General features: G+C 40.4%; 1 protein-coding gene across 1 annotated transcript; it reads right to left on the reverse strand.

Annotated features, from left to right (window-relative positions):
* Window positions 1-21,351: 21,351 nt before the first annotated feature.
* Window positions 21,352-99,103, reverse strand: LOC136885414 (zinc finger protein OZF-like). Its single transcript, XM_067157939.2, has 4 exons — window positions 98,932-99,103; window positions 92,246-92,341; window positions 34,694-34,776; window positions 21,352-23,897 (listed from the first exon to the last, which is right to left on the reverse strand). The coding sequence occupies exons 1-4, from the start codon at window positions 98,989-98,991 to the stop codon at window positions 23,087-23,089; spliced, it is 1,050 nt and encodes a 349-aa protein (XP_067014040.2). The 5' UTR covers window positions 98,992-99,103; the 3' UTR covers window positions 21,352-23,086.
* Between the last annotated feature and the right edge of the window lie 45,076 nt (window positions 99,104-144,179).

The raw sequence follows: 144,179 nt of genomic DNA on the forward strand, positions 1-144,179 counted from the left end.
CGAAACTTCAATTTAGAAGTATGGCCGTTGTGAGTATAGTCCCTAAATCTTTTCATACCATCATAAATCACTATCACCACCATCACTCAATATAATCACTGTGATTCATTATAATCATTAAGTGATATGCACCCTAGTGGTCCCATATCGCCAATTCATCAAAATTTACTATCACAATGATCGCTCAATTTTCTCAACAACTCGTTATAATTTCCCGACCTTCATTATTATTATTAAAATTATTTTTATTTCCTACAATGGCTCCTAGAACGTTCTCTCGATGAGCTGTTCCTATTACTCGTCGATTACCTTCCCTTCTAGTATCAATCGTCATACATGCCGAACAGCTTTTTTAAGATTAAGATTTAATCATAATTTACTCCTATTTTTAATCAAATCCTCTTCTTCATGATTATTATAACCTTATTTTATTTATTATTATTATTATTATTCTCATTATTAAGAGGTCTTAATTATAATTTCTTTTGAAGATCGTAATTACTTATGACCTTGTCAACTCACTGGCAACAGGGAATACTCATCACCGAATTCGAAAAAAAAACATTATTCCAAGAAAATGCAAAGATAGGACAATATTGAAATAACAAATCAATGAAGGAATGAATACTCTACCATCACCATTAAGTACAACATTACTACATTCCTCTAAACAAGAATACAATCTACTGGGCATCTACTAAAAGAGAAGAACTTTTACAACGGTACTTACAGTTCCGATGAGAATTCGTGGCGTCGGGATGCTGCTATGGCCGTCGGCGTCCTCTTCTTCAGCTATGGTGGTTTACAGGTGTACAAGGTCATCGTGTTGGCGTGCACACTGGAGTCTAATCCATCATGACTATGGCTACGACCAGCATCGTCGTATTACTCCAGCAAAGTTCCGGAAAATTTAAAGCTTTTCCTCGTGTTCGTTGCATCTCGGCTGCTAGGTTTCACGGAGATAGCTGAAACTGAAATTCTACATTAACAATAGGATCCACACTAGTTGTAACTCACTAAATTATTCACAACACTTAACTGGTGCAACGATGTATTTTCAGGTCCAGGTTTACTACCAGCTTTGACTTCCAAACACATTCACCTAGTTACGATACGTCTTAAAGCTGACAAATAATATTACTGGTTACTACGATGTTTAAAGGCCAGATTACTTCTCGAATATTCCCTTAAGATCATGCCTTTCCTTTATAATGTCAAATGGAACATTCCACGAGTTTCTATTATAAGACTCGGTTTCAATGAACACACGAACTGTCTGTGGTTCAGCAAGTTCCACACGGAAAAATGTGCGGTTGTAATAAACTCGCTGGATTCTGCATTGACTTACTTGACTTAATTCCTGTTGTTCCTTGTGGAACATAGGGCATCAACAAAGCATCTCCATCTGATCCTGTTGTCAGCCAACCTCTTCACCTCTCTCCAGGTCTTGCCTTCTTCCATTGCCTCCATGTGTACAGATCTTCGCCACGTTTGTTTGGGCCTTCCTCTCCTCCTTTTACCCCGCGGGTTCCAATCCAGTGCCTCTCTCTCGATGGCTTCATTTCCTTTCCTCAACGTATGCCCTATCCATTTCCATTTCCGCCGCTTTATCTGTATGGCCATCTCGGTTTCACCCGTCCTTCTCCATAGTTCGTGATTGGAGATTACTTCCGGCCAGTAGATGTTTAAAATCTTCCTTAAACAACGGTTGACAAAGGTCTGCAACTTGGAGGTAATCACTTTAGTCACCTTCCAGGTCTCGGACCCATACAGTAGAACAGCCTTGACATTACTTCGGAAAATGCGAAGTTTGGTCCTGATAGATATTTTGTTGTTCTTCCATACCGGATAGAGCCGAACAAAGGCACCGTTCGCTTTTTGTATACGTTGAGAAACATCCTGTACTGCTCCTCCATCTTTGGAAACTACACTGCCCAAGTAGGTGAAACTATCCACATCCTCTATCGGTTCATCGCTGAAGACAAATGGGTCTAGTTTGTTGGTGTTCATCCTTAGGGCCTTGGTCTTCTTTGAGTTAATCGTTAGTCCCACCTTTCTTCCTTCTTTTACCAAGTCTTCAATCTTTGATTGCATTTCACCATGTGCCTCAGACAGGAGACACACATCGTCAGCGAAGTCTAGGTCTTCTAACCTATTTGCCAATCCCCACTGGATACCACGTTTCACATTTCGCGTTACATTTCGCATTACCGCATCAATCACCACCAGGAACAAGGTTGGCGAGAGGATACAACCTTGACGTACTCCTGAACGTACAGATATAGGTTCAGATACACGGCCCTCATGTATGACTCTGCATGTATAATCACGGTATGTTTCCTGAATGAGGTTGGTAATTTGTGATGGCACACCATACCGCTTCACTTCCTTCCACATAGCTTCTCTGTTGATCGAATCAAAAGCTTTTTCGAAATCGATGAACACTGCATAGAGGCGAGATGACCATTCAGCACACTGCTCCAGAATTATCCTCAAGGTGTTTATTTGGTCTACACACGAGCGGTTTGATCGAAAGCCTGCCTGTTCCCGTCGGAGCCTCAAGTTGATATACTCCTTAATTCTGTTTAACAAAACCCTGGTGAAGACTTTGCCAGGGATTGAAAGAAGCGTAATGCCCCTCCAGTTGTTACAATTTGACGTATCGCCCTTCTTTGGCAACTTCACCAGCAACCCACATTTCCAATCTGTCGGCATTTCTCCATTAAGCCATATCTTCTCAAATAGCGGCTGCAACATATTGGCAGTGGTATCCATATCAACCTTCATGACTTCTGCTGGAATATTGTCAACACCTGCTGCCTTACCAATATGTAACTCTCTCAATGCCCGCTTGATTTCCTCCACTGTTGGAATGCAGACTTTAATCCTTGGGTCAGGCTGGGTTTCTTCCTCTTCTTCGCCTTCTCCTGCATCTACTTGCTCCTCCAAGGAGTGGTTTAACACTGCAGAGAAATGTTCCTGCCATCGCTTCAGTTGATCCTCGGAGTTTGTTAGGAGGATACCATCTTTGTTTCTGACTGGACGGTTTTTCTGCATCTGCTTCCTTGCCAGAACTCTGGTGATGGTATAGAGTTCTCTAAGATTTCCCTTTCTGGCTGCCTCCTCTGCTTGTTGAGATAGGTCATCTATCCATTTCCTTTGATCTCTCCTCACACTTCTCTTTACTTCCTTATCCTTCGCAGCATATTTGGATTGCAGTTCTGCCTTCCTTGCTCGTGTCTTACATGCATTCATTACTTCCTTTATCTCTTTCCTTTGTCTGATAATTTCCCATGTCTGGTCAGTCATCCAGTCTTTTTTCCTCCTGTCCTTAAAACCCAGGATATTTTCACTTACTTCAGTAAATACAGATCTAGTCTTCACCCATTTTTCCTCAATAGTTTCATCCTCCACCTCAGTGAGTGCTTGGAATCGATTCTTTAGTTCTATCCTGAAGGCTTCTTTCACATTTCTGTCATCCCTTAGCTTTCCAACATCATATCGCTTCCTTATTTGCTCTATCCTTCTCTTTTGTGCCTGTATTTTCATTCTAAAGGTAGCCACAACAAGATGGTGATCACTACCAATGTCTGCACCTCTCTTATTCCTCACATCCAACAATGAACTCCTCCACCTTCGTTCAATAGCCACATGATCTATCTGGTTTTCTGTCCTATGATCCGGTGATACCCATGTCACCTTATGGCAGTCTTTATGTGGAAATATAGTACCACCAATAACCAAATCGTGGCTTGCACAGAAGTCCACAAATAGCTGTCCATTCTCATTTCGTTCCCCTAAACCATGCCTTCCCATAATATGTTCAAGTCCTTCGTTGACCTGTCCCACTTTTGCATTCAAATCTCCTCCAACTAGGATGATATCCTTCCTTTTCTGTTTCTTAACCGTTCTATTAAGATGTCCATAGAACGTCTGTTTGTCTTCCTCCTCCGCTGACTCCGTAGGTGCATAGCATATTATCAACACAATGTTTCTAATATTGGTCTTAAAACGTGCCACTATTATCCTTTCCGTCACTGGGTACCACTCCATAAGGCTCCTCTTGGCCTCCTTATCCATTAATATACCCACACCTCCATAACTCGCTCCGTCGCCCTCGGGTCTTCCAGAGTATATAAATGTAGCTCCATCATGGGTTGCCAGTTCCCCAAACTCACTCCATCTTACCTCACTCAAACCTAGGATGTTCAGGCCATAACTCCTCATACATGCCACTGCCTGTCGTAGCCTTCCACTTTCCCGCAGAGTCCTCACATTCCATAGCCCAATTTTCGTTAGCCTTTTCAAGCCAAAGGTCGTCATCTTCGGATCCGTCCGGTTTCTCATTGTTGATGTTTCTGTAATAAGGTAATTTAAGGTTGTGCGAGTTATTGGCCCACAGCACCCGAGCTTGGTGGTGGGGCTGCCACCTACGCCTCCAAGCCTGCTGTTTTCTGTTGGGGTAGTCTCCCTTAGCCTTTGAAGATCCCTCTTCACCACAAGGCAGTGGTTTTCCTCTTTATTTTACCCCAAGAGGAAGGGTTACCTCCTCCGCCAACTTTGCCGTACCAAAGGTCTCCTTCTCCGCCTCAGTTGCCGTTAAGGACTTCACCAGAGCCCCGTTAGCCGTTACTTTTCAGGGTTCCTGTAAGGCCTTCACAGCTACCGTAGCGGTCCTGGGGCACACAAGGTCCCCGCTGTACTTCACCCTTACAGGCTATCCCCTACTTCGTACCGTTGCCCGTCCCCCACGACGTGGACGAGGGGTTGGACTTATGGGGGACGGATTCTGCATTGAGCTAACAACAAATTGCACTGGCACTCAAATAAAGCAATGGTTGTGCCATACAAGAATTATACAGGTATTAACGTCGTCTGCAAATACTCTTCCTTTCCGTAGAGAATGCACTGTTCATCTTCTCTGTAAGAATACGACTGTACGACGTTCTTCGAAACAGTTCTGTTCGTCGTTTTGTAAGGTACTCTTCTGTACTGTTCAATGTTTCACAAGAGACTCTTCCTCGACTTTGTTCTAGAAAAATCCTAACATTATCTAGCACCTTCCTCTATTTCCATTGGCTGTTGGCCATCATGCGCCGTGATTTGTCCTTCACAGCTGCGAGTGGATTTTTTGAGAATACTACTCCCCTCTCGTCTGCCGGTGTGTCAGGTGACGTAACTGCGTGCGCTGGCGGCCTTCAACAGCTGTTGACCTAATTTCGGCTGGCTCCCAACGGCACGGCACAGTAACAGCTGATACACACGCTCTCGTAAACCAATATTCCGTAATAAAAGTTTTCCATCTTTCCCAAATTAACTGAGATACCATTTAGACGGGTAAATAAAGTATGTATGTATGTATGTATGTATGTATATGTCTTATCACGATCCACATGAGAACTGTGAGTGCTCATTGTGTGATCAGTTCTGTGATATATATTACATCACAAGATGTAAAAACAACGGCAAATCTCTATGTGATTATAGCAAAGACTAATAGGGTCAATAATCTATGTAATGCACATTTGTGCGCTTTTCTAATAATAATAATAATAATAATAATAATAATAATTTCTTGATATACTTATTATTTTGGTAGGTGGGGTCACACCAAGTGCTATGCAGAAAATTTAGAAGCTGTTAACATCCATCTAAGAACACAAACATTACCATACATGGTAATAAAGTCAAAATTGGCATCCAGTTCAAATACCTTACAGAAAACAAACAACCTAAATGAAAAATGCCTTGATCCAAATAATATGGTAACAATCAAGCTAGCTAAAGCCCAATTCAAATTGAATATCTACAATAAAAAGGCTTATCCATAAATGCAAAACTAAAACACAACACAATTATAATACCACAAGCCATATATATAGCAGAAATGGGCTTCCATCTGAACGAACAATCAAAGATCAAAAGAAGAAATGGAAGAACTTGAATTAACAAAACATATCGAAATGTTCAAAAATGAAACTTTCACCACAGTATAGTCTACATCACTGTATAACAGAGTCCCTGGTAAAATAATCTTTAAACTTATCTCTAATTTCACGTGAACAATCACTTGAGGTATTCACATTTCTTTCAGCATTAAAGTCGTGTGTGGCAAGTGTTAAATTTTCGAAGGCTTCTGGTTCCTGCACGTGTTCATCGCACCCTACCCCATCTCTGTCCAGTATCATGTTATGCAGGACACAGGTTGCCAGTATTAATTTGTCAGCACTTTCTGGTTTCACAGATATTGGGGTATGGTAAATCCTAAATTTAGAGGTCAATAAACCAAAGGCACACTCTACAGCACTCCGTGCATGAGACAGTTGAAAATTGAAATTTCGTTTGTCATCAGTGAGTCCCCTTCTTGGATATGGCTTCAATAAGTTTGGAAGCAATCTAAATGCCTCATCAGCCACAATCACATGAGGCACAGGTATACCTTCTGGAAGGTCAATCTGCTTGTTCATTAATTTTTGTCCAAATTCAGAATTCAAAAAGATCCCACCATCACTGTTTCTACCATAGGAACCAACATCTATCAGAATGAAAGTCAGGTCCGCAGACACATGTGCCATCAAAACAACTGATGTGTACATTTTATAATTAAAGAACAATGATCAACTGTTGTGAGGCTTTTGTAACCTCACATGCTTTCCATCCAGAGCACCCACACAGTTCGGAAATTGTTTCTTAATTGCAAATTTTGTAGCAATATTTTCCCAGTCTTCTTGTTTTAGGAAAGCCAAGAATTCTGGTTGTAATGCTTTATAGATGGCATCGCATATTTTAGGTACAAATCCACTGATTGTGTTATATGCAATCCTACACTGGTAAGATGCAGGCATGTATGAATCACCAGTTGCCAGAAACCTGTAAATAAATAAATACATTTCCACTGTCAATTGTGGTACCTTCAACGTATGAATTAAACCTGATGAAGATAAATGCATACATTGTTTTCAGTCGTTTTTTCTCAAGAGTTTATTAGCAACCTGTAGAATGCAACAAAATGTACCCATCACTAATCTTTTATTTTATCTATATATTTTGGCATGGACATGTTAGTTGTTTCGGTAGTGAACGTCACTTCTAACTTTAACAAATCGTTGTAAATAATTAATTTTCAATGCTTACCTCAACGATACTGTCAGCCTTTCCTCAAAACTTATGCTTTTCCGGTAATTTGTTTGCTTGATTTCTGTTAGTGGCTTCACTTTTCGCACTAATTTTTTGTAAGTACTGATAGACATTCGGTAGTAATTTCGGTCCACAACGAAGGCACAAGTTGGTGGAATTATCCAAGACTCTCGCGTTTAAGGAAACTTTCCCTTGTCCATTGAGCTCGTCTCGTCCTTTTCTTCCTCCTAAGAAATTCATAGATTAGTATAATGTCGTCTCCTGAACTGTCGCTTTCACAACTCATTTTCTGCTCGCGAATTTAATACAATGTCCGTAGCTTGCACGTGGTTGCCTGTACAGTACTTGGCGGGAGTATCAGCTGTTTCCGTGCAGTCGATCCCTATCGATCGATGACGAGTGTGACAAGGTAAATGAATTCAGTCGTTAGCACTCGACGGCAGTTGGTCGCTCTTGATCGTTCGATGCTCTGTGTGACAGCGGGCGTAGAAATTTAAGAATGGCAGGAGGGCGGTTATGTGGTGAAAATGGTACATGCAGCTCACCTACTTTGAAGGGTTGCCTGAAAAAATGCACCAGCTCGGGATACGAACACGAGTTTAGTTTGTCTGACTCAACGGCTAAATGGTTAGCACGCTGGCCTTTGATTAAGAGGGTCCCGGATTCGATTCACGACCGAGTCTGTGATTTAACCTTAATCGGTTAATTAGAATGGCCCGGCGGCTGCGTCTGTGTTTGCCGTCTTAAGCATTAGAATTCATCACAGGTATTGCCCCTACCTCATATACGCGCAGGTCACCTATACGGCGTCACACAGAAATACCTGCACAGGGTCAAACGCTATTATCATTACCGAAAACCAGAGCTTTTCTATTGGGGAGAGAAAAAAGGTATCGCAGTATGAAAGCACTTACTACGTTCTTGCCCATATTATTAGAAAATAAAAACGGTAGGATTTTTCAACAATTCAATACACTACATTCAAGTAAATATTTCCCTTGAGGCCCTTGTACTGTTCATTTTAGTCTAAGATTATTTTTAAGCAATTAGTTAAATAATTTCTTCAAATAGGGAAAGCACTCCCCACCTGAAGTGAGCCAGTGTGTACTGAACTCACCACAGAAGGGGTTAATTTAGATGATTCTCAGAACATTTTATAGCATTACTGAGCACGTTTTTGCTTTTACACGTCTGTGCATTCGCACGTGAACTGTTTGAATGACTTTCTGCCTAAAGGATCTTCCACAAACATTTCAAGGGGAAGGTTGCTAGTCTCAATGCGTCTGCATCTGTTTCGAGAGTGTACTTCTCCGGGTGAAAAACTTACCACAGATACTGCACCAGCGTGACTTCTCGTCTATGTGCGTCCACATGTGTCTTGATAGTGAACCGTTGAAGCATTTCCCACAGACACTGCACCGGTATGACTTCTCTCCTGTATGAGTCCGCATGTGATCAGCTAGGTGTCCTTTCTGGCGGAATGATTTGCGCAAACACTGCAGGAGTATGGCTTATTACCTGTGTGTATCCGCATGTGAACTGCTAGGTTAAAATTCTGGCGGAATGATTTGCCACAAACATTGCAGGAGTATGGCCTCTCGCCTGTAGGAGTAGATATTTGTTTCCAGTGTGTACATCTACTGGTAAAGCGGTCACGATGGATACTGCAAGGGTGCGGCGTGTCGTCGTAATAAGTCCGCATGTGAACTTCTAGGTCGACCTTCTGGGTGAAACATTTGCCACAGGCATTGCACCGGTTCGGCTTCTAGCCTGTGTGAGTACGCATATGACGTCTTAGATTGCCTTTCATGCTGAAGCATTTGCCACAGATATTGCAGCAGTGTTGTTTGCCGCCCGCATGAATTAGCATATGAACTATAAGATTGCCTTTCTGAACAAAGGATTTGCCACATACACAGCAATGGTGTGGTTTCTCGCTCTCATGAATCCGCATATGGATTTTAAGATAGCTTTTCTGAATAAATGATTTGCCGCAGATATTGCAGTAATCTGAGTTATCGCCTATATGAGTGCGGCACTTGTGGGGCGGCTGTTCAATATGGATCATGACGTATTCGGACAGGCTGTTCCCGCTACTCAAGAGCTTTCCACAGTGAACGCAATTGATGGGGCGATTATCATTGTATGTCTTCGGATGTTGCAAAAGGTCCAACTTTCTGGCCCGAACTTCACCACACATATTACACCTGAAACAAGGTGCTCTGCCATTCGGAGGTTGTTGCTCTGAGTGGCTCACTTCGGGTCTCGACCTACAATGATAAATTAAAATGATGTTACCAATAGTTCAATAGTCAACTCCACCAAAACTCCCACACAAATGAAAAGCTACTGAACATTCCCTTACTGATAACACATGCAGATAGCTCGTAACTAACAATCATCAAATTTTAAGGGTAAACATCATCTGAGGTCAAATTCAGATTGTAGTCGTGAATATTAAAAGCTCTCAGTTGTTACAAGGACATGTTGCGTCTGAGCTCATAGAAACCCTCATGTAAAGAATGCATGAGAAGAAGTGGTCCAGCCTAAAAGGAGAAATGAAGCTCTTTAATCCAGCAAACTTTTATCTATTGAAATCCGTATATGTCTGTTGCACTATATAAGGAACGGCATATGCTTTGGAGATATGATCTTGTTCATCCCCTTTGCGGTTTTTGGCAGCCAAGTAATACTTTTTGTAAAAGACCTTGTTTTTGAGATTGTTTGAGAGAATCTCAGTGTTGCAGATATTAATAAAGGTGAGAACATTGTTTGCCGAATATCAGTAAGATCTGCTGAACCATGGCAAATCATTTATAAATATAACTTACTGTCTCACAAACACACGTATTGTATTTGTACATTGTTATCATATCAAGAAATTATGCCTAAGTGAGGTTATTTCTAATTACACAATATCATCGTTTATCCGGCCCTAATTATTCCCGATCTCCGGATTATGGGGATCGAAAATAATAAAAATTTATTTTTACATGTACAGTATTTCTTTTACGGGGTCGACCCTTCTTGAATGTCTTTTCCACCAACAACACTTAAAGACAGGATTTGGATGTAAGTCAGCCAATGCCCACCAAAGGTAGAGTCACGGAATTCGCCTGGAATTGAGAATTAAGGACCGTGCAAAACATTCCCAGGACGGCCGAGATGGGAATCGAACCCACGCTCTTCTGAATGCAATGCATTATTAGCATGCCTCAGCATGCAGAGCTACGCATGTTTAGTTACTTCATCAATAACAATTTTAGTGACAGTTCTGCTGACATGGAAACTATGAAACTAATCCGCTACTGCAGACATTATCCCGGGTTCACGTCGTTGCTCAATAATGACTCGCTGTGTGATTGTTTAAGATGATGAAAGTGGAAGTGAATCAGTCATCATATCCAGTAGTCTGTGAGTGACCACATCCGTATTAGTATTAGTATTTATGAACAAACAGGCTTTCTGCCCCATTACATGTTCACAAAGCAATAAGAGACAATATTAATTATTATAATTAAAAATAACAATAATAATGAAATTAATAATAAAATAATGATAATGATATTATTATTATTATTATTATTATTATTATTATTATTATTATTATTATTATTATATTTAACTAAATAAATAATAATATAATAATTATAATAGTGATAATAGGAATAAATAATAACAAAAATGATCACAATTCTGTAGCAGTCATTGGCTCGAGGATCCAGCAAACTCATCACTTGTCCTTATGCCTACAGCAAGTTTCGTCACATTCATTTTCCCTGACCTACTCCCGATCAATACCAAAACATCGACGGTCAGCACTTATATTCTAACCAGCCATCACGTTCACAACTATAAATAAAACAATCATAACACAGAAGAAAATAATAACAACTTGCAATCAATTTTCAACACTGGCATCTACATTGTCCTCTAGCTTACTCGCTGTCCAAACCATTGTGACCGTTCACAACTTCACCTATGGTATGTCATGATATCCAGGAGATGGAATATGCCGTTTTCCGCGTCATTCTACGATAAAAACTGCCCAAGTTAGAATTTTTCGGCCCGCACCAGGACTCGATTTGCAGTATCCAGAGTCGCGCGACCGAGCTCTAGTTGCTGGTAATTAGCAGCAAGGCGGTGCAAGAGCGCTTGTACTCGAAGTTTTCTCACTCCAACCACGAGCGAGATGAAAAGAGACGCGTTATCACGTGACAGAGAATCTAGGTCACTAGGTGAGCCCAGAGAGTATATCCAACGTGAAAATTAACATTATACCCTGTTTTCCTCGCGCATTCTCCACTGCCAACTTAACGCATTCAGCTGTTTTATTTCTATTGTTTTACAGCCGGGTGCCCTTCCTGACGCAAAATTAAGATTTTAAATCGCAAGAATTTGTTTCAAGACTAGTTGCCCTTCCTGACGCAAAACTGGCAGTATCTAGCCTCTTACATCATACACTATTGTTTTCGACCGGTTGCCCTTCCTGACGTCAAAGAACTGGGATTAAGAAACTTTTTACAACTAGTTACCCTTTCTAACACGAGAATCGGGGATTTACAGCTAGATGCTCTTGTTAGTGCAGGAACTAAGATTTTAAATCGCTGTATCATGAACTATTGTTTTACAGCCGGATGCCCTGCCTGACGCAAAACTAAGATTTTAAATCGCAAGAATTTGTTTTAAGACTAGTTACCCTTCCTGACGCAAAACTGGCAGTATCTAGCCTCTTACATCATACGCTATTGTTTTCGACCGGTTACCCTTCCTGACGTCAAAGAACTAGGATTAAGAATCTGTTTTACAACTAGTTACCCTTTCTAACACGAGAATCGGAGATTTACAGCTAGATGCTCTTCTTAGTGCAGGAACTAAGATTTTAAATCGCTGTATCACGAACTATTGTTTTACAGCTGGATGCCCTTCCTGACGCAAAACTAAGATTTTAAATCGCAAGAATTTTTTTGACTAGTTGCCCTTCCTGACGCAAAACTGGCAGTATCTAACCTCTTACATCATACACTATTGTTTTCGACCGGTTGCCCTTCCTGACGTCAAAGAACTGGCATTAAGAATCTGTTTTACAACTAGATGCTCTTTTTAACACGAGAATCGGGGTTTTACAGCTAGATGCACTTCTTAGATTTTAAATCGCTGTATCAGGAACTATTGTTTTACAGCCGGATGCCCTTCCTGACGAAAAACTAAGATTTTAAATCGCAAGAATTTTTTTTAAGACTAGTTGCCCTTCCTGACGCAAAACTGCCAGTATCTAGCCTCTTACATCATACACTATTGTTTTCGACCGGTTGCACTTCCTGACGTCAAAGAACTCGGATTAAGAATCTGTTTTACAACTAGTAACCCTTTCTAACACGAGAATCGGGGATTTACAGCTAGATGCTCTTCTTAGTGCAGTAACAAAGGTTTTAAATCGCTGTATCACGAAATATTGTTTTACAGCCGGATGCCCTTCATGAAGCAAAACTAAGATTTTAAATCGCAAGAATTTGTTTTAAGACTAGTTGCCCTTCCTGACGCAAAACTGGCAGTATCTAACCTCTTATATCATGCACTATTGTTTTCGAACGGTTGCCCTTACTGACGTCAAAGAACTGGGATTAAGAATCTGTTTTACAACTAGATGCTCTTTTTAACACGAGAATCGGGGTTTTACAGCTAGATGCACTTCTTAGATTTTAAATCGCTGTATCAGGAACTATTGTTTTACAGCCGGATGCCCTTCCTGACGCAAAACTAAGATTTTAAATCGCAAGAATTTGTTTTAAGACTAGTTGCCCTTCCTGACGCAAAACTAGCAGTATCTCGGCTCTTACATCATACACTATTGTTTTCGACCGGTTGCCCTTCCTGACGTCAAAGAACTCGGATTAAGAATCTGTTTTACAACTACTTGCCCTTTTTAACACGAGAATCGGGGATTTACAGCTAGATGCTCTTCTTAGATTTTAAATCGCTGTATCATGAACTATTGTTTTACAGCCGGATGCCCTTCCTGACGCAAAACTAAGATTTTTAAATCAGAAGAATTTGTTTTAAGACTAGTTGCCCTTCCTGACGCAAAACTGGCAGTATCTAGCCTCTTACATCATAGACTATTGTTTTCGACCAGTTGCCCTTCCTGACGTCAAAGAACTCGGATTAAGAATCTGTTTTACAACTTCTTACACGAGAATCGGGGATTTACAGCTAGATGCTCTACTTAGATTTTAAATCGCTGTATCATGAACTATTGTTTTACAGCCGGATGCCCTTCCTGACGCAAAACTAAGATTTTAAATCAGAAGAATTTGTTTTAAGACTAGTTGCCCTTCCTGACGCAAAACTAGCAGTATCTAGCCTTTTACATCATACACTATTGTTTTCGACCGGTTGCCCTTCCTGACGTCAAAGAACTGGGATTAAGAATGTTTTACAACAAGTTGCTCTTTCTAACATGAGAATCGGGGATTTACAGCTAGAAGCTCGCCGGATGACCTCCCTGACGGCATAAGTTGCCAGGATTTGAATCGCGGTATCCATCATTGTGTCTGACTTGCATGTATGCAAGCTCACGCGTATTTTTTTCCTTTTTGCTGAGAAACTTTGCGGAAACTCGCAGTACTGCGTCTATTTCGTCTTACAACTTGGAGGAGACAACATGTGTACATATAATTTATGATCTTTCACCCCCAATATTTTTTTTAAACATGTAAGTATGTAGTATCTCGCAACATTCTTATCCGTGTGTGTATCAGTGTTCTAGTCGTGCTGCAATTACTAAGCGAGTGACCCGAGCGAGTTGGCTACGCAGTGTGCTTTCTTGATTTTCGCATGACATATATCAGTGTATTTGCAATTACTAAGCGCCTTAGCAGTGCGGTGAACGAGTTAGCTACGCGGTATAGATTTTTTATTTTCGTACTAAGCAAATCATTTGAAGTGTTGCCGAGTTAGCTATGCGATATGTGCACAGTGTGTTTTTGATTTTCATACTAGGCAAGTGATAGGCGAGATAGCTATGCGATATGTGCATAGTGTGTGTTTTTGATTTTTACACTAGGTAAATCATTGAAGTTGTACTTTTGCTCTGAACACATCAAACAATGTTCTTACAGTGGTCGATTCTAGTCTTGCTATGTTTCAATCTCATTTTCTTAGAACAAAGGTATCCCCTAACATGTTGTATCGGATCACATGTTAAGTTTAACGACAACGAGTGCATTGTTCGATTTTAGTCTTGTTATGTTTCAATCTGATCTTCTTAGAACAAAGGTATCTCCTAACATGTTGTATCGAGTACAGTGTTCGGTTCTACTTGTTCAGTGATCTGAACACATCAATCAATGTTCTGATCACATGTTAAGGTTAACGACATCGAGTGCAGTGTTCGATTCTAGTCCTGTTATGTTTCAATCTAATTTTCTTATAACAAAGGTATCCCCTAACATGTTGTATCGAGTACAGTGTTCGGTTCTACTTGTTTAGTGATCTGAACACATCAATCAATGTTCTGTTCACATGGTAAGGTTAACGACATCGGGTGCAGTGTTCGATTCTAGTCCTGTTATGTTTCAGTCTGATCATCTTAGAACAAAGTTATCCCCTAATATGTTGTATTAAGTACAGCGTTCGATTCTACTTATGTAGTGTTCTGAACACACCAAACAATGTTTTAATCACATGTTGAAGTTAACGACATCGAGTGCAGTGTTCGAGTCTAGTCTTGATCACTTATTTTGTGTTCTGAACACATCAATCATTGTTCTGATCACATGTTGTATCGAGTACTGGCTGTCTCATAAGGAGCTATGTATAGCCGCCATCTTGCGTCCGCCATCTTGCACAAGAATCCTTAGGGGTGCGTCTCTAGCCATCTTGTGCAAGGATCCTTAAGCCGCCTCATAAGAGCAACCACCATCTTGCGCAAGCATTCCTAGGGTGTCTCATAAGAAACTATGTATAGCGATCATCTTGCATAAGCACCTTTAAGGAGTCATGTATAGCCACCATCTTGTGCAATTAGCGTCGAGGGATGGCTGCTGTAGAATTTTTCTTTTTAAATTATCCGCCACCATTTTTCAACTAAAGAGTGTAGCACTGAGGTTTGCGATGTAAGATGGCGGATGACAGCTGACAAAAAGCGCGTGAGTTTCTTTACTAAACAAGAGCACGTGGAATTTTTCAATTTGCCGCCACCACATTTCAAAGGTATCTAGCTAAAGATGGCAGCACGGTCCTCTCTTGATTAAAGATGGCGGATAACAGCTAACAGAACTTTTCAAATTACCCGCTACTACAGAGAGCAGTACGGTGCTCTGTGGATTAAAGATGGCGGATGACAGCTGACGAAATTACCCGCGTGATAGCAGCACAGTGCTCTATTGATTAAAGATGGCGGACGACAGCTGTCAAAAAAGAACGTGGCTTTGTTTCCAAACAAGAGCACGTGGAATTTGCCGCCACCACATTGCAAAGGTATCTAGCTAAAGAGTACAGCACTGAGGTTTGTGATGCAAGATGGCGGATGACAGCTGTCAAAAAGCACGTGGAATTTGCCACCGGCACAAAGAGGGCAGCACGGTGCTCTCTGGCGGTTGACAGCTGTCAGAAAAGCACATGGGTTTGTTTCCAAACATGAGCGCGTAGAATTTACCACCCCCACATAGAGGGCAGCACGGTGCTCTCTGGATTAAAGATGGCGGATGGCAGCTGCACATGGATTTGTTTACAAGAAAGAGCATAAAGAATTTCTCAAATTGCCGCCATCACACTTCAAAGGTATCTAGCTAAAGAGTGCAGCACTGAGGTTTGCGATGCAAGATGGCGGATGACAGCTGTGACGTACCACATTTCAAAGGTAAGTAGCTAAAGAGGGCAGCACGCTGCTCTATGGATTAAAGATGGCGGATGGCAGCTGCACGTGGATTTGTTTACAAACAAGAGCATAAAGAATTTCTCAAATTACCGCCACTACATTTCAAAGGTATCTAGCTAAAGAGTGCAGCACTGAGGTTTGCGATGCAAGATGCTGGATGACAGCTGTGACGTACCACATTTCAAAGGTAAGTAGCTAAAGAGGGCAGCACGGTGCTATATGGATTAAAGATGGCGGATGGCAGCTGCACGTGGATTTGTTTACAAACAAGAGCATAAATAATTTCTCAAATTACCGGCACTACATTTCAAAGGTATCTACCTAAAGAGTGCAGCACTGAGGTTTGCGATGCAAGATGGCGGATGACAGCTGTGACGTACCACATTTCAAAGGTAAGTAGCTAAAGAGGGCAGCACTGTGCTCTGTAGTTTAAAGATGGCGGGTGACAGCCGTCAAAAAATTCACGTGGCTTTGTTTATCTCACGCTAGTGAGGTTAAGTTGGTAGCACTAAGGTTTAGGCCCGCCAAGATGGCAGCACTGCCGATGACAGGTGGCGAATTTACATCTACTACGATAAAGAGGGCAGCACAGTGCTCTGTGGTTTAAAGATGGCGGATGACAGCTGTCAAAAAAGCACGTGGCTGTCAAAAAGCACGTGGCTTTGTTTACCACGCGCTAGTTAGGTTAAGTTGGTACTACTGAGGTTTAGTTCCGTCAAGATTTCAGTACTGAGGTTAGCGATGCGTTGTTGTCTGTCAAAATGCACGTGGGTGTCAAAAAACACGTGGCTTTGTTTACCTCGCGCTAGTTACGTTAAGTTGGTACTACTGAGGTTTAGGCCCGTTAGGATGGCAGTACTGAGGTTAGCGATGCGTTGTTGTCGATGACAGCTGTCAAAAAGCACGTGGCTTTGTTTACAAATTCAAATTTCCCGCGGGTGGTGGAGGAGACCTCTGGGAGGCCTCTAGCTGTGGTTGTGGTGGAGGAGGCATCTGGGAGGCATCTGGGAGGCCTCTGGCTGTGGTGGCGGTGGAGGTGGCCCCTGGGAGGCCTCTGGCTGCGGTGGTGGTGGTGGTGGAGGTGGCCTCTGGGAGCCCCGTGGCGGTGGCGGCCGCCGAATCCCTGTATTATACTACTATGTATAGTTAACATGTAATGATAATTTACTACATTTTTCAGTCTGATCATCTCATCCGTTATTCTTTGCAAACTAGACCGGGCATCGATATCAGATTGCTCCTGAATTTGTATTAATAAAAATTTTGATGTTCGTTTTTTCAAAAACCGTAAAATTAGATGTAAATTATTGTTCTTTACATTATTCATTTTATATTATTTTCTTCCCTGCGTTATAAAAGGCATCGGAGGGGGAAGACACCTAGGGAGAGACGATAGGGAGAAGGAGGGAGTGGGTCAGACGATGAGGAGGCCGTCTATGTGTCGGATGGAGACGTAAAGCCTCAATCAGACCTTACGATAACGCAGGTGTGCAACAAAGTAGAGATGCGTTTTAGGTCAAGGAAGAGGAGGTGAGATCATAGTTATTTGTCCATCGGATGGAGACGTAAATCTACCAAGATAGTGTCGGAATGGGGAACTGGCGGGATGATGTCGGGAAGGGCATATTGCCGTAAAACCAGGGCCTTGTAAGAATAGAACCCTCCAAGTTGACATAAGGGAGGTGGCGTCTCTTATTTCAAATTACGCACCTCACCATTGTCAAAAGCACGTGGTGTGTCCGCGCCCAATACCTTCCAAAAGCATGTGGTGTGAGGCTAAGTCCCATCGAGATGACAGTTGTGGGGCTAGAGTCCTTCACTTATTCAAAATTCTGCGCCTCATCCTTGTCAAAAGCACGTGGTGTGTGGCTAAGTCCTAGCAGGATTACGAAGGGAAGGGCATCTAGCCTTAAAACTAAGGCACTGTAATGTTAGACCCGTCCAAGATGTTGTCGGGAGGGGGAATCTGGCAAGATTGGGTCTGAAGGGCATCTGGCCTTAAAAATAGGGCGCTGTAAGTTTTGGTCCCTCGAAGACGGTGTCGGGGAAGGTAGATCTAGCAAGAGGACCTGTGTAGCGGCTGTGTGGTTAGCCTTGCACTCATGCCACAACACGCGGTCGTGTTAACAGCTTTCAATAAAAAAAGCACGTGGTGTGTGGCTAAGTCCCGTCAAGGTGACAGCTGTGAGGTTAGAGTCCTTCTCTTTTTCAAAATTCCGCGCCACATACCAGCTAAAAGCAGGTGGTGTGTGGCTAAGTCCCGTCAGGATAACAGCTGTGAGATTAGGATCGTTTTACTTTTCAAAATTTCCCACCTCTCCCTTGCCAAAAACACGTGGTGTTTGGCTAAGTCCCGTCAAGATGAGAGCTGTGAGGTTGGAGTGTTTCTCTGTTTTAAAATTCCGCACCTCACCCTTGTCGATAGCACGTGGTGTGATCCTAAGTCCCGTCAAGACGATAGCAGTGAGGTTAGGGTCAAACACTTATTCAAATTCCGCTCCTCACACCTGTCAAAAAGAACATGGGGTGAGGTTAGAAGCTCTCAAGATGACGTTTGTAAGGTTAGAGTCACTAACTTAATCAAATCCCGCGCCAAAACACGAGCACGTGTTAAAAGTGATTTTAGGACCCCTCAAGACGACAGCTGTCGAAACACGAGCACGTGGCCTTGTTTGTAAACAATAATTCGTGACCGTGACGTCATGAGCACGTGGCCGTGACGTCATGGTGGTCAATGACCTTGGGAGGGGACAATGACCTCGTGAGAAAATGCTGACGTAGCTCCCATTGTTTTAGACCAGTGTTGCTCTACTACTGCCAAGTGCATTCATATGGAAAACTTCGACCAAATGATAGGCCTAATAGCGTTGTGTGCATCAATAATTTTATACCAAATTTATGTTAGGAAGATTTTATAACCATGGAAGGTGGTGAACCAATTCGAGTGCCACACAACTTCCGAAGTTAAAACTACTGACGCATAATCTACCTTTATCCCTTTCAGCCAACGTAGCTTACTAGATCGATAAGTAACTCAGTCCCTAAGAGATCCAGGAAATCGTGACCAAGAGTTATGATTGAGAGACGAAAATGTTTTTAAGTGATGGTGCAAGAATGATGTAAGATTTAAGTAATAGTTCTCAGTGTTTTAGAGCAGAGGTGCGTAAACCAAACATAACCCCATTTCTCGTGAGTGAGAATGTGGACTACGTTCTTTTTTTATAAATTACAAGATGATGTGCAATCAATTCCGTTAAGTTTTCAGCGACTAGTGGGCTTGCGTTCGGGAGATAGTGGATTTGAGCCCCATTGTCGGCAGCTCTGAAGTCGGATTTCCGTGGTTTCACATTTCAAACTAGGCAAATGCTGTTGCTATACCCCAACAGGAGCCACGTTCTTTTCCTTCCCTTTTCCTTATCGCCATAAAAAGTATCCGCCCATAATTAATATATTTTTCTCAGTTACCTGCCTGCAGAAGTTTATTTCTTTTTCAGTAGCGTATCCTGGATGAGTCTGCCCTTTGATGTGATTTTTTAAAACTATATTCCCTCAATTCCAATGTATCATCCAACAGTTGGATCATACAGAACGCAACTTACGTCTGGGCAAGAACGGCCTAAAGCCCAATACCCTCGCGCCGAAGCTTTAGCTCAACGCCTAATCGTCTCTTGGATGAAATTGTATTGCCTTAGAAGGTATTTCTGGAGATCGTGATAATCAAGAGACCTCTCTGGTGATACTTTAGAACTGTGACTTTGAGTTCTTGGGTTGGGTTCATTCTTCACGATTGGAGTGTGCGTTTACTGCGAGTTGCACAACATTTAATATCGTACGCATGTGTTCTGTAATACAATTCATTAATTTCCTCCCAACTGCTGAGACCAGGGTTCTATTCATTTCCTTTTCTTACATTTCTTCCGCTAAAATGTCTGAAAGAAAACATCAGTCCCCACCGTCAGAGGAAGATGATTTATGGATCATCATAAACAAAATGTTGATATTCAGTGTGGGCGATAGTGATCTTAGTGAAGTAAGTTCTGCCGCAGGGGAATTCGTGACAGGAATTTTCATGGAATAAGTACTGCAGCCTGGAATGTACAGAGTTCGGGCCCAGCTAATACGAAAATTTTGCAGTCAAGAGATAACACGTGATCGATTCTTGTTCAGGTAGCGATCATGACAGTGACAGTGGTGACGATAATACTGATAACAGTCCAATCAGTGTAACTTCTTCATCAACCTGGACCTAAAGTGGACAAGGAAGACCCCACTTTGACCCAAAATTCCATCATGATACAAAAAGGTCGAGAGTTTAGGGAAAGCAAAACCGAGCGAAATATTTGATTTTTTCATCACGAATTATGCCAGAACATACAAAAAGTACCCAGAAGAAAATCGCATATAAAACTCAGTTTAGTAGCAAAAAACGAAGGGGCAGAAACGAAGACCGTGTCCGTACAAATAGGGACGAAATAAAGATTCTTATGGGCATATTGTTCCCACGAGGGATTGTACAGAAAATTAAATAAGGTCATTACATTTCTTGCAATTGCTGGTTGTCCACCAACTCCTATTTCCTATGAGCGGGTGAAACGGAAGTTATTTTATCTTGCCAGGCTGAGTGGCTCAGACGGTTGAGGCGCTGGCCGGACTTCAGACCCCAAATTGGCATGCTCGAACCTGGCTCAGTCCGGTGGTATTTGAAGGTGTCGAATACATCAGCCCCGTATCAGTAGATTTACTGGCACGGAATATAAGTTCTTGACTAAATTCCAGCACCTGAGCGTCTACGAAAAGCGCAAAATTAGTTAGTGAAACGTAAAGCCATCATTAATATTATTAAATATTCCTCCATATCTTTTCACATTTATCTGACAATGAGGCGTATAATGAACAAATTCCTCCCAAAGTATAAAAGATAGAGCCAGTACATGACCACCTGGTATCAAAATTTTTGGAAGCTTTTACCACTGATGGCAACGTCTCAGTTGATGAGAACTCCTTGTTACGGAAAGGGTGCCTAGGGTGGAAAGTTTACATACCAAGAAAACGATCGCGTTCCAGAATCGAATCACACGAATTATGTGAAACCGGGGACGGTATGTAACAACATCTGCTTCCGAGTGTATCATAATGAACAGTTGTAAAGGTAAAAACACAGTGAAGACTACAAATACTGTACATATTACCTATATTTTAGTGTAATGTGATCAGTTGGTGACAATTAAAAATTGTAGGTATATAAAACGGGCACCTCAGAAGCTCTTACGAACAAACAGTTCATTTCATATCATTTATTCCATTTAAATGTTTAAGTACATGGAACCCTTTAAATCTACAATTCACATGCAGAGACATTTTTTTCAGGAGGAGATTTTCAGTAAACAGCATAAAATATGGAGGTACACGTTACTGTATAAACGAAAACAAGTGCTCTGTCATTGGGAAGAAACAAACTCCGTATCACAGTATGAAAGCACTTAGCACGTTCGCCCACAAAGAATTCAAAAATTAAAACAGTACAGTTTCTCACCAATTACATTCACTATAATGAGGTAAACATTTCCAAGTGGTCCTTCTATTGTTCAGTTTAGTCTAAGATTGCTTTTATACTGTACGTACCGGTTCACTCCCAGGTGGGGAGTGCTTTCCCTAATTGAAGAAAATGTCTAACTACTAGCTCAAAAACAAAAAATGATTTTAGGACCCGTCAAGATGACAGCTGTCAAAACACGAGCACGTGGCCTTGTTTGTAAACAATAATTTGTGGCCGTGACGTCGTGAGACGTGACCGTGACGTCATGGGGTCAATGAACTCGCAAGGGGACAATGACCTCGTGAGAAAATTCCGACGTAGCTCCCATTTTAGAACCCATGTTGCTCTATTACTGTCAAGTGCATTCATATGGAAAACTTCGAACCAAATGGTAGGCATAATAGCGTCGTGGCTGCAGGATTTGCCACCGACATTGCAGCAGGCCACAGAGTCAGTCTAACTGATCTCATGTGGACTCATACCGTTGTGTGCATTAATAATTTGACACCAAATTTATGTTGGGAAGATTTTATACCCATGGAAGGTGGTGATCCAATTCGAGTGCCACACAACCTCCGAAGTTAAAACTACTGATGCCTAATTCAGCTTTATTCCTTTCAGCCAACGTAGTTTACTAGAATGATAAGTAACTCAGACCCTAAGAGATCCAGGAAATCGTGACCAACGTTGTGACTTCTCGCCCGTGTGAATCCGCATGTGAAATCTTAAATGGACTTCCTAGCTGCACGACTTCCCAAGGACATTAGAGCGATGTGACTTCTCTCCTGTGTGAGTCCGCATGTGACGTGTCAGATGGACTTTGAAGCTGAAGGATTTACCATAGATATTGCAGCAATATGGCTTCACGCCTGTGTGAGTGCGCATGTGATCTCTTAAATAGATTTTTTGGCTGAAGGATTTGCCAGACATTGCAGAAATGCGGCATGTCCCCCGTATGAATCCGCATGTGATGTGTCAGACGGACCTTGAGGCTGAAGGATTTACTACAGACATTGCATAAGTTTGGCTTCTCGCCTATGTGAGTCCGCAGTATGGACTCTTAAATGGACTTTCTGGCTGAAGGATTTGCCACAGACATGGTAGCATCATGACTTATCGCCCGTTTGAGTCTACATGTGACAATTCAGATCAACATTGAGGCTGAAGGATTTACCTCACATCTTGCAACAATATGGCTTCGCGCCTATGTGAGTCCGCATGTGATCTCTTAAATAGATTTTCTGGCTGAAGGATTTGCCACAGACATTGCAGGATTGTGGCTTATCGCCCGTGGGATTCCGCATGTGACGATTCACATTGACTTTGGGGCTGAACGATTTACTACAGACATTCCACCAGTATGGCTTCTCGCCTGTGTGATTCCGCATGTGCAGTCTTAAATGCACTTTTTAGATGAAGGATTTGACACGGACATTGCAACAATATGGCTTCTCGTCCGTGTGAGTCCGCATGTGATCTATTAAACGGACTTTCGGGCTGGAGGATTTGCCATAGGCACTGCAGCATTGTGGCTAATCACCCGTGTGATTGCGCATGTGGTGCTCCACACTGATTTTGAAGCTGAAGGATTTACCACAGATATTGCAGGAAAATGGCTTCTCGCCTGTGTGAGTACGTATGTGACCGCTTAAATTGTTTTTCATGCTGAAAGATTTACCACAGAGATTGCAGGAAAATGGCTTCTCGCCTGTGTGAGTCCGCATGTGATATCTTAAATGGTTTTTCCGGCTGAAGACTTTGCCGCAGACATTACAGCAATGCGGCTTCTCACCTGTGTGAGTGCGCATATGATCCCTCAAACAGATTTTCTGTCTGAAGGATTTACCACAGACATTGCACAAATACGGCTTTTGGCCCGTGTGATTCCCCATGTGACGCGTGAGATGACCTTTGCAGCTGTACAATTTACTACAGAGATTGCAGGAGTATGGCTTCTCGCCTGTGTGAGTCCGCATGTGATCTCCTAAATGGTTTTTCTGGTTGAAGGATTTGCCACAGACATTGCAGGAATATGGCTTTTGGCCCGTGTGAGTCCGCATATGACGTGTCAGAGTACCTTTGAGGCTGTACGATTTACTACAGACATTGCAGAAGTGGCGCTTCTTGCCTGTGTGAGTTCGCATGTGGAGTATTAAATGGACTTTCTCTCTGAAGGATTTGTCGCAGACATTGCACCAATGTTTATTATCGCGCGTGTGACTCCTCATGTGACGATTCAGATTGACTTTGTGGCTGAAGGATTCTCCACACATATTGCACCTGAAATAAGTTCCTCCGTTATCCGGAGGTTGATGATCTGCGCAGCTCACCTCTTGGCTCGACCTACAGTGAAAAAATGTAAACGATGTTACCAATTATATAACAGTCAACTCTGCTACAACTTTCACACTAAGGAAAAGCTACTGAACATTCCACTCACTGACATCACATGTTACTCATGAACATCACATTCCTGAGAGTAAACATCATGGAGGTCAAATTCAGGGTGTAATAAATTTGAAAATCTCTCACTTGTTACGAGGACATATTGCGTCCTTTCTCTCGAATGACATTATTATGCGCAAGAAACTTCTGACGATATAGGAATGCATGAGCTCGTAGCCCTCATGAGAAATGGTCCATTTAAAAAAAGAAGTGCAAGGTCTTTAATCCGGTAAATATGTATGTATTTAAATCCGTATACGTCTGTCCTCCTAGATAAAGGACGGCATATGATTTGATCTTGTTCAACCACTCTGCAGTTTGTGGCAGGCGAGTAATAATTTTGTAAAAGCCCTTTTTGCGATTGTTTCAAAGAATCTCAGTCTTGTAGATATTAATAAAGTCGAGAACATTGTTTGCCGACAGTCTGCAAGATCTGCTGAACCATGGCAAATCATTTACAAATATTATTTACTCTCCCGCAAATATACTTATTGTATTTGTACATTGTAATCATACCAGTGCAGCATTATAAAATATCAGTGTGGCAATTTCTAATTACATAGCTTTGATGTGCAATCAGATCCGACATACCGTAAATAAAGGACAGTAGGTTCATACAAGGAAGTTCGTACTACTACCATGTATTACATCAGCCTACGTTTTAAGTGGAGACTAAAAGCCCTATGCTTATAATGTTACTGGCTGATGTACCCGTGCTTCGCTACGAGATTCTCAGAAATACTGACTTGGTGATTTTCTTGACTGAATTCAACATAGGTCATTACAAAAACGTAAGTAGGAATGTAGCGATTGAAAGCAATGTTATCATTTAAAATACTCGATCAAATGAAAAACCGCACACTTTCTCACTTTCAACGAACAGTATTACAGTGCCGATCTAACAGTCCAAAGTTCCAGAGCTGGAATAACCAGGTCGCAGACTGCCGTGAATACTTTCCTCTCATTATTCCGTTAAATATGCACACTACTCATTCCAATCAGTGCCTCAGGGGAGATTGAATAGCTCGATTGCTATGATGAACCAGTGTGTTACGTACCAGTAATATCAGAAAATGTATGAACCAGAGGAATAGCATGCTAAAGAAGAAAGTTATCTAACTCCCCAGGTTCTTCCCGCCAATATACAGGCAGGCTGTTACACTCGGTACGACCAAGCGAGTTGGCCGTGCGGTAAGAGGCGCGCAGCTGTGAGCCTGCATCCGGGAGATAGTGGATTCGAACCCCACTGCCGGCATCCCTGAATATGGTATTCCGTGGTTTTCCATTTTCGCACCAGTCACACCAGACTGTACCTTAAAGCCAAGGCCGCTTCCTTCACACCACTATTCATTTCCTATCCCATCGTCGCTATAAGACCTACCTGTGTCGGTGCAACGTAAAGCAAATTAAAAAACTTCGGTACGCTGTAGTAATCCTATCGGGAATGAGTGGAAACAGAAAACAAAAAGCACATCACAACAAACAATGGTCAATGTAATGTTATTGTTGATAACGTTTATGAGCTTTCTATATTGCAGGCCTTCACGTTAGTTTTCTTTCGACTCTGTGATATTAGGGCGTCTTAAAAAATTATTTATATCGTAGACTGTAGTTCCTTATTCTCAGATCTTACATACTTATATTCACTAAATTCTATTTACCCATTTTCTCGTGACTCGGCGCTGATATGGGCTTAGTAACAGTAATCTAAATTCATGAATATCTCCGTGATTATATGCGGTACGGTAACAATGTATGAGACATAAGTTATCGGAAATTTAATAACTTCTTACATAACTACTACTAACGACATAACTAAAGTTATGTTAGTTATGTAGTATTCATCGATGCGACCACTAATAACATAAATAACTTATTTTAGAATTACCTTTCATGCCTCCCCCTAAACTACCATTTCACTTAGTGTGAATAAAATTATTGATGGCATAGATTATAGCGACTTACTTCCCGACTTTGCATACCAATTTTCGTTAAGATACGACCACAAATATAATAAATATTTGAGAATTAAATTTTAGGCCTTCCCCTAAACTACCATTTTTCTCAGTGTGCATGCAATTATGTATAACCTATATTGTAGCGACATATTTCCCATCTCTGTCTACCGATTTCCATTAAGATACGACCACTAACAATATAAATATTTGAAAATTAAATTTTAGGCATTCCCCTAAACTGCCATTTCACTCAGCGTGAATACAATTATTTATGGCCTAGATTATATCGACTAATTACCCCGACTTTGTATACCAATTTTCATTAAGACAGGACCACAAATACATAAATATATGAGAATTAAATTTCAGGCCTTCCCCTAAACTACAATTTCACTCAGCGTGAATAAAATAATTGATAGCCTAGATTGTAGCGGTTCATCACCCGACTTTACATTCCGATTTTCGTTAAATTCTCTTCCGCCGTTTTCTCGTGATGCGTGTACATACATACATACATACATACATACATACATACATACATACATACAGACAGAAATTACGGAAAAGTAAATAATGCATTTCCTTGTTACTGTAGACATGACCAATACAAAAATACCATTCTTTTCAAATTCTGAGCAATGTACAGACAAAACTCTTATTTTATATATATAGATATTTACCATATTAATGACACATTTTCTCATAAATTATTTCAAGTAGAGACTTGAAATTTTTACTGAAGGTTATTGAGTACCCATAATGTACACTGATCTACACTCAATACGACAGCTTAGTTGGGAAATGTGTTTCAATTTTTTACAAATTACCTTTTTTTCAAAATTTTGGAACGTTTATTAACAAAACTCTCAAGATATAAAAGCAATTTACATGAGTGTAGATCCATTGTACTAACAGATGTTACTTACTTACATCTGAAGATTCCAAGTGTCTATCTGTTATAGTTTTTGAGATAATAGGTTATTTGTACAAGAAAAACATGTTTTTCAGAAATGAGGATTTAAAATAATAAATGTTTTTTTTTCTCTTGAGTTATTTGTTTGTTTTAATCTTGTCAATCTTATGTTAATTTTAAGGACACTTCCTCTAAAGCATTACTTTGTCAATTTTATACATTTTTCATCTAAACAGTGTTATGTGGCTGAAGATGTTGATAATATACGAAACATGTACCACTTTTGACCATTAAAAAAGTTGCCTTAAGCAATCATTGTATCGACTAGGTGGAAAATAAATACTTAATTGTGAACCAAGTTTCTTGTTTCTTCTTTCTCTCCAAGCTTTCTTAATCATGTTCTGAGCTGCAGTTTCTGCCTTTTGTACCCGTGATCAAAACATCTGACAGTATTCTGACACCAAGTTCCTGTAGGACCCTCAGCCTTCCAACATTGCCACCATTAAATGTTACTACTGCATCCCATACAGCCAACTGTAATATTTTTAGGAAAACGAGACCACACAAAATTGTTAAATGACATGTAGGGATTCTGAGTCTTTCCATGTAAGCACTTCCTTAACAGTTCCGTTGCTGCCAGATCACGGTATATTGGCTTTATTGCTTCCATAACAGCTTCTGGCAATGCATTCTGGTCGTAGTAAGTGTCAGCAGTTCCAGCTGCCTCAGCTCTCCTATATTTGCACCAGGTTTCTGGAGGAGAAGGGCACAGATGGTGAACTTATTTCTCATTAGAAGAACCCTTATGAAAATACGTGGCCCAAACTGCTCTTCTCATAGCCTGTAAAAACATTGCTATTGTCTCTGACTACTTTGCCGTAGTAGTTTTGTAGTTCATCTATAACCTTCTCAGTGAGCCTTCCAGAATGTTTTTTGGTTGTACCATCTGACACCTTTTTGTCCACATATTGTGCTTTCAGTTTGCGAAGATGTGTCCCCATTCTCTTTTGGAAATAGTCTACACATTCCAACATAGTAATAACAGTATCACCACAACATTTTGTCTTAGAGTCTCCATGTCCCAGGTATTGGACACAGCGAGCCCCTCGAGCTTGTTCCGAGCGATTGAAAATAGCTTTTGCTGCAGCTGTCAACAGGCCCCTGCTTGTACCTTCATAGTTTTGCTTACCAGCTGATTGATGGACAGCTTTTTTGTCACCACTGCCGTAGAATATACGAATCTAAGTAACTTATGAATATTTCACACCACAACTAAGTAATACTGAAAGTAAAAATACTGGGATGATGCGCACTCTTTACGACAAATATAAACAAATGTCCTCCATTATTATTTTGGCAATCCTGCCAACCTAAAATAAATGAATATACCATGTCATCTGTTTTGGCAATCGTGCCAAACTAAAACAAATGAATATGCCATGTGCTTACACATAAAATAATTTCTGAGACAAGCTTTAGAAGAAAGTGTTGCGGTATGTAAGCCCTATTTCTTATATTACTTTAAACATATTTAGGACCATCATAATTTAACAAATGATGCACCAAAATGAGCAGGAAAGACCCCGCTACAACTTGAGGCAAATAAAAGTAATATTTTCACCAAAAGGGATTTCAATCTCCCCTTAATTGCTGTCTTTAACAGAGGCCATTGGCAATCTAGAAACAACCATTCTTGATGAAATGCTCGAAAAGCTGAAAGATAACGTGCAGATGATGGCTCTTTCCCAACGCCGGTGCTTTCATTTCACCTACAGATACTGCTGTCATAGATATTATGATGGCGACAAAGAATATGGCTCAGGTTGTAGCGTTTTATTACAATGTTCCGATATCCTGGTATATTTGAACGCAAATGCAAGCAATCATGTCCTTAAATATTCTTACAAGTGTTCCTTTAACACTACACCTAAAAGGAGCATGAAAGTCAAAACTTGAGCCAGAATTCGAGATGACATGACATTGAATTGCACGTAGGGGATACTGCTGCTATATATCAGACGTAAGGCTTTTCAGGTGTTTGCTCTGACGAGTCTAGTGTCAGACCTAAGACGAAACGCTGGTTAATAGAGCAAACGCCTGAAAAGCCTTACATCTGATATGTTTTTGACATGCTCTATTGGTGAAAAATATCTAATTCCTTCCATGGGAATTTAGAATTTTCCATACTGCTGTTATGTAAAGGAAAGAATGAATTTCATTTTATTTCAATAACTTCATGGACCAAGTGTTATTTTTAGTAGAATGATAACATCGCTGAAAAGCATCCAAATCTATACCTGTGTCCCCCCCGCAGGTTGGTTCTATATATCCTAAGAAAGAAGAGCGAGAAATACAAATATCTTGGCTAAATGCGACACCCGCCTGCAACAGGCACATGGGAAAAGTCGATCACACAGGACAAAATGCATCGTAACGTGAAGTGGGACTTCCCGATTCATGCTGTATGCACTGAATTCACATATACCGGTGGAACGCATGACTTCCTCACAAGCAAAGTAGTGGGTGGCTCGACTATTTGTTGTTATTGCACTCTTAGGATAAAATAAGTGGACAAACAAAAAAGGGGGCAATGATTCCAGACGAGACAGGCTAGACCACTTGATCATCACACAATATATTGATATGACCACCACAAGACAACACGTGGCAGAAAATACGACACTGGTTTGTATGTCGCATATTTTGTGTCATATCACAGCAAGGAAAAGGTGCATTACTGTGCGGCGATTCTTCTTTACGTGATTACGTCACAAGTGATTTATCAGGTTCTCAATTAGTTTTTTCAGTAAAATGGTATTTCATTTTGTATTGATGAATATCCTCCACGAACCTTGTGCATTGCAATAACACATGGCTGGTCCCAGGTAACGAATAAGGGTTCCCAATCGGCCTGCCGGCAGTCTTGAGCGAAATAAACTGTATTTGCTCTCGTAGACCGAACACACACAAAGTTCTTAATGACAAGTTTGGCGGAGATGGAGACGTTCAGTACGGAGCGGTTCACAGACGGGGTACTCTTCCTTCGTCGAAGTTAATACAGAAACGAGCGTAGCGTTCCTTCTCCAGAGGAGGGCTGCAAAAGGCGTCTGTTCATGTCCGGAGAGGCGTAACTACCTGCTGTCTTGAGCTCTAAAACTCTTCATAATAAGCCGGCCGTCATATAACGGACAATCGCTTGATGTAACATGTCTACGTTCGGGATAAAAGGAAAATCCCATTTTTCAGTGCAACGCTCCACAAACTGGCCTGGGCACGGAAAGCAAAGTTGCCTTCTGGGCAGTGCTTGACCAGAACACCGTTGACTATCTTATTGTTGCCTGCGATCTGAATGGACGTCAGACGGAGGAAACAAGAGCACACAGCTCACTGCGGTCAGAAGAGCGATGACCACGACCAACGAATTCCCGATAATGCACAAACTAATCACCGCGAACTTATGGTTCAAAGAGCGTGATACTCATCTAGGCAATTGCTGCAGCGACTAACATCCGACTCACAATGTCTAATCCTTCTGAGACGACAGAATCTCAGAGATATCGCAGACAAATTCACAGGAAATGGACCAAAATGGATCGAATTGTGGCACCTAAAGGAGGCTGACGTTGCAAAAATTACACTGCCACCAATCACCACAGTTGAAGTGAGGCGGACTAAACTGTAAGATGCTGCACGCCCTATTCTTGGAACAACTAAATGAGGGCGACGACGACGGATAGGCAATGACACGTGGCTTCGGAATGACAATGTTCAGGATGCATTAAAGTGGAAGGAACAGCTGTTCGACAAGTTTCTTGTTCATTGGAATGCCAACAAAGCAGCCAGTAGTAAAGAAAACTAAACAGCTATGCAGGTCTACATGTGAAACTAGACATGCGCGAATACGAGCGGGATATTTAACAGCTAGTCAAATCGAGGCATCATGAAACGGAACAAATCAAACATTTTTACAGCATCATTAAGGGAACAGACGATTTGCTACTCGACTGGCGGGAAGCGCGAGAACGCTGGCGGAACTACTTCGACAAAGTTTCAATCTTGGAATTTCCGTATCTACCAGTACCAATCACATCCGCTCAAAAATAAGGGAAACCCTGTCGAATTTTATAATTACCGCCATATCACACTTCAGAGCTACGCAATGACAGTTTTCGAACAAATCCTCAATAATAGGATTAGCGATTTAGCCAAAATTGCAAAGAGCCAACCGGAGCAAATCACACCGCATGGCTGTTAGCTGAGAGACACTGTGAAAAGAATAAGAGGCTTCATCTCGACATTCTGGACCTTAAGAGAGCCTTCCATCGGGTACCTCGTGACCTTGTCTGGTGAGCGCTACAAGAACGTGGCATTCCAGAGCACCTTGCTGAGAGGGTACAATTGCTCTACGTAGAATGAAGGAGTTATGTCCAAGCTGCCGCAGGAGCATCTGATGACTTCCGCATAACTGTAGGAGTCCAGCAAGGCCCTGTCGTATTACCACTGCTGTTCATTCTTGTGATGGACAACATTATATCAGACTTGCACAAGCCAATACCATGGACACTTCTCTATGCTAATGATGCCATTTCGACTGCAGAGAATAAGCTTGATCTGCAGCGCCAAACAGAAGGTTGGAACAATCGACTAGCGCAATATGTCCCGCGCCTCAACAAAAAGAAGGCAGAATGCATGACAATACATCGTCGAGAAGTCGGAACCATGCATGTTCACTGTGAAGATATAGCATGAGTGGTAAAATTTAAGTATCTTGGCTCCACAATCTTTGATGAATTCAACTTAAGAGGTATACAAAGTCTGGCTGATGTGGAGAATGACAACGGGCACTCTTGCGACCGTCGGATGAAGAACAATCTTAAATCGACTATCTACCGAAGTGTTATCTGTCCTGTCATTTTCCACAGCAACAAATGCTGGCCAGCTACCAAGGAGGTAGAACGACAATTAAGCGTCATGGATGCGAAGATGTTTAAGCGGAAGGCTAGAATAACTAGAGTGGATCACATTTCAAACAATGTTATTAGCAAATGTCTTGGCATTGCACAGGTCGGGAAGAAAATTGAGGAAAGCCGTGTGCGCTGATTTGGGCAATTGTTGTGTGCACAGGGTAATATATTGTGAGAGTCAGTATATACACAGGAAGTAAGTGGAAAGAGGCGCAAGGGACGAACAAGACAGCAAAGGAGAGATACAGTGCACAGCGACCCGAAAGCTGCGAAAGTACAGACAGACATGGTCCGAGACCGATCTAACTGGAGACAACGTATCACAACACCGGATCCTGCCATGACGCAGGACTAACACTAAAGAAGTAGAATAACAAGAAGCAGATTGATGGATATTCTATTGTGAAAAATCGGATACAATGTATATGTTACACATTCTAGCATTCCAGTTAATACGTTCCAATTCTCACCCCTAAAGCCTTATGTCCAATCTCTATAAATGACTTATTTTTTACAAAATACTGTTTGAATGATAGAACGCTTCTGGATTTCGTGTTTAAGTGACTGCATTAACTGTATTTTATACAAAAATATATAACTCAACCAAATAAAAAATTCAGGATTATCTGTATTAATCGGGAGTGACAGTTTGTATATCCAGTGAAATGGTAGGGGTACCAACAAGAGTGTCTGAATGGAATTTCACAATTCATATTTCTGCTTACATCCGTTAAAGATAGCAGATGATCAGATCAGTCAATTTATTTTCACCCTGATCAAGTCTATAAATATGAAAATGATGGAGGAGTGGCACAAAGTGGTCAGCTCAAGGCCATTTGTTCCTACACAAACGGAAGTTAACCTCATCACTAACTGGTAAGCTCAGGAATATGTGTCCTTCCACAAGTCAGCAATTAGGAAATTTCATGAATCTTAAAAGCTGTTCTTATGTAATTCAGTACCAAACTGACATGGCAAACCTCTTAAGACATTTTGGAAGAATTCATTGCAACATGATATTTGTAAACTGTTGAAATGACAGTCCGGATAACACAGCGCCAGAGGTGAGATATAAAATAATACACAAAAGGCGTGTCACTTTGCTGGTTCGAGAGTGCCCCTGCACAAGATACGTTTAAGAACAAAGCTAAATTAAACTCCATTCAAAAATAGTAATATTCATTTTGTGTGTGAAAAGTATTCATAAGCAATATTTTTATTGGTGGCCATATTACAAAATTGTTCTCTAACGTGACCCATTGTGTCCTGTAACACAAGAATTACAAAGAAACAGCAGAATTTCAACCTAGAAGAGATGACGTATTTGGGCGTTCTTCAGTTGTGTGCATGGTTCTACTCCGACTAATGAGAGAGTGTAAGCTGATACTGGGCAGTTCTGAGGCCTGAAATGAATATTTCTTGCCAATAGTTGTGAATGTACAGAAAGAACAATTCAAAGCATCACATAACACATGAGAAGACTCTAATCACTAACAAAATCAAATAAACCGTTCAGAATTCGTAGTTTCCATCAATCAGGTTTGAAGTCAAATATTAGGCTATGACTAGCCATTCCAGAACCCGCCGATACCAGAGTGAAGCTAAGAGCACAATCCCCAGGGATTATCAAAGATCATTCTACACACTAACCAAAAAAGGTGTGACAGCAAAAGATGAATTAGCAAGTAGTTCAATGGCACACCTACAGTTCAAAAACACTACTGCATTAAAAATTTTAAAACAGGATACACACTAGCAAAACTCTGTTATGTCACTGATAAAAATAACAATTCTGAAATAATATTCTATGATTACATCATTATTTAACTACTCCTACCAGATAATAAATTCACCCACTTGAAGAATTCTGTAATGTTCTTTAGGCAACCTGCACAAATTTGAAACTTCTCTTGTAGTTATTAGTTTATAATAGCCGTGTAAATGTGTTTGCAAACAACAAAGTACAAGCACATGACTGACAATGAGCACTAAAATGAAAAGTGGGAAATGGCGGCAATCAGCAAGTGTGACCACAACACTGGAACAAGCATAAATTCAATACCACGATATCTTCACATGCTTACAATGTGGAACTTTTATTTGAAAACTATGATATCTAAGATGTAGTGCTACTGAACTGAACATTACATTTGTACTACACATTATCTGCTTTGGCATTCACAAATGGAGAAATTTGACTTAACACAAAATAGAACTGAAAAGATCATAAAGGAGGAATCTAACCAAATAAATAATTCAAAAACTGACAATATTTGAGTTATAACACTATTGAACTGATTAATGAAACTAAATTACATTAGTCTGAAATTATTACGTTGTTTACAATGTACACAAAAACATTTCAATTTGTAGATTTACTTTAATATCTACAAGAACGCTTTTTTCTGCGTGTCACTGTTGATACATACGTAAAAAATTACTGAGAATATCTGGAGGCAATAGTGGCAGATGGCATTTCAGATAAGAATGTGATGAACAAATGAAGCAGTGACAGTGAAATAAAGAATACATTTTTCACAGTTGCTTAGAGGTATTGTTTTTCTGCTAGTTGCTTTACGTCACGCTGACACAAAAATATCTAGTTCTAGAGATTTTTTGTAGATACATATTCAACAAAACTACATGAAGGAACAATAAATTTGATCTCAAAATTTCTTAATATTTTAGATAATTTTAACAAATAGAATTTTAAGATATAAGTACTTTAAATGTAACTTTGTAAAGACATGATAAAAATGATAAAAATAGTAAGTTTCAAAGATAAAACAACCACTGCTCAACACAACTGTGAATAGGTACAACGTATTCCATATTGTATAGGGTTTGTGGTGTACGTACTTTGTTTCTTCTTTGATGTATGCCAGCAGCTGATCATCAGTATGTTGTTCTATGAATATTTCCTTCTTAATATCTTTGGACAGCTATAAGTAACAAACGAGATGAGTAGAATAAAGAAGTAAAGGAATAAAAAACGAGTATATAGGCCTAAACAAGAATTGGGTGAGAAAATAAATTTCATATTGGCAAAATAAGAGTATAATTAATTTATCTCCCAATTTAAAATATAAACATTTAAGAATGGAAAGTAACAATCAAATTAAAATCACTTTATTTGGAAAAGAGGTGTCTACCTCGGTGGCAAATGGTACACTAAACTTCATTATTATCAAGCACTAAATTTTAAATTGACAAGAGAAGAAGATATTTTCCTAAAATACAGTGTTATACAATTTACACTAACAATTTTTTTCTTAATTACACAGCTCACATTTAATAAATTTATATCATTTATAAATTCTACTCATAACATCTTCTGCACATACAAATATACCGGTAATCAACTCATATACAGTATGTGGAATGACTTAAAATAATACTATACAACTGCTACAAGATTAAAATTTACAATGGATTTATTTATTTATTTATTTTTTACCCTTTTTGGAACCTAACTAGCATAACGACCTGCTGCGTCATAACCAGAGCCACTGCTTTTCAGATAAGTGATAAGAGAGACAAGAACATGAAAAGTACATAGAATAGTATAGCAGAAGACAAGGTAGCGATAGAAGGGAGGAACATGAAAGGATAAATATAATCTCCAAATCCTTACCCAATACCATGCTCTTTCTCTTTCTGCTGATCCCTATTTCCAAACTGACTACCTATTATCCTTATCCTCTTATATTCACGTTCCCCTGTTCCCATCATTCTATACATGAATTAACTTGTCATCTCTTTGTTACTTTTCATGCTCCTACATCTATATAATTAAAGTTGTAGGGGGCCGCTGTCTGTAATTTCGTTTGTTTTGCCTATTTTTCAGATAATTATCCGTTTGTCTGTTCCACTATAACGGTGAGACGGCTTTATAGAATTTGACCAAACGTCATTTTTAGTGTATACTCATCCCGGGGTAGCTTTTAACATGCATATCATTTTAAAATCTTTAAATAGATGCAGGATTTATAGGAAAACCAGAACGGTTTTCGTCCATTTTCTCTTATATTATTGATTTCCTGTAAACTCCGTGGACTGTATGTGAAACGTCTCTTCATTATAAAAACTTTTGTTATGTTCATAATTTATCTTACTCTTCAAATGACGGGAAGAATTAATATTTTCTCAGGGTATCATGCTCTGCAATTTGAGACCCACAGACCGACAACGAACCTACAGGTTACCATGGCAACGTCTCTGACTGCTTGTCAGCAGGGAAGTAAAGTATTGCCATTTTCGTCATCATTCCTGTAAATTCGTGGTTGTTCCTTGGGTAGAAAACAAGAGAGACGTCAATCGGCAATTCTGCAGGATATTGGCGGAATATCGTTGGAGGTTATAACCGAACTAAGGTTAAGTTAAGAGTAAGTTCCCACCTTCCAATACTTAACAATTTCTATATAATAGACTTATTAATTACATAATATAATCCATATAACCTCTAGTACATGTTTCGTTCCGATATGGAACATCTTCAGCTAAAATTGGTAAAATGGCAAGACGATTAAAATACATTGATGTTAAGATGATACGTAAGCTAAAAGATATGATAAAATGGCTCGAAAATTAAAACATATGATAAAGATGATGAGATAAAGTTCATTCATGTTGGTTAAAAACCACAACAAGTCAGTTTTCAAGTGGCGAGTTAAAAACAGCGATAAGGTTCTTCATGTTGGAGGCGTATACATTTTGTCGATCTTGAATATAAATTGAAGAATACAGGATTTTCTTATATGTGATTTATCGGGGAAATCTTGATAAAATAACCGTAGTTGAAGTTGAGTTTGGTAGGATTATTAAAATGTGTCTTAAAGACAATCTTGTCGTATTTAACGTCCTCCCTTACGCCGTGTTGTTAACTGACTGAGTCCTGTGTACGTACACAGGACTCAGTCAGTTAACAACACGGCGTAAGGGAGGACGTTAAATACGACAAGATTGTCTTTAAGACACATTTTAATAATCCTACCAAACTCAACTTCAACTACGGTTATTTTATCAAGATTTCCCCGATAAATCACATATAAGAAAATCCTGTATTCTTCAATTTATATTCAAGATCGACAAAATGTATACGCCTCCAACATGAAGAACCTTATCGCTGTTTTTAACTCGCCACTTGAAAACTGACTTGTTGTGGTTTTTAACCAACATGAATGAACTTTATCTCATCATCTTTATCATATGTTTTAATTTTCGAGCCATTTTATCATATCTTTTAGCTTACGTATCATCTTAACATCAATGTATTTTAATCGTCTTGCCATTTTACCAATTTTAGCTGAAGATGTTCCATATCGGAACGAAACATGTACTAGAGGTTATATGGATTATATTATGTAATTAATAAGTCTATTATATAGAAATTGTTAAGTATTGGAAGGTGGGAACTTACTCTTAACTTAACCTTAGTTGTGTTGAGCCAATACGGAATAAACATGAGATTTATAAGCTGTAGGTTATAACCGTCCTCGAATAGCATAAGTAATAACACCATTAGTCATCTTCTTATCTGTTTACCTAAGAATCCCTGAGCCTAACTTTCTCCTCTGTGACCGCTTTCTTATATCCGTAACTCATACCAACATAGTTTATTGAGGAACATTTGATTTTCCAGTGCATCCAATTGGTATTTACATATTTGGCCTATCCGGCTGTTCTCAGTTATAATCCTATTTTCTATTAAGTTCAACATTCTCAAATGTATGAATTTCTTCCTTAATTACTCCATATGTATGCGAGTGCTAATCCCGAAATCTGAACACCTTTTCTTTGAGGAAATATTCCAAGCTATGCAAATGTATAACTTCTGGCCTCGGAAAATATTGGAATATGGATGCAATTTTAAAGATGGTGCAGACCTTCCTTCCGGAACAATTGGTGCCTAAACAGTAAGTCGTATCACAAAAGAGAATGCACAATCGCCCTTCAATGTGGAGAGATGTACTACTTTGGGCCTATGACTTTCTGTCGTATCCCTATCCCTTATAAGTTAAACAGAACTGCATTTCACGAGTTCAAGTTAATTTTGCACTTTTTACACGTATATGTTATCGTTTGGCACACTTATCGGAAAGGTGCAATCATGACACTGAGTACGCACATTGACTTGACCAGTGGCCAAATGTTCGGAAAATTTTATGATTTCAGTGTATCAAAGAATAAAGTAGTATGTGAAAACCGTACCAAATTTTACCCCATTCAATGACTAACTGAACCTAACCCATAAATATACGCGATACGAGAAAATGTCATAGGACGGGGCGTAGATGCAATTTAATATAATCTTACTCATTGCCTGTACAGTATTTTTTTATGTAGAAATCCATATACAATGTAGAATACCGTAGGGAAGCATGGGAACATTTCCTAGTATAAAATAATCCCACATTATTCCTACCACATTCCTACCAACTGGCAATGCTTATATCATAACTACAGAAATATAGATCATCCTTCTCTGTACATCACATTAAGACAAAAATCAATCAATCAATCAATCAATCAATCAATCAATCAATCAATCAATCAATCAATCAATCAATCAATCAATCAATCAATCAATCAATCAATCAATCAATCAATCAATCAATCAATCACCACTGATCAGCATTTAGGGCTGTCAACCAAGTGGAAGATTGATTCTCAGTTGTTTATGTAGAAGAAGGTTGTTGAAATTCATGAAACAACTCCTTTGGTAAATTATTTCTATCATTAAATCATCTTTGTATAAGCAAACATTTGCCAATGTATGTCCTTTTGAATTCCAAGTCATCTCTCCAATGACATCTCAGAATATACTGCTTAGTCGAACAGCTTGTCTCCTTTCACCAAGTCTTCCGAGCCCAAACTTTGCAACATCTGTGTAACACAAATATTTTGTCTGAAATCACCCACAAGAAATGGAGTTGTTTCTGTAGATTATTTTCTGTTCTCTAATGAAGTAATTCTGGTGACGGTCTCATACTCTAATTGTGGCATTGCTGGAGATTTATATGTCCTATCCTTTAAAACCCCTAACTGAACTCATAATCATATTAAGAGATCCGAAAATTTTATTTTGAATTCTGTTTATGTGATTATCACAATGGAGTTCTATCTTTATTAAGAATACCTAGGGACTCACAGAGATCCCCATGAGGAACATTCACCCCTTAAACAAAATATTATAATTAAAATAATTAAAAGAGAGGACTCTCTTTATTTGTGAAACACACAACCTGACCTTTCGCCCTGTTTATCATCATACCATTGCCCGATATCCATCTCACAATATTGTCAAGGTCTTTTGCAGTCACTCACAATCCTGACACCCATCCATTCATTCAAATGAAGCGCCTTGAAGAATGCCATCTTCAATATAGTGATTGCAACAACTAGTGCAAAAAGCGTGAACTTCTCTATAGATGCCTCTACCAAGAAAAACTTACGTTATGCCCTTTAGTGTGAAGGGGAACTATTAAACTCCTAAAGACATTCTATATTTTGAGGTTTACTACACTGAGTTGATTGTTCCTTGTTTCTTGTGTGTCAAGATTGTCAAAACTTAAAATATGCCCCACCAACCTCAAAATTGAGCAATAGGAAATTTTGAATATGCATTTTTTCACCAGTAACATTCATCTTCTACCTATTTAATTAGCCAATAGGAACCGTTTTGTATACATTTGGTTATCCAATAAAATTTGCAGGTGTGACGGGCGTTAGCGTAGAGTTCACCAGAACCATCCCCTTGGGTATAAAGGCTGGCACTTTTTCAAGCTCACTTGTCCTACTGATCGTCAAGTTTACTGAGTGTGCGCTAATTGAGGAGGCGGGGGCATCTCGCCCATCATCGAACTTTACAGCAGATTAAGATAATGGCAGCTATTTAATATCTATGTGATAGCCTCTGAAAGCTAGCTCGAGGGGAAGGTTTCCCATCTCTAATAATGTAACCATACATTTCCAATCATCTAAAATGTAGATTTCCACTATGAATTTCAAACCATCCGAAAATCACTTAGCTTAAATTCGGGAAGATAGAGTGTGAAACCCTCCAGAGTTCCCTATCAACTTGACTTCGAGGGGACTATGATTTTGTAACCGTTTTCTGTCTGTAACTTAAATTTCCTCCGTCTAGTCACCTCAGCAGTATAGGATTAATGTCGGTCAATGAGCCCAACTGGGGTTTTAAGTTTCTAAATGTAAGTTCCAAGGAATGCAAGTGTCCGCCTGGGCATCATTTTCATTTTTGGGCCAGTAACTTTACCTGTGTTTTTTCTTCCCACAAAGGCCCGGTAGAATGAGTTTTCGATACTACTGTAAAATACAACCATTTATGTTAAGTGGTTAGACTGTTGAGTGTTTAAGACAGTGAATAATGTATGAATTGCAAAATGTAAGTTGTGCCTCGAGGGGCCTGGAAAGTGGAAACCTTAGCCAGAAAAAATGCTCTGGTTAAAGTTTCGGAGCGCAGTCCCCTAGATAAATTCATAGAGTATAGACGCCCTTTCTATATTTGTAGAGTTGTTTGTATACCTTGTAAATGAAAGTGGGAGATCTGTCTCCTTGACTATTGAGTGGATGGAGCCACAGTGCTCAACATTTGTAAAATTGGGAGCTTCAAGCTCAGATGATTAATTGACACATTTTGTTAATTTTCTAACTTCCCCCACCTTGTATCTAAGCTAACGTTCTAGTTATGTACCTGAAATCTTGTTCTGTTGCTGATTCATGTTTTTGTTGAAATTGGACATTTGAAAAAATAAGAAAACAGCCAGAAGGAAATATAACTTTGATTTTAAAGCTTTTAATTAATCTTTTGATTGACGGCGATAGACCCATTCATGCCTGCACCTTTTTTCACCCCTCTGTTCCACGCAAACAAGTGCTAGCAGAGCGTTGTTGAATGGGTCTAGATAAAGCCAATTTTGACGGCTACTAGTAGAAATGTACACATAACTCTAAAAATGTTCTTGGTTACTGGAAATTTTCAAAATTCCTTTCATTTTCTATCAACATGTCTGGTCCTCGAGAAGAACTTGCAAGCGGGTATTTGCGCAAGGAGGTATTGATTTATGAACTTCTGATTAGGAAGGTCCAATCTGGAGGCACGGTTGAGGTAGATATTGCCAAACTTAAGGAATCCTTAGGACTTCCTATTTGTATCCCGGTATTTGTGGAAAAAGAGATTGATGATGCTCTATCCACTATCACGGATAATACCACCGAGCTAGTTCCTGTATTTAGTGTTTTTGAAGTAAGCGGTCCTTCTGATAATCAACTTGAAGGAGTTCAGGCTAGAGTGTTTCACTTCTATAATAGGGTTAGAGATCTATTTTCTCTGAAATTGAAGGATGATCATGCTAAGGAGGCGAGTAATCTAGTGGAACACCTATTTGAAATGTCGAATAGAGTTAGTCAATTGTTGTGCGGGGAAGCTACTCCTAAAAGCGACAAGGTTCCTATGGTAAATTTGTTGACGGAGGAAGAATCTAGTAAAGCGATAGAGAGTAGGAAATCTGTTGATGCTCAACAACCATCTACCCCATCAGAACAAGTGTCGGACCATCTAAGACAACTTCCACCCTTCTTTCTGAGAAACGCATTGTTTGAACCTATCAACCTCCAATGTCGTCACCTATTATGTCGCATGGCTTCAGCAGCTTGCCTCACCCCTTAGCCATGTTGCTTAAAGGAATATCCAAGTTCTCCATTAACTCAACTATAGAAGTCATTGCGTCTTTAAGATTTTTAGTCGAATTTCAAGACCATGCTTTATTGTTTGCCATCTCTCACTCCTAAATACTTCAAATAATTTACCCCTCTTCTGCAGGTGTCTTCTTGGACAAAACTGTAAGAGCAATAGCTGATAGATAATCAGTAGAAGTTTTCCATGTCCATCTTTTGGCTAACTTGATTCATGCTAGAGCTATGTCATCTTTAATCCAGAAGTACTATTTCAGAGTAGAGAGGTTGGACGAGAACCTTGTTGACTTTATCTAAGATATAAAGTTTCATACGAGGGTATTCGCTCTTCATTTCCCAGAAGATCGAATTGTCCAAACTATAGTAGAAGGAATCTCTCCATCTTTTAAGACGTACATATGTTTCGCCTTTCGGCCCCAAACCTTCTCGGAATTAGAAGCAATGGCAGTGTCAGCCGAAGGAGTAAGGTACGCTGACACCTTAAGAGTCGCCAAGGAGCCCCATTCGCCATCAAACTCTTCTCGGCCACCAACTCACCGAACATATCCTACATGCAAGTGTTTCGCATGTGTATCAAGGGAACATCTTAGAAACAAATGCCCCTTGGTAAAATCTAGTGGAACCAGGAACGGAGCTGCTCCGTCTCAAGGTTGCTTCAAGTGCGGGTCATTTTCCCATCTTGCCAAGAATTGCACCTTAAGTAACAGCACACCATCTTTTTCAAATTCTGCTGCTGCCTCCATGACTCCATGTGATAGGAAGTGACCAGTGTCACGGGCTGAGTCACAAAATTCTCCATCCAGAAGCTCAGCCCCTATTACATTAGGGAATGCCTTAAAATTACTTACGAGAGCCCAGGATTTGTATTATATCTCAGGTGGCAGATTCCCTATCAGTTGTTTTCCTAGCCTTTCCTAAATGATTTCAAAGAAATTTGAAATTTATTGAACATTTCCCTTGGTACTACCCCCATTTTGCCCGGTAGCTCAGTCGTTGAGCGAGAGTCCCAAGGTGCGGAACGTTCGCTAAACGGCAACACAAAAGTTTCGAGGACAGGGATAATCCAAGGACTAACGACAATTAAAAGAATTAGTAGCACATTCCAAAAACCATCTATTATTTTAAAATCTTGGAAAAAAATAATTAAGTCTTCCCTGCTGGAATCCATCCGAAATTCTTCACCAAATTAGTCTGCAAAGATATGAAATTGAATTTTACTAAATCGCATAGGAAAATTAAATATCTCCTTAAGTAGTATAATAAGCGGGTTCGGCGGCCACCTCCACCTCAGGCTCCCAGTGGCCACCTCCACCTCCACCTCAGCCAGAGGCCTCCCAGTGGCCACCTCCACCTCCACCTCAGCCAGAGGCCTCCCAGATGCCTCCTCCACCTCCCGCGGGAAATTTGAATTTGTAAACAAAGCCACGTGCTTTTTGACAGCTGTCATCGACAACAACGCATCGCAAACCCCAGTACTGCCATCTTGACGGGCCTAAACCTCACTAGTGCCAACTTAACCTCACTAGCGTGAGGTAAACAAAGCCACGTATTTTTTGACAGCCACGTGCTTTTTGACAGATTTGTAAACAAAGCCACGTGCTTTTCGACAGCTCTCATCAACAACAACGCATCGCAAACCTCAGTACTGCCATCTTGACGGGCCTAAACCTTAGTGGTACCAACTTAACCTAACTAGCATGAGGTAAACAAAGCCACGTGTTTTTTTTGACAGCCACGTGCTTTTTGACAGATTTGTAAACAAAGCCACGTGCTTTTTGACAGACAACAACGCACCGCTAACCTCAGTACTGCCATCTTGACGGGCCTAAACCTCAGTAGTGCCAACTTAACCTCACAAGCGCGAGGTAAACAAAGCCACGTGCTTTTTGACAGCCACGTGCTTTTTGACAGATTTGTAAACAAAGCCACGTGCTTTTTGACAGACAACAACGCATCGCTAACCTCAGTACTGCCATCTTGACGGGCCTAAACCTTAGTAGTACCAACTTAACCTAACTAGCGCGACGTAAACAAAGCCACGTGCTTTTTGACAGCCACGTGCTGTTTTGACAGCTGTCATCCGCCATCTTTAAACTACAGAGCACCGTGCTGCCCTCTTTCGTCACCTGTCATCGGTAGTGCTGCCATCTTGACGGGCCTAAACCTTAGTGCTACCAACTTAACCTCACTAGCTCGAGATAAACAAATCCACGTGCTTTTTGACAGCTACGTGCTTTTTGATAGCTGTCATCCGCCATCTTTAATCTATAGAGCACAGTGCTGCCCTCTTTAGCTACTTACCTTTGAAATGTGGTGGCGGATAATTTGAAAAATGCTTTTCGACAAGCAGCCATCTTTAATCCAGAGAGAACAGTGCTGCCCTCTATGTGGTGGCGGCAAATTGAAAAATTCCACATGCTCTTGTTTGAAAACAAACTCACGTGCTTTTTTGACAGCTGTCATCTACCATCTTTAATCTATAGAGCACAGTGCTGCCCTCTTTAGTTTGAAATGTGGTGGTAGTAAATTCCACGTGCTCTTGTTTGGAAACAAAGCCACGTGCAGCTGTCATCCGCCATCTTTAATCAACAGAGCACTGTGCTACTATCATGCGGGCAATTTCATCACCTGTCATCCGCCATCTTTAATCCACAGAACACCGTGCTGCCCTCTTTATGGCTACTACCTTAAGCACGTAGTAGCGGACAATTTGAAAAGTTCTGTTAGCTATCATCCGCCATCTTTAATCAAGAGAGCACCGTGCTGCCATCTTTAGCTAGATACCTTTGAAATGTGGTGGCGGCAAATTGAAAAATTCCACGTGCTCTTGTTTGGAAACAAACTCACGTGCTTTTTCGACAGCTACCATCCGCCATCTTTAATCAACAGAGCAGAGTGCTGCCCTCTATGTGATGGCGGCAAATTCCACGTGCTCTTGTTTGGTAAACATAGCCACGTGCAGCTGTCATCCACCATCTTTAATACAGAGAGCACCGTGCTGCCCTCTTTATCGTAGTAGATGTAAATTCGTCACCTGTCATCCGCGGTGCTGCCATCTTTAGCTAGACACCTTTGAAATGTGGTGGTGGATAATTTAAAAAGAAAAATTCTACAGCAGCCCTCTCTCGACGCTAATTGCATAAGATGGTGGCTATACATGACTCCTTAAGGGTGCTTACGCAAGATGGCTGCTATACACAGGTTCTTATGAGACGCCCTTGGGATGCTTGCTCAAGATGGTAGTTATACATGGCTCCTTATGAGATGCCCTAGGGATGCTTGCTCAAGATAGCGACTGCTCTTATGGGACGGCTTAAGGGTCCTTGCACAAGATGGCTTGAGACGCCCTAAGGATGCTTGCGCAAGATGGCGGACACAAGATGGCAGCTATACATAACTCCTTATGAGACGCTTTAAGGGTGCTTGCGCAAGATGGCTGCTGCTCTTAGCTTAGAGGCTAACGTGTCGTGCTAGTTCGATTCATTAAATTTAGGGCTTAAATGCATAATGTTAAATATATCGAAAACGGTGCATCGTAGAGCAAAACGGACAAAATTTTTCTACCTAATACCTCGGTTCGCAGTATGGGGAACAAGTAAAACATAGTCTAATGATGAGATCAACGGTTCGGTTCCTACTTAGGCCCTTTGGCATTTGCTCTGTTTTAGCTTGTATTGAAGCAAGTCTTCGTAACATGATCAGGTCTAGCTATGGTAGAGAGTATAACGTGCCGTGCAGGTTCGATTCATTAAATTTGGAGGCTTAAATGCAAAATGTTAAATATCTCGAAAACGATGCATCGTAGAGCAAAACGGACAAAATTTTTCCGCCTAATACGTAGGTTCGTAGTATCAGGAACAAGAAAAAACATAGTCTAATGATGAGATCAACGGTTCGATTCCTACTTAAGCCCTTTGGCATTCGCAGCTATCTATTTCTACAAGATGGTGGCTGCTCTTATGAGAAACAAGATGCCTTGAGACGTCCTAGGGATGCTTACGCAAGATGGCAGACACACAATGGTGACTATACATAGCTCCTTATGAGACGGCCTAGGGGTGCTCGCACAAGATGGCGGCTACTCTTATGAAGAAAGCTAGCTTAGAGGCTACTGCGCAAGATAACAGCTGCTGTTATGCATGTGGTGGAGGGCAATTTGAAATTCTATGTGCTTAATCAACAGAGCACTCTGCTGCCCTCTTTAGCTGAAATGTGGTGGTGGATAATTTGAAAAATTCTTTTGACAGCTATCATCTTTAAAAACAATGGCGACTATACATAGGCTGTTAAGGTCTTATCATTCTCCTCCTCCTCCTCCTCCTCCTCCTCCTCCCCCCTCCTCCTTCTCTACCTCCTCCTCCGCCTCTTATGTCAAGGCATAGCTTTATATCGAACAAGTTTAAACCTGCATCGCGAAGGCAAGCGTGTGCAGCGATAACATTATTGTGCATGTTTAGACTTTCGAAACATAAGAAGAGTAGAATCAAACGCTGTACTCGATACGACATGTGATCAGAACATTGATTGATGCGTTCTGAAAAACAAAATAAGTGATCAAGACTAGAATCGAACAATGTACTCAATACATCATGTGTTTAGAATATGTCAGGGGATACGCTTGTTCTAAGAAGATCAGATTGAAACATAACAAGACTAGAATAGAACACTGTAATCGATGTTGTTAACTTCAACATGTGATCAGAACATTGATTGATGTGTTCAGAACACAAAATAAGTGATCATGACTAGAATCGAACACTGTACTCGATACAACATGTGATCAGAACATTGATCGATGTGTTCAGAACACGAAATAAGTGATCAAGACTAGAATCGAACACTGCACTCAATACAACATGTGTTTAGAACATGTTAGGGGGTACCCTTGTTCTAAGAAGATCAGAATGAAACATAACAAGACTAGAATCGAACACTGTAATCGATGTTGTTAACCTCAACATATGATCAGAACATTGTTTGATGTGTTCAGAGCAAAAGTACAATTTTGATGATTTGCTTAGTGTAAAATCAAAAACTATGGAAACACACTGTGCATATATCGCGTAGCTAACTCGCTCAGTAAGCAATATTGCAAAACTACAACTTCAATGATTTGCATAGTGTAAAAATCAGAAACACACTGCACCCATACTGCGCAGCTAACTCGCTCGGTAAACGATATAGCCAAAGTATAACTTCAAATTATTTACCTTCCATCATTCGTCTTGTGTGTAAAAATCAGTCGAACAAGTTATCGCATAAACATGGCTGAAAAAAAATCGTGATAGGGTATGGAACCCAGGGGTTACATCTTATCAGAAGGGCAAAAAGGATGAAAGGACTCTTCCTCCTCCTTAGCGCACATTCCTTGAAGGGCTAATTGGCTGAAGGGCTAATGGGCTAAAGGGCTAAAGGGCTAATGGGCTAAAGGGCTAAAGGAGCAACAACCTCGTCGATCGCTATCAGCAAGAACGCTTGTACTTTGTTAAGTGTAGAAAATTAATCTTTATTTGTAAATGGTTTCATGTTCAGAACAAGGAATGGAAAATCCCCGAGGTGCGATGAGTTACGTTTTTCGAACTAGTGTTTGGAACACTGAACTTTTCAAGATGATAGCAGAGAGTTTAGCAATGTTCTGTTGTTGGATTTTAAATTCCGCGCTACAACATGCATAAGGTGGTAGCCTTGAGGTTTACCGCCGTAAAGATGGCAAGAGTGAGGTTAACAGTTGTTGGATTTTAAATTCCGCGCTACAAAATGCATAAGGTGGCAGCCTTGAGGTTTACCGCCGTAAAGATGGCAAGAGTGAGGTTAACAATGTTCTGTTGTTGGATTTTAAATTCCGCGCTATAACATGCATAAGGTGGCAGCCTTGAGGTTTACCGCCGTAAAGATGGCAGCAGTGAGGTTAGCGACGCTCTATTGTCCTTCAAAGTGAGGTTAGGGTTCGTCAAGAAGACAGCTGTCAAAAAAGCACGTGGCTATGTTTACCAAACAAGAGCACGTGGTCGTGACGTCACGGTCACGTAGTATGTTGCCTCAGCATGTAAAGTTCAATGTCTACACCTACGTAGTTAACACTCTGCTATGTTCACAAGATTTTTTACACATAACTATTCTTTATGCTTTAAGTTCATGCACATAGGCTATGCTAAGATAGCATCACAAACACATGCGAACTTTGTACATTCTAATGGAATAAGTTTATTACTGCGTGCATCATGGATACATGATGTGTACACGCATTTAAACATGGCTATACTTAATGCTGCTGATTTGTTTACAAGATTTTTATACATTGCTATTCTTTATGCTTTAAGTTCGTGCACGCACAAGCGATACTCGTACGCTCTAGCAGGAGAAGTTTAGTACGATAGTCGATACATACATTATCGATAGGTGATGTGTACACGCTTTAGAACATAGCTCATCTTTATGCTTTAAGTTCGTGCACAGGGGTTTGGGATACACAAAAGCGATTGCTACATGCTCTAGCGGAAGAAGTCTAGTACGATAGTCGATGCATGTAAAATCGATAGGTTATGCTAAGATAGCAGCACACTTACATGATTTTAGCACAATCTAGTGGAAAAAGTTTAGTATGATAGTCGTTTCGTGCAAAATCATTAGGTAATGTGTAAACGCTTTGAAACAAGGCTATTCTTCGTACTTTAAGTTCATGTGTATGAGTTACGCTAAGATAGCAGCACAACCTAGCGGAAGAAGTTTTGTACGAGAGTCGATACATGCAAAGTCGATAGGTAATGTGTACACGCTTTGAAACATGGCTATTCTTTGTACCTTAAAGTCATACGTATAGGTTATGCTAAGATAGCAGCACAATCTGGCGGAAGAAGTTCAGGGTGATCTGTACACGCTTTGAAACAAGGCTATTCTTTGTACTTTAAGTTCATGCGTCTTAGTTATGCTTGCGATAGTCGATGCATGTAAAATCGATAGGTTATGCTAAGATAGCAGCACACTTACACGATTTTAGCACAATCTAGTGGAAGAAGTTTAGTACGAGAGTCGATGCTTGCAAAATCATTAGGTAATGTGTACACGCTTTGAAACAAGGCTATTCTTTGTACTTTAAGTTCATGCGTCTTAGTTATGCTAAGATAGCAGCACAATCTACCTGAAGAAGTTTTGCACGAGAGTCGATACATGCAAAATCGATAGTTGATGCGTACACGCTTTAAAACATGACTATTCATTGTACTTTAAGTTCATGGGTATAGGTTATGCTAAGATAGCAGCACAATCTAGTGGAAGAAATTTAGTACGAGATTCGATGAATGCAAAATCAATAAGTAATGTGTACACGCTTTGAAACATGGGTATTCTTCGTACTTTAAGTTCATGTGTATAAGTTATGCTAAGATAGCAGCACAACCTAGCGGAAGAAGTTTAGTACGATATTTGTTGCATGCAAAGTCGATAGGTAATGTGTACACGCTTTGAAACATGGCTATTCTTTGTACCTTAAGGCCATGCGTCTTAGTTATGCTAAGATAGCAGCACAATCTACCTGCAGAAGTTTAGTACGAGAGTCGATACATGCAAATTCGATAGTTGTTGTGTACACGCTTTGAAACATGACTATTCATTATACTTTAAGTTCATGGGTATAGGTTATGCTAAGATAGCAGCACAATCTAGCGGAAGAAATTTAGTACGATATTTGATGCATGCAAAATCAATAAGTAATGTGTACACGCTTTGAAACATGGCTATTCTTTGTACTTTAAGTTCATGTGTATAAGTTATGCTAAGATAGCACAACCTAGCGGAAGAAGTTTAGTACGATATTTGTTGCATGCAAAGTCGATAGGTAATGTGTACACGCTTTGAAACATGGCTATTCTTTGTACCTTAAGGTCACGCGTATAGGTTATGCTAAGATAGCAGCACAATCTAGCGGAAGAAGTTTAGTACGAGAGTCGATGTGTGCAAAATCGATAGGTGATGTGTACACGCTTTGAAACATGGCTATTCATTGTACTTTAATTTTATGGGTATAGGTTATGCCAAGATAGCAGCACGATCTAGCGGATGAAGTTTAGTTCGATGGTCGATGCATGTAAAATCGATAGGTGATGTGTACACGCTTTGAAACATGGCAATTCATACTGCTGCTCTGTTCCCAAGACTTTTAAGAATAGCTAATCCTAATACTGCTCTTAACGACGTCGAGCTAAGGATTGATTACGTGACCGTGACGTCACAGCCACGTGCTCTTGTTTGGTAAACATAGCCACGTGCTTTTTTGACAGCTGTCTTCTTGACGAACCCTAACCTCACTTTGAAGGACAATAGAGCGTCGCTAACCTCACTGCTGCCATCTTTACGGCGGTAAACCTCAAGGCTGCCACCTTATGCATGTTATAGCGCGGAATTTAAAATCCAACAACAGAACATTGTTAACCTCACTCTTGCCATCTTTACGGCGGTAAACCTCAAGGCTGCCACCTTATGCATGTTGTAGCGCGGAATTTAAAATCCAACAACTGTTAACCTCACTCTTGCCATCTTTACGGCGGTAAACCTCAAGGCTACCACCTTATGCATGTTGTAGCGCGGAATTTAAAATCCAACAACAGAACATTGCTAAACTCTCTGCTATCATCTTGAAAAGTTCAGTGTTCCAAACACTAGTTCGAAAAACGTAACTCATCGCACCTCGGGGATTTTCCATTCCTTGTTCTGAACATGAAACCATTTACAAATAAAGATTAATTTTCTACACTTAACAAAGTACAAGCGTTCTTGCTGATAGCGATCGACGAGGTTGTTGCTCCTTTAGCCCTTTAGCCCATTAGCCCTTTAGCCCTTTAGCCCATTAGCCCTTCAGCCAATTAGCCCTTCAAGGAATGTGCGCTAAGGAGGAGGAAGAGTCCTTTCATCCTTTTTGCCCTTCTGATAAGATGTAACCCCTGGGTTCCATACCCTATCACGATTTTTTTCAGCCATGTTTATGCGATAACTTGTTCGACTGATTTTTACACACAAGACGAATGATGGAAGGTAAATAATTTGAAGTTATACTTTGGCTATATCGTTTACCGAGCGAGTTAGCTGCGCAGTATGGGTGCACGGTGTTTCTGATTTTTACACTATGCAAATCATTGAAGTTGTAGTTTTGCAATATTGCTTACTGAGCGAGTTAGCTACGCGATATGTGCACAGTGTGTTTCCATAGTTTTTGATTTTACACTAAGCAAATCATCAAAATTGTACTTTTGCTCTGAACACATCAAACAATGTTCTGATCATATGTTGAGGTTAACAACATCGATTACAGTGTTCGATTCTAGTCTTGTTATGTTTCATTCTGATCTTCTTAGAACAAGGGTACCCCCTAACATGTTCTAAACACATGTTGTATTGAGTGCAGTGTTCGATTCTAGTCTTGATCACTTATTTCGTGTTCTGAACACATCGATCAATGTTCTGATCACATGTTGTATCGAGTACAGTGTTCGATTCTAGTCATGATCACTTATTTTGTGTTCTGAACACATCAATCAATGTTCTGATCACATGTTGAAGTTAACAACATCGATTACAGTGTTCTATTCTAGTCTTGTTATGTTTCAATCTGATCTTCTTAGAACAAGCGTATCCCCTGACATATTCTAAACACATGATGTATTGAGTACATTGTTCGATTCTAGTCTTGATCACTTATTTTGTTTTTCAGAACGCATCAATCAATGTTCTGATCACATGTCGTATCGAGTACAGCGTTTGATTCTACTCTTCTTATGTTTCGAAAGTCTAAACATGCACAATAATGTTATCGCTGCACACGCTTGCCTTCGCGATGCAGGTTTAAACTTGTTCGATATAAAGCTATGCCTTGACATAAGAGGCGGAGGAGGAGGTAGAGAAGGAGGAGGGGGGAGGAGGAGGAGGAGGAGGAGGAGGAGGAGAATGATAAGACCTTAACAGCCTATGTATAGTCGCCATTGTTTTTAAAGATGATAGCTGTCAAAAGAATTTTTCAAATTATCCACCACCACATTTCAGCTAAAGAGGGCAGCAGGGTGCTCTGTTGATTAAGCACATAGAATTTCAAATTGCCCTCCACCACATGCATAACAGCAGCTGTTATCTTGCGCAGTAACCTCTAAGCTAGCTTTCTTCATAAGAGTAGCCGCCATCTTGTGCCAGCATCCCTAGGCCGTCTCATAAGGAGCTATGTATAGTCACCATTGTGTGTCTGCCATCTTGCGTAAGCATCCCTAGGACGTCTCAAGGCATCTTGTTTCTCATAGGAGCAGCCACCATCTTGTAGAAATAGATAGCTGCGAATGCCAAAGGGCTTAAGTAGGAATCGAACCGTTGATCTCATCATTAGACTATGTTTTTTCTTGTTCCTGATACTACGAACCTACGTATTAGGCGGAAAAATTTTGTCCGTTTTGCTCTACGATGCATCGTTTTCGAGATATTTAACATTTTGCATTTAAGCCTCCAAATTTAATGAATCGAACCTGCACGGCACGTTATACTCTCTACCATAGCTAGACCTGATCATGTTACGAAGACTCGCTTCAATACAAGCTAAAACAGAGCAAATGCCAAAGGGCCTAAGTAGGAACCGAACCGTTGATCTCATCATTAGACTATGTTTTACTTGTTCCCCATACTGCGAACCGAGGTATTAGGTAGAAAAATTTTGTCCGTTTTGCTCCACGATGCACCGTTTTCTATATATTTAACATTATGCATTTAAGCCCTAAATTTAATGAATCGAACTAGCACGACACGTTAGCCTCTAAGCTAAGAGCAGCAGCCATCTTGCGCAAGCACCCTTAAAGCGTCTCATAAGGAGTTATGTATAGCTGCCATCTTGTGTCCGCCATCTTGCGCAAGCATCCTTAGGGCGTCTCAAGCCATCTTGTGCAAGGACCCTTAAGCCGTCCCATAAGAGCAGTCGCTATCTTGAGCAAGCATCCCTAGGGCATCTCATAAGGAGCCATGTATAACTACCATCTTGAGCAAGCATCCCAAGGGCGTCTCATAACAACCTGTGTATAGCAGCCATCTTGCGTAAGCACCCTTAAGGAGTCATGTATAGCCACCATCTTATGCAATTAGCGTCGAGAGAGGGCTGCTGTAGAATTTTTCTTTTTAAATTATCCACCACCACATTTCAAAGGTATCTAGCTAAAGATGGCAGCACCGCGGATGACAGGTGACGAATTTACATCTACTACGATAAAGAGGGCAGCACGGTGCTCTCTGTATTAAAGATGGTGGATGACAGCTGCACGTGGCTATGTTTACCAAACAAGAGCACGTGGAATTTGCCGCCATCACATAGAGGGCAGCACTATGCTCTGTTGATTAAAGATGGCGGATGGTAGCTGTCGAAAAAGCACGTGAGTTTGTTTCCAAACAAGAGCACGTGGAATTTTTCAATTTGCCGCCACCTCATTTCAAAGGTATCTAGCTAAAGATGGCAGCACGGTGCTCTCTTGATTAAAGATGGCGGATGATAGCTAACAGAACTTTTCAAATTGTCCGCTACTACGTGCTTAAGGTAGTAGCCATAAAGAGGGCAGCACGGTGTTCTGTGGATTAAAGATGGCGGATGACAGGTGATGAAATTGCCCGCATGATAGTAGCACAGTGCTCTGTTGATTAAAGATGGCGGATGACAGCTGCACGTGGCTTTGTTTCCAAACAAGAGCACGTGGAATTTACCACCACCACATTTCAAACTAAAGAGGGCAGCACTGTGCTCTATAGATTAAAGATGGTAGATGACAGCTGTCAAAAAAGCACGTGAGTTTGTTTTCAAACAAGAGCATGTGGAATTTTTCAATTTGCCGCCACCACATAGAGGGCAGCACTGTTCTCTCTGGATTAAAGATGGCTGCTTGTCGAAAAGCATTTTTCAAATTATCCGCCACCACATTTCAAAGGTAAGTAGCTAAAGAGGGCAGCACTGTGCTCTATAGATTAAAGATGGCGGATGACAGCTATCAAAAAAGCACGTAGCTGTCAAAAAGCACGTGGATTTGTTTATCTCGAGCTAGTGAGGTTAAGTTGGTAGCACTAAGGTTTAGGCCCGTCAAGATGGCAGCACTACCGATGACAGGTGACGAAAGAGGGCAGCACGGTGCTCTGTAGTTTAAAGATGGCGGATGACAGCTGTCAAAACAGCACGTGGCTGTCAAAAAGCACGTGGCTTTGTTTACCTCGCGCTAGTTAGGTTAAGTTGGTACTACTAAGGTTTAGGCCCGTCAGGATGGCAGTACTGAGGTTAGCGATGCGTTGTTGTCTGTCAAAAAGCACGTGGCTTTGTTTACAAATCTGTCAAAAAGCACGTGGCTTTGTTTGCCTCGCGCTTGTGAGGTTAAGTTGGCACTACTGAGGTTTAGGCCCGTCAAGATGGCAGTACTGAGGTTAGCGGTGCGTTGTTGTCTGTCAAAAAGCACGTGGCTTTGTTTACAAATCTGTCAAAAAGCACGTGGCTGTCAAAAAGCACGTGGCTTTGTTTACCTCGCGCTTGTGAGGTTAAGTTGGCACTACTGAGGTTTAGGCCCGTCAAGATGGCAGTACTGAGGTTAGCGGTGCGTTGTTGTCTGTCAAAAAGCACGTGGCTTTGTTTACAAATCTGTCAAAAAGCACGTGGCTGTCAAAAAAACACGTGGCTTTGTTTACCTCATGCTAGTTAGGTTAAGTTGGTACCACTAAGATTTAGGCCCGTCAAGATGGCAGTACTGAGGTTTGCGATGCGTTGTTGTTGATGAGAGCTGTCAAAAAGCACGTGGCTTTGTTTACAAATCTGTCAAAAAGCACGTGGCTGTCAAAAAACACGTGGCTTTGTTTACCTCACGCTAGTGAGGTTAAGTTGGCACTAGTGAGGTTTAGGCCCGTCAAGATGGCAGTACTGAGGTTTGCGATGCGTTGTTGTCGATGACAGCTGTCAAAAAGCACGTGGCTTTGTTTACAAATCTGTCAAAAAGCACGTGGCTGTCAAAAAGCACGTGGCTTTGTTTACCTCGCGCTTGTGAGGTTAAGTTGGCACTACTGAGGTTTAGGCCCGTCAAGATGGCAGTACTGAGGTTAGCGGTGCGTTGTTGTTTGTCAAAAAGCACGTGGCTTTGTTTACAAATCTGTCAAAAAGCACGTGGCTGTCAAAAAAACACGTGGCTTTGTTTACCTCATGCTAGTTAGGTTAAGTTGGTACCACTAAGGTTTAGGCCCGTCAAGATGGCAGTACTGAGGTTTGCGATGCGTTGTTGTCGATGACAGCTGTCAAAAAGCACGTGGCTTTGTTTACAAATTCAAATTTCCCGCGGGAGGTGGAGGAGGCATCTGGGAGGCCTCTGGCTGAGGTGGAGGTGGAGGTGGCCACTGGGAGCCTGAGGTGGAGGTGGCCGCCGAACCCGCCTATTATACTACTTCCTTATTTGAGAAAATCCTATCTCAATATATCAAAACCTGATTTTTAAATCATTAAATGAATTGAATGAATGAATGAATCGATTGCTAATTTACTCATAAATCGATGAAATTTTTCACCTCATAGCAAAAATCAAATAATCATTTCTTTTGATTAAATATTAATCTGATAAGTTATTTATACTTTACATTACTTAATTAAATTAGTTTGAAATCCTTCATCCAACATATTATATTTTTTAATCTTGTATAAATCGACTCAATGTTGTGTACAACTCATAATAAAATGCTTAAAATTTACGATGTATTAGGTTACTCTTTTTACACTTTGTGAGCTTAGTTCATTGACATGATACTTCCTTAAACATTTCCTCGAAGCATAAGATCCCAATATATCTTATTTTACCATAAAATCGCTTAAAGATTTATAACTGAACCAAATAGGCTCACCGCAAAACATAAAAAAATCGAAGAAATTTACGCATATTGCGTACACACATCATGACGAAATATCACCATGAAGAATCATATTTACAAATTATCATCCACGGCAATATTATCAAATAAATTCTACGAAACCTAGCCCTTGATTTTTATTTTTGTAATTATTTGAAATTTGAGAAATTTTCCCGATGACGGTGTCATATAAGGACTAACATTTCGATCATTTGACTTGTGATGGTATCAGGATTATCACTTTTCAATGAAATAGAATTCACAACCATGTTCCAGGATAATTTTACAATACAAATCATCACTAAGAATTCCTTAATTTTGCCTACAGTCTCCAATGAATAAGCATTCGCGTATGCGGTCTATGAGTCACGACTTCAATATTATTATTCTCCTATTCTCTCAAAACATCGACCAATATGCGCTTCCCAAGAAGAAATTATGTTCAAAGATATACCCTCTTCCTTAATCGACTCATGTAACGGACACACAAATAAAATCCTATCATAAAAACCATTTACAAGTCTCAAAATCCAAATGTCACTAAATGTAAAAATGTGAACCTTCAATTCACGACCATATTCCAGGCCTACATCTACTTCAAATAGAGCACATATTAATCACTCGTAAGCACAGTAACAATTATACTCATGAACCTTACATATTTTTTTAGACCGTAACAACGTCAATATTATTATTATTATTATTATTATTATTATTATTATTATTATTATTATTATGCACGCGCGGTCGCGTCATCGTAGGCTATAGCTTAATGAAATCATAGATGACTCTATCCTATCTCGGATCTATGATAAACCACAAATATCATCAAAGGAAAATCCAAAATTTACAGAATACGTCGATGTTCTGTCCCAAATAATTCCAAAATTATTTGAAAATTATTTAATAAATTAATAATTATTAACGCGTGGGTCAAATAATTTTATCATTATAATCTGGGACAGTGAGAACATGTCACGAAGCACACACTCAAGTAAGACAAAATGCAGGTCCCAAATACACTCTCTCACACATCAAATTCTACCAACACTAATGAAAGAAGAATGAAATGTCTAACTACAAAGACTAGTAGAAATTATCGCCAATATCTAAACAAGGACTACGTCTACAATATTATTACAACAGATGAACAGAAAAATAATTTGGAATCTTATCTGTAGTGGACATGGCTTCTGGACTTGGCTGATGATCAGTTACAATGGATCAGGTTTCATTTCGAGTAATACTCTACCCTTGGCTGAATGATGCCTCACATTTTAGTTATTCATGGCTGCAGCAGATGAAGACTTGTAACAGTTATAGATTTCTTCGTAACGTTCAGGTTCCATCCTTCGAAATAATTCAGGACTGCTTGCGATCTTCCGTCTTCTGGTAAGAAGCTGAAACTAATACATTAGTAATAATTCCAAACACACACTCGATTCTTTATGATGGCACAGTTGTACGTACTTTAATGTTCCTCAGATTATTGATGAAATCTGAACTGCGACGTTTCAAACAAATATTACAATTTAAAATTTCCTCAGAAGCAGAAATATTGCCATCTTTCATCAAATGGATGCCTATAATTTCCAACGTCGTGTAGGTCGTCTCCCAGTAATACAGACAATTTTATTTTACGAAGACAAGTTCTTGCAAGAAGCAATTAGCCAGGTATAACAGCTAAAGTCAACGAAGCGAAGAAAAATAAGGAATAAAGAGAGCAAATTTCCCCAGATACACGGGTATTTATTTCTTCAAGACATAGGTGTGTCTGTTATTTGAATCCCATTGGTTGAAATTTTGCGATCGAGCTCACCTTCTAATCCAATTGATGAAATATCATGTTACTGAATATCCTATATAATTCATAAAAATAATCTGGTACCGATATTTAATACCGTAGGATCTTTCACTTGGATTTGAGCAACCACGCAAGGTACCAACCAAAGAAAGACAAAGGCTATGAAAGGCATGAAAATTTAAAACTCGTTAGCCCTCGTAAGCATAATAGCAATGGAGTCGGAAAAGAACAAGAATTGACCAATAAAGTTCGGATAAGATAGATAAAAGTGAGTAGCTTAACACACGTAAGCAGAAGCAATTCCAGGAATCATTTAAGGTCTCCCATAGTCATGTTGCGTGCAATGGTATTCCTAATGAAGAGCCCTACCCCAGACTCTGCCCTTCCCTTTCTAACACCCATCAAGTACACTTTATAATCTCCTATCTATTCCTCGTTATCTCCCCTTACCCGAATATCGCTTACTCCTAACACATCCAGATGCATCCTCTTTGCTGACTCAACCGGTTCTACTTTTTCCCATAAGCCCCATTAATATTGATAGCTCCCCATCGAATTCCATTTCGTTCGTCAAGTTGTTTCCAAGGAGTTCCTCGCCTGTCAAATGGGAGTTGGACTCCGTTACTCCCGTAGGTCCGAGGCTTGCTTAAAATGTTCTGAGCTCGGTTATTTCATGAAGCAGGATGCTACCCTACTTGCACTTAGTCCAAGTGAGGATCTCTCCTCTAACGGGTTATGGACCACCGGTGAATTGTATAGTCCTAGCCGCCTGAGCACAAGGAGGGCCAGGACTCAAAATATGATCGAGATGCCCACTCCCATTCCATAGCAACTGGTATCCTGACTCTCAGGACCACTTACTAGGCCACTCAGCCGTTGCCCATAGTTCACGAACTAGGACGTGACAACAGTAACCCACAAACACGAACCATATCGTACACATATTTCAATCAGGGTGGGGATACTGGAATTGCACTTAAGCTCTTTAATTTTGTCAACTCCACGTTCGAATCCTTAGGAGTGGCATTTACTCTGCTCCACTAGGACGGAAGTGTCCCCCACAAGAGTTGGCTAAGGAGATTAGATAGACGACAGCTTTACACACAACATGCCTAGACTCAGTTATAGACCCCGAGTTCGCCAAAACAAACAAAACAACAGCACAGGTTGCTCGGCTCCTACTTAAGGCAAGGGTGCCTGGAGGAGCTTTACTCTGATCGACCCCACCACCTCGGAATGAAGTGTCCTACAAGTGCCGGCCAAGGGACGTGAGATAGACATCAGATTAGCACACATCATGCTTAGACTCAGCTAAAGACCCCGAGTTCGCTAACCCAGGCTCTCTCCATTAGGGCGCCCTTTTTAGTAGCCTGTTTCGACAGTAGTCCATAAGATGACGACATCCTATTTTCTGGAGGTATCAGAGGACGTAAGCGAGTGGCTAGAGGTGGATTGAGCGTGGCAGTCATCTTGCGCAGTAGCCCATGGGCCAGCTCCGGCTTTTTTCCTATTTCTTCATTCAAATCGGAAGCATCTCTGGTACACCATGGTCACAAGTGAAGAACAGAGAACACAGTGTGGAACACAGCCTAAAGCCATTCCCAGATCAAGGAAGGCAACAACTGCATGCAGCTCTTCTCCCTTGAAGTCAAGATGGGCTGCCTACCGATGCTCTTTGGTTCTAGGATCGAGATAGCCCTTACTTCTTCACGGCTTCTCCGAATGGCGTTCATCCAGTATCTCTTTAAGAGATCTATCAAGCATATCGGGTTAAAATTACGGTAGACTATGCTTCCATGTTTATGCTTATATTCTTGCAGCAATGTCCGAAGTACCCCACACAAGCACCCTACCCAGAAAAACAGCCAAAGGCATGATTCTTGAGGTGATCAAGCTAACGCAACTTGATCTTAACAGAACTTCAGTTGGTGAAAAACACTCAAAATATATCATTTCAACTAACATTTGTTTACACTGTGATCGTTCAGTATCACACGATACAACAATGAACTTCCTCCCACTGAGGGACAGAGAAAAAGAGACAACAGTCAAGAAAGAGGTTCATCACAATAGTTCTATGACTTCTGACTGTCCGATATTAACACAGATCTATCCGTATAGCAACAATATGCCGAATTAGTATTAAATAATGACTTTTTTTTCGATATCTGAGCTTATGAGACAGCTACTGTGGTAGATATTTCGGCAGGCGCATGGCACGTCTAATAAAAGTTGGCGACAGAAAGTTGAGCCTGTCACCAAGCTTAAGGCACGTTCCAGGGTGCAGCGAAAATAATTGCACTCCCAACTACCCTCAAATAAAACTTTGCTAGAGGCTTTACGTCACGCCGACACAGATAGGTCTTATGGCGACGATGGGATAGGAAAGGCCTAGGAGTTGGAAGGAGGCGGCCGTGGCCTTAATTAAGGTACAGCCCCAGCATTTGCCTGGTGTGAAAATGGGAAACCACGGAAAACCATTTTCAGGGCTGCCGATAGTGGGATTCGAACCTACTCTCTCCCGGATGCAAGCTCACAGCCACGCACCTCTACACGCACGGCCAACTCGCCCGGTCAAATAAAACTTTGAAGCCGACAGCTAAGTTCTTCGGTCAGCGCTTTCTCAAGGGTACCAAGGCGCTACCGTCATAAAACTGTACCCGGTAACTGAACAAAAGCAGAAGAAATAGTGGGAGACCACATGTTTTGTGGGAGTGAGAGGGAGTGATGACAGACCTCCCTCGGACAGAGATGGTTTGTACCGAACAGACGAAAACCGCATATTCTGAGGCGATATCCAGCAAATCAGAGAGCGTAAAAATTTATTTTCTTTTCTAGCGCTCAAAATAATTTAGTTGATCGTCGATATCTGACAAATATTAACACACATTCTTGGTGCTCCTGAAAGCAGTCGAAATTAACATACTTTCAGTGCAATTTTGATAGTTAAAATGATGTTCTATGACATTATTTGTGAAAGTGGGCAGTTGTAATGGATACCCGCTCTACAAACCACCGGCAGACATTTTACACCGAAGTAAAGTGCATCGCTTAGATTATATAGTTCCACCCACGCATTTCGAGTTGTGATGAAACCTCCGATCAACGGGTGATTGTCTGCAATATTGTGATTCTAGTAAAAGTTCTGAAATTCTGCAAGTTACAAGTGAAATAGAAATGATTTTTCGAGGGGAAATTATCCCGAGCGCGCATGAATCTCAGCGTGGTATAAACCCTGAGGACCCCGCGCAAATACATATGTGGTGTACTTGCCATAAAAGAGACCCCACAGTCCATCCCAGGACAGTCTCAGTCAATCAGTCTCTCCGAGTCTACTTTTTATCCCGCGGTACACAAGACATAGTACTTAGTCATACTCTCATTATGGGGAGAACATCATTGAAATATTCCCTCCGCTCATTGAAGTCGTCAGAGAAGTAACTTACGCTTGAACATTGTATTTCCTGAAATATTTCGTCAACGATGGCGACAGACTATGATTTTCACCTAGCCAATTTAATGAACAGTAAAAGATTACATGAGCATGTGGTGTTACGAATGGAGACAGTTGAAAGTAGACAGCAGGAGCTCTAGAGGTACGGTAAACTGTCAACCACAATTTCGCTTCTCTGGTTGACAATTAAGTGTGTTCGTTTTCTGAACTCTATGGTCGACACACGTTACACGCTGCTCTAGGAGATTCATTCATTTAATGAGGACAGCTTTAAAATTCGAGAAACTTTATTTGTTCAACTTGAGGGAGCAGGTAGCTATTGTTTGCGATATCCTCGCCAAGGCGGCAAATATTCTCGGAACTTGGGGTGTATGACCGAAGGACAACACTACGTGGCAGTTCTCAGCTGGGAGGCGTTCCGACAGAGCTCCGTTATAGGACATGTATGAGCAAGCCAGCTGACTAGGAGTTACGGGGAAGATTTCGCTGTTAGAAGGCTACAATTGAGTGCAATATTTTCAGAGTGTTATTAGGTCAAGTGTAAAGCCTGTATATATGTGATTAGTGTAATACGAAGTGTGTTCAAAAAAGACCGAACTTTGTAAATTGCGCGCAAACCGCAACATTGAGCGAGTTGTGACTGTGGCGGCGCCTAGCGGCAACTTCTGACAACAGACCGCTCTTTCCGCATTCCATTGCCTGCATTATCAGTTGAGTTAGAGCCTCTGAAGTGATTGCGTGTGTCACATGTTCGTCGAATTCTATAATGAAACAGCTTGAGGAACAACGCGTGTGCGTGAAGTTCTGCTTCAAAGTTGGGAAAACGTTTGTGGAAACATTTGAAATGTTGAAGCTAGCATACGGGGAGGAATGCATGAGTCGTACGCAATGCTACGGGTGGTTTAAACGTTTCAAAGACGGTAGAACGTCTGTCACTGAAGACCCTAGGCCTGGAAAGGCATTGTCCATCACGAGTTTGTACCCCGAGGCCAGACAGTGAACAAAGAACTGGCCCAGAATGTTTTAACGCATTTGAGAGATGCTGTGCGCAGGAAAAGGCCTGAACTGTGGGAAAACAAATCCTGGATGTTGCACCATGACAATGCGCCAGCACATGCCTCTCTCTTGGTCCGCAGTTATCTGCCAAAACACCAAATTCCTGTTGTGCCCCATCCGCCCTATTCTCCCGACTTGGCTCCAGCAGACTTTTTCTTATTCCCCAAATTGAAAACCACCTTGAAAGGACATCGTTTCCAAGACATTGAAGAGATCAAGGAGAATACGACGAGGCAACTTCGCGCCATCAAAGAAAGTGCATTCCAGGAAGCATTCCAAAAGTGGAAGAAACGTTGGCAACACGCTGTTGATAGTGCAGGGGACTATTTTGAAGGGGACAGTCTGTGAAATGATGTAAGCTACATAATAAAGTTTTTCTAGCCACAGTTCGATCTTTATTTGAACACACCTCGTATTATATGATCTATCTTATAACAAGTGTTAACCTCAACATATTGTGTGCGTCTATTTAATCGTGTATGCATCCGTCAAGAAACCATGTTTGGATACGTCCAGATCATGCTTTATCCTGTAATCATCATGTTCTAAGCCAATCAGTCGCGAGGGCGATGGAGGAGCCGAACAACGCAACACTATGTAAGTGACTTCTGACCTACGACGTTTGTTTATTGTAAACATTGTAAATATTAATTATGTAGGACGCAAGCTATCTGAGTCGCAATTGAGTAGTTTAAAGTTTAAGAAACGCTAACCATAGCAGATTTACATACCATTTAGTCACATTTTAGATAATTTTGTTGACATCCACGCACTATTATACACTTGGCTTCATTTTACTTGGCAGTATTATTCTACGTTATGTCAGATGTTGATTTATCCGACTGATAAGATAAATATGATGATTGTTTAGTGGCTGGTAACATTTATTTTTATCATCGCAATTCAGTAGAGTTGGATCCCTGTGACGAAATGTTGTATAGTTTAATGGTTAATATTTACTGGTTGCAGTTCTGATTTTGATTGGTTTATTATTTATTTATTTATTTCATGCCTTCATTTGTGGCGAAGTTAAGGCTCACGGCCCTCTCTTACACTTAACCACATATCTAATAAACTTTATAAAACAGAATAATGAAATAACCACATATCTAATAAACTTTATAAAACAGAATAATGAAATAATTTAACAAAATATAAATCCTAACCTCATTCATTCTTCCACTCATACTGCCATTCATACAAGCTGGTTATACATTTAATAGGTAATCTCGGCAAGACCGCTTGAAAGAAGCTAAGGAAGCGGGCATAACTTACGTGACCGTGTATGACAGAAGTAGTTCACAGTAAATCATCTGTAGTTGCTTGAATTATGTTCTGTTTATCATTGTGGTTGCCATTGTAGCTACCTTGTGTTTGATAATTCTGATTGTGGGTGTTTTGTCATAATTGTGTGTGGTCCATTTTAATTAAGAAGGATGAGAAAACAAGTAAAATTCCGTAGAGTAATTTAAGGGATAGGTGAGATCAGCAGAACAGCTGACGAATAAGGTGTAAAGACATGAGATTACAGAGATAATAATACATCAGCAGGAGTAGTATAATTGGATGGTTCTGCCGCCGCCTCCTCCTCCGGGCTCGCAGGGGGCCCTCCGCCTCCCGCGGGAAATTTCAATTTTGGCGGGAAATTTCAATGTTGGCGCGAGATTTGAATTTCGGCGCGAGATTTGAATTTGTAAACGAAGCCACGTGCGAGTTGGCTACGCGGTATGTGCAATACGAGTTTCCGCTGTTTATGATTTTCGCACTAGGCAAGTGATAGAAGATGTACGTTAGCTGTATTCATATTTTGTAAATGAGCCTTTACCAAGCGAGTTCGTTACGCGGTATGTGCAATATGTGTTTCCAAGGTTTCTGATTTTCGCACTAGGCAAATGATTGAAGATGTACTTTACCTGTATTCATGTTTTGTAAATTAGCGTTTACTGAGCGATTTGGCTACGCGGTATGTGCAATATGTGTTTCGGCGAATTCTTATTTTCGCACTAGGCCAATGATAGAAATGTATATTATCTGTATTCATATTTTGTAAATTAACGTTCACATTCACAACGATCAAGTCTAAATATGCATAACGATGATGACGTCATCGCTGCAGGTTATGAACAGAATAATGGCCCGTGCTCACTCTAGGCTTATGCATAAGATCGCGTCGTTATAGTAATGCATGTTTAAACTTGCCTGATAGAGACATAAATCTATGCCATGACAGAGCGGGAGGCGGAGGAGGAGGTTATAACAGCCTATGTACAGCCTCTATCTTGCACAAGCTGTTCAGAATTCTCGTCTCGTTAGCATTGAAGTAGGCAATGTATTTTTTCTCTGTTCGAATCCTTTAAAATCCATCTTAGGACAAAGCTATCTTCTGTTAAGCAGTAAACATGATTTAATAAGTTATTTAATGTTCTGAACACAAGAATCCGTCTTCTCAACACCTGTTGTAAGTAACGCCAACAACAGTTTCGTTTAAGATAGTAAGTATGTCAACAAAAACAAAGTCTTAGAGTTCTGAAAAGAGCAGCTTGGTTTAAGTACACATAAAAGTTAGGTTCTTTAAGATAATAGTATGTTGAGAAAGGCAGCTCGCTATAATATTGTAAGTGTGTGTCAACAAGGGCAGCTTGCCTGATAACTAAGATAGTAGTAAGTTGAGAAGGGTAGCTTGCTTGTCCGCATCGTAGCTAAGTCCCGTCAAGATCAATTTAAATTCCGCCCTATAAAGTTTACTTCCCTCATGATAGCAGCACTCAAGTAAGCCATCTTCAAAAAGGGTGCATGTAGTTAAAGATGGCGGCTGTTATCTGGACAGAAGTTAAAAAGAGCATGTAGAATTTAAATTGCCCACTACCATATGCATAAGGCAGCAACCATGTAGATTTAGCCTCGTAAGGATGTAAGCACTGAAGTTTGTGATAGTCTGTTTTTTAAAGATGCAGCTGTCAGCTGTAAAGAAAGCGTGTGGAATTTCAAATTTCGCGTGCCCACGTACATAAGCTGGTAGCCAGAAGGATTTAGCCCAGTCAAAATGCCAGCACTGAAGTTAGCGATGCGCTCTTGTTTAAAGATGACAGCTGTCAGCTGTCAAAAAGCAAGTGGCTTTGTTTACAAACATAAGCACGTGGCTTTGATTACTAATTCAAACTTCGCTCGCGTCAAATTCAAATTTCCCGCGCTGCTGAGTCAGCAGTCACCTGACCCGCTTCACGGCCTCTAATTGGCTCGTATTTAGGAGCCCCACTGTTCCTCCACTCACCAGATTGTCATTGAAATGAGTTTCATCCAACCCAATCTCTTCCCTTTTGAGTTAAATTGAGCTGTGTGCGTTTCTCTATGCCCGTTTACCTTTGATACATAATTCCCTTTTACAGCGTATACTCTGCGATTTACTGGTGTTCTCTTACACTTCTGTGAGTATTTCCTTCAGTACATTCCACGGGATTAATCTGGACGACGGTTTAACTTCAAACAAGTGTACGCTTAATATCTTAATACTGCACCCTTCACATGCAGATATCTGTGATGAATCTAGCTTGCTGGTTTCTGCCACGGCTGCAACCTAAAATAATATACTCACTGCAGGTGACTCTCTCCTGCGAGGGCGTGGTGACGTTCTGGAGGTTGTCGAGGGTGTATAGGACATTAGGAATGTATGACAGCAAGGCTATTCTAATCTACAGAAATGACGACAAACTAATAATAATGTTATTATAATAATTATTTGGGGATATTAGATCGTGTAATAATAAATAAATACCAGCTGACGCGTTTCAATCCTGCGACCAGGATCGTCTTCAGAGCAACAACAAAGCAAAATGGCTACGGTCTCTCCACAGTAAACAGACTCAAGATAGAGAGACCCTGTTAGAAATGTAGTTCATTCCAGGGCCTCCAGAGTCACGGAGAAAGATGTTGACGAGTTAACTATGGAGGGTAGCTATGATCTACTCAGTATATAGCCGTCACCTTTGTTAAAATTATTCGGGCGTTTAGCAATTTCTATCGCCTCACGAATGATTCTAGGAATAAAATGTTTCTCTTTACAAATGACAGAAGTAGCATCAAAAATTATTTGATGGTCATTATGTATGGCATGTTCTGCCACAGCAGACTTCTCTGGCTGGCAAAGACGTAAGTGCCTGCGATGTTCTTTAACCCTTGTTGCTACTTTCCTACATGTTTGTCCGACATAAACCGATCCACAGGAGCAAGGAATCATATATATATATTCCAGCACAGTTTAAACCAATAAAATCTTTGACAGATCGCAAACAATTGCCTATGTTGATGTCAGGCTATATACTGAGTAGATCATGGCTACCCTCCATAGTTAACTCGTCAACATCTTTCTCCGTGACTCTGGAGGCCCTGGAATGAACTAAATTTCTAACAGGGTCTCTCTATCTTGAGTCTGTTTACTATGGAGAGACCGTAGCCATTTTGCTTTGTTGTTGCTCTGAAGACGATCCTGGTCGCAGGATTGAAACGCGTCAGCTGGTATTAATTTATTATTACACGACCTAATATCCCCAAATAATTATTACAATGTCATTTAGTGGTCGTGAAAGTCTACGTATTAAGATTACCAAACTCTATGGGGAGAGTATTTATTACGACATGAAACGCATTGAACGTCTGAGGCTGAAAAAGGCTCGTATATTGTCGTCTCTAACTTTCTGTGTTAGATGTCGGGACAATAACATCGTCCCTAAATTCGCGGTGTTAAAGCATCCGATGGAATCGCCACATACTCGTAGAATTCTACGTAGGGCGAGCTTCGCTCTCATTCGAGAGCGCATTCATGCTTTGAGAAGGGAACTGGATTTTGTTTCAGGTGAGCTTTATAAGCTTCATCTTTCTTTAAGTCGGACATTAGAGATGAACACATTCAATCATCTGGACCTTGTATCTCACATGGCTTTCTTATCGCTTTCATCTTCTTCAAGGGCTAGACATATATCCAAATTTTCCCGTTTATCGATGTGCCAGAGAAAGAATTCTGTCCCACACTTGAATTCTTCTAAAGTAGTGGTTAATCTATCCACCACTAATTTGGATATTCCTTCTATGTCTGTGCTTGAGAAGGGATTAAATTTTGCGATTTCACCTCTTAAGCTTCCGACGGAGGAGATCATCTGTGGTGTTGAGGCTTCTCTAAAGCCCTTACCGGATCATATTGCTGAGGAGATTCGTCTTGAAACCGCTACCATTATCATACATTTCAAACCCCCTCGTCCTAACCTTACTTCCAAAGAGAGGTATGCTCTTAAACAACTAAAATTGAACAAGGACTTGGTGGTGTTGAAGGCTGATAAAGGCAATGCTACTGTGGTTATGAACACCGTTGACTACAATAACAAAATTGAGGAACTTCTCAGTGATCCCACCTATAAGGTGCTAAAAGATGATCCTACCAACGCCATTGATAGGACAACAACGTCTCTTCTTAAAGCTAGCTCGATTCCGAATGATGTTTTTTCGTGGTTTGCGACAGCAGGCTTCCACAATTCCCCGACTTTATGGCCTTCCTAAGATCCATAAAGATGGAGTTCCCCTTAGACCTATTGTTAACAGTATAGGTTCCCCTACATACAACCTGGCCAAATACCTTGGAGAACTTCTTAAGCCGTACATAGGTAATGAGGCATCCATCAGGAATTCATCGCATTTTATTGGCATTTTATCCAATCTGCGTGTTTCTCCTGGTGATATTCTAGTCAGTTTTGATGTTGTGTCTCTGTTCACTAGGGTTCCAAACATAGACACTTTGTCTCTGTTGGATAAAATCATTCCTGGTGACATTGTTAATCTGTTTCACCTTGTCCTCACTACCACACATTTCAGTTTTCATGGTACAATATACGAACAAATGGATGTTGCCATGGGATCGCCATTGGCACCAGTCATCACTAATTTCTATAGGCAAGATTTTGAAGAGCGTTGTCTTCAATCTTGCACGCTCAAGCCGTCCATCTGGTTGAGATTTGTCGATGACACATTTGTTATCTGGCCCCATGGTGGACACGAATTATCTATATTTTTGGATCACTTCAACAGCATACATCCAAACATGAAATTTGCCATGGAGACTGAACGTGGAGGATGTTTGCCGTTCTTGGATGTTTTGGTTTCTAAGAAATCAGATGGAACTTTAGGTCATTCCGTTTACCGTAAACCTACCCATACTAATAGATACCTTCATGGGTCCTCTCATCACCATCCTTGCCAAAAGCGTGCTATGCTTAACACTCTTATCAGCCGAGCACGGGAAGTTTGTGAGGAGGATAAATTAAACGGTGAACTTGAGTTCCTATCCAGAACATTTCTGAGCAATGGCTATTCAGGGAAACAGATTGACGAAGTGCTACATCCTAAGCCAAAACACAGATTGTCACGTGATTCTCGTCCTTGGTGGTGTTGAAGGCTGATAAAGGCAATGCTACTGTGGTTATGAACACCGTTGACTACAATGGCCTTCTTGCCATACGTGCAATCTGTCACGGAAAGGATTGGCAATATTCTCAGAAAGCACAATATCAAGACCATTTTTAAGCCTAACATCACCATAGGCAATTGTTTGCGATCTGTCAAAGATCCTATTGGTTTAAACTGCGCTGGAATATATATGATTCCTTGCTCCTGTGGATCGGTTTATGTCGGACAAACATGTAGGAAAGTAGCAACAAGGGTTAAAGAACATCGCAGGCACTTACGTCTTTGCCAGCCAGAGAAGTCATTCGTGAGGCGATAGAAACTGCTAAACGCCCGAATAATTTTAACAAAGGTGACGGCTATATACTGAGTAGATCATGGCTACCCTCCATAGTTAACTCGTCAACATCTTTCTCCGTGACTCTGGAGGCCCTGGAATGAACTACATTTCTAACAGGGTCTCTCTATCTTGAGTCTGTTTACTGTGGAGAGACCGTAGCCATTTTGCTTTGTTGTTGCTCTGAAGACGATCCTGGTCGCAGGATTGAAACGCGTCAGCTGGTATTTATTTATTATTACACGATCTAATATCCCCAAATAATTATTATTATAATAACATTATTATTAGTTTGTCGTCATTTCTGTAGATTAGAATAGCCTTGCTGTCATACATTCCTAATGTCCTATACACCCTCGACAACCTCCAGAACGTCACCACGCCCTCGCAGGAGAGAGTCACCTGCAGTGAGTATATTATTTTAGGTTGCAGCCGTGGCAGAAACCAGCAAGCTAGATTCATCACAGATATCTGCATGTGAAGGGTGCAGTATTAAGATATTAAGCGTACACTTGTTTGAAGTTAAACCGTCGTCCAGATTAATCCCGTGGAATGTACTGAAGGAAATACTCACAGAAGTGTAAGAGAACACCAGTAAATCGCAGAGTATACGCTGTAAAAGGGAATTATGTATCAAAGGTAAACGGGCATAGAGAAACGCACACAGCTCAATTTAACTCAAAAGGGAAGAGATTGGGTTGGATGAAACTCATTTCAATGACAATCTGGTGAGTGGAGGAACAGTGGGGCTCCTAAATACGAGCCAATTAGAGGCCGTGAAGCGGGTCAGGTGACTGCTGACTCAGCAGCGCGGGAAATTTGAATTTGACGCGAGCGAAGTTTGAATTAGTAATCAAAGCCACGTGCTTATGTTTGTAAACAAAGCCACTTGCTTTTTGACAGCTGACAGCTGTCATCTTTAAACAAGAGCGCATCGCTAACTTCAGTGCTGGCATCTTGACTGGGCTAAATCCTTCTGGCTACCAGCTTATGTACGTGGGCACGCGAAATTTGAAATTCCACACGCTTTCTTTACAGCTGACAGCTGCATCTTTAAAAAACAGACTATCACGAACTTCAGTGCTTACATCGTTACGAGGCTAAATCTACATGGTTGCTGCCTTATGCATGTGGTAGTGGGCAATTTAAATTCTACATGCTCTTTTTAACTTCTGTCCAGATAACAGCCGCCATCTTTAACTACATGCACCCTTTTTGAAAATGGCTTACTTGAGTGCTGCTATCATGAGGGAAGTAAACTTTATAGGGCGGAATTTAAATTGATCTTGACGGGACTTAGCTACGATGCGGACAAGCAAGCTACCCTTCTCAACTTACTACTATCTTAGTTATAAAGCAAGCTGCCCTTGTTGACACACACTTACAATATTATAGCGAGCTGCCTTTCTCAACATACTATTATTTTAAAGAACCTAGCTTTTATGTATACTTAAACCAAGCTGCTCTTTTCAGAACTCTAAGACTTTGTTTTTGTTGACATACTTACTATGTTAAACGAAACTGTTGTTGCCGTTACTTACAACAGGTGTTGAGAAGACTGATTCTTGTGTTCAGAACATTAAATAACTTATTAAATCATGTTTACTGCTTAACAGGAGATAGCTTTGTCCTAAGATGGATTTTAAAGGATTCGAACAGAGAAAAAATACATTGCCTACTTCAATGCTAACGAGACGAGAATTCTGAACAGCTTGTGCAAGATAGAGGCTGTACATAGGCTGTTATGACCTCCTCCTCCGCCTCCCGCTCTGTCATGGCATAGATTTATGTCTCTATCAGGCAAGTTTAAACATGCATTACTATAACGACGCGATCTTATGCATAAGCCTAGAGTGAGCACGGGCCATTATTCTGTTCATAACCTGCAGCGATGACGTCATCATCGTTATGCATATTTAGACTTGATCGTTGTGAATGTGAACGTTAATTTACAAAATATGAATACAGATAATATACATTTCTATCATTGGCCTAGTGCGAAAATAAGAATTCGCGGAAACACATATTGCACATACCGCGTAGCCAAATCGCTCAGTAAACGCTAATTTACAAAACATGAATACAGGTAAAGTACATCTTCAATCATTTGCCTAGTGCGAAAATCAGAAACCTTGGAAACACATATTGCACATACCGCGTAACGAACTCGCTTGGTAAAGGCTCATTTACAAAATATGAATACAGCTAACGTACATCTTCTATCACTTGCCTAGTGCGAAAATCAGAAAAAACGGAAACTCGTATTGCACATACCGCGTAGCCAACTCGCTCGGTAAACTGTAATTTACAAAATATGAACACAGTTAACGTACACCTTCTATCATTTGCCTAGTGCAAAAACCAGAAAAGGCAGAAACACATAACGCACAAACCGCATAGCCAACAAGCTCGGTAAACGCTAATTTACAAAATATGAATACAGCTAACGTACAACTTCTATCGTTTGCCTCGTGCGAAAAATCAGAAACCGCCGAAACAAATAGTGCACTAATTGAGTAGCCAACTCGCTCGGTAAACGCTAATTTACAAAATACGAATACAGCTAACCTACAACTTATACAATTTGCCTAGTGTGAAAATCAGAAACCGCAGAAACATACTGCGTAGCCAACTCGCTCGGTAAACGATAATTTACAAAATATGAATACAGTTAACGTACAAAATTCTACAATTTGGCAAGTACGAAAATCAAAAATCGAGGAAACATATTGCTCGCCTAGTGCGAAAATCAGATAACACAGAAACACATACCACACAGCTAACATGCTCGGTGATTGCAAATATACAAAATATGAAAACAGCACAACATGGGTTATCAAGCAGAACACACAACTTCCATCATTTGCCTAGTGCGAAAATCATAAACCACAGAAAGACACACTGCGTAGCTTACACGCTCGGTAAACGCTAATTTACAAAATATGAATACAGCAAACGTACAGCCTTTATAATTTGGCATGTGCAAACATCAGAAACAGTGGAAACACACATTGCTCGCCCAGTGCGAAAATCAGAAACCGCGGAAACACATATCGCACAGCTAACGCGCTCGGTGATTGCAAATTGACAAAATATAAATACAGCACAACACGGGTTATCGAGCAGAACACACAACTTCCATCACTTGGCTAGTGCGAAAATCAGAAACCGCAGAAAGACATACTGCGTAGCTAACACGCTCGGTAAACGCTAATTTAAATCCATTTGAATACAATAAACGTACAACATCTATCATTTGCCTAATGCAAAAATCAGAAATCGCGGAAACACATACCGCGCAGCTAACACGCTCGGTGATTGCAAATTTACGAAATATGAATACACCACAACACGGGTTATCGTGCATAACACTGATATATGCATACACATCACTCATTTTTTCGAAAAACAGAAAACACAGACATGAATGTTGTGAGATACAGGTAGCTCTTACACACACAGCTTATACCACTTACATACGATTTTTAATTTACTTTACACACAATTATATGAATTACCTAAGATACTTACATGTAAAAAATGGGGGGAAAGATCAAAACATAATATTGTATTTATGCATGTAGTCTGCGCCAAGTCATAAGAGCAAATGAGAACAGTACAGTGAGTTTCTGCTACTGCTTGCAAAAACGTGAACGGAAGTGACTTGGCAACACAGCACACTACACTTCATCTTTTTCGAGGACATCCAGCCGTGTTTGTTTCCGTTCTCAATTGATGGACCTAGTTTCTAGTAATTACATCATAGCGTTGTCGATAGGAAGGCTATCCGGTGGAAAAACAGTATATCTGGTTCTGGCTTGGGAACTATAAACTCACACAAGAAACAGGGCACACTATGTTTGTTATTCAACTACTACATTATATACACACGTCTGTTAATGCATCTTACTCGAAAGCGCCGAGTTTGATTCTACAGGACCAAATCAACATGTGCGCCCAGCTCAGCGCCCTAGGGTCGCCAAATCAAGCTCCCAAGTTAGGAGCCCCTTGGGGCCCCTCTTCCCACCACTTACGGCAGGCAGGGGATACCGTGCGTATTCCACCGCCCCTACCCACAGGAGGATGTGTTTCTGTTTGTGTACTTCTCTATCAACAAGTTTGTTTTAAGACACATCTATCATAGCATGGTCTAATGTATAGTACATATCCCTACGCTTTATACGCAACACCGTCGGGGTCGGAAAGGAACAAGAGCTGACCAAGGGAGGTTGGACAGGTTAAATGAAAGTGAGGAGCTCGCTACAAATAAGTAGAAGCAATGCCAGGACCCAGCTTAGGTCACCAGGGTCGCCAACTCACGCTCCCAAGGTAGGAGCCCCTTGGGCCCCCACTCGGTCACCTCTTACGGCAGGCAGGGAATACCGTGGGTGTTATTCTACCAGCCCTACCGATAGAGGGATCTTCATTAAGACTCTAATTAATTTTGTCGGGTAAATACCAAATGTATCACCAGAGATCTTTTACATGCCGACATCATACGACATGGAGTGTCGAATGGACTTTTTTCCGCCCTTCAAAAATCCGACTGCCTCTGCCGGGTTTGAACCTGCTATTTTGGGATCCGGAGGCCGACACTCTACCACGGATCCACAGAGACGCCCAAGAGAGATTCGGTTTACTCTGACTGCCATCTAGTGGACCTAGAGTAAAACGGAACGTCAAAATTGACGAGCAGACAGCCAGATGGCGTCAAATCGAAATATCTGCAAACGGTAGCTGAGGCCATACGATTATTATTATTATTATTATTATTATTATTATTATTATTATTATTATTATTATTATTATTATTATTATTATTAAGACTCTAATATATAAATGCTTTCTATTTTGTTCTTCATTCGTTATGGTATTATTTACAGTATTTGTTTTTGCTTATACATGGTGATTGCATAGCACGTTAGTGATGGTGGTGGTTGTTATTGTTTTAAGAGGAAGTACAGCTAGACAACTATCCTCTATATAACACTAGTCGGAGGGAAAAAATAGAAGGGGATCAGTGACTTCAAGAAAATTACAATATCGACCAAGGGAAGACAAGAGCTACGAAGGGCTTGAAAATGAAGGACTCCCCAGGTTTCGCAACCTAATATCTTTCTTTTTTTGCTAGGGACTTTACGTCTCTCCGACACAGATAGGTCTTATGGCGACGATGGGATAGGAAAGGCTTAGCAGTTGGAAGGAAGCGGCCGTGGCCTTAATTAAGGTACAGCCCCAGCATTTGCCTGGTGTGAAAATGGGAAACCACGGAAAACCATTTTCAGGGCTGCCGATAGTGGGATTCGAACCTACTATCTCCCGGATGCAAGCTCACAGCCGCGCGCCTCTACGCGCACGGCCAACTCGCCCGGTCAACCTAATATCGTCGGAGTGGAAAGGAAACAAGAGTTGACTAAGGGAGGAAGCAATCCTAGAACTCAGCTAAGGGCCCCGTGGGCGACAACTCACGCTCTCTAGTTCAATGCACATGCGGCCCCTTTTTGTAGCCCTCCTACGTCACGTAGGGGATATCGCAGGTGTTATTCTACCACCCGTACCTACAGGGGTGGATAGCACATTTTAAAGTGAGGAACCTGGCATAAGAATGTGAAAAGAATGCTAGGACTCAGCTAAGGGCCCTATGGTCGCTAACTCACACTCTCCAGTTCAGAGCCCTGGGACTCCTTTTAGTGACTTCTTACGTTAGGCAGGCGAAACCGTCGGTGTTATTCTACTGCTTCTCTACCTACAGGGCGAATTCTAATCACACAGGCTGAGTAGACCTTGAACTAGCTTTTGGGTTCAGGAAAAAAATCTTTCACTTGACGGATGAGGCCTGCATGAAGTACAGCTTTGCTGAGGAAGGGCCTTGGCCTACCAAGTGACCACTGCTCAGTCTGAAGGCCTGCGCAAACTCCCGCTTAGGTAAAAAAATCCATATCCTTACCGAGGGAATCGAACTTTGGCTGCGCTATGTTGTATTTAAAATGATAAGACATTACTGCCTATATGTCTCTAACGACTGCATGTGTGTACAAGGTCATGCTGAGTTGAGTGAAATTAGACGCATCACTTCCTTCATGGCTGGGCTTGCCTGTTCGCAAGGAGTATAGAATACTGTATGCATCTATGAGTTCTTATCTTCAAAGCACTTACGTAAGAAGCGCCTAAAAGGAGCTCTAACTATGCATAAGAGCTAAGGCCCTTCCTCAACGAAAGGCTGGTTCGTACAGGTCTTCCGCGGTTACTTAAAGGCACAATGCCTGTCTCTTTATCCCGGTGATCCGAGATTGATTCCCTCTGTAAGGATATGGATTTTTTTTACCTAAGCGGTAGTTCGTGCAGGCCTTCAGACTGAGCAGTGGTCACTTGGTAGGCCAAGGCCCTTCCTCAGCAAAGCTGTACTTCATGCAGGCCACGTACGTCAAGTGAAGGATTTTTCCCTGTCCCTAAAAGCTAGTTCAAGGTCTACTCAGCCTGTGTGATTAGAATTCGCCCTGTAGGTAGAGAAGCAGTAGAATAATACAGACGGTTTCGCCTTCCTAACGTAAGAAACCACTAAAAGGAATCCCAGGGCTCTGAACTGGAGAGTGTGAGTTAGCGACCATAGGGCCCTTAGCTGAGTCCTAGCATTCTTTTCACATTCTTATGCCAGGTTCCTCACTTTAAAATGTGCTATCCACCCCTGTAGGTACGGGCAGTAGCATAACACCTACGATATCCCCTACGTGACGTAAGAGGGCTGCAAAAAGGGGTAGCATTTGCATTGAACTAGAGAGCGTGAGTTGACGACCACGGGGTCCTTAGCTGAGTTCTAGGATTGCTTCCTCCCTTATTCAACTCTTGTTTCTTTTCCACTCCGACGATATTAGGTTGCGAAACCTGGGGAGTCCTTCATTTTCACGCCCTTCGTAGCTCTTGTCTTCCCGTTCGATATTTAATTTTTTTCAAAGTGACTGATCCCTTCTATTTATTCCCTCCGACTAGTGTTATATAGAGGATAGTTGTCTACCTGTACTTCCTCTTAAAACAATAACAACCACCACCATCACTAACGTGCTATCCAATCACCATGTATAAGCAAAAACAAATAATTACTTTAAATAATACCATAACGAATGAAAAATAAAATAAAAAGCATTTATACATTGGAGTCTTCATGAAAATCCCTCTATCAGTAGGGCCGGTAGAGTAACACCCATGGTATCCCCTGCCTGCCATAAGAGGCGACTAAGAGGGGCTCCAGCGGCTCTTAACTTGAGAGCGTGAGTTGGCGACCCTAGGGCCCTGAGCTAGGTCCTGGCATTGCCTCTACTTACTTGTAGCAGGCTCCTCACTTTCATCTAACATATCCGACCTCCCTTGGTCAGCTCTTGTTCCTTTCCAACCCCCACGGTATTACGTATAGAAGCCTAGGGATATGTACTATATAGTAGACCGTGCTATTGTATTCAAGCAACCTTGTTGACAGAGAAGTACTGTCATTATTAGATCATTTACTACAGGTCTACATTGAAAGTTTTATTGTTCGCAAGAGTTGGATTCATCATTTGGGAAAGCTATGCTAATGCACCAGACTGGTTTTCTTTTTTTGTCAATCCAGAGGGACAAAGCATTGATCCGTCTTCAATTGATCACGTGATAAGGCAGGTTTCCGAGGCGAGAAGTACGCGTGTACTCTGCGAGCAGCAGCGAGGTGACAAGTTTCCAGAAACAGTCAGAACCAATTATAAGAGACCTTGAACCAATGATCATCTTCAGAAACAACACAACCCCCCCCCCCCCCCCGAGCTAAAGCTATAAAACCTCATGTTCACAATAAATCTCTCTCTAACTCTGCTTTCTGCTGCTGCTCTGCTACTCTGAACTCTACTCCTCTTCTCTGATTAATCTGAGCTGTGCTACGGGACCACGTGGATATAAATTCAGTCGTGTAGACGGAATGCTACTCTGATAACTTTTTACAGTGATTTACGATAAAGCTCACGAAGTGTACTGCGAAATTAACGGATATAAATTAAGTTCATTTCTCCACGAGAATATTTCACAACCGACTGTTCGCAAGAGTTGGATTCATCATTTGGGAAAGCTATGCTAATTTTAATATTGTCTCAGTTGCAGCCTAACATTACTGGCACATGGCGAAGACTCAACCCATCAGATCGCCGTGGTGAACCTCAAGATGGATCATTCTTACACAAGATTCAGCAAAATTTCATCGTGGGACGTCTATTGCTGTGTCTCCATGACTTACTACACATGTAAGGCATTTCTGGCTGGAGAGAGGAGACCGACGGGAAAATGCCTGAATGCCGGTCTTCAACCTGGAACTGAACTGCAGCTAACAATTGAGTACCATTTTTAATTATCTGATATCTTTCTCATCTATGTAAAACTAGATGATCTTTCTTCCCTAGATCATAGTTCTAGTGGTTTTTGGAGTAGTTTGAATTATTTCAATTCTCATTCTTAAGGTGTCATGGTAGTTGAGTTACATGTGTATGACAGGAATTTGAAATCTATTAGACTAGTTATTGTAGTAGTTCATTGAATGAATTCACAAATGCAAGATTTAGATGTGTTAAAAATCAACTGACCACGCGTTAACTTTCTCTTCCTTGCGTGTGATACTTGAATTTTCATGATATGGATTTGTACTTCATTTTGTGAAATAATATCGAATTGAGTGTCATCAAATCTCGCTTGCAATTCTTTAGGATCGTGTCATCTAATTTCATGATATTTTAGAAGGGCTGATAGATGTAATGATCACTTAAATAATAAATTAAATTAGAAAACTGGGTTAAAAATGTAATTAATGGTCGTGAGCTACAAACTGACATAGAATATTCTCACGTGATTTTTTGAAGTGTTCTGCTCATAGTTGCGCCTGGAATATTGGTGATCCTCCGGGATATTATTTCAGTAATTTGTTGCTTGTGTTTTTGGGAACACACTGTGAATTATAATTAAGGTGGAGCACGTGTTGAATATAGTCATGTGTAGGGAATAATAATAAATGTACTTATGGATCACGAATGCTAGATTTGCGATTTGTAACCCATGTGATAGTGATGATTATAGAATTCTATTAGAATCTTATGGCAAATCTCTGAAATAAAGATGGATCTCCGTTGCTATTTAAAGATTTCAATCAAACTGATTACACTAATTCGATCACTAACCTCTAATCGAGTCGTTAATGCTACAGACCCTGAGTTCATCTGCCAGATTTGATTGATGCGACCATGTAAAAATAATTGATTAATTCATAAAGGCAGGATTCGTTGCAAATATTGTGTACATAAAATATGTGTTAACCTTGTGTGAATGTGATGTGTATGTATGATGTAGTTAACCCTCTTGGAGCCAGGAGCCGATCTGATCGGCCGCTCACTAGCAGCTGGAAGAGGCCAGAGCTCCGCCTGCACTCTACTACTGTAAAGTGCCAGGCCGTTTTTAGTAGAATTACGTGCATTTTAACATTCGCGTATATCTACCGGTGTATGTCAAATACCGGCAAGAAATTTTCTATACGTCGACTACATAAAATAAACAACTGATTTAGAGTGATATAAATAATTAAAAAGTATTATTGTTGATATTATGGTTGTCGAAAACGTTTACTTTTAGGAAGAGAAAAACATTTTTGCACTTTCTTTCTCAATATCTACTTTGAAAATATCATCTACGATACAAAAGAATATACGTCTAAATGCAGAATTTATTTCTAAATATAATTCTATAAAATAATTATTTTGTACGCGAAAAATAAAAATAAAAAAAATAAAAATTCAAACGTATGTCCCTAATGAAAATAAGACAATTTTACTCACCGATAAAATTCATGTATATATCGATGTATGGCAAACACTTAAGATAAATTTTATATATGTGGTGTAGATTGTATAAAAATAGTTCTGAGTTATTAAAAAGTAAAAAATAATAGTTGAGATTATAGTTTTTATTTTATCGGAAATCCCCTTTTCTAGTTTTCTGTTTCAGTATCTATTTTTAAAAAACATCTTACAATACAATACAATATGCGTAATTAAAACATCTATGGCACTAAAGCCCTGATGGGCCTTGGTCTACTAAGCGAGCGCTGCTCAGTCCGAAGACCTGCAGTTTACGAGGTGACGCATGGTCAGTGGGACGAATTCTCTCGTTCATTATTCATGGTTTTCTAGACCAAGGTAGCTCTCTTAGCCTAAGATCTCTCCTCAATTGTCATCACTTAGGGTTACTTAGTTTGAGTGGACCACGAACCAACACTCAGACCCTGGTAAAAATCGCTCACCTGTCCGGGAATCGAACCCATGACCTCCGAGTGAGAGGCAGGCACAGTACACTTGACCCGTGGGGACCGGCATTTACGTAATGATACAGAATTAATTTATGAACAGAATAATTGCTCTGAACGAAAAAAAGAAAAACAAAAAATGCAAACACAAATTTACTATGTCACTAGTAAAAAAGAAGGAAAATGACAAAATAAATTTACTTACCGAACATTTTTGAGAAGAAGACCCGTCACCGCTATATAATGTTGTTCAAAGTTTGAGACCACTGTTGAAGCACTTAAGGTTATTTACACTAACACTAATCACTTGTCACTAACACTAATCACTTATCACTAACACTAATAGGAACAATAAAAAGCGTAACGCAACGTCATATAAAATCTCTATTTTTTGTTCAAGTAGAACTTCAAATATATTTTGTTTATTTAGGGCACTTATGAAGAGCTGCACATTTAGTATGCAGGCCTTTATCGCACTTGACACACACAGTTCGCAACCTCTTTCTCCGTTGCGGAGAGCTACATACAACACACCGTCTTTCTAATGTACCTGACAAAAGTTTTACGCCACACACGGGAATATTCGTGATAATCTTTTGTCTATTCTCAAACCATTCAGTACTCAGAGATTCAATTATACTGGAGTAGAACTGGAGCCTAGTCATTTTCTTTCCGTTACAGTTTTCTAAATACATCAAATAAGCATTTAAGACCATTCTCGAAATTATATTGAATGCAACTTTTTTCCAGAATTTCAAAGTTCTACGTTCATCTAAATAAAAATACACCATCATGTCATTTGTATCAATGCCACCCATATAACGATTATAGTCTAAGATATCCATGAACGAAACAGCAGGCTGAGGAACGTTGTCAGGTTCATTGGGAGAAATTTCCACAAAATGTTCTCCAGAGACATCATCATCATCATCATCATCATCATCATCATCATCATCATCGTCATCACTAGTTTCATCAACAACAGTATTCACAGTAGCTTTACTGCCATTAGAAACAAATAAACGCCTCTTCTTTAGCTGTGGTGATCCCGGGGGCGTGTCTGGTATAATTTCATCACTACTCTCTGAACTAAATTCACTACCGCTATCCGATAAATCATCCGCGTTCACTTCGCATTGTTCCAAATATTCCATTAATTTATCGTCATCAATACCTGCTGAAAATATATCACGTGATCCACTTGCCATTCTGCTGTCAAGAATACACTCACTGCAAGAAGCAATCTTGTACTGACCGGTTAGCGGTATTTCTAAACACAGGAAACAACTCTTGTGAAAGCTAGAACACCCTCTTAGAAATTCCAAAGCAAGGTCAGGCACATTATACCTTGTAGCCCCTTTACTACAGGTTGTCACAAAAGTATGCACGTCACTATAGACTGCCAAAAAGTATGTATATCACAGAATTTCCAGCCGGCCGATGTAATCGGCTCTGGCAACTTCCGCACGGATATTTAAAGGCCGATCTCATCGGCTCTGGCAATTTAAAGGGCGGACGCTCGCAGTACCGCCTGGCTCCAAGAGAGTTAATATTTTCGTGTTTCAAGTGTTCATTGTGTTTTAATCTGGTCGTGCGTAAAGGAATTTGGTTAGCATCCATTGTTATTAGGCAGAGATCAGTATTGGTGTCTTTATGCCACCGAGCAGAATGGAAAGTTTTTTGGTCCATCCTATCAGATAGCTTTTCTCTGTTTTCATCATTTTTGTCATATCCCCATGAAGTGTGATGACTGTTGAAAAATCAAATATAAACACCTGGATGACTTATATTTAGAAGAGGGAGATCTGGCCAGCTTTCCTGTGGTAGTTTGTACACTGCAGATATGGTTGTTCCCATTACGTTGACAGAGATGATTTCAGTATTACTTTGTCGGTAGCAAGAAGTAACAATGTAGTCGGATACGTCCTGGTGAATGTACATGATAGAACCATAAATCTCTGAACCAAGCATGCCTACAATTTTATAAGCAGGTATTCTTGCTCTAGAGTCTACGTGATCATCTTTCAGATGGGTTTCTTGTAGGGTGATGAGATCAATTTTATGTTCTTTAAATAATTTACTCAGGTATTCACATTTATCTTTGGATCTGCCTTCAATGTTCAGTTGTAGGCCATGGGCACAAGGTACAATGCATTTTGAGTTCTGTGTGAATTGGCTCTTAAAGGAGCCATTGGGATAAGTTTGTAGATCGTAAAAACCGGGAGAGATACGAGATCTAGTTCGGTTGCCAATTGTGTAGACATTCTGCCGTCCTGCTCTTGCAGTCCATCACCCGGTGTATACCATCTTGGAGGTTGTCTACACGTCATAACAGATTTGCCCTTCTTAAGATGGCTGACAAAATGGGCAGGCTCTGTGACCTAGGCAACTGTGTGAAAAGAGAGTAGAGTGCACACCTTCTTTGTGGTCTCCATGGTAGTGATGGCAGATGAGACAAAATGGGTGACAGTTACGGCAAAATGTTAAAAATAGATATAACAAGTTACCCTCTAAGTAGTGATATCTGTGGAGCGATTGTAGCAGTGAATAAGATGGCAGATATTTAGAGCACAAAACGGATAATAAATATGACCCTAAAACACTATTAAATGAACGTGGACTCACCAAATAACACTAACATAAACTCAGCACCCAAAATAAAATCACAAATACCGTCTGGAAATCACAAACAAAGTGCAGTTCTTCTTTACAGAAGGATAAAAGACGCACTAGCACTGCACATCTTATTCACTGGAGCAACGGAGGTAAGTCATCCACACTTCAGATGTGTGCATGTGTTAACGCATCTAATGGATGTGACCAATGAAACAGAGTGTGTAAGTAGGCACTGGGTGGTTCTGAAGGCTGTACTGATTTCTTGCCTGAAATGAATATTTCTGGCCATGAGACACTGAAGATTTCGAGTGTATGTACAGCAAATTCTTTATCTATAGAAATAAAATTGCAATGACTGTGTTTCTGTACATTGACTAATTTGGCAAAATTTTCATATATTTATCCATTCCAGGTGTAATAATGGCTATCTGCAAATTTTTTAGCTACATTTTCCTGAAAGTCCTAAATTTATCCCCCCCCCCCCCCACAATCAAGATTGCGGCACAATCTGGTAGACGAGCTAGAAAATTGAAATTAGGCAAAATTATAAGTTTTAGCCTTTAACAAATGAAAATCTTCCAAGATCCTTAAATTTTTCATTTTTTATCCCCAAAGAATATCAAAATATGGAGGCAATTTTAATGACGGAGCAGACAATCATTTCGAGCCAATTCACAGCTAAACTGTAAGTCCTATCACAAAACGGATAGCACAATCTGAGATTAATTAGAGGTGATCTTCAACTTTGGTCCTATGATGTTTCATCATACCTCTATTCCTTATATCTTACATAAATATATATAAAATAAGAGTTTTGTCTGTACATTGCTCAGAATTTAAAAAGGATGGTATTCATGTATCAGTCATGTCCACAGTAACAAGGAAAGGCACTTTTTAATTTTCCGTAATTTATGTCAGTCTGTCCGTCTGTATGCATGTACATGCATCACGAGAAAACAGATGAAAAGAATGTAATGAAAACTGGTATGCAAAGTCGGGGAATATGCGGCAACAATCTAGGCCATAAATAATTGTATTCACGCTGCGTGAAATGGTAGTTTAGGGGAAGGCCTAAAATTTAATTCTAAAATATTTATGTTATTTGTGATCTTATCTCAATGAAATTCGGTATGCAAAGTCGTGGAATAAATCGCTATAACTAGGCCATAAATAATTTTATTCACACTGAGCAAAATGGTAATTTAGGGGAGGGCCTGAAATTTAATTCCTAAATATTTGTTATTAGAGGTTGTATTGATAAATACTACATAACAAAAGTTATATAGTATTAAATTTCCAATCAATTATGACTTATACATTGTTACTGTACCGGCTATGATCACAAAGATATTCATGAATTTGAATTTGTGTTACTAAATCCATATCAGCGCTGTCACGAGAAAGTGGTAAACAGAATTTAATGAAAATCAGTATGTAAAGTTGTAAAATAAGGAACTACAGTCTACGCTGTAATGAATTTTACCAATCACAGAGTCGAAAGAAAAATAATGTGAAGGCCTACAATATAGAAAGCCCATTACATTGATCAAAAATAACATTATATTGACCATTGTTTGTTGTGATGTGTTTTGCGATATCTGTTGCAACTCATCTCCAGTAGATAGAATTACTGCTGCATACCGAGTATCTTTTTATTTGCTTTACGTCGCACCGACACAAATAGGTCTTATGGAGACAATGGGATTGGAAAGGGCTAGGAGTGTGCAGGAAGCAGCCTGGGCCTTAATTAAGGTACAGTCCCAGCAATTACCTGGTGTAAAAGTGGGGAACCATGGAATACCATCTTTAGCACTGCCGCCAATGGGGTTCAAATTCACTAACTCCCGGATGCAAGGTTACAGCTGCAAACCCCTAACAACATGGCCAACTCACCCAGTCATACAGAGCGTAACAGCCTGCCTGAATAGTGAGGGGAAGTAGCTGGGGAGTTACATCATTTTCTTCGTTAGCATGGCATTCCTCTGGTTCTAAAATTTTCTGATTCTGCTGGTACGTAACACACTGGCTCATCATAGCATCTGAACTATTCAATCCCTACTCTGAGGCACTGATTCGAATGAGCAGTGTGCATATTTAACAGAATAATGGTAGAGGAGTGTTTATGGCTGTCTGTGGTCTGGTCATTCCAGCTCTGGAACTTTGGACTGCCAGATTGGCACCGTAGTACTGTTCATTAAAAGTGATTAAATATGCAGTTTTTAATTTGATCAAGTACAATAATAATAATTTCGTGTGGCTATTTATAGCCGAGTGCAGCCCTTGTAAGGCAGATCCTCCGACGAGGGTGGGTGGCATCAGCCATGTGTAGGTAACTGTGTTTTCATGTGTTGGAGGAAAGTGTTATGTGTAGTGTGTGAGTTGTAGGGATGTTGGGGACAGAACAAACAACCAGCCCCTGGGCCAATGGACATAACCAATGAAGGTTAAAATCCCCGACCTGGCTGGGAATCAAACGCCGGACCCTCTGCACTGGAGGCCACTATACTGACCATTCAGCCGAGTCGGACATATGATCGAGTATTTTTTATATATATATATAAAATATATATATGTTTTTGCTTTTAATCACTAAATTCCTACCAATGTTTTCGTAATGACCTATGTTGATTTCAGTTAGGAAATCCACTAAGTCAGTTTTTCTGAGAATCCCGTAGCGAAGCATAGGTACATCAGCTAGTTTTTCTCCATTTCTCGAATATACCTATATTTTCCTCATTGTACACGTAGTTCTGTCCTGGGCACGACATTAAACTGCGACTACCGAGTGACCACCGGTATAAGTGGTCCCCTTATACCAAGTGCCAACGGCCTCCCTGGAGTGCGGACGAGCAGGTAGAGGTCCAGGGCACCCTCTTGTCCTTGGGGTGGGAAACTGCCCCTAAAGGTGGAAGAGCCACTGGATGGCCAACAGCATAGGATCAGGAAGACAAGGGGAAACCACCTGATTATCATCCCATGAGCGTATCATGCAGAGTCAAGAAATGAATATTGGTATGCTGCGCAACCCGAGTAGCGATCGGTGTCGGTTTGGGTCCGGGCCGAACGACGTGAAATGTGCAAACGGACGTGCAGAGTTGAACAATCAGGCCTCGCACGGTAAATCTGCTACTGATCGACCAAATGCAGACCAACTTCGCAAAGGTAAAGCAATAGCTACATGGAATGTGAGAGGGTTACTTTAGACAGGAAAACTTTGCATTGTAGAAAGAGAATTAAGAAACATCAAATAGACATTTGTGGACTGTCAGAAACTCACTGGAAAGGATGTGGGGATTTTGAAACAGATGACCATGTAATATACATCGCCGGGGCAAATGATACTGGTCAGAATGGCGTAGCGTTTCTTGTTGATAAGCGGATATCCCATTATGTTGAGGAATACAGACCTATCAATGAAAGAATACTGACCCTCACTCTCAACACCAAACCACTTAAACTACACCTGATACAGGTATATCTACCAACCATCGCTGCAGACGACCAAGAAATTGAAGACTTCTATGCAGACATGGAAAATACAATAGCATCACTTAAACCAAGAGGTATTACCATCATATTGGGAGACTTCAATGCAAAAGTAGGAACCACCTCGATGGGCAACCACTTGCGAGAAACTGTAGGACAGTATGGCCTGGAGGCACGTAATGAGCAAGGCATTATAATATATTAGCTTCATGTCCATATTGATAGATACTACAACATAAAAGTAAATTGAGAAGTCTCCACCGTATCAATATATTAATTTATTTACTAAAGTAGTAAATTCTCTCAGTACTGGTTTCGATCCCTAAGGGATCATCCTCAGCTGACACACAAAAAGATTTATATTATTATAAAAACATCACATATGGGAGATTGTATCTTCATTAATGGTCCATTTGAATCAGACATTGAGAGATTGTTGGTTGATATATTAGTGGATTCATCTATTGGCTTAAAAATACCATTGTGTGAGGTATATAACTTTGTTATGTCTAGGTTATTGAACATCAAGTGGATTTTACACTTGTTCACATTAATTATAAAACTGAGATAAAGTTTACACTTATATACACTAGTGTTTGTATTTGCTGTACAGGCTTAAAAATCTCTAGTATTGAGGCATATTGTTTCATTGTGTCTAATCCGAAAACACTAAGTAAGTTTTTACATTTCTTGCATTAATTCTGGGACGTTACATTTTTGTAAAACTAGTCCAATTGGATCAGGAGTTAAAAATACTTATTAAAATAGAAAGGATTCTGAATTTAAAATTCCTTGTTGTATGATATATGTTGTCTCATGTGCCTATTTTTAACGTAAAATGGGGTTTACACTTGTTTACATTAGTATTATAAAATATGTATCATCATTATCGTCTTATAGTGTACAACATAAAAAGATTTGATCTGACATAGCAAGCCAGGTGAAAGTATTTGTAAGCCAGGTGAAATAGTAACAAATGGAATAGGTACAATTCCTTATTCTAATTTCACTGTTTTCATTACTACACTGCACTGGTGAATTAGTAAGTGTACTGTAAGTTGAAGCTTATGTTGCTTTATCATTAGTTGCAATTTTCATGGATTGTTGCTAGTGATGAAGTTATCTTGCTTTGTAAATATTATTGAAGAGTTACATATGCCGTCACTGAGTCAAATGGTGACTGTTATAATTTGAGTTGCGTTTGATGTGCCGTGCATATTGAATGAAGTTTAAATTGAGAATATACGTTTATAGTGGTGATAGCGTGGAGGCTTCTTATGTTGTAGAATGTATGTATCTGCAAATAGAAATAATCGGTGTGAGAGATAGTGTATGATAACTGTGGAAGGTGAGTTGTGTGTTGGATTACTTATGTAGAGTGCTGGTGCTATGTGCTCTGTGCGCCTGCCTGTCGAGATCTGTTTCGTGTTATTCTGGGACTGTAGTTAGCGGCAGCGGAGGGGAGGTTTGGAGGGATGGGAGGAGCGCTTGTGAGGGGAGCGGAACCTTTAGGCGGTTCGTTTGTATGTGTAGGTCGTTGTTTGTTAATTCTTTTTAAATAATAATTTGTTAGAAGGGGAACGACTGCATTGAACAGGATATTATTTTTATCTGTGGTTTCATTTAGATTGAAATTTGGGTTGACATGTTGATCTAGATTTATGTAGAGTTCTTCTAGTATGCTGAGTAAGGGGCTCTTCGGATTGGTGTTAAGAATTTGCATGTCATTATTGATATTTGTGAATCTATGTTTTTGGTCATTAATGGTGACTGTATTATAACAGTCACCATTTGACTCAGTGACGGCATATGTAACTCTTCAATACTATTTACAAAGCAAGATAACTTCATCACTAACAACAATCCATGAAAATCGCAACTAATGATAAAGCAACATAAGCTTCAACTTACAATACACTTACTAATTCACCAGTGCAGTGTAGTAATATAAACAGTGAAATTAGAATAAGGAATTGTATCTATTCCATTTGTTACTATTTCACCTGGCTTACAAATACTTTTAACCGGCTTGCTATGTCAGATCAAAACTTTTTATGTTGTACACTATAAGATGATAATGTTGATACATATTTTATAATACTAATGTAAACAAGTGTAAACCCCATTTTATGTTAAAAATAGGCACACGAGGCAACATATATCATACAACAAGGAATTTTAAATTCAGAATCCTTTCTATTTTAATAAGTATTTTTAACTCCTGATCCAATTGGACTAGTTTTACAAAAATGTAACATCCCAGAATTAATGCAAGAAATGTATAAACTTACTTGGTGTTTTCAGATTAGACACAATGAAACAATATGCCTCAATACTATAGATTTTTAAGCCTGTACAGCAATTACAAACACTAGTGTATATAAGTGTAAACTTTATCTCAGTTTTACAATTAATGTGAACAAGTGTAAGATCCACTTGATGTTCAATAACCTAGACATAACAAAGTTATATACCTCACACAATGGTATTTTTAAGCCAATAGATGAATCCACTAATATATCAACAAACAATCTCTCAATGTCTGATTCAATTGGACCATTAATGAAGATACAATCTCCCATATGTGATGTTTTTGTAATTATATAAATCTTTTTGTGTGTCAGCTGAGGATGATCCCTTAGGGATCGAAACCGGTACTGACAGAATTTACTACTTTAGAAAATAAATTAATGTATTGATAAGGTGGAGACTTCTCAATTTACTTTTATGAGCAAGGCAATCGGTTCATACAGTTTGCAACTGAAAACAATCTTTCCATTATGAATACCATGTTTAAACACCACAAGTGTCGCCTCTTTACGTGGACCTCCCCGAATGGGCATGTTAAGAACCAAATTGATTACATACTTGTCGTTAAAAGATGGAGAACCTCCTTCCGTTAAGTGAAAACAAAACCTAGTGCCGAATGCGGATCGGATCATCGTTTACTCTGGGCTTACCTTAGAATCAAACTGAGCAAACCAGTTGTCAAAATAAACTCAAAAATGTTAGCGGCCCCTGAGCCAGTTGCTTTCCAAGAAACACTACGAAGCACTGGGCCACCTGACCTAGAGGGAAATTGGGACATGGCTTGGAAGAGATTTGAAGAATGGATCACAGACGCAGTGAGCAAGGTCCCAAAGATGAACACTGTAGTGAAGCGACAACACTGGATGACTGACGAAACATTGGCACTAGTTGAAATGAGACTTAACATCCGGCTCACTGTTACAGATCCAGAACAACAAGGACTACTAATGAAAAAACTTAACAGTGATATCAAACATGCTTGTAGAAGAGACAAGAATGAACACATTAAGAAACTGTGTGCAGAACTAGAGGCGCATGCGACCAAAAATCACAGCACAGAACTGTACGAAAAGGTAAAATACTTAGCACAAGAGTTTATGCCTAAGACTTAGATTATTAAAGATGACCAAGGGAATATCATCAGAAATGCAGCGGGCATCACCAAAGTATGGAGAGAATACTGCACCAAGCTGTTCACTGATGACCGACAACCAATGCCAGGTCACCAGAACCCAACAGACTTTGAACCAATGATCCTTAGAGAAGAAGTGGAACATGCAATATAAAAGCTCCAGAACTGGAAAGCACCAGCCCAAGATGGAATCTCTGCTGAAATCCTAAAGAACATGGGTGACCTATGTGTCGACATCCTGCACAATTTATGTCAGAAGATATGGACATCTGGAAATTGGCCGGACCAGTGGTGCCACTCCGTCTTCATACCACTGTTCAAGAAAGGTTCTCCACTTGACTGTACAAACTATCGAATGATAGCCCTCATCTCCCATGCAAGTAAAATCATGCTCACGGTGCTGAACGAGAGGCTGAAGACCTTCTTACTTCCACAAATCTCAGAGGAACAAACTGGGTTTGTTCCAGGGAAAGGAACTTGTGAGCAGATCCTAAACATCCGGCAGCTCATAGAGAAGACAAGGGAGTATAATATCGAGATGTTCCTGTGCTTCGTGGACTACAAGAAAGTCTTCGACAAGGTAAAATGGTCAAAGCTCTGGGCTATACTCACTGAGATGGGGACGCCGAGACATTTAGTGTACCTGATCCAACAATTGTACTCTTCGAACACTGCGAGAGTGAGAGTTAATGGCGACCTCTCAGGTGTCTTTTCTACTTGTGCTGGAGTGCAACAAGGTTGCATTCTTTCCCCTCTACAATTTAATGTATACAGTGAGTATATTATGAGGGAGATTCTCGAGGACTGGAGTGACGGCATCACAGTTGGTAGCAGGAAAATTAACGACCTCAGATATGCAGATGACACTGTGATTATTGCAACAGATGATCATGAACTAGAAGCCATCATGCGGAGGTTAGACGAGCGAAGCAGAGAATATGGTCTTGAAATCAACAATAAAAAGACCAAAGTGATGATTATAGACAGTTTTAATAACAACAGACCTGCCATAACAAGAATTGCGAATTATGAGGTTGTCAGTCCCTTCGAGTATCTAGGATCTATTGTCACAAATACTGGAGACTGTGAACCTGAGATCCGCAAGCGCATTGCGATTGCGAGAAATTCAACAGCAAAACTTACTCGCGTCTGGAAGGACACCTCCATCACTTCCAAGACAAAGCTCACGCCTCATGCGAACTCTGATCTTCCCTATCACGACCTATGCAGTAGAAACTTGGACAATGAAGACGGCGGATCACCACAGGATTGATGCTCTAGAAATGTGGTGCTATAGGAGATTACTGCGAATACCATGGACATCACACCGTACTAATGAATCGATCCTGCAACGGCTCGGCATCAGAACAAGACTGTCGACCCTTATCAACCAAAAACAACTCGGATATTTAGGTCATATTCCCAGAAGACAGGAGGCAATGGAAATACTTATCGTAGAGGGAAAAGTTGAAGACCGAAAACCTAGAGGACGTGCGCCGTAACGATGGATGGACCAGATCAAGAACTTGACCAGGATGAGCTTACAGCAAGCAAGTTACCATGCCCAAAGCAGAGACTCCTGTGGAAGATCACCAAAAGGATTGTTGCGCGATGCCACTACACCCTTACGAAGGGTTGGACTAAGAGACAGACACGTAGTTCGTTATTCGAATTACTTAAACAAAAGATACAAGCATCTAATTCAACACAATCATTGGCGCAGCCAGTATCTACATGTGAGTCAAATTCTATATTAGTAGCTGTCACATTAGTAACCAAAGTTGAGATAGCCTTCTCCAAAGTTTACCCTATTCAACATTTCTAACTCAATTTTGACAATAAATCGATGAGACAGCAGAAAATATCTTAAGACCAGCCTTTTCAACCACTAAATGAGGTGTCTTATGGTACAATCCCTTTGTCGATATGATGTATTGTATAGCAGTAGTTAATTTGTAAATGAAAGTTTGCAATATTGTAAAAATGCAATCGATCTATATATATTCATTAAAGTCTATTTGTAGGAATGGAGAAAGGGTGTGTCTGCCATTCTAACTAATATTTTACAAACCGATAGTGACTCTCAGCAGCAGGGCATCTGCTATTCTAATCATTACTCTCTACATCGACTTTAAATGGCAGTAAAAATGGAATCCTTTCCAACTCCTGTGTAACTGGCATTAGTAAGGGGGAACTACCATTGTAATGAATAGTTCCCTTCTTGATTTGACCGGCAGAAGTCCAGGTAGCATGCAAATATTATTCAAAACTCCCGTAATCAATTGTGTTTGGGGGTAGACAAGTGTGCCTGATATATAAAAAAAATTTACCCATCTAAAATGTGACTGGCATTAGGCATAGTGGCTTTGCTATTGTAACGGAAACTCACCACCTTGGTGTGACTGTCATTACGAAAAGGGGGCTGTCATTACAATGATAACAGCACAACTCAATTCTGACAAGCAGTAGGGAAGATGCCGGCTATTATAATAAAAACTCCTCAACTGTAATGTGTCTGGAAGGAGGAAAGGGCACCTACCATTGTAACAAAAACTCCCCAAATATATTGTGACCACGCAGTATGCAGAGGTGCCAACCTTTGAAGTGGATTATCAGTAATCACTCTCCTCAGAAAATGTTTAAGTCGAAAGCATGACCTCCATTCTCGATAATAATACCCCCTTTTTCTTTCCCGACGCAATCTATTCTTAAGCATATCATATTACACAATAACTTTCGCACACTAACTGTTAATTCGATGATAAAACATTCTTTGCAAATTGTTTCGCATCCAGCAGATGCTTTTCAGTGAAGTTATTCTTGAAATATCCCTCCACTGTTATGACATTTTCATCTTCTTAACCAGAAATGATTCCAGCGTATATGTGCTTAATGTGGCCATCAATTCTGTAAATTCAACATTATTTCAGGATTTGTACTGGAAAAGAGCAGAGGAACTCCTTCATTACCACAATGAATTTGACAATGCTTTCGATCGAATAAGTACCGTTGCCTACTCACAAGCAATGAAACAAGGGGGATTTATCAGACAAGCTGGAAAGGACTGAGCATATTTCCCTCTTTACTTCTCTTTGTCCGTAGAAAATGGCTTTCGCGATAATGTTGCTTTTCCATAATAATTTTCCCTTTGACCGGAATGCCGTACTTGTGAGGTGAAATCCGTAACAATTACAGACAACACGTTGTAGTTGGCACCTCTGAGTAGATAATGGGCCTCCCATAACAATGAAAACTTACCAAATCGATTGTGAATGGGAGTAGGCAGGTGAGCATGCCATTATGATCACAACTCCGCTACATACAATTTAAATTGGAAATAACGTATGGAACCTCACCCTGCTGCTTCTGGATAACGCTAAGAGACATGCAATTTTTAAAAGTCTTATTCACTGCATGTCATTTACTTTCATGTCCTTATACAATGTGGAATGCCTTACCAAGGCATGGGTACATTTGCTAGTAATTAATGTAGTCAATAAACGTGTATCATTTGGAAGAAACTAGTAAAATATCCAGTAACAGTAACAACAAATGTATCTTATAGAAATCTGTGTTCAAAAATATTTACGAAGTCAAAAGAACTGGTAGGAATGACACAAGCACCCAAATTATATAACGTAGAGGTCTTTGCACCAATGGTAACTGCTATACAATACTTAACGCAAGGTCATGGAACAGCTTGAAGGAAAAGTGAAAATTAGGTAAGTAAACAGTCGATCTCATAAAAAAGTATATTTTCCATAGGACTACCAATCGCATGCATTGAAATTAAGGGTCAACCACTGGTATCTGTTGAGCCATTTTCTAACTATTTTCATTACCTGATGATGGCTTATCAGATTATGCACATTACCTCAAGAGAGTTTTCCTGTGTTGACCCTGGCTCTGTTAACTCTGACTTGGCTTCTTTTTTCAGAGCTATCACTTCTGATACATGTCCAACATTTTCCTGTGAAAAATGAGATACATTAGGTACGCACATAACATGCATCTACAAACATAGTAATCAACAAATGGGCATGATAATTCATTACCTGCCAGTATTACAGTTACTTTCAAAATTTCACTAATTTTTAAGGAAGATTTCTACCAGCAGAGGATTCTTAAAACCAAAGGCTCTACTAAGAATGATGTTTTTATCCTTGCTCACTTCTTATATCAGAGAAAGGATGAGACTGAGAACCAAATATAAAATAAGAAACATTTTCTAGCCATATCAGAAGATATCCTACCAGGGATGGAATTGGGGCCATCTCACACAGAATTTGGAAGGAAGCTGCCATAGACATAAACACTACATCTTATCAACTATTTTCATATGTCCAATCTTATCAAGCAAACCTTACAGATTGTTTGAAGCACTTCAAAGTGTTAAAACTGTTCCAAAACTTTTTATATTCTTAGCATAGAGTTTGTTTACAGACATTAAAATACCTTGAAATATTTAAATCACATTCTCTACCCTGGTTTTGCCATCCACACAGAGGCTACATACTGCATTGAGACAGTTCTGTTTAAAACAGCATATTTCAGTGCTTCCAGGCGTAAATATAAAAAAAAATTCATGAAAGAAGCAGGCTCATCACAGTCAGATACCTGGGAAAGATGTGATGTAGTCCAAACTCAAAGCAATTACTGTACAAATGAAAATGTTTAACCACTACAAAGATGTTATGTAGTGTTCTGTGAAGAACTGTGGGGATAAGAACACCATCAGTGGAGAATCAGCAGTATTGGAGTACACATCTACAGTTTCAGAAGCTCTTTCATGATCTACTACGAGACCTTCAAAGCTCTCACTTGGATTCATAAAATCTCGTTGGTTCTGAAGGGGTGGGGAAGGGACTGTGATCAAAAGCTTATGTTCTAAAATAAATTCATTTACTAATAAAAATGAATTAAAGTATAAAAGTCTAGAATATATCGACTTAACCCTTTCAATACAGAAGAAAGAGAACAGCAGCCATATTCAGGAAGGGATGAAAAAAGATGCACAAAACAGAGAGGGAAATAATAATCAAGAGGAAAGAAAAGTTAAATTTTAATGTGCCGTAAGTTCCCACAGTATCAGAGGACACTAAGAAGGGGCATATTAAAGAGAATTTTCTGTGAAATCATGAATTCCAGAGTCGTTTGTGAGAAATTACATTCGAATTTTGAGTTATTTTATCTCTCAAATGCCACAGGCAAATCTGCTCTTTCCTTAAAACACAAACCTCACAGCAGATTGTGGATGTGAGGGTAACCCTGAGTAATCAAACCAGTGTTTATATTCTGTTTAGCAGACTGGTATATCCAGTCTCAGAAACACTGACGAGAGTTTGTGATTTATCTTCTTCTATACTAAATAAGGAGTAACAATTTTCAACATGTGGTGCTAATGGGTGCGTGCTAGTATTTGAGGATATTACCATTTAAAAAAAGTAAAATGGGCCAACCATCCTCGTTTATAATCAGAGTAACCAAAGCAATTTCTATACGGACAGTAACACATACAGACTAATCCTACGCCAACATTAACACACTCGCTAACAGTTTCTGATATTGGCACACATTTCTTTAACATAATTTTCATATCTGTACAAGTTCAATGCAGTGACATTATAAGAAACATCAAACCTAGAGTTATTGATCAGGAGTGTGCTCATATGTCAGGTTCAAGTTTGACACAGAACATAAAAAGAAATATCAAAGGTAGAGATCCTGAAAAGCAGTACGCTCACATCTCGGATATGTTCAGCAACCATTCTCTTCTGTAGCGCCTCTAACACAGAACTCTACTCGCACACATTAATTCTGAGAATAGTGCACATTTATTGTCGAATTTGAGCTTCAAGTTACTCTTGGGCAATATCCCATCTATAAATCAGCAGTTGACAATATTTGAAATAGATTATTACTGTCAAGTCACAGTTATTCATTGATCATCCCTCTTCCAACTTCCAAACCTTTCAAAGACACTCAGGTGCCATAATGATGTGCAGGAATTCACTTTCATGCTGGTATCACTACAGATATGTGCTGGTATAATTCAGCTTCTTCAAATACCTCTAGACCAAACTCGAATCACACTCGGCCGACATGAAATTAGCATTTTTCTTACAAAAAACAATATATATATATATATATATATATATATATATATATGAGTCTCCACCTTATCAATACAAATTTATTTTACATTAAGCTGGTAAATATAGTCAAGACTAGTTTCGACCCCTAGGGGGTCATCTTCAGTTGACATGCATTAAAAATGTATTATTTACAAAAACATCACATGTAGTGGTAAAAGCTTAAATTAATTTGAACCGATCATTAATGTTGGTATGTCTGGTACATTTGGGCTATTGTATGTGTCAATTTTGAGTTTTTAGCACACGGTGTGAAGGTAGTTGATTAACTAGTGTGCATCATCCATGAAGACACATATTATTTTTTATGCTACTACCATCCAATTTTTTTTTTGGGTTATACAATGTGGAATATACATACATTTGTGCAAATCAACAGTGGCAAGTTTAACAATATACATTTAAAGTTGGTTCATAAATTACACAAATTGGCTATTGATTAGTCATATGAAAATGTAGGACATTGGTTTGAACACTTTTGACTGAAATATCAATGTAACACCTTACTGGCATATATCTTAGATGCTAAAATCAGTTTATAAAACCTGTTACTCTTGATTGAGTCTTGGAATAGGGTTAATTTTTTTTTTATTTTTTTTTTTATAAATAAAAACTATTTGCTTAGTATAGGCATTAAATAATGCTGTTAAAATGGACATATAGCTAAAACAGTGGTATATGTATGCCATATATGCCTGGTTAAAAACACATTACATTAATGTTATTGATATGTGGTGCTACATGTACATTATTTTGGAATAAATGGGGTTGACGAATTTTTCACAACAGTCTTAGATATAGTGTTCCGATAAAATGGGTCCGTAAAAATATTTATATGTAAAAAACGGTTAGGTAAGTATTTGAATAATCCGCTTGCAGATCAGGTAATACTTAGTTATATATCTGGAGATATACCCCATTTATTCCAAAATAATGTACATGTAGCACCACATATCAATAACATTAATGTAATGTGTTTTTAACCAGGCATATATGGCATACATATACCACTGTTTTAGCTATATGTCCATTTTAACAGCATTATTTAATGCCTATACTAAGCAAATAGTTTTTATTTATAAAAAAAAAAATAAAAAAAAAATTAACCCTATTCCAAGACTCAATCAAGAGTAACAGGTTTTATAAACTGATTTTAGCATCTAAGATATATGCCAGTAAGGTGTTACATTGATATTTCAGTCAAAAGTGTTCAAACCAATGTCCTACATTTTCATATGACTAATCAATAGCCAATTTGTGTAATTTATGAACCAACTTTAAATGTATATTGTTAAACTTGCCACTGTTGATTTGCACAAATGTATGTATATTCCACATTGTATAACCCAAAAAAAAAATTGGATGGTAGTAGCATAAAAAATAATATGTGTCTTCATGGATGATGCACACTAGTTAATCAACTACCTTCACACCGTGTGCTAAAAACTCAAAATTGACACATACAATAGCCCAAATGTACCAGACATACCAACATTAATGATCGGTTCAAATTTATTTAAGCTTTTACCACTACATGTGATGTTTTTGTAAATAATACATTTTTAATGCATGTCAACTGAAGATGACCCCCTAGGGGTCGAAACTAGTCTTGACTATATTTACCAGCTTAATGTAAAATAAATTTGTATTGATAAGGTGGAGACTCATATATATATTGTTTTTTGTAAAGTAATATCTATCAATACGGAAATGAAACTTATAAACAACAATGAAATTAGCATGTCACCAGTTTACCCTCTGAGAAACCAAAAGAAGTCACTGAACTGAAAACCTCACACTCAGAGGATCGCAATGGACTGTGTATACAGTAGCAATGAACAGAGCAAGGAAGGATGATGAAAATATCTCGCTTCTTCTCCTAAATATTCCACTGCATTCATGCCTTCATCAGGGTGTTTGTCTTAGGCGAGTTATACTCACAAGAAACTGCAAAGGCAGAATTTAATTACTTGCTCACCCAACATTACTACATACATATTTTATCATTAAACACTGCCATGCCTTTCAGCATTTAGTCTGCAACCTCTGTGAATTTACTAAACATCGCCACAATCCTCTATTTGCAACTAGTGTTGAGGCCACATTTAGTTCTATACCTCTTATCTTTAAATCGTTAGAAACTGAGTCTAACCATCATCGTCTTGGTCTACCTCAACTTCTCTTACCCTCCATAAGAGTCCATTGTTCTCCACGGTAACCTATCCTCCTCTAAATCTCAGCCATAGACGCCCAAGAGAGATCCCGTTTACTCTAGGTCCGCTAGATGGCAGACAGAGTAAACCGGAACGTTGAAAATGACGAGCAGACAGCCAGATGGCGTCAAATTGAAATGTCTGCAAACCGTAGCTGAGGCCATATTATTATTATAATCCTCACATGACCCCATCACTGAAGCCGGTTCATGTGTACAGCGTCATCCATCAAGTTCATTCCTAAATTAGCCTTTATCCCCTCATTCCCAGTACCCTCCTACCATTATTCCCACCTGTTTTACCAGCAATCATTCTCGCTATTTTCATGTCTGTTACTTCTAACTTATGAATAAGATCTCCTGAGTCCACCCAGCTTTCGCTCCTGTAAAGCAAAGTTGGTCTGAAAACAGACTGATGTAAAGAGTTTCGTCTGAAAGCTGACTTCTATCTTACAGAATATTGTGGATCGCAACTCCGAGCTCACTGCATTAGCCTTACTACACCTTGATTCAATTTCACTTACTATATTACCATTCTGGGAGAACACACAATATAAATACTTGAAATTATCGACCTGTACTAGATTTGTATCGTTGATCTGATATTCAATTCTGTTGAATTTCTTACCTACTGACATCTATTTAGTCTTCAAAAGGCTAATTTTTATACCATACTCATTGCACCTATTTTCAAGTTCCAAGATATTACACTGCAGGCTTTTGGCAAAAGCTGTTCTTAAGGCCAAGTTGTCAGCATTGCTTACTACATTTCCACCTAGCTGAATCCCTCTGTGCCATTTTATATCTATCAGCAGATGGTCCATGTACACTACATACAGCAAAGATGAAAGATTACAGCATTATCTAAACCATGTAAGTACCCTAAACCAAGAACTCATTCTACCATCAATTCTCACTGCAACCAAATTGCCGACATAAATGCCTCTGATAGATTTGAATAATCTACCCTTAATCCCATACTCCCCAGCATGGTGAACAACTTTTCCTTCAGTACCCTGCCATATGCTTTCTCTAGATCTACAAAACAAGCACAACTGCCTATTCCTCTCATAGCATTTTTCAATTACCTGGCCCATACTGAAAATCTGATCCTGACAGCCCTTCTGTGGTCTGAAGCTACACTGGTTTTCATCCAACATCCTCTCTACTGACCAAAGCCTCCTTCCCAAGACGCCAGTGAATACTTTGCCTGGTACACTAATCAATGTGATACCTCGATAGTTGTTGCAATCCTTCCTGTTCCCTTGTATATAGATAGGAGCAATTATTGCTTTTGTCCAATCTGAGGGTACCTTACCAACACTCCATGCTAATGTTACTACTCTATAAATCCATTTCATCCCTGTCTTCCCACTATACTTCACCATTACTAACAGTGTAAAAAAGTTTAAATGATGCAAATCTTACCTGGAATATATTTTTTGAGGAAAAATATATTCACCATGAGAGCCAGGGAACTGCTGGCCAGAACCTAATTCAATCTAGCACCCACCATTTTCTATCACCTCAGTGACTACTAGCACTGCAATTGGCTGACATATGATAGGAAATGATTTCAATCAAACAAATATTCCATTTCCAAACCATGCAGAATAAATTCTAACCACACACCCACCATTTCAATAACCAACAGAGGTAATCAATTTACAACAGACAGTCAGTCAATGGGTACACATGAAATCCCCTGAAGCCTCAAACTTGAGACACTGCCTTCACAACCTTGTCACAAGCTGGACCTAACCAAGGCTCTTTCACTATCAAGCCCAACATACTAATTCAGCTTTTTGCCACTAAAAACATGGAATGCACTGCCATCTCCCTAGAGAGTGCTAGAGGAAAATTGTCCACTCAGCGGTGCTAATCTGGGGGCTTATGCCATCAGAACCTATTTCCTTGTGCCATGAACAATGCTTTGTCACTAGCTGGACCTATAGACGTACATCAACAGTGTCGTTTATAGTTCCTAAGAGTTGGCACCTTTGTTTAGCACACTGTGGCGTATTCCCAGATGAAGAAACAAAACAAAGACAAACCACGCCTAGAAGCACATGCAGCAAATTTTGATGGCTGGTGTTAATATTGGATAAGCACATAGTACATTTTGCCCCTGCTAAACTTATTCAGCTACTAAGGATTAAATTCTGATCTCTATAAAGTTATCTGGATCAGACTTACAAGTGATGCATTTGCTGTCTCTTCAAGCCAGGCTGGTTCCTCCTTGATATTCACTTCCATGTCGATTTCACACTGCAACCAAAGTAGTTAGAAGGTACTAGGGTTGTTGATTACTTCTGAAGACATTACACTGAAACACAGGTCAGAAAATATATTACCTTATTGCTGCCATTGCTAATAAGGTTATTTGTCAATAGACTAAACAACAAGCTTGTAATTTTAAATGACTGTCAATATCATGATAATAAAGAAAAGACCCAAAATTTTAAGTGACTGTTGATATCCTGTTCATACCTATAGGACTTCAAGTTTTCTATGATTGATACTATGATCATAATTTAAGACTTCCAGTTTTACATGACTTCTAATAAGGTGATCACTTCTATACAATATCTCATTTAACATAATTTTGATACTGAGATCATATTCTTAGCTATATAAGGTAGAGTTTTATTTGGAATTGATCCACAGCAACATAACTTTTCTTTTCAAAATCCAACAAACTCCGATTGTGATCGAAATGAAGAAAATTCCTTGAAAATTCGGTAACTGTTCCATTTGCATATCACTCTGATCACCCGGGCCCATATCTTTGAACCTTCCTACCATTTTTATCCTCTGCACTTTGCTTTGCTTCAAAACTAAGTGAACAAGTTCACAGTGCCATGAGATTTGTTCTATCAAACTCTTCCTTCCTAGGATCAAATTCTCACAAACCATTCTCCTCTCATCAAGCTGATTCACTATCTCCTTATTTGAGACACGTTCTACCCATCTGATCTTCAACAACTTCCGTTAACATGGCATTTCAAAGGCTTCAACTCTGCTTTTCTTGGCACCAGTTATTATTCATGTTTCCTTCCATACAGTGCCGTACTCCACACTCAGTGTAAACACAATTTTTAAATTCTCCAATCCAGTGAAAAAGAACATGATGAAAAGATGGGAGTTTAGGCAGGATTTAGTGAGGACATTTAAAGATATTGATCAGGCATATGACAGTGTACCACGACAAGTGGCCTTGGATGCATAGATGAAAAGAAATGCAGGGAAAGGAGAAGAACCAATTATGAAAGCCAAAAACGAAAATAAGTTGTATGAAGACTACAATAGAACAAAGTGGTTCAAAGTAGAAACAAGAATTCAGCAAGGATGTGAACTATCCCCTCTGCTCTTCATTACAGTCATAGATGAAATTCACAAGATTATACAACAGAAATGGAAACCAAGGAGGCATAGTAAGATAACACAGTAATATGGGGAGAAGGTGAAACAGATGTAGAAGAACAAGTTACTCTATGGAATCAGGAAATAGAAGAACATGGAATCAAAATAAGTGTGCAGAAGTGTACAATATTAGTAGTGCACTGCACCGGTACTGAAATGAGCAGACACAAGTAATAACACAGAAGGATAACAAAAACAGAAATAAAACAAAAGGCCCATAAAAAACAAGGAAGGAAACTTACGCTAAAACCCACAGAGAGACCTGGAAAGAGTGGGTCAGGAAACATATCTATACAGTATCAGTCTAATATCCATTAAAAGAAACGCACTCTTAAAATTGAACAACAAAATTTAATTTAGGAAACAAATTAGGCTTTAAAATTGAATTAGCAGAGAGCAAAATTAGGGTTTAAAATTAAATTAACAGAAAGCAAAATTTCAGGTCCTCTTCGATTAAAATGCAAAAAAAAGATATAAACAATAACAAGTTTTAAATGATAACAAGATTAACAACTAGGAGACTAACCCTACTTGAAACCTGATTGGCTGATGGAGAAGGAAAATAGTTGAAACAAAATGGAAATAGCTGAAACGGAAACCAAATAACTTGTTAGCAGGCATAAATTATAGATTTTAAGTTACACCAGAAAAAAATTTAAGAAGAAAACAATTTCAAAGATTCGCAAAGAAGATGTGATAATCCAAACTCCACGACAGTTCAAAATGATGACCACGAGAAGCTGATATCTTGGTCCAGAAGGATTTTTGAATTCAATGCCAGAACACACCAATGTTTAATTCAAGGCATTGCTTACATTTTATGGGACAGCCATACCATGATACGGAAATCACTTCCACAAGTTATAGTAATGCAAGCGTGCATTCCCGGAAACACAAATTAACTTTAAATAAATTGAGGTACAATATTAATTTCTTTCTTTTAATGAATTCTCAACCTTAATTACTTTCTGCTGGTTACAAGACGTCCTACTGAGCTTCCGTAAGGCATATCACCAAAATAATCCACTAGTTTGAGTTTACATCAGTTAAATTAAAACGTAAATATAAACCAGAAAATATTTTAATGAAGAAGCAAAAGAAAAGCACAAGCATCACTTGGAATTGAAGAATTAACATTAAATATGCCATTAACACTATGTATATCCACAGAAAAAACTGCCACGCCGGCTGCCATCACCACAGCAATGACCAGCCCCGAAACACTGTGCAACAATGAGAAGCACACACGATATGAAACAAAAGGAATCAGTTACATGCCACAACTTGAAGAATTACATGTTAATATAAAATAATAAAAATCGAAAAAAATATTAATATTAAGAATGGAATCAGATAATAATTTAAAACTCTTGCAGAAACTCACATGGTAGTTAAACCACCTTTAAGATGCATTTTAAATTAATAATGCATTACATAATATTTTAAGAGGAGCCTGCTTGCGATGTTTATAATAATAAAAAAATGTAATTAATCAATTTCGCATGAGTGAGACAGTTTAACTCGACCCAAACGGAAATCACATAACTTGCTGGCAGGCTTAAATTTTAGATTTTAAGTTGCACCAGAAATAAATACAAGAACAAAACATTTTCAAAAATTCACAACGTAGACATGATATTCACAAGCTCCACGACATCGTTCAAAATGATGATCACGAGAAGCTGATATCTTCGTCCAGAAGGATTTTCCAATTCAATGCCAAAACACACCAATATTTAATTCAAGGCATTGTTTACAGTTACAGTTACTTACAGTTAATAGGACAGCTGTACCATGATATGTAAATCACTTCCACAAGATGCAGACATGCAGGCGTGCATTCCCGGAAACACAAATTTCCACAGCAGAATGCCATATCTTAAAGTGTTAACGAAGGGAACAACAGTGCAACATCGGCTACAGCGGTGACAAGAGGTAATAAAGAAGGAAGAGGGATTATTGAAGTAAATGGAAGAAAATTTGAAGTTGTGCAAAGCATCAATTATTCAGAGAGAATATTTGCAGAAGATGAGAAAATAAACGAAGAAAGTGGAAAGAATATTGAACGAGCCAATGGCTTTTACCAATGCGTGAGAAGTATAGTCTGGAACTGGGACATCCCACAGGAATGCAAGAAAATATTACACCTATTGTATTACACAACAATTATGATATTTGCAGTGGGCACATGGACAACAACAAAACATGATGAAAGCAGAATCCTGGAGGCAAAGATAAAATAATAGGGAAGGTATGAAGGGATAAAACCAGAAACGTAGAAATCAGGGAGAGAATTGGATTCCCTAAACAGCAAGACAGTATAGAGACCAGTAAGCTGAAATGGTATGGACACATGATGAGAATGGAAGACGATAGAGTTCCATAGTGAGTATTTACAAAGAAACTGATAAGAGAAAGACATCAGGTAATACTGAGGAAGACGTGGATGGAAACGGTGTAAGAGAGTAGAGAGAAGATAGGTGTAAATGTAGAAAATATATTGGAAGAAAGAAGGGAGTGGTGGAGAGATAGAAAACTGAGGAGGTCCTTGATTCAAAAGTCTACCCAGAAGACTCGAAATGAACAATGAAGAAGAAGAGTCTGTTGAACTGAAGACAAAAATTTATACAACGCTGCCATCAGCTCATTTCATTGAACAATGCCACCAACCTTTATTTAAGTGGCCTATCTTTATCTGTCTGTGCATGTCATGACTATTAACACGATGAAGGTTTGCTTACCAGAGTGCCCCTTGAAGGGTGTACAGTGCCAAACAAATGGTTTTTATTGTTCCCCAGGTGATACAATACTTGTCTGTTTGAATACTGTGAATCGTTCATATCTGAAATCATTTCAGCCAAGAGCAGTGTTTGTTAGTCACTTAGTGATATTCTACTGTAAATGTAAACTTACTGCACTAACAGTGAATACTACAATTCTTACACATGCAATACGAGCTTTGTTCCTGTGGCCAATTGGATCGATTCTTAATCATTGCCAGGAAACAGATTTCTATGTAAAAACAATCTATTCAGGAAACTATGGTTAATTGTATTTTGTATATTTCAACATAGGGGACACTACTTAAGTGTGCCATGTTTACTTGCTCTGGCCATCACTGGTTATCCTGTTAATATACTTTCAAGTAACTGCATTTTAGAGTTTCCATATCCATAATTTAGTCCTGAAGATTTTTCTCCCTTTCTTGGTAATAGTTTAATATCGCACTAACACATTGAAGGGAAAGGGCTAGGGGAACAAGGCCAGAATTCGCCGGCACAGCTATGACGACATACTTACGGGACCTCCTGGGTAGGAGGGGTTTCGGGTGGGGAGAAATCAAAACATACTGAAGAATTTTCGCATTTACTTTCTATGTCTTCACCTTCTTCCAACTCCCGCCTGTATTTCACCGGCGTCCATTTAACCTAATTTATACGTACTTATTCCACTTACATATTCGCATACTATACTCATTTTACTTCAGTTTACCTGTCATAAATTCCTGGCGATAGGTCGTCTTGAACCAGCGATCTCCAACTCCGTAGTCCATCAGCTTATCCACTCAGCTAACATGTTACTTGATAATTTGAGGTGTAAACAATGTATATAGAGATACATATAGTACATTACCAGTAATAGAGATGGCATTGCAAAGTAATTAATAATTACCCCCAAAAGATGACTCTGTCTTCTCTCTCTCAACTGTTGCCAACTTAACTTCTACGAGGAACAAGAATACATCAAACTCAAATCACGAGTTTCAATACCGGCACTGTGATTATTGTTTGAAGAGGGAGTACAACTAAATAACAGACGAAAACAAACCAGTCGTGTGTCGTGTCTCCAGCTATGTTATAGTCGTGATTACTGTCTTAAGAGGAAGTAGGCTTACAACTAGAAGAAAGCAATTGAGTTGTGTGTCCAGCTCTGTCATAGTCGTGATTATTGTTTTAAGACGAAGTACAACTAGCCAAAACAACTCCTATTTGGTGCTGTATCCATAATAGTAATTATAATTTTAAGAGGGAGTACATCTACGTAAACACAAGAAGTCCATCTTCTGTCCACTCCTCTGTCAACTTATGGTGAGTACCCATATATTCATATCCTGTCTCAGTGATTGCAGTATACTCGTATGTATAGTGTTGCCTTCCCATTCGTGACGTGATCACCAAAAGTGTACTTCCAACAACAGTCGCTGAATTAGCAATGCTGTCGCACCTAACCGAACCTAACCTGACCTCTCACTACCAGTGGTTTTCTTTGGATCACAACCTAACCTGTCACTATGAGTGGTTTTCCGTGGATCACTCCGTTCAATTAGCAACGCTGTCGCACCTAACCAAACCTAACCTAACGTGTCACTACCAGTGGTTTTCGGTGGATCACAACCTAACCTGTCACTATCAGTGGTTTTCGGTGGATCACTCCGTTCAATTAGCAATGCTGTCGCACCTAACCAAACCTAACCTAACGTGTCACTACCAGTGGTTTTCTGTGGATAACAACCTAACCTGTCACTATCAGTGGTTTTCGGTGGATCACTCCGTTCAATTAGCAATGCTGTCGCACCTAACCAAACCTAACCTAACGTGTCACTACCAGTGGTTTTCTGTGGATAACAACCTAACCTGTCACTATCAGTGGTTTTCGGTGGATCACTCCGTTCAATTAGCAATGCTGTCGCACCTAACCAAACCTAACCTAACGTGTCACTATCAGTGGTTTTCGGTGGATCACCCCGTTCAATTAGCAATGCCGTCGCGCCTAACCAAACCTAACCTAACGTGTCACTACCAGTGGTTTTCGGTGGATCACAACCTAACCTGTCACTATCAGTGGTTTTTGGTGGATCACAACCTAACCTTCACCATCAGTGGTTTTCGGTGGATCACTCCGTTCAATTAGCAATGCTGTCGCACCTAACCAAACCTAACCTAACGTGTCACTACCAGTGGTTTTTGGTGGATCACAACCTAACCTGCCACTACCAGTGGTTTTCGGTGGATCACTACCTAACCTGAAACTATCAGTGGTATTCGGTGAAACACAATTGCTTTCGTAAGGGATGCTAGAGACCTGTTGGTCTCTTCGCGGTTCTAACCTGGGGGCTTCCCTCTGTTTGCCCCCAGACCGATGGTTTTGCCACTAGCCGGACCTAACCAAACGAGACCAATGCTTTTCGTACTTGCTGGACGTGCTTAATACTCCTAAAGTTTTGCGACATCAAGTCAGCCCCATCATATCGTACCGTTAATACCTATTTCACGAACCAACTAGTCAAGTTGTAACCCAATCTAGTGCCTGTAAATTGTGTTACGCAGTCTCAAACAGCTAAATATAACACACCATTAATTCATACATTTAGCGGCCGCTACAAGTCCCTTCGAATTATCCGCCATGTTTACAAACATCAGCTCGCCAAACACGTCATATATGACGTCATATAGACGCACAAGCAGCGGCCGCGGAGCCCGTGCTCGCCCGTGCCGGCGGATCCTGGACTTATACCGGGCTAGGATTAGGAAGATTAAGGTTAATTAATGAGAAAATGGGGAAAACACGGTAACGATTTGCAGGGCTGCCGATCGTGGCATTCAAACCCATGCAAACTCACTGCCACTCGCCCTTGAAGAAGATCTTTTACACACCAATAATTATCAGGAAATATGTTACAAACGAGAGGCAGCCTACTGTTAAGAAAAACATGAGGACTAAATACTGGATATAGCTGTCTTAGCGTAGTGATATGATACAGAGGAATCTCCATAACACCACTTATACACCAAGAATTCTACATATTCATATAATATTACAGACATCCTAAACGGAACAACTCTCAAGATTTATAATCCTTCTTCTGCAGCCTACAATGTAAAGAAAAACTCAACATTCACAGTCTCACTTTTAATTCGCACAAAGGTGTAAATAACATATCAACACAATAATTAAAATTGCTACATTTTGTAACTTCTATCTGAAACTACCATCTACAAATAAAATTTTAATAATAATAATGTTATTTGTTTTACGTCTCACTAACTACTTTTTCGGTCATCGGAGACGCCGAGGTGCCGGAATTTAGTCCCGCGGGAGTTCTTTTACGTGCCAGTAAATCTACCGACACGAGGCTGACGTATCTGAGGACCTTCGAATACCACCGGACTGCCACATTGGGGTCAGAAGGCTAGCGCCTTAACCGTCTGAGCCACTCAGCCCGGCAAAAATAAATAAATAAAAATTTTAACAAATTAACAATATTAAATATTTAAAAAAAATATGTAGGCCCTAAGCTGGAATGCTGAAACTGAGAAATCTTAGTGTTATGTTAGTACGGTTCCCAATTGAGATCTATACGTTTGGCAAATTTAAATTATTGAAACTTGAACATTACCGCAAATATGTTAGAGGTTGTGAACACACTGTACAATGATGGAAATCACAATTCCTCAATGAAAAAAATCTGTTACACAATAATAGTTTAAGCTGTACAACTGGCTGATATGCGTTCTATATAACAACAAACCCGACACTTCGAAACAAAACCGGATGTTTTAATGTACTTTAATCACTTAAAACAAACGCTTGTAGAAGTTTTCTATCACTCCGTAGCAGAGGCTCAATGTCAACGAGCTAGAATAACATAGAGGGGCTGTATACCTGACATCAGCGCTCCCTGCTTGAAGCAAGTTGATAAGGGGCAGCCATGTTAACGGTTGTCAAAACAAAGCAAATTGGCGCGAGAGCACATGTTGAGGTGGCAAAAAGATCGTGCATGCCAATTTAATTCCCTAAGTTTTAAGAAGTGAAAAGATAGATTCTCGCTTTCAAGAATGCCAGCCGTAAGCTCAGCGTATGGTTGTACTAATCGGAGTAATAAAAGCAAGGATATATCGTACTTTAAGTAAGTATTACTGAATTATATCCGAGATTCCTTTTTATAATTTATGTTTGTAATTAAATCCATTTTATTGTTTACTTAGCGAAAGTACGGATAGCCATAGTAATTATTTGTCGAATTTTGTTTCAGATTTCGTTTAAAGATCAAGGAATTAACTGAACAATGCGTTGTGAGGGCGAAAAGAGATAAATGGTATCCCACTCAATTCAGTTGCTTATGCTCTGTACATTTCCAGCCCTATTTAATTTTCATTCACATTTACAAATAAAGGAAATGGAACGCCCACCACCAAGAAAACGTAACCACAAAAAATCACTTATTTCATTCAAACGTACACCAAGTATGATAAATACAGCATTTTACTGCTATTTTTGAAATATATACAGCCTTTATTGTAGATGTCTGTTGCCTTGGTTTTTAAAACTACACCACACTTCATAATGGACAACTTTCAAGCTAGTAATCCCAGTATGATATGGTAATGGGAGAAACATGATATACCCCCTATATTATAATAAATAAGTACACTAAACGATTATTGTGGTAAAGTATTCATGGGCCGCCTCTGTGGTGCACTGGTTAGCGTGAGCAGCTGCCACCCCTGGAAGCCCGGGTTCGATTCCCAGCTCCGCCACGAAATTTGAAAAGGGGCACGACGGCTGTAACGGGATTCTATCAGCCTGGGGAGGTCAACTGAGTAGAAGTGGGTTCGACTCCCACCTCAGCCATCCTCGAAGTGATTTTCCGTGGTTTCCCACTTCTCCTCCAGGCAAATGCCGGGATGGTACCTAACTTAAGGCCACGGCCGCTTCCTTCTCCCTCCAGAAGGTCCCTGTTCAGCATAGGAAGTGCAGCCCTCCCTCACAGTTGTATCCCCCGACCCAATGTCTCACGCTCCGGAACACTGTCCTTGAGGTGGTAGAGGTGGGATCCGTCGCTGAGTCCGTGGGAAAAACCAACCCGGGAGGGTAAACAGATTAAGAAAGGAACACAGTACTCATGAGGATGCAATAATTTTAAAAAATATTAACAGAATGAGGTTGTAACCTATTATAGGTCCCTATGATTTTAAGGTTTCCTGTCATAAATATTTATGTCCATCGTTTTTATTCTAATTTACGCTTAACCACAACAGCCAAGCAGGGTAACGCTCTTGTTCCGATTTCGAAGCCTATTCGTATGTCACTGTGCGATGATTTCGAACTACCCTACAATCAACTGATCGTGATGTTGGTCTCGTGCCGCAATATGATGAAGTGGCGATATTCCCTTTCATGCTTCAAGCTTTCGGCAACGGACTTTAATTCTCCCCCAGCGATTCTAAAATGCGCATTTTCTACACTTTTCGTCAATTAAAGGCCATGCCCCCTCGCTTGTGTGACAACAGGAAACATGGCGGACGTTCGTTCTATTAAGTTCACCCAGGCAGCGCTTCCGCCTCTCTATGTTATTCTAGCTCGTTGCTCAATGTAGAAAATGATGTACCACTTAACACTCCATAGTATACACTTATTGGAAAGAGCACTCTGTGTAATGTGCCGCTATGTCAGGCCCAAAGAGGATTTGTACGAGCACGGCCGACTTGATGCGTCGCTCTAGCTAGCTCCTTACCGGCCTTGACAATCGGATCCACGCACTGTAATCGGAGTAGTTACACAACTCGACACGTGGCGCTGGCGGCTGACCTATTTGCGGTAGAAATGCATACTTCTTTATTTAAAAATATATTGACTTTGATTGCCGATGTATCGTAATTTGAAGTAATGGGGAATGTTACATAGGTTAATACTGTTAAAATGATTAATCCTAAAGGTTACTTTCGTTGATATTTGCCAAAATGATGTCGTGAAATTAAACTGCGGGGAGATGACTTAGTCCAGCTGACATTCTGATATTGACTCTGATTGCCGATGTATCTTAATTTAGGGAATAAAATAGTATGTTACGTTGACTGATATTGTTAACATGATTAATCCTAAAGGCTACTTTCATTGATATGTGCCAAAATAACGTCGTAAAATGAAACTGCAGAGGATGGAGTAGTCCAACTGACGTTCCTTTATTGTGAGTAATAATAGTAATCGTTTTTATTATCATGGCATTTAGATAGATAGCAGAACATACAATACTTTTGTCTTCTGGTGTTAATATTCAGATTAGGAGTCATTGTTCAATTAGAGTTTTAAAATTCTCCAAGCGCTGCTCTCAGGAAGGGGGTTGAACAGAACATAAAACTGTTACTTTCTCCATATTCGTTGTATGCACAACATAAATATTTTGACTCAAACTTTTGTCAGTTTTAATTTCAATGTATATAGTTTCATATTACATTTCATTCATACCTTTCACTAGAATATTAAATACCGGGCAAGTTGGCCGTGCTAAATTCAGAAAATAATTTTTACTTGAAATGCAGTAGGGTAGAAGAAGTTGGCCGCGTGGCGTGAAGTTGTGAGCTGTGAGCTAGCATCCGGGAGATAGTGGGTTCGAACCCCACTGTCAGCAGCCCTGGAGATGGTTTACCGTGGTTTCCCATTTTCATATCAGGCTGTACCTTAATTAATGCCACGGCCGGTTCCTTCCCACTGCTAGCCCTTTCCTATTCCATCGGCGTCATAAGACCTATCTGTGTCGGTGCGACGTAAAACGAATATCGAAAAAAGAAGAGGAATTTAAAATAAAAATTCAGTGAGAGAAAAGTATTTTGAGTAAATAAATTGTAAACTGTTCTCTGCTCGATGATGATGATGCTTGTTGTCTAAAGGGGCCTAACATATAGGTCATCGGTCCCATTGCTCAGGTAACAACACTTCATACATTGGTCTTACCGTCATAGCAGTAGTGATTCTGATTTGTCATTGTTTAAATGTTAAAGTTCAGATTATCTTGGAAAAAATGGTGTTGTGTTGCTGTCATATGGCAAACACGACACCGCCTAATGGATTATTCCATGAAAGGAAATTCATCGGTGAAAATACCTGATTAGCACGATTAGCTGCCACTCGCGGAGGCCCGAGTTCGATTCCTGGCCCTGCCACGAAATTTCAAAAGTGGGACGAAGGTTGGAACGGGGTCCACTGAGCCTTGAGAGTCAACAGTGTAGAGGGGGGTAATCGATTCCCACCTCAGATATTCTCGAAGTGGTTTTCCATAGTTTCCCACTTCTCCAAGCAAATGCCGGGATGCTAAGTAACTTAAGGCCACGACTGCTTCTTTCCCTCTTCCTTGTCTATGCTTTCCAATCTTCCCATCCCCAACACAAGGTCCCTGTTTAGCATAAAAGTTGCGGCCGCCTGGGCGAGGTACTGGTCATCCTTTCCATTTGTATCCCCCATCTCGCAGTCTCACGCTCCAGTACACTACCCTTGAGATAGTAGAGGTGGGATCCCTCACTGAGTCCGAGAGAAGAGCCAAACCTGGAGGAGTAAAGAGAGTAAGAAAGAAAGAAAGAAAGAAAGAAAGAAAGAAAGGACGTCCAGTAGGGAGCAGCACACGCTATGTTTTTATCTGTGAGTTCCTTCGTTTTGCTAGAGCGATAATTTTTACTCTGTGGAGTTCTTCTGCTCTTCTACGTGGAGCGGTTACTAACAATGGCTGCCGCTATGTTTGGTGTGACATTTTTATGCTTTAAATATTCAAATAATGTGTTCAAGCCTGGACCTTTCACGCTAACTGCTATTCGATTTTACCATTGATAATCACAGGTATGTGATAGTTTGGTTTATATTTAAATTTGGTGACGAGTTATTCCCGTATGTTGCGGTCGATGGCATACAACTTTCCGCTACGTCGTACGATGTGCTTTGAACGAATGTGCTTGTGGTCTTGTAGTGATAACTGAAAAAGGGTCTCTGTGGTTATGATTTGGTGCACTGCGTGCTTTAATACTGCGTGATCCTCATGATGTGCTCTTTGTCTCGACCACAGGAGGTCCAATCCTAGTCGTACAAGGCGCAACATACCATTAATGTGAATAAAGTAGTGTTCAGTTCTGACCTTATGTGTAATTGCACGCCGCACGCAAACATTTGTGTACGTGAGACCCGCTGGTAATGACCGTGGAGTCATAATTTATGGTTTGTATTTGACTACGAAATCTGAACGGCAGTTCGTGTTTTATTTTCCCGATACCCTCATTGTGTGCGCGTGAATGTGGTATGCATGTGAGTTGGGATGTGTGGGGGAGAAAAGGATGATATGTCGATCGAACTGTTGTATTTGTCTTTCAAATTCTGCGCTTTGTTTGGTTTTCAGCGCAGAGCTATGTTTATTTATTATTCATGGCTGATGCTCAGCTTGAGTAGCCCCCATGTTGGTTTCATATTCGGACATGGGTGTAACTATTGTATTCTTTGGATCTGTCTTGGGTTTGATTGGTCCATGGAGGCTTTGCTCAGTCTCATCTGTCGTTATTCTTATCTGCCTTTTGTTCTCCGGCACGGCTTATTGTTGTGCTGAGGCTTTTCATTGTTAGTTGCCCGTGTAATATGTGGTGCAGTGCCTTCGATATGTGAATCCTGGTAAAACGAGCGACCTGGTTGAATTGTTAACGATGGAAAGGAAGTAGCTGGTAATGTAATAGTGATGTGTTGAGAGGCAGTGAGCATTTTAAATTACGTATCAATATCTTTGAAGGGTATTAGCGTGAGTTCACGCCATGTTTCAACTATGTGAAAAAGAACAAGGCATGTCCATGATTATTACGATTAATTTCCTTATTTATTTTGTGTGCTTTTCTTCTCTTCGATTAAATTTTTCTCTCATATTTATTTAATAAATCCGCTGGTTTAAACCATTTCTTCTTTTATTTCAAATAGATGTAATCTTGCCCTTGTTACCTGATTACAAAGGGGGGTTTTCAGCTGAGGGTTATGTCTGCGCCTTGCCCGGTCGGCACGATTCGGGCCTCAAATATTGTACCTCTTGAATATTTCACTAAGGTGTTGTTTGGATCACTGATTTATGTAGTGATAGATGGGGTGGGTGTGGCTCAACTTTCAATCCCAAGGTTAACATCAGATGACAAAAATATTGTGGAAAGTACTGCTATGTATCTAAATGCTATGGATAATAAAAGTGATTATTGTTATTCCTCACAGTTACCTGTAAGGAACGTCAGGAGGACGACTCCAACCCTCCGCAGTTTCATTAGATGACGTTATTTTGGTAATTATCAACGAAAGTAGCCTTTAGGATTAGTCAATGTAACATACTCCTTCAGTCATCTTAATTAAGTTAAATCGGCGATCGAAGTCAATATGCTTTCATTATAGGAGTATGAATTTCTACCGCACAAACTTGGGCCGCAAACTGTAGTGACGAGCTACGAAACTACTCCGAATACAGTGCGTGTATCCTATTTTTAAGGCCGGAAAGGAGCTAGCTAAAGCGACGCATCAAGTTGGCCGTGGTTTGAGTCACAGCAAGAAGATCAGCAGAGGAAGATGGAGAAGTGGATGTCTTACGGAGGAGGGGTGGTGCAAGAGGAAAGGGAAGCGTAGAGTAGGGGATAGGAGGATGGAGGTGGAAGAGAGAAGGGAGGAGGAAGTGTCCGGGAGAGGATGAGATCTGAAGACGTTGTGGTCAGGCACGTCGAGGAGAGGGAACCAGAGTGGAGTGTTACAGCAGATGTTGAGCAAAATAGAAGAGCGGGAGAAGGGTAAGGAAAAGCTGCTAATTTTCTATGTAAGGCAAGCAGGAATAGGTACTCGTTGGGGATTTGTGAGATCTGGTTAATGCAAAATGGAAGAAATTTAAGCAAGCAGAGATAGTTATCGGTGGGATACTGTGTTGGAGGGATAATGAATGGAGGATGATAGTGGATATAAATGGGAGTATGGAATAATATGAAAGAAATTGGAAGAGAGATTTGAAGATCCTAATATGTGAGTACGACATAGGGATTTACCCTGATGGCCTTCACTTGAGTCACGATGGTAGGCTTACATATCAGTTGGGAAGGTTTGTTCAGAAGAGTTATAAGGAGGTACATGCAGGGAAACACCGTGGACTAGGGAGCGGTGATCAGAGGCGGATCCAGGTTTCCCTGAAAGGGAGGTGGAATTTACCTTTAAAAATATATACAACAAAGCAAAAACAAGGAGTTTAAAAGTTCGCAGTAAAGCGAGAAAGAAGAACAGCACTAACATTTACAGTTCCATACGTGTTCATGAATATTAAAGTGTTTAGAGATCTTATAAACATCAACATTCCACTAGGCATTCGATATTGAAGATTTTCATACACCAATAGTAAAAAGGAAAATTCTTCAAAACAATTAGCGATTTCCTATTATAATATGTAATCAGATTACTGTAAACAAAGAGGAAGTACTAAGCATGTGTAGCCACCGCTCGCAACTGCGTATTCCCATGTTCTGGTCATGTTTGCAGTTCATACTGAATTACTAATATTAATAATTGATACGGGTATTCCGTGGCTAACAGAGGGACGAGAAGCGTGTGCCTCGAATGGCTGGACAAGGAATTAACTAGAGCAGAACTTAACACAACAAAATTTGAAATTGCATTTCTTCCCTTTTTTCACGTTTAACAAGTGACAAATAGAAAATCTGAATAAATAACAACAGTATTAATGAGCTCGTCAGATCTAACCATAACACGGACTTAGAAGTCCGAAAATCAGTTACAAAATTTGCTTTAATAACAGTTTGGTTGATTTACACAGAAAAAAGCGATATTGCTGTTGACAGGTACAAATATTCAATAAGAGCAGGATTTCCTACCAGAAGTTACATTACTCAGGAGTCTGGGCACGACAATACCACCAGTTTCTTACGGCACACCTCACATTAAAGTGTTCATGCACAGTTGCCCCAATGTGGGCTTATCCATTTCGCAATAGTCACGTTTCCCAGATGGAACAAACACAGGGAAATTTTTAAACTCTGAAAACAATATACAGGGGCATAAAAACTCATACTAGTGGTTAAAAGAAAGTTTGCACATCACCGGCTATAAACAAAAGGCAAGGAGGTGAAACACTTGCACTGCTTCAGGAAATTGTTAAAAGCCCTGAGTAGGCTTATGGCCCAGTGATGCGGAGGTGGATAAAACAATAATAATAATAATAATAATAATAATAATAATAATAATAATAATAATAAAAAAATAGTTCCTGGCTTTTCCGTGATCCGGAGAAGTAGGAAAACGTAACGGCTAAATAGATGGAGAAAGCATGAACCAAAGCTTAAATTTTGAAAAATACATTTAATGAATGTATTCTTTTCTTTACAGCAAAAATATATTTCGAGGAAACAAGAAGAAGAACAATGATAGATATTTAACAACAGATAACAAGCGGACAAGCTTAGAAGTTTAGTCAATTCACAGCCAGGGAAAAAAGACTCCCATCTTCACACAATACTTTCATTTGAAACCAGGCCAATAGGTCTTACAAATTTTGGGTACAAATAGTAAGACACTAGCTTTTACAAATGATGTCTCCCAGCAGAAGTAATATAGAGCCTCACTTTGATCAGAAAGAAAGAAGAATGGGCTTCTAGAATAGATTTATCAAGAGGAGAATCGAACTTCGACTTTAAAGCTACATACCAGATGTGTGTCGAACCCTGAGCCGCAATTCACTTAACATTTTACACTGACGAAATGGGCCTCGAAATCACATCAGGTTAATGACTTTAGTCAAAGCACCTCGAGTTACATTTAGCAGAATTCTGCTCTTAAATGCTACTCTAATTTCATAGGGAAGCCAGAAAATGCAGAAGCCACACGGCCAAGAAGAGCCGAGAACCAAAATGAAATGGAGGCACTCGTAATAAGTATAAGGTCCGGTCACACTAAGATAAGAAAAGTTCAAGTCCGAAAAGAAGGGAAGAACATTTAGAATATGAAAACTCAGTCTCCAGAAAATGAAGTGGCTGAGGGAAACGAGGGTACACACTCGTTGGACTGACTGCAGCACACACGTAACACTAAACAGCGATGATTACTCCGGTAGTGGACTGTAGTTGGGTTATACACAAAAAACACAAATAATGTTCATCAAGTACATTTTGGTCGTAAAAATAGACAAGAGATCTCACCATTTCCCGGATGCAAGCTCACAGCTGCGCGGCGTAACCACTCGGCCAGCCTTCGAGGTACAACATTATCTTACGTGTAATATCATTGAGGGACATATTAAACGATGAGAGAGCCTCCGTAGCTCAGGCAGCAGCGCACCGGCCTCTTACCGCTGGATTCCGTGGTTCAAATCCCGGTCACTCTTTGTGATATTTATAGTGAACAAAACGGAGGAGGGACATATTTTGCTCCGGGTACTCCAGAAACAATAATCACTACCACCGACTGCCTCTGCAGTGTTTTAACTCCCTATCTAGGGATCCGGAGGCTCGGGTTTCGATTCCAGGCCAGGTTAATATATAACCTACATGTAAGGATTGTTCGTAACCGGGAGTTCGATTTCTCGTTCAGGTTAGTAATTTTTCTGAGTAGTCTTCTCCTCTAGGCAAATGCTGTGACCCCTCTTACTTGAAGGAAGCCCAATCCTTCCTCTATCAATGGAGCCAAATGGCCATCCTCAGGCTATAACCCCTTCCGATTGACAGCAAAAGCCATTCAGCCTTTAGGTAGTTTTCCACAGAGCGAAGGAGACCTGCTGTAATCTGCCTCTCGTTGCTTTGCTTGAAAGGACCTACAGGTTAAAGGATGTAAGATAGAAGCTAGCCTCCATGACTCATTCCACTCCTGCTTCCGTCCTGGTACCGCCAATCTCGTAAAGTCCTAGCCTTTAGGCCTATATTTATACGGCTGTCAACTCCCAACAATGTCTCACGTCCAGCAGCTTTCAGCCCCTGTCGGGGGTTCGAAAACTCAGGTGGGGAAAAGGGACAGCCTGCCTATGGGGACCTCTAGATGTTTCTAAGGGCATAATTAAATGTCCAGTCCGCTACAGAGTCTGTACCGCCTCAGGAGAGGCTTCAACGCTCGCCCTGCTGGGTGGAGCATTTCGAGCCGTATCTTACTGCCTCCAGTGGGCTGTAAAGGCAGGACCAAGTACGACGTGACGGAGGAAGGGACAACCAGTCTAGACCCCTCAGAGAAAAGAATTCCTGCACTGGGAGATGATGAGTCTGTCAGTTTGATAGACCTGGTAACATTCCCTACCTTTGGTCAAATTCCTTTAAGAATAGAGACTCTTTGAAACAGCAACTCAGCAGATTTAGTGGAAGGAAGGAAGGAAGGAAGGAAGGAAGGAAGGAAGGAAGGAAGGAAGGAAGGAAGGAAGGAAAGAAGGAAGGAAGGAAGGAAGGATCCTGGTTTTCCAACGAACTTCTCTGCATGACTTTGCCACAGTTTAGAGGGACAAAAGAAAAAGTGTTGAGGTGCAGCAGAGTGTATAAACTATGATTTATACAGCTAACTTCTCACTTAAATGGTCCTGAAAGAAAGAAAAAAAGAAGGAAATAAATAAAGATAATAACAATAATAGTATTAATGATAAGCAGAAGAAGAAGAAGAACAACAAGAAGGTGTGTTTAATGACTCTTCAATAGGAAGCCAGTGTTTATACCTTGAATATGTATACTCTGAGCGAGGTGAAGCAGAATTTAAAGCCAACCGATCCCGCCGAGATTCGATCTCGCTGCCCACTTTCATCATACACAGTAGTACTATCTTCGCAGTAGCGTATGATGACGATGATGATGATGATGATGAATGTAGTAATAACTGTATTCAAATTGAGGTTACATCAGTTCTTACTTGCAAAATGGTTTCATTATTTCTTTGGCCAAGGGAACAATGCGGTAACCCTAACCTCGAAAATTAGGTGTCGCTCTCAACATATGCGATGCCCTTCCTTCCTTCCTTCCTTCCTTCCTTCCTTCCTTCCTTCCTTCCTTCCTTTCTTCCTTCCTTTACCGGGTGAGTTGACCGTGCGGTTAGGAGCGCGCAGCTGTGAGCTCGCATCCGGGAGATAGTGGGTTCTAACCCGACCGTCGGCAACCCTGAAGATGGTTTTCCGTGGTTTCCGTTTTTCACACCTTAATGAAGGCCACGGCCGCTTCCTTCCCATTCCTAGCTCAATCCTCTCCCATCGTCGCCATAAGACCTATCTGGGTCGGTGCGACGTAAAGAAACTAGCAAAAAAATTCTTTCTTTCTTTCTCTTTTCTTCGTCCAGGTTCTTGGTCCAGGTTGATGAAGAACTTGCACTGGCTGGACTATTATCAGTGTTATCGTCATCACTGTTACAATCATGGTTCCTAGTTGAAATGGCATCGAACATGTGTTAACTCTTCCGCGACTGCTAAATATTCGCATCAGCTGGGCTCGAACCCTGTACATTCGAGCCTGATGTACTTGTACCAGGTAAATTCCCGTCACCTAGGAATTAACCTCCGGCAAACCTTACTTCACAAAGATCGCTCTCCTTCCCAGTAAATTTCAATAATTCGTTTTCGTTTATCTGTATGAACTGGTGGTTCCTTTTAGATAATTTAACGGGAAAATGTAAGAAGAAAATTTAATAGATGGCTTGTTTCTCTAGTTTGTAAGAAAATTATGAAATGTGGCCTATTTTGGAACAGATGCGTGCGAAAATAAATGTTGTGTAACTTGAAGTAAACACTCCAGTCATGAAGGAACCCAAGAACTCAATGTCACAGTTCTAAAGTGTAATTCGAGAGGTCTGTTGAATATCATGATTTTCATAAATACATTTTACAGCAAAATTATTTCATGCAAGGGGTGATTAGGCGATGAGCTGATGTTTCAGAACGAGATTATTGGGCTTTAGGTCATTCTTGCCCGGACGTGTGTGGGTGGCGTTCTTTATGATGCAACTCGTGAATGATATATTGGAATTGTGAGAACATAGTTTTAAGAATTATCATCACAGGCAGACTCATCCAGAATACGCTCCTGAAAAATAAATAAACCTCCGCATGGGAGTACCTGAGAAAAAATTATAATCGGCGGATATATCCGCCTTCCTCGCCGAGCAAGAGATTTGTAACCGCGGACCTCGACGCATCGTCCACTCAACAGGTTAAGTTACATGATTCCCTGAACATTTTATAGCATTACTGTGCACGCGTTTGTCTTCACATATGTTCATTCGCATGTGAACAGTTAGATCGACATTCTGTCTGAGCGATTTGCAGCGGACATTGCGTTAGTGCGGCATCTCGTTTGTGAGAGTCTGTGTTTGTACTGTATGACTACCTTTCTGGCTGAAGGATCTACCGCATACATTGCAATAATATAGCTTCTCCCATGTGTTAGTCCGCACGTGAGCTGCTAGGTTGGCTTTAATGCTGACGGATTTGACACAGGCATTGCAGTACTTGGGTTCTCGCCTGTGAGAGTCCGAATGAGGGATGGTGGATTCCTTTCTGCCTGAAGAATTTGTGCCACAGATATTCCGGCAGTATGTCTTCTCACCTGTATGCCTTCGCATTTGAACTGTGGGGTCGACTGTCTCCCTGAAGTATTTGCCACAGACATTAAAGCAGTGTGGCTTCTCGCGTGAGTATCAGTCCGCAAATAGACTGTTAGATTGAGTTTGTCGCTGAAGTATTTGTCACAAACATTGCATTAGCGTGGCTGCTGGTGTAGGTAAACATGTGTTTCAAGAGTGCACTTCAATCGGTGAAAAGCTGAATACCTTCACACTTGTGAGTGTCCGCATGCCATCTGCTAGACTGCCTTTGTAGCTAAGGCATATGCCACAGACATTGCAGCATTATGACATCTTGCGTGCGTGAGTCCGCACGTGTGCTGCTAGGTATTGTACCATTACGCTACATTAGCGGCCGTAAATGTCATGGAAACAGTGGACAAATATGGCGTACAATAGCTTCAGGCAATGTGCAAATGCACAGAATAGAGATATAGTAAATCGATATCGACCGGTCGCAAAGAAAAGAGTCTCAAGATTAAATAACGATGGACCATAAAGAAAATTTGAATGGAACCGAGTCTTGACTACCTTGAGAAAAGTTACGAGTTGAAGAGGATCAGCACAACCTACTGAAGGAGAAGAAAAAGATTAGCGCATGTTAAATATTAAAGTAATAATATACAGACATCGTTGAAGACTTTATCTGCAAAATATCGGCAGGAAAAACGAAGATTTGAAGAAGAATATTTATTATTGCAACAGCCAAATTCAGAAGCAAAAAGAGACTACAGCCGAGTCGAACATTGCCGAAATCAATATTATAGCGGCCAATTTATGCGAAGGAAGACATAATTTATTGTTTCCAAGTGGGAAACAATATCTGTTTAGGCTAAAGAATTAACAAAAAGTAGGCTGAGTTAAAGAAATTATCAAATTAAGAAAGATATTTACGACCAATACGAGAGTCACAAGGCAATTAGTACGTATTGAATAACCTACTATTCACCAGTGAAATATTTATTCTACCATGTATTTGTTGTTTTATCATTTCATGAGAACTGGTGACAAGATGGAGTCAGCCTAAACAGATGGATTGATCGCTCAAGATGAAAATAGCTCAAGCCAAGTTTCCCAGCCGGAGCCGCAGATGACGTAATCTTTGGACTGCAAGGGCTGCCTGTTCCCAGATGTCCTAGACCAGGAGAAATCCAGCAGCAAAATCCCGTTACGAGATAAGTATTATGAGTTGCATCGTATTGAATTTGAAATTAGTTGATGAAAAATATTTCGTATGGGTGCAGGAGTGCTAAAAGTAAGAGACTTAGTGCCAATGAACGGATACTAGAGTATAAATGCCAATTATTAACCGATGATATGTGCCATTTTCTGCAGTATAACTATGGTGCTTATGAGATAATTTTAGGTTAATGGAAACAAGATCAGATTGAGCACATATGCATGTGTAATGCTAATCTATACGTGCAGACTGTGAAACGTCAAACCAGTTGTGGTTATAGAAAATGCATGCGAGATACGAGACGTAACCTAATATTTGAGGTCAATATGTGTTGCAGACATGGCCAGTACGATAATTGTATTGTAAGGAAATGTTGAAATATTACGGAGTTGCATTGTGTGAAAGAATATTCAGGCTATTAAGTATTTCTACCGTAACACAGAGGTTATTTAAATGGAGTTAAATTAATATGTTTTTTAATATGGAGGTGTATAAAGGAAATGGAATAATAGTATGGCAAGATGTTGTTAGTATGAGGAGACACGTTTTCTGTTCGTCGCATGAGTAAGGGATAGCTGGTTTAATTGCGAGTTCCTGTGTTACATATAATATTTATATTAGAATTAGCACTGCAAGTGAAGGATTTAGGCCATGTTAAGTTGAGTGTATGACTTGAGCCAAACATAATATGTTTCGTAGTGACTTTCAAGCTGAAGGTATTGATAGTTTACTTGTTTATTATACGTTACGTAATATAAATATACAAGAATAAAATGGAGCCTCGCATATATGTATATATTTGAAGTTCAGCGCGTCGACGCTAATATGAAGAACGGTTTTCTTTGACAAAATCTTGGCACAGTGAAGAGATATTTGAGAATATAAGTAAATACATTGGCATATGATTAGGAATTCGTGGCACGGTTTTCGCAGGTTAGACTGATTTACTATTATATCTATGGCACTCTGTAGTAAGGATATTTGGTTTATTATGTACATATGATGGTGTACAGTTTTAATTTACTCAATTTTAGTTATGATTGGAATGTTAATAACTGTATTGGTGTTTTTGAACCCAGATTTAAACGACGTAATACTTATCTCGTGACGTGATGAGTCAGAAGTGAGAATCCAAACAAGTATCCAAATAAATTCAGACAAATAGACCAAAAGGAAAGATGAAAAAGCAAATGATGCCCCAAAGACAGTCCCAAACAGTAATAACAGGACGATATTCCACTCCCCCTTGATGAATAAAGTTTTGGTCCCTACCTTTCCCCATAAATCAACTTAAATACTGAAAATATGATATATTATTGAAGGTTAACGTAAATGTAAACAAATATAATGGTAATTTAAAGATTTTCAACTATGTTTATCTCAGAAGTCAAGAATTTAAGAATGATTTTGTGATTTCGTACGACTTTCTTTTCTTTATTGCCGATAGATGCATTGATATTACACTTTATAATATATTAGCATGCTAATAAACTAGATATAGTATTACTATTGCGTTTCTATTCTTAAAGTAACTTATAGTGCGTAGTAATAAGATAATATATGGATCAATTGAATTTGTTTATGCCGAATACTAAGCGTTGATCAGGCAATTACCTAAATGTATGGAAACTGAATAACTGATTGAGCATATAGCTACTCTTCAACGGAACCTACGACTTATCTAGAGTATATGGGAATACAATGGTAGTAATTACCCTGAGAAACGAATATGCACCTTATTGTTAATGCTCGTGTTCATACATGATATCCCCGTTTTCATGTAAATTATCCATAAATGATATAATACAGAGTCTAGGTATGGTCCTTGACCTAATGTTGTGAATTTCTTAACCGGAGCAATGTTTAAACAGGTGTATATTTAATTAATGCTCCAACGCGGCACTGTAGAGGAAGTCACCGCGGGAACATTAATAAACCAAACGGTGCAGTATGCTTTAATTCTGAAGGATTTGCCGCAGATATTGCATGAGTGTGGCTTCTCGTCTACCTGATTCAACAAGTGTGATGCAAGATAAGCTTTTATGCTGAAAGACTTACCACAAACATTGCAACAGAATGTCCTCACGCCTCTATGAGACAGCACGTGACCTGTAATATTGCCGTTCTGGCTGAAGGATTTTCAGATGAGAATGCATCAGGTTGGCTTTTCGCAATTGTGAGTCCGCATGTGGGCAGAAAGATCATCTTCATGGCGGCAGGACTTTCCGCAGACCCTGCAGCACTGTGGCCACTCCTCTGTGTGAGTATTCATATGACGAACTACTGCACTTCTCTGAGTGAAGACACGACTACAGATACTGCAAAAGTTTGGGTTCTCACCTGGGTGATTACGGATATGCACCGTTAGATTCCCTTTCTGGCTGAAGAAATTGCCAAAGACATTGCACCAGTAGTGCTTCTCACCTGTGTGAGACCGCATGTGAGTTGTAAGAAGTCCTACGTGCCTGAACGATTTGCCACGGAGCGTACAGCACTGTAGCTTCCTTTCCGTCTGAGTCAGCAAGTGACGAGCATAATTGTCTTCCTGGCGGAAGGATTTTCCACACAAATTGCAACAGTATTGCTTAGCAATCGTGTGAATTTGCACATGAGATGCTAAGTTGGCTTTAACGCTGAATAATTTCCCACAGATATTGAAACAGTGCGGCTTAGTCTTAACACATGTATGAATCCGCATGAGAACTGTGAGGCTGCCTTTCTGGTTGAAGCACTTGCCACAGACATTACATTTATGTGATTTCTCTCCTGTGTGAACCAGCCTGTGACCTTTTACAGTTCCCTTCTCCCTGAAGGATTTTAGACAGACATTACAAAACTGTAGTTTCTCGTTTGTGTGAGTCCGCTTGTGAATTTTTAGACTTCTTTTCTGGCTGAGAAATTTGCCACAGACTTAGCAGCAGTGTGGTTTGAGGTTTGCATGGGATCGCATGTGGGCTACTAGACCGTTTTTCTGACTGAAGGATTTACCACAGATTTTGCGGCTTGATCCCTGCGTGAGTTCGCAGGTGAGCTGCTATGTAAGCTTTAATGCTGAAGGATTTTCCACATAAATTGCAACAGTGTGTGTGAGTCTACATATGGACCGTTCTACTGCCTTTCTGGGTAAACGATTTGCTACAGATATTGCAGGGATAAGACATTTCCTACTGTGAGTCAGCGTGCGGCGGGTACGGCTGCCTTTTTGCTTGAAGGATTTGCCACTACCACAGCCGGTGTACGACCTCTCGGCTGTATACATTCGCATGTGACCTGATAGATCTACTTACTGCCTGAAGATTTTGCCGCAGACATTGCAGCTATGTGGCATCTGGCTGAAGGATTTGCCACATGGATTGCTCCTGAAACAAGGCGCTCCATCATCCGGAGGTTGATGATCTGCATAATTCACTCGGATCTCGATCTATAGTGAAAAAATAAAACAATGTAACCAATGGATCAACAGTCAACTCCACTACGCCTCTCACACAGCGGAAATACTACTGAACATTCCACTGACTGATATCACATGCACAGAGCTTGTACTCATCAACATATTATTCCAGAGGGTAAAAATTATCTGAAGTCAAATTCAGAGTATAGTCGTAAATCTGAAAAGCTCTCGCTTGTTACGAGGATGTGTTGCGTGTTTTGTCTCGAATCACGATATCACGCCCTAGATATTTCTGATGATTTAGGAATGTGAAGGCTCATAGACAACCTCATTTAAAGAATCATTCTAGGAATGTGAAGGGTCATGGACAACCTAATTTTAAAGATGCAATGTACATTTAAAAAATAACAGTCTTGAATTTGTTTGTTTAGTTTATAATCTACAATTATTCCTTTCTCTGTGCATCACTGTTGATACCAACATACAATTTTACTGATAATATCTGGAGGTAATAGTTGCATATGGCATTTCAGATGACAAAAATGTGATGAACAAATGATTCGGTGACAGTGAAAGAAAGAATACAATTTTCACGCTTGCTGAAAGGTATAAAACAGTTAAAACTAAGAAACAACACTAGGTTTTGGACAATCCAATCAATATGCATCACTTTACAAGTGAACTATTTATTTGGGAACATGTTTCATCTTTATTTGAGACTTCATCAGCCATAAAACCACATGGCATATTACAAAAGCTCAAATCAGAAACTGAAAAACGGTAAGAAAATGGAAAACCTAATGTCACTTTTAAGGACTATTCGGGAAATGCAAAAGATATAAATATGTACTAATATGCATTCCATTTTATTTGCGACATGACATTGGGATGAATTCCATTGTAGAGAGACTAGCCATAGTGGGGGTCTCAAGATAAGCTAGATACAAATTTCTGTTTAAAAAGGATTTCCTTCTGTAAAGAAATTTAATCTCTTTTCTTAACCATAAGTGTTTTGAATAGAAAGGTGAAACTAAGATTATAATTTTTTTTCCTAAATAAATAGATCACTTGTAAAGTGATGTGTGTTGATTGGGTGGTACAAAACCAAGCATTGTTTCTTAGTTTTAACTGTATCAGTAAGGATCTGCACCATGATGTTCGTGAACTGTGCTTAAAACTATTGTAAACAAATACACCTCAGAAATATCTAGCTCTACCAGAGATTTTTTGTAGATATATTCCATAAAACTATATGAAGGGTCATTAAGTATGATCTAATAGTTCCTGAATACTTTAGATAATTTTAATCAATAGAATTGTAAGATATTAGTTTTTAAATGTAACCGTTTACATACAAATTGATGATCAAGTTGCGACTTCGAAACTGATCATGCAGACCAGTGGCGTACTCCAAGGAGACCAACTAAGCCCCTTGCTGTTTAACGTTACGACGTATGATGTGGTAAAGGTTACTCAGCAAGGAATAGAGGATTTGAAAATATACTTATACGCAGACGACATGGTCATTGGATCAAGTTCCCTACATGTTGTGCAAAAAGCTGTAGACAATCTAGACAGGTGGGCAAAACATAACAATATGAAAACTTACATAGAGAAAACAGTGAAAATGATATTTCGGAAAGGTGTCGAGAGGCCGCAAGTGAGAGGATATACCTAGAATCTACAGTCCTCAAGACTGTCAATACATTTAACACGTTCCGTTCGGTTCGGGTCACCATGTGCCCCGAAACATGTTACTCTTCTCCGTCGGTGCGAACTTCCCAGAACTGCGAAGTAAGTAACTACGTCCTAGTTACGAATTTCCGTTAACTAATGGCAACATAGCGTTCCAATTGAAGTAAAGGATCGAGGCATACTGCTAGCTTTGATCGGCCCACCGGTGACCCGAAGGAAGTTTTTTCATCTTCCATTCATATCGCTTCGGGTCACCCTGAGTCCCGATTGTTGTCTGACCTATATTTTTATGCGGGAATCGCTTAGCGCGGTTACGGTGAATGAAGAATAGAGTGTTGCTGCCCGCAGATGGTAGATTGTTGTTTAAGGAGTACCACCCTTCTGATATCTGCTTTCTACATTGCTCTTAGGAAAGCCAATAGAGGTTATTGGAGTTATTGGAATAGTTATTGACATATTTACTATCTTCCGTATATAATATTTACAAGCAATTTCACGTCCTTTTTTAGGTATGGAGCTTTTACATTCCGACACACCGGTGGCACGGAAAAGAAAGAGGGTTAGGACAGCACTGGGGTAGGCCTATATCACGTTCCGTGCGGTTCGGGTCACCATGTGCCCCGAAATATGTTACTCTTATCCGTCGGTGCGAACTCCCCAGAACTGCGAAGTAAGTAACTACGTCCTAGTTACGAATTTCCGTTAACTAATCGACAACATAGTGTTCCAATGGAAGTAAAGGATCGAGGCATACTGCTAGTTCTGATCGGCTCACCGGTGACCCAATTATTTCCGGGGTCATTTCTGTTTCACGCAATTGTTGAATCGGAACACTGTCGCACAGGTAAATACGCTGGAATGTCTTCTCAACAATAACGCACAAAACAAGTGCACATGCATGGTTTAAGATGTCATACTAGGGAGTAAACAAAGTCGAATTCGTCAGGTCACCGGTGACCCGAACCGATAATAACTAAAGGCAGCATCGGGTCACCGGTGGGCCGATACGACGTAATATTAAGTCATCGAAATTCACTGCCGCAGGGAACGTGTTAAGTATCTAGGACTGACCATGCAATCAACAGCAACAACCTATAGATTTCACATAAAGTCCAGAGCAACGGCGGCCACCACAGCAGTTTATGATATTAAAACAATTACCAAGCTTTCACTAGAAACTGCTATGAAAATTATTCGATGCGAAAATTGCGCCAATTGCCACATATGGACTGGATATTATATGGGATGAACTTGGTCTGGCTGAGCTGAAGATAATTGAAGCAGTCTAGTCGCGCTTCCTGAAAGCAACACTGGGCATATCAAAACATATATATCGAGGACCTCCGAATGAAGCGAGGGTTTCCATCCACTGTCGCTTGGGAAAAATCACTGCAGGACAGAGTGAAGAAGAAGGATGAAATCTGGCTCAATTTTTACTCAACGGAGGCGATGATGAATAGAACATGGACAAAAATTAATCAAGGCATGCAATATTTCGCTAACTCGATGGCGGTCCATGGGCATCATCATAAACTGTGCAACACAGTACTTCCATGAACCTGACGATACCTGCGTTTGCAAGCTGTGCAGTGAGCATTGCAGTCGATATCATGTAATCACATGCAAAAACCGGGCATTATCCATTGTGAACTTCTGTAATAGTGAGTGGTGGCAGTACATATGACAAACTTTGTTTATACCATGCACAGTTTGTGTGCTGTGTATTTATTAATTATTATGATTAAGAAAGGTTTTATTAAAATGTAACCATTTAAAAAAGGGATTAAACTGATGAAAACGACCAGTTTTTTAATATAAAACATTCCCTACTGAACACAACTGTACTATATATTCCATACTGTGTAGGATATGTGATGTAATACCCTAACCGCGTAGCCAATTCGTTCGGTGTTGCATTGGCATTAACACATAACGCTACTTTACAGTATAAAATATGATTATTACTCTACAGCTACAATAATGTACAGCTCCAGCATTTGCCTGGTGTAAAAATTAGGAACCACGGAATCCTACCTTAAAGGCTGCCGACAGTGGGGTTCGACCCCGCTATCTCCGAATGCATAATGAGAGCTACGTGACTCAAACCGCGCAGCTAGCGACCGAATTATCACACGCACAGGTGTTTAGAACACTGAATGTTTGATTGACGTTGTGGAAATCAACTGTATGTCAAATGGATTGGTTGGAGGGCTGTGTGACTAGGAATCGAACCCGGCACTCCCTCGCACTCGTACATTTTTATAACATAGACGCTGTAAACGCACACACGCATACTCGTCAAAAGCACATGCTGTGTGGCTAAGTGCCAGCAAGATGGCGACGGGAAGTGCATCTAGCCTTAAAACTGGGGCCGTGTAAGGTTAGACTTCTCCAAGGTGGTGTCGGGAATGGGATACGGCAAGATGACGTCGTGAAGGGCATCTGGCTTTAAATCTACTGCGCTGTAATATTTGGACCTCTAAGATGGCGTCGAGAAGGAAATCAGGCCTTAGAAATAGGGCCCTGTGAGATTAGGCCCCTCAAACTGGCGTCGGGGAAGGGAGATCTATTAAGATGACGCCGAGAATGGCATCTGGGAGTAAAACTCGGTCCTGTGTAGTTAGGCCCCAGCGCCTGTGAGGTTAGCTTTACACTCTTGCGCGCCTCAGAACGCGGTTGTGTTAACAGCTGTCAGTAAAGAAAAGCACGTGGTGTGTGGCTAGGTCCCGTCAAGAAGAAAGACGTGAGGTTAGAGTCTTTCCCTTTTTTCAAAATTCCGCGCCACATACCTGCTAAAAGCACGTGGTGTGTGGCTAAGTCCCGTCAAAATAACAGCAGTGATGTTAGGATCGTTCTCTTTTTCAAAATTCCGCGCCTCACCGTTGTCAAAAGCATGCGGCATGTGGCTAATTCCCGTCAAGATGACAGCAGTGAAGTTAGGGTTGCCCACTTATTCGAATTCCGCCCCCATACCTGTAAAAAAGCACGGGGGGTGAGATTAGGAACTGTCATGATGACGTTTGTACGGTTAGGATCGCTAACTTATTGATTTCCGCGCCAAAACACGAGCAAGTGGGCAAAAGTGAGGTTAGGATCCGTCAGTATGACAGCTGTCAAAAGACGAGACCGTGGCCATGTTGTAAACAATAGCACGTGACCGTGACGCCATGGGATCAATGAAATCGTGGGAAAATGTTGACGCAGCTCCCACTGTTTTGAGATCTTTTATTTTAACTTCATTTACTGGTATTCACACTTTATATTTCCGAACAAGCGCTGGATAGATACGGGATCGTCCAATGTTTCAAATATTGAAAGTTCATTTATAATAATAATAATAATAATAATAATAATAATAATAATAATAATAATAATGATAATAATAATAATAAAATAATTTTGTTTTATTTAGAGAAGCATATGCATGACACAGGTTATTAAGCACCAAATATACAAAATTCTCTCACTGTTTTGCACATACGTCCAAAAGGGATAAAACTGAAGAACATTTTAGAGCTGTAGAAATTTATAGACATCTATTAACAGATCTAGAACACATACTGATAATATTCAAAATGAATATATAAAACTAAGCGTTAGCAGTAACTGAATATTTCTGAGACGACACACACCTATAGTTCACTCAACAACTCACAGTGTACATTGCCCTTGCACTTTCACAAAATACTATAACATACTTTGAAAACAACTGTGTATGAAAAGAGGAACAATTAAATGTCACCATTTCACTACCTGGCACAGAACAATTAAATGTCACCATTTCACTACCTGGCAACAAAGTATATGCTCTGAAACGCGTCGTGGAATACAAATTAATAAAACCTGTGACTGGTACGTATTACATAACGAATAAATTACCTATATTTACCAGTTTTGTCATACGTAACTTGCGTAAACAATTATTTCAACCACGAAACCACATCAATGGGAATGGACAGGATGAGGAAGTGAGCACAAAGTAAATTACACAGTTTGTATTTCCGGTTCATATACCTACACAAATTTATTTTAAACCTAAGGAATTGATGGGCACACACAAGTTCACTCGTACTGGAAAATATATTAGCGACCATTCCTTCGAACTAAGAACACGTACTCGCGAAATCCTGTTCGTGATACAAATGAAGTCTTGGTATAGAGGGATGTATCAATCACGTTCATCACACAAAGTCACTACAGGAACTTGTCCAGCAAGCAAGTTAAAATACAGTGACGTTTCGTTCTTGAAAGAACATAATCCGATTCTATCAAATCACACTCAAATATTTAGAAATGTATAAACATTTAATTTTATTTCTGTTTAAATTCTTAGGAAATTGAAATCTGGAACGTATCTTAATGAAGTCCTTCACTAAAGCATAGAATACGAGGTGTTGGCACGAGTCCAGCTGGGTGGAGAGTCCATTGACATAGCGCGGTGTTTTACTTTTAGGAGTTCTATTTTAGCACTCCGACAATCATTATTACTTTCTTAATCTGTTTAATCTCCAGAGTTGGGTTTCCCTCAGACTTGGCGAGAGATCTCACCTCTAGCGCCTCAAGGACAATGTCCTGCAATGTGACACATTTGTTTGGAGATACAAGTGGAGAGGGGGCAACTACCTTGCCCAGGTAGCCTCACATGCTGTGCTCAACAGGAGCCTTCTGGAGGATGGGCAGATCGGACGGGATGGACAAGAAAGGGTGTAGGAAGCGGCCGTGGCCTTAAGTTAGATACCATCCCAGCATTTTCCAGCAGAAGTGGGGAAACGACAGAAAACCACTTCAAAGTTGGCTGAGGTGGGATTCGTAACCCTATCTATTGAGTTGACTCCTATATCTGAGAGGACCCAGTTACAGCCCTCGTGCAACTTTTCATATTTTGTGTCATGGCCGCGAATCGAACCCGGGCCTCCGCGGGTGGCAGCTAATTACACTAACCGCTACATCATAGAGGCAGACTGCAAGGGTTGTTAATGAGCATAAAAAGGTAATTTTCCGCTATGCCATTTACTCAGCCATCCTTGAAGTATTATTCCGCGGTTTCCCACTTCTCCTTCGGGCAAACACCGGGATGGTACCTAACTTAACAATCACATGCTCACACATGCGCACCTCTGTATACTTGAATTTGGTGTTAATCGTCGCGAAGTAACATAAATTTCTACATCATGCGATCTGAATTACTGTTGTGGTATTCAAAGAGTTAGCTAATTTATTATTTATTCGTCAGTGGATATACGATCATGATTCTATATAAGTTGCTCTTGAATAATAAGTAGGATATATCTACTCAGTTGGTACGGTACAAATGCTTCAGTTTCTCCCTCTGAAAATTTCTCAAACTTGGCTCTAGCAAAAAGTTCGCAGTGCATCCGCTACGGTCAGATTCAAATCCACTTATTTAATTCCCTTGATCTGTTCTGCCCTCTTTACAGATTTACCTACGTTTAACGGTAGATTTTGATAGCAATGTGCCACTGGCATGAGATTTTAGGGTGAGAAAGTAGTATAATTGGATGGTTCGGCCACCACCTCCCCCTCCGGCTCCCGGGGGAGGCCTCCGCGTCCCGCGGGAAATTTGAACTTTGGCGGGAAATATGAATTTTGGCGGGAAATTTGAATTTTGGCGCGAGATTTGAATTTGTACACAAAGCCACGTGCTTTCTGACAGCTGTCATCGACAACAACGCATCGCTAACCTCACTGCTGCCATCTTGACGGGCCTAAACATCAATGGTACCAACTTAACCTAACTAGCGCGCGATTTGAATTTGTAAACAAATCCACGTGCTTTTTGACAGCCACGTGCTTTTTGACAGACAACAACGTATCGCAACCTCAGTACTACCATCTTGACGGGAGATACCCTAATGCTACCAACTTAACCTCACTAGCGCGATATTTGAATCGGTATACAAATCCACGTGCTTTTTGACAGCTGCCATCCGCCATCTTTAAACTACAGAGCACCGTGCTGCCCCCTTTATCGCAGTAGCTGCAAATTCGTCACCTGTCATCCGCAGTGCTGCCATCTTAACGGGCCTAAACCTCAGTGCTACCAACTTAACCTCACTAGCGCGAGATTTGAATCGGTAAACAAATCCACGTGCTTTATTGACAGCTGTCACAGCCATCTTTAATCCATAGAGCACAGTGCTGCCCTCTTTAGCTACTTACCTTTGAAATGTGGTGGCGGATAATTTGAAAAATGCTTTTTGACAGCAGCCATCTTTGAGCACCGTGCCGCCCTCTTTAGCTAGATACCTTTGAAATGTGGTGGCAGGCAATTCCGCGTGACAGCAGCCCTCTTTAATCAAGAGAACACCGTGCTGCCCTCTTTGTGGCGGTGGCAAATTCCACGTGCTCTTGCTTGGAAACAAACTCACGTGCTTTTTTCTGACAGCTGTCATCCGCCATCTTGCATCACAAATCTCAGTGCCGCACTCTTTAGCTAGATACCTTTGAAATGTGGTGGCGGCAATTTGAAAAATTATATGTGCTCTTGTTTGGAAACAAAGCCACGTGTTTTTTGAAAGCTATCATCCGCCATCTTTAATCCACATAACACTGTGCTGCCCTCCTTATGACATGTAGTAGCGGGCAATTTGAAAAGTTCTGTTAGCTGTCATCCGCCATCTTTAATCAAGAGAGCACCGTGCTGCCATCTTTAGCTAGATACCTTTGAAATGTGGTGGGGACAAATTGAAAAATTCCACGTGCTCTTGTTTAGTAAACAAACTCACGCGCTTTTTGTCAGCTGTCATCAGCCATCCTACATCGCAAACCTCAGTGCTACACTCTTTAGTTGAAATATGGTGGCGGATAATTTAAAAAGAAAAATTCTACACAGCCATCCCTCGACGCTAATTGCACAAGATGGTGGCTATACATGACTCCTTAAAGGTGCTTATGCAAGATGGCCGCTATACATAGGTTCTTATGAGACTCCCTTGGGATGCTTGCGCAAGATGGCGGTTATACAAGGCTCCTTATGAGACTCCCAAGGGATGCTTGCGCAATATGTTGGTTGCTCTTATGAGGCGGCTTAACGGTCCTTGCACAAGATGACTAGAGACTCCCTAAGGATGCTTGCGCAAGATGGCGGACGCAAGATGGCGCACGCATGATGGCGGCTATACACGACTCCTTATGAGACGCCTTAAGGGTGCTTGCGCAAGATGGACGCTGCTCTTATGAAGAAAGCTAGCTTTGAGGCTAACGTGTCATGCTCGTTCGATTCTTTAAATTTGGGGCTTAAATGCAAAATGTTAAATATCTCGAAAACGGCGCCTCGTAGAGCAAAACGGACAAACTTTTTCTCCCCAATACCTCGGTTCGCGGTACGAGGAACATGATAGCATAAGAAAAACATAGTCTAATGAAGAGATCAACGGTTCGGTTCCTACTTAAGCCCCTTGGCATTCGCCCTGTTTTAGCTTGTATTGAAGCAAGTCTTCGTAACATGATGAAGTCTAGCTATGATAGAGAGTATAACGTGCCGTGCAGGTTCGATTCATTAAATTTGGGGCTTATATGCAAAATGATAATATCTCGAAAGCGATGCATCGTAGAGCAAAACGGATAAAATTTTTCCACCTGATACCTAGGTTTGCAGTATCGGGAACATGATAGCATAAGAAAAACATAGTCTAATGATGAGATCGACGGTTCGATCCCTACTTAGGCCTTTGGCATTGGCAGCTATCTAATTCTACACGATGGCGGCTATACATAGCTTCTTTTGAGACAGCTTAAGAGCGCTTGCACAAGATGGCTGCTGCTCTTCTGAGACTCCCTAGGGGTGCTTGCGCAAGGCAGCAGCGACAAGACGGTGACTATACACAGCTCCTTATGATACGGCCTAGAGGTGCTCACCCAAGATGGTGGCTGCTCTGACGAAGAAAGCTAGCTTTGCATCGTCCAGGTATCTTTACAGCACTAAACCTCAGACCTTTGAAATGTGGTGGCGGGTAATTTGAAAAATTCTACGTCCTTTTTCTTAACAGCAGCTATCTTTAAACAATAGTGGCTATACATAAGCTGTTAAGGCCTCCTCATATGTCAAGGCATAGCTCTATCGAACAAGTTTAAAGCTGCATCGGGATAGCTAGAGTAAGCACGTGCTGCAGTGATGACGTCATTATGCATGTTTAGACTTGCAAATCACTAAAGAAACATAACAAGACTAGAATCGAACACTGCACTCTTTGCCGTTAACTTTATCATGTGACCGGAACATTGATTGAAGTGTTTAGAACACTAAATAAGTGATCAAGACTAAAATAGAACACTGCACTCGATACAACATGTGTATAGGACATGTCAGGGGATACCTTTGTTCTAAGAAGATTAGATTACCGCACATCCCTTGTAGGGCTAATAGGCTAAAGGGCTAATGGGCAAAAGGGCTAATGGGCTAATGGGAAAAAGGGCTAAAGGACTAAAGGGCTAAAGGGCTAGGATGCCTCTCCTCTCTTTATCCGGGCTTGAGACCGGTCCTACAACTAGAGGCGGAGTTAACACCCTAAGGAAGGGAGAAAGTTGGGAAATAATCTATACGAATATAGCTACTCAATGGACTATATACTACGGATGGATGACTTAAGTGAGGGTAAGCGCTTACTTAATAATACCTACACGACGTAATTCATGCTCTACTTCAAAAATATCCTCTTTGTACTGTGTGTAACCAGCATCATGATAGGCTCTTAGCAGTTGTAAACGTTTTACGAGTACGTTGGGGTCTTTACAGTAGCTTATATCTACATAGTGTAACAGATGCTTGTTGTGAACTTTGAGTCTATATGCAGACAGTTGATGTGTAGGGACTTGTTTTGATGTAATACATGCTTCAGCAGTAGCGTTTCTAGGTACAAACTTAACTTGTTTCGATAGCGAACAAGCGTTGAAATTTCCTTCTTCTTTACCTTGCATCTCTTCTTGAGATGTTTGCACTGCGACAGAACGTGTAGTAGGCTTAGGAAATGAAGTAAAATCATCAAGCTGTAATGGCAATGAAACATTAAATTTTCTTCTTCTTCTTCTACTTTCCCGTTACTACTGTTTTGATCAACACCACTATCCTTATTATCATGATCATGATCTTGCCTCTCTTTATCTTGAAGTTTGTGCTTAGTAACAGAACTTGCAGATTGCCTAGACAACAAGGGATAATTAAAAATCTCTCGCAGAGGTGTACTTTTTAAACATAAATCAGTGTTCGCTGGAATATGGTTGAGCTCTTTTTATTTTGTTCCCGATGAAGCTACATTACACGCGGCTTCATTACGTTGAGAATTGTATGCGTTCTTGAACTCTCTTCTACAATGTTCGCATTGAAAAATAGTTCTACATGATATCTCATGACGTCTCCTGTGATAGCTTCGGGAAAATGCTTTTCCACACTCTTCGCAAATATACCTAGAAATAGGTTTTTCCATGACGGACTTTTATCTTCTGCTAACAGATTCTCCTTTAAATCTACTTGACATTTGTTACTCTCTACTTCGATGATGCGAAAAGCTTACCGATTAACAGTAAACTAACACAAAAGCGTATAACCAAGGTAGCAACAGTAAGGTTTAAGCCCATCAAGATGGCAAGAGTGAGGTTAGCGGCGTGTTGAGTAGTATAATTGGACAGTTCGGCGGCCACCACCTCCTCCGACTCCCAGAGGCCAGCTCCACCACCACCACCACCACCGGCTCCCAGAGACCTCCTCCACCACCATCACCACCGGCTCCCAGAGTCCTCCTCCACCACCACCACCACCACCACCACAGGCTCCGAGAGACCTCCACCACCACCACCACCACAGGCTCCCAGATGCCTCCTCCACCACCACCACAGCCAGAGGCCTCCCAGATGCTTCCTCCACCACCACCACAGCCAGAGGCCTCCCAGACGCCTCCTCCACCACCACCACAACCAGAGGCCTCCCAGGTGTCTCCTCCACCACCCGCGGGAAATTTGAATTTGTAAACAAAGCCACGTGCTTTTTTAGAGCTGTCATCGACAACAACGCATCGCTAACCTCAGTACTGCCATCTTGACGGGCCTAAACCTCAGTAGTATCAACTTAACCTAACTAGCGCGTGGTAAACAAAGCCACGTGCTTTTTGACAGCCACGTGTTTTTATGACAGCTGTCATCCGCCATCTTTAAACCACAGAGCACTGTGCTGCCCTCTTTATCGTAGTGGATGTAAATTCGTCACCTGTCATCGGCAGTGCTGCCATCTTGGCGGGCCTAAACCTTAGTGCTACCAACTTAACCTCACTAGCGTGCGATAAACAAAGCCACGTGCTTTTTTGACAGCTGTCATCCGCCATCTTTAATCTATAGAGCACAGTGCTGACCTCTTTAGCTACTTAACTTTGAAATGTGGTGGCGGATAATTTGAAAAATCCTTTTTGACAGCAGCCATCTTTGAGCACCGTGCTCCCTCTTTAGCTAGATACCTGTGGTGGCAGGCAATTCCACATGACAGCAGCCATCTTTAATCAAGAGAGCACCGTGCTGCCCTCTATGTGGAGGTGGCAATTTGAAATATTCTACATGCTCTTGTTTGGAAACAAACTCACGCGCTTTTTTGACAGCCGTCATCCGCCATCGGCAAATTCCACGTGCCCTCTGTAGTAGCGGGCAACTTGAAAATTTCTGTTAGCTGTCATCCGCCATCTTAAATCAAGAGAGTACCGTGCTGCCATCTTTAGCTAGATACCCTTGAAATGTGGTGGCGGCAAATTCTATGTGCTCTTGTTTAGTAAACAAAGCCACGTGCTTTTTTGAGAGCTGTCATCCGCGATCTTTAATCAATAGAGCACTGTGGTGCTATCATGCGGGCAATTTCGTTAGCTGTCATCCGCCATCTTTAATCCACAGAGCACCGTGTTGCCCTCTATGTAGTAGCGGGCAATTTGAAAAGTTCTGTTAGCTGTCATCCGCCATCTTTAATCAAGAGAGCACCGTGCTGCCATCTTTAGCTAGATACCTTTGAAATGTGTTGGCGGCAAATTGAAAAATTCCACATGCTCTTGTTTAGTAAACAAACTCACGCGCTTTTTGTCAGCTGTCATCCGTCATCTTTAATCAATAGAGCTCAGTGGTACACTCTTTAGGTACATACCTTTGAAATATGGTGGCGGATAATTTAAAAAGAAAAATTCTACAGCAGCCATCTCTCGACGCTAATTGCACAAGATGGTGGCTATACTTGACTCCGTAAACGTGCTTATGCAAGATGGCCGCTATACATAGGTTCTTATGAGACGCCCATGGGATGCTTGCGCAAGATGGCGGTTATACAAGGCTCCTTATGAGACGCCCTAGGGATGCTTGCGCAAGATGGCGGTTGCTCTTATGAGGTGGCTTAAGGGTCCTTGCACAAGATGGCTAGAGACGCCCTAAGGATGCTTGCGGAAGATGGCGGACGCAAGATGGCGGTTATACACGACTCCTTATGAGACGCCTTAAGTTTGCTTGCGCAAGATGGCTGCTGCTCTTATAAAGAAAGCTAGCTTAGAGGCTAACGTGTCATGCTAGTTGGATTCATTAAATTTGGGGCTTAAATGCAAAATGTTAAATATTTCGAAAACGGTGCATCGTAGAGCAAAACGGATAAAATTTTTCCACCTGATACCTAGGTTTGCAGTATCAGGAACAAGAAAAACATAGTCTAATGATGAGATCGACGGTTCGATCCCTACTTAGGCCCTTTGGCATTGACAGCTATCTAATTCTACAAGATGGCGGGTGTACATAGCTTCTTATGAGACAGCTTAAGAGCGCTTGCACAAGATGGCTGCTGCTCCTATGAGACTCCCTAGGGGTGCTTGCGCAAGGTAGCAGCGACAAGACGGTGACTATACACAGCTCCTTATGATACGGCCTAGAGGTGCTCACACAAGATGGTGGCTGCTCTGATGAAGAAAGCTAGCTCTGCATCGTGCAGTTATCTTTACAGCACTAAACCTCATACCTTTGAAATGTGGTGAGGGTAATTTGAAAAATTCCACGTGCTTTTCTCTTAACAGCAGCTATTTTTAAACAATAGCGGCTATACATAAGTTGTTAAGGCCTCCTCTTATGTCAAGGCATAGCTCTTGAGACAATATTAAATAGTGTGAGCCTTCCCCTTATAACTTTTGGACTGGCCTTGCGCCCTAGAATATCTGTGTCAATTGGCTGCTCGGAAATATACCGTTTTTAGCTAATGTATCTAGCGCGCCATTCGTCTGGCCTTGTGTCTGGTTGCGCATAACTGCGCATGCGCCGGCCTACTACCAGAGAGACTTGCTGCTTCCTCGCGTCTGACGCGAGAGCCAGTTCGCTTGAGGCAGCCGTGGCGAGCGGTTGTGTACTTGTGTGCTGCACCATGGAGAGGTGGATTACCAGAAAACCGCCGTGATACCTCCATTAACGGGGATTTTCCCCGGGTGAACTAGTTGGAGACCTGCCGTTTCTTCTGATCATATTTTTGCATCTATATTTCGTCCGGATACTCGCTAACAAGGTCTGATGCCGGTCGTGTGACTGCATTCTTCGTCAACAACGGCCAGGTTTGAAATTCTCACAATTTCTTCACCACCAAAGGTATGTACCAGTGTTTGAAACATTTTAAGCGTCGTCCAGAAGAGGATTTTGATATTTTCGAAGATTTCAGGAAAAATAATAATAATAATAATAATGATTTGGACTTCGTCGAAAATTTGTACCTCTTTGGCGTGTGGTATTGAAAATCTGAAAAACAGTTTCGGCAACTAATCACAGTAATGTGGAAGGTTCACAGTGAACCGAATTGGGATTTTTAGTTTAAAATATAATTGAGTTCTTTTTAGCACTTTAAATTGTAACCTTCCTTGCGAACCAAGGCACAGTCTCCAAGGTAGCGGGCTTTACTTTCTTCAGCTTTCTGTTTGCCTTCCTGTGTTTGTTTTCCAATTCGTTTGGTATGTTTTCTTCTCCCCTCCCCCTTCTGGGGTTTTGGCGAATTAAAATTTTCTCTAGCCTGTTTTCCTCCTTGTTTTTTGGAGGCGTTGCTTTTGTTTTATGGTTAACTTGGCTACGGTTTTGTGTGGGTATTGTTGTCGGGTTTTAATGTTGTCTGGCGCATGGAGCCTGTGCGGATCTTGAATTATATATTTCTGAGTTGTGTGTATCGTTGACTGTTTTAAATGTTAATTTATTAATTTTGACCACCCTTTAAAGTTGTGTTACCATTTTCTTCCCCCGGGTGGTGTGTATTTTTACGTAAAATTCTATATGTCTTGGAAACTGTCCTTGGTGGAAACTGAACGTTTTTAATTTTGGTAATTATGAGAAGCGGCCGCGTTGAAGATCCATTTTATTGAAAACTTGTTAACTGAGTATGTTTTTGTTTTAATTAATTAACTATCCGGGATCGATCACATTTTATTTCAAGGTGGTATTTATGTAAGGAAGTCAATTGGTTTTCCGTTGTTTTCTGGTCACACTTTATTAGGTACGGAGGTCATCCTTTTATTTTCTTTGTTATTTTCATAAAAATTTCAATTTATTATCGGTTAAAGAGTATTTATTTACCATCAATTGTTAATTAATAATGAATTAATTTTTCTTTTAAACCATACCTGAGTATATTCTGATTTATTTAATTTATTGTTAATTACTTTTCCATTTTTCAACTTTACGTTGAATTTATTTACATTTTAGCTTTACTTAAAATAAACATAGGTTTTATCAACTTAATGATTTGGTTTGTTACCTCCAATTTGCCCTTCAATTAAAGTTCTTTAACTTCATTTAAGTGCTGGTATTCATTCGCCACATTCGGTGGAGCACTGCCACCGATTTTCTTGTGTATTAACTTCTACGGCCTTAAGTCGTCTTCCTCCGCTGCTTCCGGTAAGTGTGGTAACTACATCCTTTGTTTTTTTTCCTATGGTTTCTTGTTTTTTTATTGTTCTTGGACCTTTGTTGTCGTTTTTTCTTGCGCCCATCTTTCTCCCTCGTGTTCGCTATAACTCCCATTTTGGGGCGGACACGCTAGCAACCTTCTCACCAGGGTCTCTCTCTCTCTCTCTCTCTCTCTCTCTTCCTCTCTCTCTCTGTCCTTTTTTTCTCTCTCTTCTACTCTCACCCTGGTGGGTAAGGTTATTGACCTCATCATCCCTAGGTCGTACCGGGGTCCTAGAGGGTGGTGACCGGCGAGAGTGGTATCAGAGCGGTGGTTGTTTGTTGTTCCTCTGTTGTTCTGAACCCGATTTGAGTGGTAGCACACCTGTTGTTGTTGTTGTTGTTGTTGTTGTTGCTCTGCTGCCTAATCTCTGTTGTTTCTGCCTTGTGCAACCTAACTTTCCTCCCCTCCTACCCTTGCTTGGTGCAGTGCTGTGGCGAATGTTGGTGGATGGAAATCAAAAACTAAGAAGCTAAAAGTGTTATTGTCAATAACTATTGTGAAAGGGAGTGCAAGGATCTTGTGTAATTTTTTAAATTATTTGTTCCATGTTTGCTACCATGGCGCGTGCCGTTACGAACCCCTCCTTCCTGCGTCGTGCCGAACTGGAGTACGAGTTATCCATTCGTGGCCTTGAACCTGCCCGTACTGTCGCTGAATGCGCTGCCTTGCTATCAGCCAACTCCCAGGTCCCCATTAATGTATTTTCTATTGACAGGAGTCGAGTGGGTGAGTACCTTAACCTAATCTGTGACAATCTTAACGAAATTAACATTATTCGTGAAGAATTTATTGAATTGCCTCCGTCCAAAGCCCAAGTAAACCGGCTGAGGGCCAGAGCTGACCACTACTCGGGCCGAATTCAGGATATATTATCCATTAAGCCTGATTCTGTTTTTGTGTCAGAATGTGCTAGATTGTTAACGGTGGTTTCTGGCATCACCTCTGATTTAGATTTGCTGTTAATTAACAGAGATATGGAGAATTGTTCTATTTCTACTGGACTTAACCCTACTGTACCTACCCAGAGTGTCCCTTCCCACCAAATTACGTCCTCGTCCCATGCCCAAGGTTCGTGTTGTGTGACTGCTCCTTTACTGGAAACCTTAGTCTCTAAGCTAAATTCGGCGTCATCGCCTAACTGTTTAAAGGAAGTTTTTCGCGGAGTGAAGTCCTTTTCTGTAAATTCTATCGATGAGTGTATTCGATTCCTATGGTTTTTGGTGGAGTTGACTGAGACTGGTAATGTGTACTCAGTGGATGATTTGGGGATTTTCCGCGCCCTCTTCCCTCATTGTGAAGGGATTCTAAAGAGAGAAATTTCTGAAGCTATCTCTAAAAATTTATCGATTAGCACCTTTCATGAACTTGTCCTTTCCAAATTTATTCCCTCTCTTGCTCTCCAAAGTCTTGTGCCCCAACACTGTTTCCGGACCCAGTTCCTGCATAAGAACTTGCTAACTTATGTGCTGGATCTGCGATTCTTTTGCAAGGTTTTTAGAATTTCTGTGCCAGAATGTGAAATGGTCTCTAGAATTTTAAAAGGAATATCTCCTGCGTACCGCTCCTATCTTTCCTTAACTCGTTGCCCTACTACCTTTCAAGAATTGGAAGAGGCCTGTTCCTTTGCTGAAGATGTCAAACATGGGGATGCCTCCAGACCTGTGAATTTCCCTCCCCATACTACTACCAATTGTCCCGTCCTTCCGTCAACACCTAAAGTAGTGAATGCCCGTAAATGTTACAACTGTGGGTCCCGAAATCATCTAAGTAATTCCTGCCCTGACGTTAGACGTGGTCCAAGCGCTTGCTATTTCTGTGGCTCTAGACAGCATGTTAAAAGAAATTGCCCCTTGGTAGACAGAAATGGTACTCAATGACTAGAAAGGGAAAGGGCAAAGTCTGTCCATACTAAGTTGGTAAACCCTGAATCTCGTAAAAGACCGGTGTGTCCCCCAAGGTGCAATAGTATTTCTGCTCATGCCCCCTCCTCTGGCACGTGCACATTTTTTGAGGTCAACAATGAACCCGTAGATGCCCTTCTTGATACTGGAAGCGTAGTATGCTTGATGAATTATGCCTGGTATTGTCAAAAGAAATCCTAGTCTAAACTTCCGGAAATAAAACCCACTAATCTAAGATGCGTTTCGGCTAATTGTCAGTTTTTAAATATTTTGGGTACTGTGAAGGTCAAGTTGAGGATTGGGAATTTCACTTGGAAGATCGAGTGCTTGGTGACATCCAATTTATCATGTAACATTATTCTGGGTACCAACTTTCTATCTTGGGCCGGTGTTGTTTTGGATCCTCAGTGTCGAAATTTCTTTTTAAAATTTTCTCCTGACCTGAAATTTGAACTGATTAACGTTCCCTTGAAAATGCCTAAAGTTTTGTGTGCGGGTTACCCTGAGTCAGATGAGTCTAGTGACATCGATCGGCTTGACCTGGATCATTTAGGAGATGCCGAAGCACGGCAAGTCCGTGATCTTTGCAAGGAATTTCCCGATGTGTTCACTAGCAAGTTAGGCTTGACCGACGTACTCGAGTATGACATTGAGTTGTCTGACCTGCAGCCTGTTCGATCCCCTCCTTATCGCCTTTCCCCACCCCGTATGTTGGAACTAAAGAAAATCATTGAGCAAATGGAGAGAGAAAGAGTGATCAGACCTTCAACTTCCCCGTATGCGTCCCCTGTGTTCTTGGTACCCAAACCTTCTGGTGGTTATCGTGCTGTGATTGACTATAGGGCCCTAAATAGTAAGATTGTACTCCAATCTATTCCCCTACCCGACCTTCATACTTGTTTTGGATGGTTCTCAGGTGCGAAATTTTTCACTGTCCTGGATTTGAACCAGGCTTATTACCAAGTGCCTTTATCGAAGAGATCAATTCCCCTCACTGCCTTCATCACCGACTGGAACTTGTATGAGTTCCTCAGACTTCCGTTCGGGCTCAGTTGTGGAGCAGTCGTGTTGTCGAGGTTGTTAAATTCCATTCTCTCTGACATTAAGTTCAGCTATGTCTTTAATTACCTGGACGATTTGGTAATTTATTCGAATACCTTCGAGGAACATACGGTGCACGTTAGGGAAGTATTGCTACGGTTAAGGAAAGCCGGCCTTACAGTGAAGTTATCAAAGGTAGCTTTCGCCAGACCCAGCATGTCTTTCTTGGGACATGTAGTTTCTTCTGAAGGGGTTTCCATAGATCATTCCAGAACTCAAGCCATTAGGGATTTTCCACCTCCCAAAGATGTCAAGGGCGTTGCTCGATTCATTGGTATGGTCAATTTCTTTAGAAAATTCATCCCTAACTTTGCTGAAGTGGCTGCCCCGTTGAACGACCTTAGGAGAAAGAATGTAAAATTTACTTGGGGTAAAGCCCAGGAGGAAGCTTTCAATTCATTGAAGGTCGCACTGATTAATGCACCTTTGTTAGCTATTCCTGATTTCGAGAAACGTTTCATTGTCCAAACTGATGCCTCCGGGCGTGCTATTGCTGGCGTTCTGTTACAAGAACATGAAGACGGGCGTAGGCCCGTGGCCTACGTATCCAGGGTCCTCAATGATCTGGAGTCTAAGTACTCCATTTATGAACTAGAGTGTCTAGCTGTGCTGTTTGCTCTGGAAAAATTTCGATCTTTCATTGAACACGTGAACTTTGATCTGGAGACCGATAATCAGGCTCTTTCTTGGGTGTTGAACCGACCAAAAAGGACCGGTAGGATAACTAGATGGGCATTACGGATCTCGTCCTTTAATTTCAATGTTCGCCACATTCGTGGATCTGAGAACGTCATTGCCGATGGCTTGAGCAGGATGTTTGAAGGTAATCCTTGTGCGGAAGCCAACCCGAGTGTCGATGAGCTTGCTGTCAATACGGTTGGAGTTAGTGCCATCCTCACCGATTCCCCATTGCTGTACCAAGAAATTGGAGATCATCAAAAAACTGATCCGGATCTGAAAAGGATCATTGACACAATCAGTAGCGGGATCGAAGTAAAACCTTACTCCTTATCTAAGGGTGTTCTCTGTTGTAAGGGTCGCAAGGACCATAATTCCAAAATTGTCGTTCCTAAAGTTCTGGTACCTGTCATTTTCAAGTATTACCACTGTTCACCCCTTGGCGGTCATCTAGGAAATTTCAAAACTCGTTTGAAAATCAGGCAATTCTTTGTTTGGAAGAAAATGGATAGTGATATCAGGAACATGATCAAATCTTGTAAATCTTGCGCCATCAGCAAACCTAATTTGAATAATCGGGTGGGATTATTGTCTTCATCACAAGCGTCGCGCCCCATGGAGCGACTGTGCATCGATTTCGTAGGACCCCTCCCCAGATCTTCCTTGGGAATCACCCACATTTTTGTCTGTATAGATGCCTTCTCCCGGTTCTGTTGGATCTTTCCCAACAGGTCCACTAATTCACGTACCTCTATCTCCTGTCTAAATTCCATCTTTGCATCATTTGGTCCACCTAAGTTCTTAGTCTCTGACAACGCTAGTTCTTTCACCAGTAACTCCTTCAAAAGGTATCTGTTTGAGTTGGGCATTTCACATGTCACCACTATTCCATACTATCCAAATCCTTCCTATGCAGAGAGGTTGAATCGGAACTTAAAGTCTGCGTTGATAGCGTATCATCATGACAACCAGTCCAAATGGGACTCCTGTCTGCATTGGTTGGCCCATGCTTTATTTCCGCTACTCATGAGTCCCATGGTAAGACGCCTATGTCTTTAATGTTTGGCTATACTCCGTACTCCCCTATGTCTAACCTGCTATGTATTGAGGATCTTCTCCCAGACCTATCTAGGCCTAATGATGTTCAAAAGATCTGGAACGAAGCAAAAAGGAATCTAGCTGTGTCATACGAAAAGGTCAAAAGGCAGTACGATAAAGGTAGGAAACCGTCAAAATTTAATGTTGGTGATCTCGTGTATGTTAAGTGCTACCCAATGAGTAAGGCCGTGAATAAGTTTTCGGCAAAACTTGCCCCTAGGTACCAAGGCCCGTGCACGTTGTTGGAGTTCTTGTCTCCCGTTTCAATTTTGGTAAGTGACCCTGTAGCAAAACGTATTAGGCGCGTTCATGTTTCTCAAATTAAACCCGATTGATCTGGCAAATTGTACCGCATCTTTCGCTGGATGGATGCACCTTTGGTAACTGACCTGTATCGTTAGTGAATTTAGCACTCATACTGTGGGATGGCGAGCGAGTCAATCTGGTCCTTTCTGTGCCTCGTGTTGGTGAATCTAATTTAGTACTTCTTGTATGTTACTGTTTCTAGGTGTGGATCCTTGTAGTTAGAAATTGTCTTTCCTTAATTGTCTTGTGATCGTGGTATTAATACCTTGGAATAGATATCCTCGTTATCAAACCTTATGCTTATGTGGTGCGCTACCGAAGTTCCATTGGGGAAATCTGATGACATCTAACTTAAATTGTGCTTTGTTGTCCCTCTGTTTT

Source organism: Anabrus simplex, chromosome 14 (assembly GCF_040414725.1).
Source record: "Anabrus simplex isolate iqAnaSimp1 chromosome 14, ASM4041472v1, whole genome shotgun sequence".
NCBI lineage: Eukaryota > Metazoa > Arthropoda > Insecta > Orthoptera > Tettigoniidae > Anabrus > Anabrus simplex.

Coding starts and splice junctions, on each gene's coding strand:
- LOC136885414 (XM_067157939.2), bottom strand. CDS start 98,991: ATGGAAGTGAATATCAAGGAGGAACCAGCCTGGCTTGAAGAGACAGCA. Junction 92,342..98,931: donor AGACAGCAAATGCATCACTT/GTAAGTCTGATC, acceptor CATTTTTCACAG/GAAAATGTTGGACATGTATC. Junction 34,777..92,245: donor CACAGGAAAACTCTCTTGAG/GTAATGTGCATA, acceptor TGTTACTTATAG/CTGTCCAAAGATATTAAGAA.